The sequence below is a fragment of the Amphiura filiformis genome, chromosome 5 (assembly GCF_039555335.1).
Source record: "Amphiura filiformis chromosome 5, Afil_fr2py, whole genome shotgun sequence".
Taxonomy (NCBI): Eukaryota; Metazoa; Echinodermata; class Ophiuroidea; order Amphilepidida; family Amphiuridae; genus Amphiura; species Amphiura filiformis.
Window position 1 is genome coordinate 23388790 of NC_092632.1, and position 109249 is coordinate 23498038.

Sequence of the window (109249 nt, forward strand, 5' to 3'; positions counted from 1 at the left end):
ACAAATCATTAAAATTTGATATATTTTTCACATTTTTGATATATAACAGTTGTCAAAGTAAATTTTTATAAATGATATATTCTTAAAGTGTATGTAGCTGGGAGGAAAAGCCGACGATCAATTGAAAATTTTGATCTTTCATATTGAAGATATGGATTTTTTTCCCAAAAAGACCTATTTTTTTTTATTGGTGTTTTGGGAAAAAAAATCCACATCTTCAATACAAAACGTCAAAATTTCTAATTGATCGTCGGCTTTTCATCCCATCTACATACACTTTGATTACTTCGAGTACTGTTAAATATCAAAAATATCAATTTTTAATCATTTCCCATAAAATGTGTATTACATTGCGAATTTCAAAAAATCAAAATTATTTGATATCAGAAGGACATTCTTCGTATTCAGAATGCAATTCGATATGTCTGATGTGCTCTTATGTCCCACAATAAATACTGTCCAAACGTTCAGATCCCACCCCTTAAGGCCTGTAAAAATCAAAAATCTGACACTAAAAGACACAATTTCATGCCTAATTTCAACACCAGGATTTAAAAACAATGTATATCCAAGGACTTTTTAACTGACATTACTGAAGAAAAAAATGCTTTATATTTGGCCGAGAAAATTAATAATTTCATAGCAAAAAGGTGTATCTCTGAATTGTGCTCATTTCAACATGTATCGATCGACTTTTAGCGCGACTATACATAACAAAAGAATCGGTTGACCAGCGTTCAGAGTGTGTAGGTAAGATGAAAGTGAAGCGAGTTTTCTAATTAATCACGATTTTTGATCACGTGAAAAAAGGAAGTGGTAATAGTAATGAAGATTCTATCGTTGTTAACTTTTGTTAAAATAATAAATACAATGACATCATCACTCGTTGGTGTCAACTCGTACTGTCTCATAATGACAATTTGTTTTAACGCCAATTTTTCTCTGAATAGATACAAATGACATCACCGGGTGACATCAGTACTCGTTCGTGTCAACTCGTACTGTCTCAATGTTGCATCACCATCATCAGTCAATAATAATAGTAATGTAAACGGATGTTGAGATGAAATTATAATTAGGTCGTTTAATTAGGTCAAATAGAAAGTTTACTAATAAAAGAAAAAAAACTATTGTAAATGTAATGCTTTTGATGAAACCCATTCGTGAGGAAATGAAGAAAGTCAGATATAATAAATTTGAGCATGAGACGAAAATACCCAACAAAATGCTGGTTACGATAGTATTGGGAACTTCTGAATCAAGGGAAACAGGTAGAACCATAAACACCCATTTTTAATTTAAACACATTTCTACAAGCGTCGTTCCACAGCAAGAGTTATACCAATTTAATTTTGAAAAAGAAAAGATATCGGCCCTACCATGTTTTTTCCAAATACTAGAAAGATGTGTTATTCATTGAACACATTTAAAACACTCTTAGAGACTGTCACTTATTCAACATGTGCAATCTAGAAATTTGAATTTTAACAATTATGCCTTTGTTACAATTGTTAACAGTGGCGTAGCCAGTGGGGGAGCCAGGGGGGCCGGTGCCCCCCGCTCGTCATGGCCGTCGGTTCATGTAAGGCCGTTGGTAGACGGAAGGCGTTGGTGAAAAAAAAAAATGGGTTAACAAAAGACTATTTTTTACCCAGGGTGACAGAAAAATTATGAAAAATTGAATTACACATTAAAAGTTTGTGTTCTTATGTTGGTACCGCGCCTATAATCCTTTTTTTTCTTCTTTTTTTTTGTTAATACTATTCTGAAGTTGAGAGAAAACTTAATGACAGAATAAATGATAATACCGACAATTCAGTCAACGTCATCAAATGATGCTCCAAATTTTAATCCTAATTTATGTAGATGCGTTTACCATTAGTATCTAAGGGCAGTGGAAGTATGGAGATGACAGCCAGAGATATCACCATGAATGTTGACGGGCGGATTTCCATGTTTGTTGTCTAATTTCTTATTTATCTATCAATCGATTTCAATTAATTAGCAGCAACGTTTAAATAAAGCGCTTTTCTTGAAATGCTCTTATTGTCTAAATGATCTTGTAAGAGAAACAATTCAAGTGAGAGTGGCGCTAACGAGAGGCAATCAGGAGACGACAATTTGTGGTGGACAGTGGACAGTGCTTCGATTAATAGTTTGAAGTTATCTTGTTGTAACGAATTTACACTAATTATCTTATTCAAAATGACGAAAACACAATTGAAAGACAACGGGCAAAGTATTGGTAGTATCTTTTGGCCAGCCTTTCGCAACTCCTCGGCTCATGGGTTACCAAATATCTACCAGAATAAATCGGTAATTCTGAAACTTACTTGGGCTATTCTGTTTTTGGCTGCTGTTGGTGTGGTTCTGTGGCAGGTTACGGAATTAGTAAAAACATTCGTTGCCTTCAACTACCAAGTGAGTTTAGATGTGAGATTCAATAAAACCGTGGTATTTCCAGCAGTTACTATCTGCAACATCAATCCAACGTTAAGCTCCAAACTTGTTGAGCTTGATAATCAATTTCGAGAATTGTTTGATAAGGAGTATGTGGGTGATGTTGAAGCTGACGATGACATAACAGATTTGACATATTTTGCCGATGACTCCAATTATACTCCTGAATCAACTACTGAATCAGCGTCCATGCAACCCGCAGAAAATATGACCGACGAGGTTAGTGAATATTTTATAGTATATATTTATGTTCTTGTACCGACTCTGTATGTATGTAAGAGTAATATAGCAAACATTTGTTTATCCAGTTATCCCAATATCATGACCCAAATTGAAGGAACAAACTGAAAATTTTATCGTAGTCCGCTTGACCCTTATCCCTGATTTTGACACTCGTTTCCTGATTTCACTGGTCATTCAAACGATAAAAAAGCTTTCTCTGATTTCAGGCAACTTTGTTTATTTTATTTCAGGCAATTCTTTCTTGGGAAGAACGAGAATCACAAGGATTTTTTAAGACTATGTCTGAGGAATTCAAGACTCGTCAAATGTTGATTACTCTGCTTGCGAATAAGACATTGGAAGAAAGACAAGAAATTGGACATCAGCTAGATGATATGCTCTTGTCTTGTGAATGGAAAGGATATCCATGCTCGCCAGGGTAAGTCTAGCTGTTTAACATGGTCGGTTGCCCGGTGTTACATGAGGATCTATAGTTGCGGTGAAAAAGGAGTAGTTCTTCACGGTTTGACCGTGACAGATTCATGATACCATAAAAACTCGTCTACAAGCATATAGAGTGTTTTTGATAAAAGATTGATTAATATGAAACAGCCGTAAATATGCTAATATAATAGATTGGTCTTACAATAGAGCATATTTGTATATGCTTGTATCTGTAATTTATTTGCTCAAACTCCGTAATGTTATCATTTTGTCGATGGAGTGCGCCTGGATTAGCTTTCATCGAAAGCAATCTATATGCTTGAGGACGAGGTTTTACGTTATGTGATGATACTGAATGTGCATTGAGGTTCATTTGTATTTAGTGTTTTTTTGTATTTGCATAATATGTTGTAAAATACAGTATAGGGACAGCGGCAGTGGCGTAACCAGTGGGGTGGCCGGGGGGCAAGCTGCCCCCCGGACACAAAAAAACTGGGAAGAAGAGCAAAAAAATTGGGAAGGGAAAAGGGGAAGGAGAGAAAAGAGGGAAGAAAAAGGGAAGGAGAAGAGAAAAAGAGGGAAGAAGAGAAGGGAAAGAAGAAAAAAAAAAGAGGAAAAGGGGAAGGAGAAAAGAAAAAGGAGAAGAGAAAGGGAAAGAAAGAGGGAATTTGAAATTTGTACTCTGAAACACTGATTTTTTAGCTTCTAATATGCCAAAAACCAGGAGCTTCAGGGGGCTCCGCCCCATGACCCCGCCGGGGCTTTGCCCCTGGACCCCACCAGGGCCCCTAAGGTGGGCCCCTGCAACCCACCCGTTTAACGCTTCGCGGCAAGCCGCTCGTGACTTTTGCTCAACAATTGGGACATTTTTCAATCTTCCCCCCCCCCCCGGAAGGTCAGGTCTGGTTCGAAAGTGTTTTTGACTTGCCTGAAGGATACTAAACCAATTGGGCTTGGGCTGCCTTCTTCAACATGTATAAGTGTTGGTAATTTTTTTTTTTTATCAGAAACTTTACACAGTTCTACCACTACAAATATGGGAATTGCTACACTTTCAACTCGAATATGTTCGGCCATAGTACACAACTATATACCAACAGACCTGGACCACTCTATGGTAATAAAAATATATTTTGTGTTCATTCATTCGTTTGTTTGTCTCTATGCGTAGTTGAAGAATATGCGAATAAACGATAGGGATTTTTATTTTATTTGAGAATAAATGATAGGAATTTTTGCTTTTATTTGATTATAGTTGTGATCCACTACTCAAAATATTGAACCTTCTTATCTTTTAGCACACGATACAGGATCGTTTATTCTTTAATTCTCCTTGGTGGTTTCCAATCATATCTCGTGATTTTCTTTTAAAATGAACCGTCAAAATGAACATTCACTTTGTTTGTCATTATACCATAATTCTTTCTAATGTTATCGAAAACTCGTGTACGTGGTTTCGTGGACGGTCACATCTATTATTCGAATCTCTATTGCCATAGGTCTTTCTCTTGAGTTGAATGCCCAACAAGGAGAATACATGCAAGGGATTACAGCAACTGCAGGATTCAAAGTGGTGATTCACAGTCCAAACGAGATGCCGTTTCCTGAAGACCACGGGCTGTCTATATCACCCGGTTTTGAAACGTCCATTGGAGTTCGTGTGGCAAGTATTGTTTGTTTGTTTGTTTACCCAGGTTGGTCCGTGAGGAACACATGCTAATCCATGGAAAACCATGGACCGTTCCAAGCTCATACAAATGCACAAGCCTGGATAGCCAGTGTAGGCTAATATATGCATGCTGGCCTAGATAGCTTTGATAAACAAAGCAAGAAATGGAAGAAAATAGCTAGGAAAAAGAGAAAAGAGAGGCCACTCCCAAACACAATTGTACAATTTTACTCTTAGCCCTTACTTCGTGAGAAAGGAAACTGGAATTCCAATCTCAGGCCCCGATATGCGATGCAAAGGCTTGTATTCCCGTGTATCCTCATAATACTACTACTGTGGCACAGGAGCTTTGTATCACGCACACCCCCACCCACACCCACCCCACACAAAACTCACTCATCCCACCCCATACCTCCTTCGATAAGAATCAGATATCATTTAAAACTGGCACTTTTACTTACCTTTCCCTTTTTCTGTTTCCGCAATTTAGGGATTTTTTTAAATGTAACATTCTTTTAATTTTTAACAGGTGGATATTGCACGTCTTGAAAAACCCTGGGCAGATTGCGTCTATTCCATCAAGAAGGACATTCCATTTGAAGACTTTTATACAGACAACTATGGAGTTGATTATAGTATGAAGGTACTTTTTTAGCCTATATATTATGTGTATATATATATTTTTTGTCACGAACATGACGAAGGGGTCCTTTTCATAATGTGTAGTGTTTCTCGCTAAGCCTATTCTCATCGAAAAAGAAACCACAACAGATTTGGCGCTATTACTGAAATGTCAAGAAAAAAAATCATTATTTTAATATGTGAATGCGGTCCAGTAAGCTGTTTCATGTCAGTGCATTTTGCTGTTGTGTCAGTTGAATAACTCCTTGGTTACTGACATGTTCTTCGAGTAGAGTATTGAAGTAAACCTATTTTGATGGACAGGATTTTAAAATATGACCTTGTGAAAAATTACAAGTTTCTTTTTTAGCTCAGTTTACTACACTACAGGTCATTATTAATATTAGTATTTACATATCATTATTATGTAAATACTTATATTCTTCAGACAGTTTACAGTTTAGTATGACCAAAATGTATTGATATTCACTCAACATAAGAGTATAATCAATACAACAAGGTTACAGGACTACAAAAGCACACAATATCATAAAATAACAATTATATAGCAGTTGAACGAATATTAAAAGCAGAAATAACAAAGTTTGATACAATTTTAAGAATATCATAATCACAACCCAGCAAACACAAAACGTTTTCGACATCATTCGCAAAAGGTTATAAAAGGTTGTCAGAAAACGTTTAAATGTCGGGTTATATAAAGGGTATATTAAGAGTATAAAACGTTTTCATAACCTTAAAAACATTTTCTGATAATCTACTGCTCAGCAAACAAAAATGTTTTACAGAAAACGTTTAAATGTCGGGATATATAAAGGGTATAAAAACGTTTTTAAAATAACATTCCAAAAACATTCTTGAAAACTTGATACAAAACATTCTAAACAGAATGTTATTTTGGGGAGTTGAAAAAATATTTTGCGAAAAATGTTTGCCCAAAATATTTTCAATAACGTTTTAAAAACGTTTTCATGACCTTTATATAACCCGACATTTAAATGTTATTAAAAGGTTTTGAAAAATAAAAACATTTTAAGAACATTTCTGTGTTTGCTGGGTTCAAATATTTCAAGTATTGATACAATATTTGGCAAAAATGTTTTTTGAAAACATTTAAAAATATTGTTGTGGTGTGTTTTCATACAAAACGTTTTAAAACGTTATCATGACCTTTATATAACCCGACATTTTAATGTTATTAAAACGTTTTTACCTAAACCAAAAGCCAAAATATAACTTAATTAAAACGTTTTTTAAAACGTTTTTGTGTTTGCTGGAAGCACTCATTATTTTTAAAATATAGTCTTTATCAGTAAAACTATCTGAATTGAAAATATTTTTGATTTGTTGTTGACGGTGTTTATTGTATGCTTTACATTTCATAATAAAATGGAATTCGTCATCTGTTTCAGACATGCGAACGTAGTTGTTACCAATGGGAAGTATTAAAAAACTGCGGATGCGCAAATCCTAAGTATCCGTTTTCGAGCAACTCATCGGAGAAAATATGCTCTCTATCAGGAGATATTGCAGACCTAGAAAGTAAGACTTCTTTTCATTTAGGCTACTTGGCGGGGAAATTCATACAAAACTACAAATAATATAATCTTTTTTCTCTGGCATTTCCTCGTACGTTCAATACAAAATAACAGTAAGGAATACAGAAAAAAAACAAAAACTTTTTTGTGTCTTTTTTTATTGTTATTATTATTATTTTCAAAGTAGTCGTAGGTTAAAGTGCGTATTGGTACGTCCGGTTTCTTTCGGGAAATCCCCGTCATTTTCCTTGTAAAACTTGAGTTGGCAGAGTAATTGCCAGATATCTAACCGTAAAATTCACGAGAATTCTTTCACATGCAGTGGGATAAGCCATATGATAGATGATATAGACCTAATGATTTGTAAAAAAGAAGCCCCCAAATAAACAATTTTGTTTTTCATATCCATGCAGCCATTGTGTGTGTGCAAGCAGTTGACCGAATATACATTGCAGGTGAATTGGGATGCGAAAAGTATTGTCCTCACAGATGCAAGTAAGTCATGATTCTCTTATTCCGCCTTCTCGAGTAACCAAAATTGGTCTGGAGTCACCAAAAATGCCCCAAAATCCACCAAAACTCTCCCAGATTCAACACATTTTTTGCCGTGATCTAATCAAATATCCGCCCAAAAAGGCCCACTTTTCCCAAAAACGAATGTCTGGCAACGGCCCTAGTGTCCTCTGTAATCAGGTAAAATACCACTGAATTGCATAAGTTGAGACACAGCATTATGTGTTTGTTTTTGTGAAATGCATTATCTATTAGAGTGAACAAAACAATAACAACAGCCCGTTTGTCCGAAGGGTCGTTAGTCTGAAAAGGGTTAAAGTTCAGTAGGCTTTCAGGCACTTTGTACATATTATTTTAGGTTAGGCTTAGAATTAGGGTTAAGGTTAAGATAGGGTTAGGGTTAGCACATTAGGAGTAGTGTTAGGATAGGGTTATTAAGCTAGGGCTAGGGTCAGAAATAGAATTAGAGTCAGGGTTATGTTTAGAAGTAGGGTTAGAGTTTGGATTAGGGCTTATGTTATAGGTTATGGTTTGAGGGCAGGGTAAGGATTATGATTATAATCCGGGTTTGATCTTATTGGGATTTCGGACAAAATATGCCCTAATGGCCCTTCGGACTATCGATCTGTAAGCAAAATAACATACTATATCTGGGAGGGCATTTTCGTATCTGCTGTTAACTAATGACAGCCCACAAAGTTGTAGCATTGGTTTTGTTCAACCAAGATATCCGTGACAGCCTCACTTTGAAGTTTAGAAGACACCATTTAGGCCTATCTATCGTTTTATCTTGTAAACAATCTCAATAATATGTTAATATGTAAAGCAGTAGGTCTAATATGAAAGATAAACTTTTGATTTAAATATAACTTTTTTTTTTCAGCGAACGAAGCTACGTACCAGCAATGAGTCAAAGTGTATGGCCAGCAACGAAGTATGCAGTAAGTAAAGCTGAAAATGATTTATGTTAGATCTGCAAGGTTGTACTCAAAACGTTAACATACTGAACTATATGATCAAGTCAATGTTATAAGTAGCTTGAAGCCATATAGTGCCCCCTCGACAAAAAATGAAAGAGAAAATAATTCAGAAGGCAAAGGAAAAGAAAAGGACCCCGTTTCCCACCTAAATAATTTAAACCCGATCATGGGCCAAAATAGCTCAAAATAGTGTAAAATACCAAATGTTGGTGATAACGGCGCATGCCTCTGTCCCACTACGCTACTATATTTTGTACGATATCACGAAACAAATTAAAGAAGTCAAGTATTTTAATGTTAGGTTACATCTTGTAGTCTTTTTTTATCAGTCGTTCATTTACAGCTTGATCTGCAAGATTTATGTTAGATCTGCAAGGTTGTACTCAAAACGTTAACATACTGAACTATATGATCAAGTCAATGTTATAAGTAGCTTGAAGCCATATACAGCCCCCTCGACAAAAGTTGAAAGAGAAATAATTCAGAAGGCAAAGGAAAAGAAAAGGACCCCGTTTCCCACCTAAATAATTTAAACCCGATCATGGGCCAAAATAGCTCAAAATAGTGTAAAATACCAAATGTTGGTGATAACGGCGCATGCCTCTGTCCCACTACGCTGCTATATTTTGTACGATATCACGAAACAAATTAAAGAAGTCAAGTATGTTAATGTTAGGTTACATCTTGTAGTCTTTTTTTATCAGTCGTTCATTTACAGCTTGCTAGTTACAGCCACCGCGTTACAAGCGACTCTATAAATATGAAAATGTTAAAGGTGGTTGAGCTTGGTTGGGCTTCGCTTGTAATATCAATGTATATTTCATAAAAGATAGTGCCACATTTCAAATATTGAGTTTTAGTTTTGGTTTTGGTCACGTGGTATCCTATTATCCTGCCTAAGCTCTTGACTGACATGAGTATCGATATCTTTGTTTCTACCCTTAGTTAGAAACTTAAAATTTACAGCAAGAAGATTCGGTGTTCATTTAAGTTTGTTATATAATTGTGTGAAGAGGATAATCACTTGGTTTGAAGTTACCTGATCTAAGTACACAAAAGAAATGTTTAAATTTCGCAGTGCAATATTCACGAGCAGATAAGTCGAAAAATTCAATCTACATATGTAAGCGTCGGTTCGATTTCAAAATTAGCCATGGCTTATTTCTCTGTTAACAAAATATAGACCATCGAAATTCAACCCATATTATAAAAGAATTGACACTTGAAGCCTACTCAAGTGTCATATCCATATCGCATACACAGGGGAGAAGACTTGGGTTATTAGGGAAGAGAAGGTTATATCTATAGGTGGGGGATAGGGAGCCTAGGTAAGAGTTATGGGTTGTGCTTACCGAGGACAATAAACTAATTCATAATCAAATCATTTCCATCATCATGCATCGTTTATGTTTCATACAAACAAAGCTCCCCTCCTCAATTTTAGCGCATGATATCTAAGCCTAAAATTCGGGGTGTAATTATACGGTGATATGAAAGTATGCCACCTGCGACAGACTCATCTGAAGTAAGACTAAATCAGATTTCAAAGAGCATCAAACTACCCGCAGTGATATACAGGGTGTCCCAGAATGATTTATACCCTGTTTGAACAAAATATCAAAAATATATAGTCAACAGTGTATCTAATTTTAATAAGTGCAATACAATGCCACACATGTCTCCTACTTATTCTGTGACTTTCATGGAAATAGCTTGATTCGTTTTGGCGTGACATTGCTATTACTGAAAATGGACGAAAACTGCATGTGTGTAATTTACAGTGCAAAGGCATCATAACACATGGATCCTTTATCACCATGCTCTAGCCGCATTGTGCAATATATTGGAGAAATCCTACATTATTTGATAGGAAATACACCAAATTTGGCACAGATGTAGAGCTTACAATGCTAAATAATTCTTGATATGGGATTAAGTGAAACATTTCAATATGACATCAGATATTTAGGTTGAAAACGTACTTTTTATGTGATTTTTACCACACTTTTTACCCAAAAATGTCATTACTACAGAGGATATAACTTCCTCAAGGATCCTCCGCAGTAAATTTTAATCTTCTTCGTTACGTAGCTGTGGATTGCCCATACACTGTGGACATAAATGCATGCTGTGACACCAAGGACGAACCTTCTCTATACTTTTATGAAAAATCTATCTCTGCCGGCATTTCAAATGATGAAACTCACACCTCAATAATTTTCTTCAAAACTGCCGCCAAAGAAAGAATAGATTAAGGTCACTCAAGCGTAGCAAATCCATACAATGATTGCTTCCTAACATCATAAATAAACGATAGATATATCGACTATTTAGTGGAAGTAAGAACAGGGCACAGCAATATACTGCATAACATTACTTTGTGCTGAACGGTTAGTAATTTTACAGATTTTCAAAATAGGTTGCTTTGTCCAAACTTGGAATTCACCATTTTTACCCAATCCTCTCCAACTTCTACTAGAAACGACCAATTTTTAAAATCTAAAAAATCTGAGAAAGCTAAATATATGTAGAACTAAAAATACAAAACAATATGACCAATAGAAATGCGGTTCATACCTAAAAAAATCCATCTTTCTCGGTATAAATCATTCTGGGACACCCTGTATATCCGATAATAATTATGTAGCACAATATGCCAGTATATACTTATATACCATATACTGCTATTCTGAATTCTCATCAACTATTATTATATAAATGCGGGTTTGATTATTGTCATCCTTCTTTCAGAGTACCTTAAAGGAAAGAATGTTGAATATGAATCAAGAAACAAGAAGACAAATGAGAGGAGCCTCTCCAAATACATGGATCAAGTATGAATATGAATGAATGAATGAATGAATGAATTGTTGAATAAATTGTTGAATGAATGAATGAATGAATGAATGAATGAATAAATGTATTGTTGAATGAATAAATGAATAAATGAATAAATGAATAAATGAATAAATGAATGAATGAATGAATGAATGAACGAACGAGTGAATGGGTAATTGAATTAATATGTGAATAAAATGAATAAATAAATAAATCATAACATGGAAAAAACAGTGGCAGAATTATTATTTGCGACGGCGAACCTGGTGAAAAATTATGTTTATTTAAATAAATCATGTTTATAAATATATTATGTTTTCGAACATTCATAACAAAATCCAAATTTGTTTGATATTTTGTAGGGACAATGCCGCCAGAATACTGGTATACTACCAAGAATTCAACTATGAATTTATCGAGCAGAAGCCATCATATGGGGTAAGACACACTCACTCAGCTTTCATTTTGTTAGGAGCCTGGTAGGAGTATGTGTGGCGCGGAGCGTCCAACTTTGGTCATTAAGAACCGATTTCCAGGCAACAGTGGGGGGGCTTCTTACTCCAATTTCGACATGTTTTTGGGTCTAATGCATTGACATTTGGTTTAATTAGAGGTTATAGAGATATTGAAAATTCATTGTTTCCAAATTTTGCCCAAAGAGCTATAATTTTGGGAGTTACTGAATTGGAGCTAATGAACTGGAGCGTGATGACTAACATGACTAACTGCAGATCTTCGGATCTGCTGGAGGGCCTGAAAAAGGGACCCTTGACCACCTCACATACCGATACCACATTTACATGTCAATTCCCCCGGGGTCAAATGCCCTATACATCATGGAAATAAACTGGTGTTCTGTTTTAATATTACACCAAAGCGCCAAACGTATCACTTCTTATCGCTTTCCCGGATCGCTTTATTGGTGCCCGAGTCGGGGCCTGAGTGAGGCTGGCGCGGCTTTCTGGCTGGACTCTCGCTACATGTCCTGTTACAGCAATCTTTTACCAAGGCTTTTATAAAACGCTTACACTTTTGGATGAGAACTTCATTGAAATTGCCTGATGAAAAACAACTGAATATTTATGTATATATTCCATCTTGATCAGTTGATTGATTGGAATAATGCATCGGATGCCTCTGTCTGACCCACCTGTTTTTTCCAACCAGTGCATATCCCTGTTCCAAACAACATGAAGAAGGCGGTGAGGGCCACACCAGGTATACCAGAGGGCCTACTGATATGTTTATTATGTGTGAATTTCTGCTATTTTGGACCCGTAAACTTGGCAAGGGCCCTCAGACCTCAGGGTACAAATGGCTACCTGTAAAAGTGTGGTTTATTTTTCACATTATAGACCTATACATTTACGAATAAAGCTAAATTTCTACTTTCGCATTGCGGGAGCTAAAATACTTTAACAAAATGATTTGCGAAGACACACATTTAAAAGATTTTTCTTTACTTTCACATTTTAAGAGCCAAAATACTTAAGCACAATGAGTTGCGAAGATACTGATTTATATCCTGTTCTTTCTTCTTGTAGGTAATAGATCTTCTGAGTGACATTGGTGGTCAACTTGGTTTATGGATTGGAGTATCCATTCTAACACTGTGTGAGATGGCTGAATCTGTATGCGTTATTTTAGCTTTCGTATTCCGCAAGGTGTTCCATTGCGGAAAAAATCGTGTCAAATCAACACCCACCCATGTTTTGAGTAGGGATGCAGAAAAGGTGCCGCCGACCAGCCCGGCCTATAATATTAACAGATCTCCACCGCCGACGTATGAAACTTCCCAGTTTTACTGATAAAACATGTTCATTTACGTGTTGTAAATAAAATTACAGATGCATGCATGCATCTGCGTCCGTGGCTATCTTCACCAGATTATACATGCTCTATACATGCTCTCCTAAATTTGTATGGTTACCTAAATCTGACTTAAGATTTTAATTAGAATTCAATATAAATAGAGGTGAATTTTGTTATATAACGGGCCAGTGCGCGTGAAGCGCAGGAAACGTTGCAATTCTGGCCCAAAAAGCTCCAAAACATGGTGTTTTTTCGGGCTAAAAAGGAAAATGCACAAGGCAATTTTTGGGGCCCTGGGCCCGATCCCATCTGGCCCAATGGTACATCCGGCCCTGGCTGCATGATTTCTTTACATGTCTAAATTCAAGTATTACGTTGATGACAGTATTATTAGGAATAAAAACTTGACAAATAAATTTAAAAATGAGAAATTAAAAAGTAACAGAAGCGTCTGGGTGATATTGGTTCTAATTCATTTAATGATTGAACACAAACGCAGATATCCAATTATAACTTTGAAGGTGTCATGTGGAACCCATTTGGCCAACGGATGTATAATGAATATAATGTGCTCATTTTTTAGCTGTGAAAATGTCAGTTATTTATGAATTAAGCCTATGCCTATTATTCGCGTTTAATAAAAACAGAGTCTCGAAATCTTTAAGTAGCATGCAGATTATTTTTAGTATAATGTTGTTCAAAATTAATGTAATTGATATTATTAGTATAATTTTATGCTAAATAAACATATGATTTGACAATGCCTGATGTCGGGCGAGGTTGAATGGTTCTAGTGAAGATCTTCTCTGATGGATCTACAAAATGAATATATAGATACGGTTTCGATATGAAATGGATCCAGAGTAGATCTTCACTGATGGATCTAATAAAATGAATAGATTCGGTTTCGATATGAAATGGGTCTAGAGGAGATCTTCACTGATGGATCTAATAAAATGAATAGACACGGTGTCGATATGAAATGGGTCTAGAGGAGATCTTCTCTGATGGATCTAATAAAATGAATAGACACGGTGTCGATATGAAATGGGTCTAGAGGAGATCTTCTCTGATGGATCTAATAAAATGAATAGACACGGTGTCGATATGAAATGGGTCTAGAGGAGATCTTCTCTGATGGATCTAATAAAATGAATAGACACGGTGTCGATATGAAATGGGTCTAGAGGAGATCTTCTCTGATGGATCTAATAAAATGAATAGATACGGTTTCGACATGAAATGGGTCTAGAGGAGATCTTCACTGATGGATCTAATAAAATGAATAGATTCGGTTTCGATATGAAATGGGTCTAGAGGAGATCTTCACTGATGGATCTAATAAAATGAATAGATTCGGTTTCGATATGAAATGGGTCTAGAGGAGATCTTCACTGATGGATCTAATAAAATGAATAGACACGGTGTCGATATGAAATGGGTCTAGAGGAGATCTTCTCTGATGGATCTAATAAAATGAATAGACACGGTGTCGATATGAAATGGGTCTAGAGGAGATCTTCACTGATGGATCTAATAAAATGAATAGATACGGTTTCGACATGAAATGGGTCTAGAGGAGATCTTCACTGATGGATCTAATAAAATGAATAGACACGGTGTCGATATGAAATGGGTCTAGAGGAGATCTTCACTGATGGATCTAATAAAATGAATAGATTCGGTTTCGATATGAAATAAATCCAGAGTAGATCTTCACTGATGGATCTAATAAAATGAATAGACACGGTTTCGATATGAAATGGGTCTAGAGGAGATCTTCTCTGATGGATCTAATAAAATGAATAGACACGGTGTCGATATGAAATGGGTCTAGAGGAGATCTTCTCTGATGGATCTAATAAAATGAATAGACACGGTGTCGATATGAAATGGGTCTAGAGGAGATCTTCTCTGATGGATCTAATAAAATGAATAGATACGGTTTCGACATGAAATGGGTCTAGAGGAGATCTTCACTGATGGATCTAATAAAATGAATAGACACGGTGTCGATATGAAATGGGTCTAGAGGAGATCTTCTCTGATGGATCTAATAAAATGAATAGACACGGTGTCGATATGAAATGGGTCTAGAGGAGATCTTCACTGATGGATCTAATAAAATGAATAGATACGGTTTCGACATGAAATGGGTCTAGAGGAGATCTTCACTGATGGATCTAATAAAATGAATAGACACGGTTTCGATATGAAATGGGTCTAGAGGAGATCTTCACTGATGGATCTAATAAAAAATTGAATAGATACGGTGTCGATATGAAATGGGTCTAGAGGAGATCTTCTCTGATGGATCTAATAAAATGAATAGATTCGGTTTCGATATGAAATGGATCCAGAGTAGATCTTCACTGATGGATCTAATAAAATGAATAGACACGGTGTCGATATGAAATGGGTCTAGAGGAGATCTTCTCTGATGGATCTAATAAAATGAATAGACACGGTGTCGATATGAAATGGGTCTAGAGGAGATCTTCACTGATGGATCTAATAAAATGAATAGATACGGTTTCGACATGAAATGGGTCTAGAGGAGATCTTCACTGATGGATCTAATAAAATGAATAGACACGGTTTCGATATGAAATGGGTCTAGAGGAGATCTTCACTGATGGATCTAATAAAAATTGAATAGATACGGTGTCGATATGAAATGGGTCTAGAGGAGATCTTCACTGGTGGATCTAATAAAAATTGAATAGATACGGTTTCGATATGAAATGGGTCTAGAGGAGATCTTCACTGATGGATCTAAAAAAATGAATAGACACGGTGTCGATATGAAATGGGTCTAGAGGAGATCTTCACTGATGGATCTAATAAAATGAATAGATACGGTTTCGATATGAAATGGGTCTAGAGGAGATCTTCTCTGATGGATCTAATAAAATGAATAGACACGGTTTCGATATGAAATGGGTCTAGAGGAGATCTTCTCCGATGGATCTAATAAAATGAACAGATACGGTTTCGATATGAAATGGGTCTAGAGGAGATCTTCTCTGATGGATCTAATAAAATGAATAGATACGGTTTCGATATGAAATGGGTCTAGAGGAGATCTTCTCTGATGGATCTAATAAAATGAATAGATACGGTTTCGATATGAAATGGGTCTAGAGGAGATCTTCTTTGGTGGATCTAATAAAATGAATAGACACGGTTTCGATATGAAATGGGTCTAGAGGAGATCTTCTCTGTTGGATCTAATAAAATGAATAGATACGGTTTCGATATGAAATGGGTCTAGAGGAGATCTTCTCTGATGGATCTAATAAAATGAATAGACACGGTTTCGATATGAAATGGGTCTAGAGGAGATCTTCACTGATGGATCTAATAAAATGAATAGATACGGTTTCGATATGAAATGGGTCTAGAGGAGATCTTCACTGATGGATCTAATAAAATGAATAGACACGGTTTCGATATGAAATGGATCCAGAGTAGATCTTCTCCGATGGATCTAATAAAATGAATAGATACGGTTTCGATATGAAATGGGTCTAGAGGAGATCTTCTCTGATGGATCTAATAAAATGAATAGACACGGTTTCGATATGAAATGGGTCTAGAGGAGATCTTCTCTGATGGATCTAATAAAATGAATAGACACGGTGTCGATATGAAATGGGTCTAGAGGAGATCTTCACTGATGGATCTAATAAAAATTGAATAGATACGGTTTCGATATGAAATGGGTCTAGAGGAGATCTTCTCTGATGGATCTAATAAAATGAATAGATACGGTTTCGATATGAAATGGGTCTAGAGGAGATCTTCTCTGATGGATCTAATAAAATGAATAGATACGGTTTCGATATGAAATGGGTCTAGAGGAGATCTTCTTTGGTGGATCTAATAAAATGAATAGACACGGTTTCGATATGAAATGGGTCTAGAGGAGATCTTCTCTGTTGGATCTAATAAAATGAATAGATACGGTTTCGATATGAAATGGGTCTAGAGGAGATCTTCTCTGATGGATCTAATGAAATGAATAGACACGGTTTCGATATGAAATGGGTCTAGAGGAGATCTTCACTGATGGATCTAATAAAATGAATAGATACGGTTTCGATATGAAATGGGTCTAGAGGAGATCTTCACTGATGGATCTAATAAAATGAATAGACACGGTTTCGATATGAAATGGGTCTAGAGGAGATCTTCTCTGTTGGATCTAATAAAATGAATAGATACGGTTTCGATATGAAATGGGTCTAGAGGAGATCTTCTCTGATGGATCTAATAAAATGAATAGACACGGTTTCGATATGAAATGGGTCTAGAGGAGATCTTCTCTGATGGATCTAATAAAATGAATAGATACGGTTTCGATATGAAATGGGTCTAGAGGAGATCTTCTCTGATGGATCTAATAAAATGAATAGATACGGTTTCGATATGAAATGGGTCTAGAGGAGATCTTCTCTGATGGATCTAATAAAATGAATAGACACGGTTTCGATATGAAATGGGTCTAGAGGAGATCTTCACTGATGGATCTAATAAAATGAATAGATACGGTTTCGATATGAAATGGGTCTAGAGGAGATCTTCTTTGATGGATCTAATAAAATGAATAGACACGGTTTCGATATGAAATGGGTCTAGAGGAGATCTTCTCTGTTGGATCTAATAAAATGAATAGATACGGTTTCGATATGAAATGGGTCTAGAGGAGATCTTCTCTGATGGATCTAATAAAATGAATAGACACGGTTTCGATATGAAATGGGTCTAGAGGAGATCTTCACTGATGGATCTAATAAAATGAATAGATACGGTTTCGATATGAAATGGGTCTAGAGGAGATCTTCACTGATGGATCTAATAAAATGAATAGACACGGTTTCGATATGAAATGGATCCAGAGTAGATCTTCTCCGATGGATCTAATAAAATGAATAGATACGGTTTCGATATGAAATGGGTCTAGAGGAGATCTTCTCTGATGGATCTAATAAAATTAATAGACACGGTTTCGATATGAAATGGGTCTAGAGGAGATCTTCTCTGATGGATCTAATAAAATGAATAGACACGGTTTCGATATGAAATGGGTCTAGAGGAGATCTTCTCTGATGGATCTAATAAAATGAATAGATACGGTTTCGATATGAAATGGGTCTAGAGGAGATCTTCTCTGATGGATCTAATGAAATGAATAGACACGGTTTCGATATGAAATGGGTCTAGAGGAGACCTTCTCTGATGGATCTAATAAAATGAATAGATACGGTTTCGATATGAAATGGGTCTAGAGGAGATCTTCTCTGATGGATCTAATAAAATGAATAGACACGGTTTCGATATGAAATGGGTCTAGAGGAGATCTTCTCTGATGGATCTAATAAAATGAATAGATACGGTTTCGATATGAAATGGGTCTAGAGGAGATCTTCTCTGATGGATCTAATAAAATGAATAGACACGGTTTCGATATGAAATGGGTCTAGAGCAGATCTTCTCTGATGGATCTAATAAAATGAATAGATACGGTTTCGATATGAAATGGGTCTAGAGGAGATCTTCACTGATGGATCTAATAAAATGAATAGATACGGTTTCGATATGAAATGGGTCTAGAGGAGATCTTCTTTGATGGATCTAATAAAATGAATAGACACGGTTTCGATATGAAATGGGTCTAGAAGAGATCTTCTCTGTTGGATCTAATAAAATGAATAGATACGGTTTCGATATGAAATGGGTCTAGAGGAGATCTTCTCTGATGGATCTAATAAAATGAATAGACACGGTTTCGATATGAAATGGGTCTAGAGGAGATCTTCACTGATGGATCTAATAAAATGAATAGATACGGTTTCGATATGAAATGGGTCTAGAGGAGATCTTCACTGATGGATCTAATAAAATGAATAGACACGGTTTCGATATGAAATGGATCCAGAGTAGATCTTCTCCGATGGATCTAATAAAATGAATAGATACGGTTTCGATATGAAATGGGTCTAGAGGAGATCTTCTCTGATGGATCTAATAAAATTAATAGACACGGTTTCGATATGAAATGGGTCTAGAGGAGATCTTCTCTGATGGATCTAATAAAATGAATAGACACGGTGTCGATATGAAATGGGTCTAGAGGAGATCTTCACTGATGGATCTAATAAAAATTGAATAGATACGGTTTCGATATGAAATGGGTCTAGAGGAGATCTTCACTGATGGATCTAATAAAATGAATAGACACGGTTTCGATATGAAATGGGTCTAGAGGAGATCTTCTCTGTTGGATCTAATAAAATGAATAGATACGGTTTCGATATGAAATGGGTCTAGAGGAGATCTTCTCTGATGGATCTAATAAAATGAATAGACACGGTTTCGATATGAAATGGGTCTAGAGGAGATCTTCTCTGATGGATCTAATAAAATGAATAGACACGGTTTCGATATAAAATGGATCCAGAGTAGATATTTGATGGATCGAATAAAATGAATAGATTCGGTTTCGATCATGGATCCAGAGAAGATTTTCTCTGATGGATCTAATAAAATGAATAGATACTGTTTTGGTATGGAATAGATCTAGAGGAGATGGGGGGGGGGGGGTCGAGTATCAGTGCCGACATGCCAACATCAACACCCGTGGATCGCCTTCGTCCAGGAACGCTTTGCCAGGAACTCTCAGTACCCCCTTTTTTTTGGTATAAAAATTCCATGACCCCCAGTATATTCATGACCCCCTTCAGAAGTAAATGACAGCCCCATATCACTCTACAACTTGGACTATTTGGAGGAGTGTACGCCGGACACGATATACCGGTACCGTGTCCCAATAATAAGTGTACGCCGGACACGATATACCGGTACCGTGTCCCAATAATAAGTGTACGCCGGACACGATATACCGGTACCGTGTCCCAATAATAATGTCCATCTGGGAAGTTGTTCCAAAATATTCTTCTCAAAACACTTCAAAAATAAAACAAAATCGCTTCAAAATATCTTGGCAGTTTCAGTGATGGCTTTAAACAAGTAGTAAAGTTTGACTAATTCCACGGCCCACAGAGTGTTAACCACATGGGCGTGGCCATGATTGAGCAGAATGGGGGGCTAGCAACCACAGAAACTTTTCGGGGATACAAAAAATGTACAATGGGGACGACAATGAGTAAAATGGCTACAAATGGGTCAAAACATTGACAAATGGGGACGAAAAATTGGCTTCTGGCTACGCTACTGGATAACCTTCAAAAACAACAACACGGACATACGTGTACCATGCTTTGGAACTTTAAGTTCCAGTGCATGGTACACGTATTCCTTAAAAGTGATGAGAATTGACGCACATACGCACAAACTATACGCACAAACGGAACCAAATGTAGGTGCAGAAGTAGGTCAAATTCGATGGCCAAAAATAAACAATTCCAGAGCCACAGAGGTATATACATTATAATAACAAACTGAACAAACAAAATGATATAATTCAGGGACAAACAACAAAATATTAAATTAAACAGCAAAACCACATGCTATAGTTTAAGCTGAGACTAGTATACTAGTCTCAGAGTTTAAGAACACATTCATGTAAAAATTACTGAGTTGTGAAAATGTGACACAACATCCAATGGAGGAGTAACACAAAACATATAAACAAAGTTAAAAACCCGTCGTTTCGAAAAGACAAAACTTTTCTTTTTCGAGGGATAACAGCTAATATAGTGGACACCAGCTCTGATAAAACTAAAAACTGTGTACAATATAGAATGCAGGAATTATCCAAATGTCTATGACAAAACACTCGATTCGATTGTGCACGGTCTTAATGATAACAGAGAATATTGATTATTGATACTTGCATGTCAGTTTTTATACGTTCCACAACTGTTTGGAGTAACCTTTATTTTTGTACAGGTATCTATTATCAATTGACATGCTCAATGACTTCTCACTATACAGTTTAATAGGAGGAGATCAATAAATATAGATTTCGTCACAACTTTTGACAAATTCCTGTCCCATATTGAAACCAATGGTTAACATGTTAAGGGCGACTTTCCGATAGAATATCATTCATTATCATACATTCTTGTAAGTTGTAATATGAATATGTTTACATGCAGAGAAGATGTAAGAATGGAGATAAAAATGATGTGAGTCGACTGTTTATGAACACCTCTCTATATTAATGATGGAACAACAAGGACGTCTTGGTGGAATTGTTAAGGAATTCCTAGCCAATTCCTCCGCACATGGGCTGCCTAACATTTCTCAAAGCAACCACTCTTTTCATCGTGTTCTATGGATTATTTTGTTTTTTGGTGGTGTCGGTGCTGTTATTTGGCAAGTTTCGAAGCTTTTCATCATGTACGTAGACGCCCCATATCACGTTGACATGGAACTCCGGTTCAAAACAAATCTCGAATTCCCATCTGTGACAGTGTGCAATGTTAACTCTGTGCGCAGGACAAAGTTGGAAGAATCTGATAACCAATTTCGTTCGTATTTCGACGCTAATTTTGTACCCAATCACAATCCCCAACCTCCTCCTGCCGGTGATAGTCAAAGCGATGCAAATACCACGACTCATGATCCTGGTTCTACCAACTCACAAGGAACTACCATGCCTACTGACACGCAAGCCACAACAGAAGAGGTGAGTTTTTACCTTAGCCAAATGGCATTTGGTTATAAAGGGTATCTTTTTCTTAGATTCTGATTCGTTCTTTCTTTCTTCTACCAATCGTATAATGAGCCATCGTAGCCATATGCGTTTGTCAATTTTGACGAAATTTGGTTATTATGACCATTGGGGGTGCCACAAATGTCATGTGAAAATGTCTGGCGCAAATGTCATGTCAAGGAAATTATAGCCCTAAACGTGTTTTTCACTTAAAATAGTTGAGCACTAGGACCATTGGGTGTTGCCACAAATGCCACGTGATCATTTGCGGTCAAAGTTCTTCCACAGTGACCAAAAACGTAATTTTCACTCAAATTGACTAGGGGGCCCTATGACCCCCATGATAGATTTGCACACAAATATGTCATCCAAACAGCAAAGATATACAGTCCTTACAAGCCCATTGTGGTTCAACTAGCCAAGTATAATAATAATTGGGCTGATCATTCCTCATTATGTGTCCTTGCAAGGCCTTGTAAAGATAGGTAAACAATCTTTATAGAGCCTTCCAAGGGCATCTGTGTATTTACCTAGCTGAGCTAGGTCCTGTTTTTTTTTCCGATTCTTCTTCTTTCTTTCTTTACCAAATACTTTCAAAATGCTGCTGCTCCCGTAAATTACATAGTAGGCCTACAATGTCGTCACCACCATGAACCATAGGCTGGTGGTACAAATGTCGCATGAACAACTCTAGGTCAAAGGTCATAAAAGATCAACATCACTGGCTAAGGACCGTGCTCTGTGAGCACAATGTCTAGTTGAGTTTGTTTCAACCAGAGTTTCAACAGATGAATATTTTAGTTTACGCATTCAAATGTGAAGCTTGTCGGGGAACAAATCCGTGGCTAGGCTTCTCGAGCTTATTTTCACATTTTTTTACACAGAGTAGTTCGAAAAACGTTACATGTAGAAAATGAGAACGGAGTACGCCAAACGTACACATCTTTCCCAAAAAGGGATTTGTTTAATTTTCTGTCGACATGCTGAAGTGAATGAATAGTGAAAGAAACACCGTTTTGGAAATTCTCATCTGTGCTCGGATTTTGTTTGTCTGCAAGGCCAGTATGTCGCCAAGTAAAATAAAACTAAAAATATACTAAAAATAAAACCAAATAAAACTGAAAAGGTTTGATTCTCTGTAAACGGAATAAACTACAGCCTGTCTCAAAACAATTGTGCAAGTGAAAAGCGCGCTCTTTGACAATTAGAAAATACCGTTGTGACATGATGCTTACATCAAAGTCATAGTCAAGGGCGCAGTCTTAGCTCTTAAATGCCGTTTGTTCTGTTCAATCTATTTATTTTGATCTCGAGATATGTTTAGTTAACAACGAAAGGGTAAAATCACAATTGCGCCACTTTTTATAGGGAAGAGGACTGTACCTGTATTTACATTAATCATGTTAATCAATGATAGCTAATGTTGATGCGTCTAATGCACTCCCCCTTCGAGACTCGTGCATTAGACGCATCAACATCAGCGCGCGTATATTATTTTGTCAAATTTCTCTCCCAGCAAGTAATATGCGTTCATTAACCTATAAGTGTGCAATATTTGTTTGTCTTTTAACAGTGACAACCCCCCTCCCCCAAAAAAACCCCACACCAGTATTTACCATGATAAAATAATTGATATGCACATGTATTTAATTTTACAGCAGAATGTGAAATTTCTATTATCTTTTAATCTGTTTTAAGTGGAAAAAAGAGAATCGTTATACCTGTATCATGATAAAACAGTAAAAACAATTTCATATTGTTGTGTAATTGATGCGTTCTTTTGATTTCACGATGGAACTTTTGATAAACTTGATGCTATCATTGATTTACAGCACTCTTCCCTAGTAAACATGGAAAAAGTGGCACAATTTTGATTTTACCCTTCGTTGTTAACTAAACATATCTCGAGATTAAAACAAGAAAATTGAACAGAATAAACGGTATTTGAGAGCTAAGACTACGCCCTTGATGTTGATGTAAGCATCATGTCACAACGGTATTATCTAATTGCCACAGAGGGCGCTTTCCACTTGCACAATTTTTTTTGTATGGTTGGGTTAAATGCCCACCAAAATTATGCACGGTGGTAATGACATATCGTGTTGCATCATGTCATTGATACAAAACCCGGGTACAAAACTTGCTCACGAACACGAATGAGTGGAATTCGGGCTAAGTTATGTAAGTTATGAACTTAACATTCACTGAGGTAGTAGTAGAATAAACTACCGTAAAGGTTCGCCTAATGGCGCTATGGGGTCACCAGACATAATTGGAATTTTAGGCACAACTTAAAAGTACCCTCCCGTAAAATTCCCAACAGCAAATACGGGCACGGAACCTTAATTCTTTCAGACGAAGGAGCTCTCTATTTGCACACGATACTGTCTACATGTGAAATGTACCTCAAGGCAAAGGAGCTCAAGTGTGCCATCAGGCGATTCTTTCTGTTTTCAAAAAGCTACATGTAACCTTAGTCGGACTATTGATCCAGATGGAGCGCTAATCTGAATTGAGTCTGAACAAATTTTAAGAATCAAATTGATATTGTCAACGTGATAAAGCAAAATTAATCAGAGTTCGCTCATTGCGCGCATGATTTGTCCCGGTAATGTGTTTCTGGTAGCCGGTCAGCAGGACGACTTGGGAATTGTGCCCCCATTTGAAGATATTTCCCGGTGCGCCGCTGATAGGTTTCGGAAAATACAAGTATTAAGGTGATGGATACATGGGATGCTACTAATGTACTAATATATATTGGAACTATAAAACAAACATTAGAATTTGATTAGGTTGACATCAGAGTGACCAGATTCATTTTGTTTGATTGCATCACATATCAAAGTCAGTGCGACGGTGAAATACATTAGCCCATTATACCGCCATTTAAAACGCTATCATTTAAACGATATCCCCCCGGAACGCTATTTGCAAAGATTCCTTTCATGCAAGTTTTTTTTCCAGGCAATTCTTTCTTGGGACCAACGAGAATCTCGAGAGTTCTATCAAACTATTTCTGAAGAATACAAGACCCAACAGATGTTGATAAATCTGCTTGCGAATAAGACAACGGAAGAAAGACAAGAAATTGGACATCAGCTAGATGATATGCTCTTGTATTGTGAATGGAAAGGATATCCATGCTCGCCAGGGTAAGCCTATTTAGTCTAGCCATATGACAAATAGACTACAAAAGAGGGGGAGGGGGACATGCCTCCCTAATTTTTCCATGGCGGATGCCATTGCCCCTCCTAAAAATCCTAATAGAAGAAAAAATAAAACATTAATTGCCTTTGTGCATTTTCCTTTTTAACTCGAAGAACAGTAATTTGGCCAAAATTGCAACTTTGCGCGCTTTGCGAATAATGGTCCATCAAATATCCAAATTTACCTTCGTTATGGGCTTCAATAGTCTGACATTGAAAGTTTCACTCGATTCGTGCGTAAACATGGTACATTAAAACCAGAACAATAATGCTCGTCCCTCGCTTATGCTTACGGCTCTACCGAGTCTGGCCTGGTTCAATGTAGTTCAATTCAGAGAAATCTTAAAAATATTGTTTTAATATACGGTATCACTGTTAAACAGCGTTGACAAAGTCATTTCTGTCCTTCCTTGGAACGATAGTTTCTTGTGGAGAATCATGATACTTTACTTTCTTAATTGTTAATTTGGAATTCATCGGATCACCACATACATGTATCAACAATGAATTGATATTACATAGCCCGATCTTCACTATGGTAGAAGAATTCCATATCCATTCCCCTGTTTCATTTGTGATCTTTCTATTTGTTTTCTTCATTTTTTGGCATCAGAAACTTTACAAGGTTCTTCCACTACAAATATGGAAATTGCTACACTTTCAACTCGGATATGTTCGATCGCAGTGCCCACCTATATTCCAACAGACCTGGACCACTTTATGGTAATAAATGTACTTTTTGTTGAATTTATTCGTTCGTTTGTTTGATAATGACAATAATCCTCTCACATCACTAATCACATTTAAATGGAACATTTACATATATAAAACATCCATACCATTCAAGTTTAAATCTCCAAAAACGCAAAAAGAGCAACATTATTTTTTATATTGCCATAGGTCTTTCTCTTGAATTAAATGCCCAACAAGGAGAATACATGCAAGGGATTACAGCAACTGCAGGATTTAAAGTGGTGATTCACAATCCAAACGAGATGCCGTTTCCTGAAGATCACGGGATATCTATATCACCAGGTTTTGAAACATCCATTGGAGTTCGTGTGGTAAGTAAGCTTAAGTAACAGATCCGGAATATTTGCAATAATAGTCTAATCTCACCCCATCAAGCGAGATGTCTCCTATACCCCACACATCCCGCACACGTCATGCATTGCATCACACAAGTTCGAGGACCTTATCATCATGCAGTTATTGTTAACTACATGTATACACACAACACTGATGAACTAGTTAGCGTCATATATGAAAAAGTATAAAAGCTATGATTTTAGTACTTGGTCTATGTTTCAATTACTTATTCTTTTCAAATTATCTGAATTTTCAACCCAGTACAAGCTTTAATAACGGGGGACCATGCATTTGTATGAGAAAGAAATATACCATCTATATCCAAACTCCCGTGTTATTCCAATGCACATTTGGCTTCACCTGGCCGCCCTGGCTTGGTCGCATTTGCAAGAGGGGTGTAACAGGCCCCCTTTTTTGACATGAAAATTATGAGTTAACCCTATAGAAAAGCATATAAACTCAATTTTCCCAGGAAAATTTGTGGTCATTTTTTCAGGCCCATCCCCTTAGGAGGGTCAAAATTTTCAGGGCCCCCTTTTGCATCAGGCCCCTAAGAAGTGTTTGTGAACGGTCCCTTACGAGTCATATCTTTTTAAATTGTAAATTGACAGCTCTCTTTCATCTGAACAGGTGGATATTGCACGTCTTGGAAAACCCTGGGCAGATTGCGTCAATTCTGTTAAGAAGGATGTTCCATTCGAAGACTTTTTATACGACGAATTATGGAATAGATTACAGCATGACGGTAAATATTATACAAATACTACATGGTTAGAGGGGAAATAAGGCAAACTATTTTCCCGAGGTATTGGCTATGGGTCTATCACCCCCGAAACCGGAGGATGAAGGGTGATAGGCCCGTAGCCAGTAGCCCAGTACCAAGGGAATATGGCAGTGTCCTATTTCCCCAATATAAACATGTAGTTTTTGTGACCTGCCACCACGAAATGAGCGTTTTAACGCTCATTTCGTGTCCCATGACCCATTGTACCCCCATTCACAAAGGACATTCAGACATACTTCTGGCTTGAACAGGTGCGCGGCAAACAAAGCCATCTCTGTCAGCCTGTGAATGTCTCGACACTACCAACTTGCGACTTTATACTCATTTCGTTGTGGCAGGTCACAATTGAATACCTGAGTGGAAGAAGGGCCCAACTCCAATTTTTTACAAAAATGAGTTAGACCCAGCATTTTATTGCCAGCAGACAGTTCTTACTTGTGTTTGAAAGATGAGCCAAAATCCACTCTCTAAAATAGTCTTCCACATGGTTTTCATGGTTCTTCCACAAATATTGGGTTAAAGTGCAATTTTGTTCATCCATGAAAACTGCTTTTCACTACAATAAACTTTCTTGCTAACATATCACATGTGCAACTAATGGATAATTATCAAATTTCTGTAGCTTTTTATAACACATCTGTTTACGGAAGTGGCACTTACAGTATATTAGTGGAAGAAGGGCCCAACTCCAGCTTGCATTAAGACCTGTACCGTTGCCATGGAAACATCATATATAATTTTGAATGTATGTAATATTGTATATTCATGTGTTAAAGGTCCCCTGAAGATGACAATATTCTGTCTATAAAACTTTTCCAAATATTAAGTTTTTCCTTAATATCTCAAAAACAGTTTTGATGGAGTTGGGCCCTTCTTCCACTCAGGTATTCAATTGTTTTATTACACCGAACTTTGGGTATTAATGAGTACTTGAGTAGTAATATTATACCCATATAAATAAATTATGACTGTTGAGTTGCCTATGCATTAGAAAAATAACTCTTGCATAGGTTAAAAAACGGTAAAATAAAAAAGCTATGGAGGCCCTGTATGAAATTATCGATTGGCTCCAAACAAAGGATTTGAGCCGGTGTCCTTCACCGTAGCAAGGGGGTGACACTAAATTCACGGTTGTTCTATTAGCAACGCAAAATCTATGAAAAATTCAGCTGGTTTACTAGCTAGAAAGTGAGGCCAGTTATCGATCCGTTATAGCTCGTTATGAATAATTCATGTTCGACCCCTTGGATCATGTTAATTGAGTTTGGCAAATAACAACGTTGTTAGTTTTGCGAACTTTGCCTGTTCAATGAGAGTATAGCGCGCGCCCAATACATCTGGGCACAAACCAGGCGAAAACGATCCAGTTTAATGAAATGGCGGACGGGTATTCCCATCAGGCACCAGTGATATGTTTTTTCAAAGAAAGTCTACTAATTTGATCATATGAAATGACATTTTGCAATAGCAAAGTCAAAATTAGGACTTGCTGTCAATAATATGAAGGAAATATGTGACGTGTCATGTCAAAAGGAGACACTTTTGGGCAGGATCGTAAATGGAGAAATAGACAAAAAATCTGCCTGGGGTGACTTTTTCACAATTTGGGTTTATTGCAAATTTGTGATGCTATTAATGTTTAAAATATTGTCTGATAGTTTCAGACCGGAATATAACTGGCATCTTGTATTTTTTGAGACATTTTTCAAGGTAATTCCTACTCTCACCATTGTCAATAATATTTTCAAAGGCCGATATCTCAATTTCCAATTTTATAATACCATAACTTACAAACTCAATATCTTTGCTTAGAAATGTTCGATTTCATTGGGGAAAACGGCGTTGTGGAGCAAATATCTCTATATTTAAGATATGTAAAAACCTCAAAATTGATAACCTGCCCAAAAGTGTCTCCTTTTGACATGACACGTCACATATGTGACAGAGGCAAGGTGGGAAATACAAGTAGTATTTAAGTTATAATAACCTTTGATACCCGACCTGACCTTCCATCATGGCGCCATGATTCGTCTTATGTATTTCTATTATTAGGGATGACCATCATAATTTCATGTTGCCCCTTTTGCTACAAAAGATTATTTTCTGGAAAGAACGCATCAACAGAAGTATTTTGGTGGTTAAATGGTCAAAATCGGTCAAAAACTTTTCGAATTATGAATTTTCAAAGTTTCCCATTCTGACCGGTCATTGAACGAAATAAATTGACAAAGTCTAAATATAGCAATGTGAGCAAAATTGGTATAAGCATATATTTACCTTTTTATATTTCTTTATTTTAATATATATGCAAACATGAAACAAGCATATTGTGAAAGTATCAAAGGGTTTCTTATGAAATGGCACTTTACTAGTCAATAGCATTAAGTATTTCTTCAAACCGAGGCACTGAAATCATGCTTTTAGAAAACATTTGCCAAAAATCATCCATAATGGCCAAAGTGGCACAAAATCAAAAGTCCAGTGTGAACTTTTTTTCCACAACAATATACACTACACATAAGAAAAATACTAATGTACTACAAGGATTTTCAACATAGGAATCCAAACAATCAAGTACCAACATGCACAGCTTTATCCTGATATCACTTCTGGGGTTTTAACAAAATGTTTAACCTCTATTGTGATTGGCAGCAGCATAAGGTATCTCTTTGATAGCTGATAATGCCCAGCCATTCAGCAAGTGGCTAATAACAGACCTTGATAGGCTTGAATGAATACTGTCATGTGCTACAAAACCATCACATCCAGGGCCTGGTCACACCATATGCTACAGAGAGCACAGTACTTTAACAATGGAGTGAAAGACTCATTATTGATTAGGCGCGTATTTTAAAAGTACAGCTCCTGTGCGTGTATAGCAGCAAGTCAGTGCAGATGGTATAAATATAAGAAAATGTTTAGGGTTGAGATCAGGTGAATAATACAACAAATGAGCATGAAACTTCACATTTATGTTCAGAAAGGTGTCTATTTAACATGATTCGAAAGGTGTTTGGAAATTCCAAAGGGAAGCTGGTGATTTAATTTTTAACTCGAGATCTACTTGTCCGGTTTTTTTTCCTTTTTACAGAGGGTATGATAGAGGTAATAACAACAACTCTGCCAAATTACAGCTCAGTAGGTCAAGGTGTTCACCTGATCTTTTCATCTGAATATTTTGTGCCATTCTGAGCAGTGCTGCACTGGGCCACTGGCAATTAAGCGCACTGTGGCGATTGACCAATTTTGACTCACACTTACAGAAAAACCAAATAAGTTATGATGCTGTAATTTGCAGGATAGTTACAAAACATAATTGGCATTAACATCTCCAATTTTTACAGAAAAATTATGAAAAATAAAAGAATGAGCTCAATTTAGAAATGTCTGTGCAAGCAGTGCACAGTTGAGCTCCCTGCATGTCTATGGGAGTGTTCTAATCAAGTTGATGGTTCATTGGTCATCCCTACTATTATGCTCTCAAGTAAAATAAAATACCAATCTGCACTGAGCAGACAATGTTACTTGGCTCCCAGCATGAATTATTGATTTTATACGGAGGTAAAGAAATGCACAGTGTATGTGCATGATGTGCAAGCATACTCCAAATATTTACGGTAAATCTGAATAGTGGTCACATGTTGACATTATCATGTGTTCGGCAAATCACGTGGCAACATTTTAAGATTTCAGGCTTGTTTACTAGTTAATTGCCATTTGTACTCTTTATTATTTATCTTTGTTAATTAACATATATTTTAAATGCTGATAAATCGTGGTTGGCTGCCCGTGATATCTGATAAATTCAATGTTTTATGAATATAATTCTACCACGCAGAGGGGGTTACGCAGCAGAATTTCACATCACCTGACTTAGCTAGATTTCGAAGCTCTGCTCTTCAAATTCATGTAACTTTCAAAGTTTATGCATTTAATATGATACTAATTTTTTGTTATAACCAACTGGTACACGAAATATACTAGCTTATTACCTTTACAGAAAGGTGATTATCAGCCTTCACTCAGCAAATTGACATGCCCGGCATATGCAGCCATTCTCCGTCTGGATTACATGACTGTCGCCCTCAATACGTCTGGGCACAAATTTAAATAACAATACGCTATTTACATATCAATGCGGCCTCATGCTAATTAAAGCTGCCCCATCCAGGAGTTCATCTATGACCGTAGTTATGGCGGAGTGCAGTCCATTCAATCAAATGTTGTCATCAACCTATTTGATCGTAGTGCAGGGTTATGTGTGTGAGACGAACTGTCACGGTAGATTGCAATCATGCTTTTGTTGAATGCATTTGAGTAGTCCGCCATATTTACGGGATGCTACGTCACATGCAAGGCCTCTATACTTCGTTGATAAATGGGTACCATGTGTGCCGGGTGCCTCATCCACAAACAGAAATCTGCGTATGTCTTTATGTTTGTATTGTATATTACATAAATGAATGATAGTAGCTGATTAGCCCTAGAACTCTGGCCATAGTATCCGTTTTTGACTTCTACTAGGGCCAGAGGCACTTACATTGAAAAATTTGTTGGAGATGCTTGAACGATCCAGTACAAAAAATGACAGCATTTCAATGCTTGATCGAACCAATACAAATGTGTGTCAGGTCACTAATTAACATGATAAAACCCACTTGAGAACACACAATCGCCGGTCATTTCTAAAGATACATTTATACTCAATCGCTTTTGCAGAAACCTGAATCGCACGCATGATCAGTGTACTAAATCGCCGTCATATTTGCCTGCTGAGCATGTGCATGATTCGCTATGTTTCAAAAGCGACACGTAGGCCTATATTGACACCCTCTGTCGGTCAACGTTCTCTAAAATTGTACACATAACTTGTGCAGTTAACGACAAGGATTCAGTCTGATGATGAGTAACCCATGGGTATAAACACATCTTTACACAATGACTAATTTACATAGGCACAAAAGACCGTGTTCATGTACCGTTACTCAGCCAAACATGGCAGAGTAGGTCCCGGATGACGGTACATGTTCCTATCTCCTCAACGTTATACCTTTCCAACAAGGAAAGAGATACGAAAAGCGAATTTAATACACATTTGTATTGGTTCGATCAAGCATTGAAATGCTGTCATTTTTTGTACTGGATCGTTCAAGCATCTCCAACAAATTCAATGTAAGTGCCTCTGGCCCTAGTAGAAGTCAAAAACGGATACTATGGCCAGAGTTCTAGGGCTAGTCGTAACTGTGTCAGAGACATCGTGTGTACTTCGATTGAATGCCGCTTCTTTCAAACACGCTAATCCAACAGGTGCGAGTGACTTTAAACCCCTTACGAAGAAGGACGAAAACTCCTCCACCAGTGCGACCGACCCGTGGTATACTGTAGTACGAAAAGATTGTCTCTGTTTATACCTCGAAAACGCTGTGTTCTGGCACTTGAAGTAGGGCCAATTCTTGTTGCAATTTTGTCGATAGGGCGCAAATGATTCTTTCCAGCTCGACAACCACGAAATTTCTTATTCAAGATCTTTCAGTTTATTCCAAGTGCTACTGTCTAGACGTGAAAGTCCAGGGTTGTTTATTACACCCTTATTGATTCTAAGCAGAATGTTTCGGCTGTAAGTGAGATATTGTTTTCCAATTCCGATCATGATGGAAACGAATCGATGAACCAATTGATACACAAATCGATGTTTGTTTGTTTGTTTGTTTGTTTGTTTTATTTCTTCTTTAACCTGGGACACTCAATCAGTTGAAAACATAATTAATCATCTGTTCTTCCTTGAGGCCCAGGGATGTAATTTGGTAGGCGAATATACACAGTACATACGAGTCAAATAACAACGATGGTAACGACGAATGAAGTAATATTTACCGAAAATTACGAACATTTACTTCGTTCCAGTTCAGATTGACAAAACATCGGCAATGTTGAACTACTTACAAAATGTCCTTAGCGAAAATTGGCCCAATCAGCGTACGATAATAGGGTGATTTTGCAGGTTTTTGGGAGAGCACTTTTCTCCCGTGGCAAGCCAAGCTGGCGCCCTCATCAATAGTTATCGAGCGAGACGAACATGGTTTCAGCATAATGTGAAAATTCTATAGACTAACTATCCAGACGACCGTCCATCTCTTCACGGTCTATGATATAATACAATATTTACCCACTAATATTTTGTGAATATTTCTTTTCTTATTATTATCAGACATGCGAGCATAGTTGTTACCAATGGGAAGTGTTACAGCGCTGTGGATGCTCAAATCCTAAGTATCCATATCCAAGAAACTCAACGGAGCAACCATGCGCTCTATCAGGAGATATTGCAGATTCAGAAAGTAAGCCCATTTACCATGCTTATTATTAAAGACCCTATTAAAAAGACCAGTTTGTGTCTGATGTCAGGAAAATGCGAGGTTTGATTGGTTGCTGACCTGCGCAGTACGGCCTTTTTGGTCTGGTTGACAGGACGTCGTACGCAACCTAGTCTTTTTAATTTGTCAATTATACTTGGCGTATTCTGTTTTTTTTTTCATGATTGTAAATTTTCAGCGACTATTAAAAAGTCAGAAAAAAACATAATAGCTGATAGAGCTAAGTTCAACAACAGATATCAACAGCCAGGAGAATCAGTAGATGCGTACATACAAGATTTGTACAGACTCGCAGAGGACTGCGATTATGGGGGGTAAGAAGACCTTGTCAGAGACAAGATAATACTCGGTGAAAAACTCTCGGACTCGACTACTTTTCACAAGTCAAATCTCACACTCAACGACGCGGTACAGCTCTGTCGCCAGGTTGAGGCGAGACAGGACAATCGCGAGGTCGTCCGCGTCAACAGCTTAACGTGTCAGAATCAATGACGTGAAGAAGCCAGCTACCAATAATCGTAATAGTACTACAAGTAGGCCCTAAATGTCAGTGGTGTGGTCACCAACGACATGAGTGCAGCGCATATCCTGCCAAAGAAGTCAAGTGTAATGGCTGTCACAGACGCGGTCATCTCAAGGCATACAGTATATCGCTCTTCCACTGCATCACTGACACACGTAAACGAGGTCGAAGCCATCGGTGATATTGAATTTGACTTGCTCTTTCTCGGTGAAATATTTAACAGCAGTCAAGAAGAAGACTATTGGAGCGCTTAAGTAAATGTAAACACACAGCCAACACGCTTCAGTGTAAATTTGTCATGGCTGTAATGAGTGACACTCGCACAGACAGATGATGCCCTCTGACGTCTCTGATGGCACAAAACTGCCCATATTTGGACATTTCAAAGCAACTCTGAAGTACAGAGACCATGCAGTTGATGAAACAGTTTATGTCATCAAGAACCAGAAATGTCCTGTTCAGTCGCCAAGCTTGTCGCCAGTTGGAGCTCATTTTAGCGATTGATGAAGTTGGTTCAAGCATGAAGATTCCAGACTTCAAAGCAGAGTATCCATTCCTCCAAAGGAAATACTGAGCACATCACGCTGAAACCAAATAAACACCCATTTTGCCTTCATGTACCACGTAAGATACCGCACTCTCTTCTCCCCAAAGTGAAGACAGAGATAGAGAAAATGCTTCGACAGGGAGTCCTTTCACCAGTTACAACTCCTACAGACTGGTGCTCCGGTATCGTTTGCGTTGAAAAGCCAAATGGATCTGTAAGAATCTGCGTTGACCTGACCTGACAGCACTCAATAGTATGACATGATGTCAAGTATCTTCGCAGTAAGCTTACATGCACTCATTGTACTATTATGATAGGGAACCTCCGTGTTCTATTATTTTGAAGCCGTTCTGTTCTATCGATAGAATCACGTGTGCGCGTTCATGTCTTTCATAAGAAACGATTGAAATATCGTACGCTTACCCTCAAAACTGTCCATTCGTGATTGGTTATTTTTTATCACGTGCTTCGAAAGTTTACACAACAGTTGTTTAAATTCAGTTTTGGTGACAATGCAGGTGGAATGGCATCCAATTATATTTACATAATCTAGAATTCACACAACCTTGTTCAATAATCACACGCCGTTGCGTAAAATCTTTTATAAACAAGGTTTTTACACAGGTGAATAACGGTGTATGCGCCAACTACTTCGCAAAGACACAGAGTGTTGTTGGGGTGAAAGCTCACGGATGCATAAACCCGGTACGCGGTCATTGAGACGGAGGCACTCCCGGCTACATCATGTACATTGGCGTGTGGAAAGTTCACAGAATATGTAGTTGAACTACACTTTACGCTCCCTCTCCCCAGTACCACTGTGCTCGCAACGATGCCTCTTCGCATTCAACGCTTTCGTCTGCGAATGATGAGATTTACCCCAGAAGTTATAGCATGTAGCTGGAAAGCAACAAGTTATCAAATAATAACGCAGACCCAATATATTTATCGTGGAAGTTGAAAGCTGCGCTCATAGTCTGTTGAAAGCACTTCCAGCAACCCAGCAACGTCTTCAGGACATTGCCAGAGCTCGGCAAGTAAATGAAGAATGTATGCAGATAACTGACTATTGTCAGAATGGATGGCCTGCACACATGCCCATACACATGTCCATTGCTACGCCAGTATTGGGAAGCAGAGTCATTTCGCTAGGGCATTTCGCGGTTGTGGATACTCTACTCCTACATGTATACGATGACCGTCTTGTGATACCCAGATCAATGAGACTAGAGATCTTACAATGCATCCATCAAGGTCACCTGGGTATTACAAAGTGTCGCGCACACGTTCACAATTCAGTGTGGTGGCCAGGTATGTCAGACAGCATCGTAGACATGGTCAGCAAGTGTCAGACCAGTGCCATCAATCGTCCTGAGCAGAAGGAACCACGCATACCCTCATCTTTCCCACAGTGTACCTGGGAAAGACTCGGTATGGATTTCTTCCAATATCAGACTTCAAGTTACATCATTATAGACTATTACTCTCAATGGATTGAGATTAAGAATCTCAAAGACCAAACATAAGAATCTGTTATCACAGTGTTAAAGGAACTCTTTGCCCAACATGACATCCCCAATCTTGTGGTTTCGGACAATGGTCTACAGTTTAGTGTAGACCAAAGGTCGTATTGAGAAAAAATTATATATTTGTGATCCTTGGGCCTAAACGAATAATTTGATATACTTTCCCGGTACACCTTGAAGTGACATTTTAACACTTTCAATTTGTGACCCCTTTATAACCCCATGGGGTCATTTGGGGTGTTATTTATTTCAAAATACTCAAGGGTGCCAGGGTGGCATCCGCCAGATTCTGAACCAGCAGGTCTCAGAGATATAGAAAACACCAAAAAAACATTGTGCGGACGCTACTTTTGAGTCAAGACAAAATATCATATTTCAGCACCAGACTAATATAGGCGAAGCTTGCGCATTTTACACAGGTCTATACCATTATGATGGACCCAAGCGTGTGTCCTTTACGAACCAATATAAGTAAACAATTAACAAAAACAAACAAATAAAAATGTTTTCTCTTTCACAACTATGTACAGCCGTTCAGTGTGTGCGAGATGTTGACCATAGCTACTATAAAGGTGAATTGGGATGCGAAAGTTATTGTCCTCACGGCTGCAAGTAAGTAATGATTCCGCCATTTCGAGTAACAGCACAGTATCTCCTTATAAATACCACAACAGTTATTCTATTTTTCTTGCAAGGCAGGTATTTTAATTAATCTGCTCTTAATTACAAAGTTATGGAGCAGGAAATATAGCGAAAACTATCGTTTTTACTATTATTTGACATAAATCAATAACTGCAATCATAGATTTTAATGCCCAGTGGCTTCCTTGACACATTTCCTATAAGATCAATGCGGGATTCACTGGTAAACAACCTGTTAACATGGTAAAAGTACTAATATAATGAGATATACTTACAGTGACTTAAACACATCCTTTGTTTCAGTGAACGAAGCTACATACCAGCAATGAGTCTCGGCATGTGGCCATCAAATGCATATGAAGTGAGTAAAGCTTATGTTTTTCGTTATACATACTGACCACAATTATATTAAAGGCCCATTCAGTGATTTGCTCATCCGGACGATCGTAAAAATCATCAAAATTCAGATTTTGGTACCTTTGTAATTGGCATAGATGTGCTAACATAGCCTGCTAGTGGTTCGGTCGAAAGCCGTGTATTTTAAACAAAATAAAGCATTTACATGAATCTGGACTTTTGATACTGACAGTACAAAAAGTCCGACTCGAGATCGAAAGAAGCTCACTCTCCACCATACCAACACGCGTTGCGTATTGTTTCTACTACTTATTACATCAGTAGCTACTATTTTAAACAAAATACACAATTTTAACTGTTTTTCATATTTGAATTGACCGTTAGTTTGCCTCGGTGACGTTTAATTGCTTATTTTGTTTTCTACTACAAAAATTAAGCGTCTGTTACTCTGTTTTAAATCAATTTAGACTCTACTTCCCCCCCGTGTTAGAAACACTGGACTAGGAAGTTTTTCCAGTCGATTGGTGGCGCACTGTACGAAAATCTCGATTTTCTCGAGTCGATCTGAGTTGAAGTAGAAAACCTTTCTAAAACTTCTGTTTTTTGACTAATTTGTCGATGTATTCAGGGGAAAAGTGGTTTAATAAAATTCTGTAGACTTATTCTTTATTTCTAAGCAACTCTGACAAATTTCCATTTTTTTTAATGTTCCTGTGAAATCACTGAAAGGGCCTTTAACACGACCAAAATTTAGATCATGTGTGTCGGACATGGGTGTCGGACTCCGACTTCGCAAATAACACGATTTCCTATTAATTCATGTCTGTAAATTAAATGACAATGATGCTGTATATATTTCATTATCATTAATCATATTCATTTGTCATCAAATTGGTGTGTAATACTGTTCTGATCATTGGTTTTGTTTCAGCACATTTTAATGAAAAGAATGGAAAATGTGAACCAAGAAACAAGGGAAAGTATGCGAGGAGCCTCTCCAAAGATATGGATTAAGTATGAATATTAATGAAGGAAGGAAGGAAGGAATAACGAAATGAATGAATGAATGAATGAATCAAGAAATGAAGAAATGAATGAAGAAAGAATGAAGGAAGGAATGAATGAATGGTCATCAGAAGCATCAGAAGTTTCCTCTAACAAAACCCTATTATGTCCTTTATGAGTTATTGGATTTCTGATGGATGTAAGCCAATATCACTCTTGATGGTGTCCAGGGGCGTCGATCCTATTTGAAAAGTGTGGGGAACAGACAGTGGCGGATCTAGAGAAGTCATGTGTGGGCAGTGTGAATTCGCTGATGTCAATGGGAAGGGTGTCATCATTCACTGGAATGATGTCAAAGTCTGTATCAGGAACTGAAAGTGGTGCAGGCATGCAGGCAGCGTTTCTTTCTTCTGGTGTGCCCGCTAGAATCGCTGTTTTGGTCTCTTTTCTCCCAGTAATTTCATTTATGGCCCTCCATGCCATAGTGTGCTTGTTTATATATTTAAATAATTGTATGAATGAATGAAGGAATAAATACATAAATAAATGAATATCGAATAAATGCATAAATTAATAAATTAATAAATTAATGAATGAATGAATTTGAATGAATGAATGAAATTGAATGCACAAATGAATATGATATGTGTATATGTTTGTAGTGTGAGCATTTCATAACAAACCAAGACAAATAAAACAAAAGTTGCTTAAAATGAATGTCAGTAGGGCTAATTTGTTTCCATTGTCTGCTATTTTGCAGGGAAAATGTTGCCAGAATACTGGTGTACTACCAAGAACTCAACTATGAATTTATCGGACAGAAACCATCATATGGGGTAAGACACATAATACCTAAACATATTCACTTATATCATGTATATCTGTCTCTTGCCCTTCATAACATAATATAAACTAATCGCGACAAGTAGCGCTCAGTGCATGGCAGCGCCAGGGATATGTGCAAGGAAGGGGACCCCCCCCCCCCCAATCAGTGACGTAGGCTACCCATCTGCGTCGGAACCGGAGGCCAGGGGAGGCAGGGTCCAGTGCCACCTCATTTTTTCGACCGGGACCTTCCCCACTTTAATTCTCCATAATGTAATGTGTGTCACATGTCTGGGTGAACACAAATAAACAAATCTCTATTCTAGACCCTGAAAGCAAATGCACCAAATGGTTTCAAAATATGGACTTTCATGCATTAAGCTATTTAACTAACATAAAAATCAAAAGCCAAAACGTAGCAAAATGGTTCGCGAATATACTTATCTATTGTAACTATACTCTTCTTTCCTTTTTATACTATAGGTAATAGCTCTTCTGAGTGACATTGGTGGTCAGCTAGGTCTATGGATTGGAGTATCCATTCTAACACTGTGTGAGATGCTTGAATGTGTATGCGTTATTTCAGTTTTCATATTCCGCAAGGTGTTCCGTTGTGGAGAAAACCGTGTGATATCAACACCTATAGAAAAGATACCGCTGGAGAACTGATCTCCACCGCCGTCGTATGAAATTCCACGTGTCACATTAGTCAAAATTGTATGAATACAGAGTGTTATTAAAACATAAAAGCACAGATATGTTTATGTATGTGCCCGGTGTATGTGCCACATGATCTACAATCCCGGCCATAAGTCGTTCAAACACTTGTGTAAAAGAAGATTGTTTTAACCAATATTTTAGATATACTTAACCCCGGGTACTTAACATACTGACATTTAGCTTTCTTTGGTGTAAAGTCTGAACCCGACCGGGATTGTAGATATTTTAAACTGACTAAGTAAAAAAAGTCAAAAGAAAATATTCCAGTACACCTACTACTAATACAATATTCAACACAGGCACTCAATTGCTTTGAGCAGCGTTTCTGTGACCAAATTTTGGTCACGACATTTTGGCAAAGGTATAGATTTATAGATGTGTGGTACTACCGTACTACACCCCCTGATCAATTATGTGAATAATTTTACATTTTTCTCAAAAATAACTACACACTGGTAACAAAAGTTATGTATATTATAGGGGCAAGGAATCCTATTACTTCATTGAAATTCCAGTGATTCAAGACAAGCGGTTCATTATATGTTAAGAAATGAGGTACAATCTAGCGGTACCTCTTTTCTTATCATAAATATCATGAATAACGTACCGCTTGTCTTGGGTCACTGAAATTCCAGTGTAGTAACTAGATTCCTTGCCCCTATAATGTACATAACTTTTGTTACCAGTGTGTTATTATTTGTTGAGAGAAATGCAAAAATAGTCACAAATTTATCAAGGGGTGTAGTATTTTATTTATTTATTTATTTATTTGGCTTCATACACTGGTTACAATATCAAATATCAAATAACTACATTAAATTATGCAAAATTATTTGTTGAGTATGTACAGCAATGGGTTCTATAGAAAATTGTAACTTGGGCCCCAAAATGGTTCTTTCCGGCCTTTACATAACCCTTTTTATGTCTTAAATGTTTTTTTCTGGCCTTTACGTGATTCGTTTTAGTTCTTTGTATACCACATTAAGGTTCTATATTTTTCAATTCTGTAATGTGCAATCTTTGAAAATTGTATTATTTGAATTTGTATTTTAGAAACATTTCGTTTTGTGTTGTAATATGTTGGCGTATATCAAAACTAAGATAAAATCATAGAATAAATGATAATTTGATATTACTATAAATAAACTTATCGCGACCGGTTTTAATGCCGTAAATAAACAGATCGTGTTGATTTTTGCCATTATCGTGTAAGCCTATGGCAACAAGATGATTTTCTTTGTTTCAAGAAATATACACTATATATTGACTTAGAATCTACATGCAGTTGATGCAATTTAGTGCAAACATGAGTACTCCCGATTCCAGAAAAATATATATAATTTTCCAATAATTAGAATTCATAACCTCAAATTTAGTCTTTGGTTACTGGGGTGGATAATTTGTCACAGCATACGAGAAACACATTAACATAACTCATCAAAATAACAATGAGATCTAAAAACGAAAACAGAAACCAAAATTAAAAAAAGCCCCTTAGTAATAATAATTTTAAAAAATAGTATGTTCATCAACGCGGGCATCAACACCCCCAGCAGATTGCATGCATACTTACTGTCGTTTTATCTTCTCTGTTTCGGGAGCTCTATTGTTCAGAAACGAAAACGCAAGGGATTAAGTGAGATTTGACTTCATTGTTAAGTTTGGGGCATCATGATTCTCATTTCAAGAGGTAATAATCACACTTATGTCTGTCAATAAAGGTTGGATAAGTCAATTTTATGCAACACTGGTGCTTCAGTGGGTAAGCTCTACTCGCCCTCCTCTCTTCTCTCGATCTCCTCTCCTCTCCTCTCCTCCACCCGATCATCTCCTCGTCTCATCATCCCCACTCTCTCATTTTCCCTGACAAATAATAATATATACATTTAAAATAGATTCGAGTCTGGCAATTTTGCCTGAAGCAATTATCAGATTACCAATTCCAATGAAAGAAATCCAATTAGTTTCACTTCAACGCACTTCTCTGGTGTTGCATATTATCAAGTTTTAAGGTGTATTTGGGACGAAAATAATTCCCTGTTTCATCTCTACATAATCATATGACCGATTTTTGCGCGATTACACGAACAAGTATACGTAATTCTCGGCAATAGGCCTACTGATTACTAGCGATTAATGTATATTTCTACGCTGGGCTATTTTCACGAGCTACTCCCGCCTAGGCTGGAGTACCTATACACCCAACGCAAGTCAATTGAAGCCGTACAATTTATCGCGAATTTACGACCGTAAAATCTAGACACATCTTTTGTCTAGATTAGCATCAACCCTCTCATCTCCCGTTTTTCATGTCAGAAATTAACATAACTCCCGAAACCGAAACAGAAGTTCAACTTTTCTGTAGGCAACAAAAGACTAGAATAAAAGGAAGGATTGTTCACACGTACCATGCTAACATTTCAAAATAACAATGAGATCCGAAACCGAAAACTGAAACCGAAACAGAAAAGATAAAACGACCGACGGTTAGTATGTCATCAACGCCCTGGCAGTAGACAGCTTACTAAGTATGCCATCGTTCATTGCCTTCATCAGCAGTAGATAGCATACTTAGTATGTCATCAACGCCCTCATCAGCAGTAGATAGCATACTTAGTATGTCATCAATGCCCTATCAGCAGTAGATATCATACTTAGTATGTCATCAATGCCCTCATCAGCAGTAGATAGCATACTTAGTATGTCATCAATGCCCTCATCAGCAGTAGATAGCATACTTAGTATGTCATCAATGCCCTCATCAGCAGTAGATAGCATACTTAGTAGCGAAACCGAAACAGAAGTTCAACTTTTCTGTAGGCAACAAAAGACTAGAATAAAAGGAAGGATTGTTCACACGTACCATGCTAACATTTCAAAATAACAATGAGATCCGAAACCGAAAACTGAAACCGAAACAGAAAAGATAAAACGACCGACGGTTAGTATGTCATCAACGCCCTGGCAGTAGACAGCTTACTAAGTATGCCATCGTTCATTGCCTTCATCAGCAGTAGATAGCATACTTAGTATGTCATCAACGCCCTCATCAGCAGTAGATAGCATACTTAGTATGTCATCAATGCCCTATCAGCAGTAGATATCATACTTAGTATGTCATCAATGCCCTCATCAGCAGTAGATAGCATACTTAGTATGTCATCAATGCCCTCATCAGCAGTAGATAGCATACTTAGTATGTCATCAATGCCCTCATCAGCAGTAGATAGCATACTTAGTATGTCATCAATACCCTCATCAGCAGTAGATATCATACTTAGTATGTCATCAATGCCCCATCAGCAGTAGATAGCATACTTAGTATGTCATCAACGCCCGCATCAGCAATAGATATCATACTTAGTATGTAATCAATACCCTCATCAGCAGTAGATAGCATACTTAGTATGTCATCAATGCCCTCATCAGCAGTAGATAGCATACTGAGTATGTCATCAATGCCCTCATCAGCAGTAGATAGCATACTTGGTATGTCATCAATGCCCTCATCAGCAGTAGATAGCATACTTGGTATGTCATCAATGCCCTCATCAGCAGTAGATAGCATACTTAGTATGTCATCAATGCCCTCATCAGCAGTAGATAGCATACTTAGTATGTCATCAATGCCCTCATCAGCAGTAGATAGCATACTTAGTATGTCATCAATACCCTCATCAGCAGTAGATATCATACTTAGCATGTCATCAATGCCCCATCAGCAGTAGATAGCATACTGAGTATGTCATCAATGCCCTCATCGGCAGTAGATAGCATACTTAGTATGTCATCAATGCACTCATCAGCAGTAGATAGCATACTTAGTATGTCATCAATGCCCTCATCAGTAGATAGCATACTTAGTATGTCATCAATGCCCTCATCAGCAGTAGATATCATACTTGGTATGTCATCAATGCCCTCATCAGCAGTAGATAGCATACTTAGTATGTCATCAATGCCCTCATCAGCAGTAGATAGCATACTTGGTATGTCATCAATGCCCTCATCAGCAATAGATAGCATACTTAGTATGTCATCAATGCCCTCATCAGCAGTAGATAGCATACTTAGTATGTCATCAATGCCCTCATCAGCAGTAGATAGCATACTTGGTATGTCATCAATGCCCTCATCAGCAGTAGATAGCATACTTGGTATGTCATCAACGCCCTCATCAGCAGTAGATAGCATACTTGGTATGTCATCAACGCCCTCATCAGCTGTAGTAGATAGCATACCTTACCAGGGGCGTAGCAAGCGGGGGGACAGGGTGGACGAAGTCCATGGGCCCGAGGGTTCAGGGGCCCCGAGCACAAAAGCGAAAATTAAATAAGGGCTGATAATGGAGAGCAAGGCCGGATTTACCATAGGGCCAGATGGGTCCGGGTCCAGGGCCCCCAATTATGGGCCCCAAAATTGCCCCTGATGCATCTTTCTTTTAACCCCATAACAGCATGATTTTTAGCCAAAAAGGGCAAAATTGTAAAATTGTCCGCACTTCGCACACATTCAAATAGAAAATAGTTAAAAATTGCATTTTTCGCGTGCTTTGCGCACAAATGTCATAGTAACATCGGGACAAAATATGATAGTCCCCCTCTAGGTATTATACCATGTATACGTAAACCAAAACTTGGCCAATGACTTGAGTGCACGTGCCTTCCTCGGCACCCGAGTTCGGGGCCTGGTCCAGGCCCTCATAAGGTAAATCCCACGCTGGTTAAAAGGGCCCGTACTGCTCCTTGTCCACGGGCCCCTGATATTCATCAAATCATAGTGATTTTCTTGCACACACAAAAAGTTTCAGTTAAACCTATAAAATAAACATACGATTTATTTAGAGTTCAAAGTGTTCCATTAATGGTATTATTTAAAGATGGTAAATAAGAATGGTTTGAATATCAATGCAAAGCCCGTGCAAAAGTATTCCCAAGTATTACGCAAGTCAGGTCAGTCGTGGAGATTTCTTTTTGACAGTGGGGGAGGGGGGGGAATTCTTAAAGTATAATAAATCCAGCCCTTTTAGCGACAGAATAAGTTTATGGTACAAATGTGTGCGAAGCGCGCAAAAAAACCTTTTTAGGCCAAAATGGCCAAATATGAGGTTAATTTGGTCAGAAACCCACCCTCCCGGGATCTACGCCTATAAGTCCCAAAATTAAACCCTACGGCTTCTTTTCAGTCGGACAAGGTGTGGTTGACTCCAATATATTATATAAATGCTAATAAATATCATACCCTATTTGGACTGTTCACTGTTATAAGTATTATACAAAACATACCTATCACACCCCATTTAGACTGTTATAAAAATTAGATTTCCCTCTTTTTCTCTGCTAACATTTTTTAGACACTTTCATATTCTGCGACCCCTTAAAAGCTACTTTTTAAATTATATTTTGATTGCTAGCACTTTGATTGAGAGTAATAGGTGACACTGCAATATCACATTGTCAACAAAGGAACGCATTACTGAAGTCATTAATAATGTCACTTCGGTGGTCAGGCAGAAGTTTTATTCGATCAAAAATCTCCCTGCGCAACGAAATTGTTTGTTTTTATCAAAATACAACAATCTATTAGTAAAGTGCTCATGGGAAAGTCCACCAAATGACGGTAACGTGTTTAGAATTATACCATTAGTATCAAAAATGATAGTAGATTTGATAAAAAGAGTAGTAGAACGGCTTCGTGCAAAACCAAGTAAATTGTGACAAAATGGCGCTTATACGTTAGGCGTCCATAAAGATGAATATCAGTTGATCATAATGACATCGACAAGGGGTCAAAAAGGAAGAAAAGGTGATAGCCTAATTTACAAAAGTAAATTTTGTTAATATCACAATATCTCTAGCTCTATCTGCAAGACATTTCATTTCAAGACAGAAAGAACCATCTCTGATTGATCAAAGCTAATACTGAATCGTAACCTGTCCAGCTCTCATTGGTCAAATCTGCTCTACTAAATAATACGATGCCCTAGAACTCAACATAACTCCTGTGCCGCGCTTTTGTGTTACTTTTATCAGTACATTTAACATTTGAAGACTACGTCTAAAGCAGCATTACAACATGTCATAAAATGGCTAACAAAGAGAAACAGAACTTATCGTGGCATATTTCTTTAGTGAATCTAATCAGAGAGCATTTGGAGACATCATCAGCGCCTGGCCTGAACAACATCAATCGCTCTAAGACGAAATTCGGGAAAGTGTTTTGGGGAAGTTTGGTTTGCTTTGGTTTGATCATCGTCTGCATCCAAGTTACTCGCTTATATGTTGAATATAAACAGTACCCAATTCGCGTTACTGTAACATATAAGTACAACCGCACACTCGATTTCCCTGCCGTTACAATTTGCAATTTGAATCCGATACGACAGTCAATGTTAGATGAAGATGTTGATGTGGCTGAGATTTCTCAATGGATTTCTGGTAAAAAAAAATCTATCCAAGATACAGGAAAACCAAGACCTCCACAACCACCAGCTCAACCACAACCACCAGCTCAACCACAACCGTCAGTACCACCTCATCCACAACCCACTCAATATTTTAGCACTGAAGAACAGGCAATTGATAACGGCTCTTCTACTGCCATGACAGCAACCCTGCAGTCACGTTCGCACGAGGTAATAAAAAACAATATTTCAATCTTCTCACTTCTCTCTCCTCTCTTCTTATTTCTGTCAAGTAATAAATACTAGCTGAGACGATTTAGGTATATTCGTCTCAGAATACTAGTAACTTGACAAAAGTTTGGAAAGTTTTTTCAAGCATCTGTATCTCCAATTATTTGTGACATATTCATATCGTGTTGCATATCAATGGATAGCTACAATACTCCCCATTACAATGAAACAATAACATTTTTCACGGCTGAGTACACGCCTTGTGAATGTAGTGGGGTCTCAAACAGAATTGGCCAAGTTGACCATTATTCTGTGCTCGAACAACGCTAGCCAATAACCTCAATAGCGAGTGGAAAAACCACAGGCAGCTACAATAGTCGCCTCATGCTGCTCACTGACCTGGTTACACGTTACTGTGGGATGGCATTCCATTCTTCAAAATGGATTCGTCGCAGGCCATTCAATGTGGTTGCATATAGGCTTCTCTGGCACACACAGTACGATCAAGCTGGTCCCACAAGTGTTCAATCGGGTTGAGGTCTGGCCTGATGGCAGACCATTTTGTCTATATCCCCATATTCTGTAGGTGGTCATTGACTACCCTGGCTATGTGGAGCGAGCGATGTCATCTTGGAGGGTTGCATTAGGTCCCAGATTGTGAAGATATGGGGTTGCAGCTTCCTGCACAAAATAATGGTCAACTTGGCAAATTCTTTTTGAGACCCCACTCATTCACAAGGCGTCTACTCAGCCGTGAAGAATGTTATTGTTTCAAATGGGATGTCATTGTAAAGGGGAGTATTGTAGCTATCATTTGATATGCAACACGATATGAAAATGTTACAAATAATTTGAGATACAGATGCTTGAAAAAACATTCCAAACTTTTGTTGAGGAGTTAATATTGGAAGTCATGTAGCTTTCTATCGATCCTCCTGCATGCGATTATCACATGAATAGATGTGTTTATATCACTCGAAAGTCTATTCTTTTGTAATCTCGGTGGAAATATTTGATGGTTTATATTTTCACAGGCAAATAAGCCTAAGATTATTTCGAAAACTAAATCACGCTTACAAAAATGTAGATTGACTTGTTCGACTTCTCTGCTCGTGAGTATTGCACTGCAAATTTAAAATCTTCTTTTGTATACATTTTGATCAAAGTAACTTCAAACCTGATCATCTGCGGTTACACGATTATGTAACAAACTGAAATGAAAACCAAAACTGCATTCTACAAGTTTCAAGTTTCTAACAAATGGTACAAACAAATGTATTGGTAATGACGTCAGTCAAGAGCTTAATAGGCAGGATAATATGAAATCACGTGATCAAAACCAAAACCACAGAATATCAAAACTTTGAAACGACCGAATGTATCGCGACTACGCAAGGTATGCTCAGTGCAATAGATTGACCAACACGTGTGGTCTATCCCGCTTATAGAAAAAGGGGGTATCTGAAGTAGTGGCTTCATGTAAACACAGATCGTAAACAACTAGGGTGTAATCTTATGAAATATATAAAATTGTAAATATCTTACAGAAGAGTTGCTTGTAACAATAAACGATGTTTCTGGAATAACACAATAAACTGTAAATATGTGCAGGCTACTGTACATGCAATTTAATGAAAGATACGAGCATATGGTACTACCGTAAAACCCCGTCTACAAGCATATAGAGTGCTTCTAATGAAAGCTACATTAACCCAGGCGCCATTATGGAGTTTGAGCAAATAAATTACAGATCCAAGCATAATACAAAACAGTATTATTTAAGACCAATCTATTGCATTGGTATATTTACGCTTGCTTCGAATTAATTTAGCTTTCATAAAAAACACTATATATGCTTGTAGACGGGTTTTACGGTATTGCAACAGCAACCAGGTAGAATTTATTCAACAAACTGTCTACTGCATAGCAGAATTTGGTTGAGTTTTACCATAGCATTACCAACATGGAAAACGTGTAAATTAACCATTTGCAAAATTTGCTTTGCATGCCCTTCAAAAGGAATTCCAGGAAGAATTTCAAGTTGCTATTTATCCAGTAAGTGACTTAACCTGGAAATCAGTGGCCCTTTTCAGTGCAGATTCTAAGATATAGCAAATGAGTAATATTCAAAGATTTATTTGCTGTTTGTGAGACGATTTCCAATTTTTTTTGTACCCCAAAAAGTGCAGTGACTTGTACTGTTTAAATAATAAAACGGAAGAATTTCCACGTCTCCTTTAATATCAGAATCCGCCGAAAACAGAACCTCCCGACAAAGATGGCGATGGAGAATCCTCAAAGAAATTGAAGAACACACAAGGTCTTATGCACGCATTATTCAATAAAACTGCGGAAGAAAAAAGAGCCATGGGTCATCAACTGGATGATATGCTTGTGGGATGTTCGTGGACAGGGACCACATGCTCATACAGGTATGCTAAAGGCGGATTTCTCAGAATCCTACAATTTCTTCTTGGTTAGATATTGTTTCCCTATATCCCGTCTTGCGCTATTCCCGGGGTTTCTCATCCCACAACGCTCTGAATATTCACAATACATGGGGTTCGAAGCAGATATGAAAAGTTGCACGTAGGTAATATGGGATTGTGGGATATGGGGGAACTATTATGTTGTGTTTAAAATGAATACACGGGCTCATGATAGAGTCGGATCAAATAAACTCCTCAACAAAAGTTTCGAAAGTTTTTTCAAGCATCTGTATCTCAAATTATTTGTGACATATTCATATCATGTTGCATGTCACTGGAAAGCTACAATACTCCCCTTTATAATGACACCCCATTTGAAACAACAACATTTTTCAAGGCTGAGTACACGCCTTGTGAACGTAGTGGGGTCTCAAAAAGAATTTGCCAAATTGATCATTATTCTGTGCAGCAAGCTGCAATCCCATAACTTCACAATCTGGGACCTAATGCAATCCTCTAAGATGACACCGCTCGCCCCACATAGCCACGGTAGTCAACGACTACCTACAGAATATGGGAGTAGAGTCAAAATGGCCTGCCATCAGGCCAGTCCCGGGGGCCAGACCTCAACCCGATTGAACACTTGTGGGACCAGCTTGATCGTGCTGTGCGTGCCAGAGAAGCCCACATGCAACCACATTGAAACCACATTGAATCCTTGTTGAAAATGGAATTCCACCCCACAGTAACGTGTAACCAGGTCGGTGAGCATCATGAGGAGAAGGTGCCTGACTATTGTGGCTGCCTGTGGTTTTCCACCCGCTATTGAGGTTAGTCAGTGTTAGTGGCTAGCGTTGTTTGAGCACATAATAATGGTCAATTTGGCAAATTCTGTTTGAGACCCCACTACATTCACAAGGCCCGTACTCAGCCATCAAAAATGTTATTGTTTCAAATGGTGTGTCATTGTAAAGGGGAGTATTGTAGCTATCCAGTGACATGCAACACGATATGAATATGTCACAAATAATTGAAGATACAGATGCATGAAAAAACTTTCCAAACTTTTGTTGAGGAGTTTAGTTTTACTTGCTACCTCAGATGTTTCATCACTACAACTTATAGACCATGACATGATGCAGTCATGTCTACAGTAGAATTCATCACGACCTTTGCAGGACTTAAACCTCATTAAAAGCTATTAAACCAAGATAACACTAATTGAAAACAGCTCAACTGATTAAATCAGCAATGAGCTGGTATTATAGTTTCAGTTGGGTAACCGATTATAAAGCATACGCAAGGTAACAATTATAGTATGTGGCATTTGTTCACGAAATGAGACAATAGTCTGCTTATTGTTAACCAGTATTCTTGAAAATGAGCAACATAATGATTGTTGACTTTACACGGTTTGGAAATAATTTCTTCATATTGTTTGGTGTTATCTGTCGTTTACATATCCTTCCTAAAACACAAAAGAGCGAATAATTCCAAACACCTAAATTAGCTAAAAATTTAGGACATGTAACAAAACTATATTTTCTAGAATTTCAGAGAATACTTTAAATATTGGCCGGTTATTTTTCACACAGTGACGTTAACTAGGAAATATCCTATACTTTTAACATACACTATTTGTAGAGGTCACGCATCAATGGAAAGAGCACTGTGTATTGTGTATAGGAAAACGGACAGTAACTGCAGTATGAGAGATGTCGAATTTTATACCATGTTCGCTTTTCGATACATCATGCTTTGAACATGAAAAACAAATAAATATATTAAATCATGTGTCATATCTGACAACCTGTATGATGTTACTCCTCTAACAAAGTCTAAAAAGGGATTTACATTATGTACATTTATGCCATATAAAAGTATTTTGATGCTTTTATTGTTGTTGTGTTAATATTTGTCATTGTTTCTAATATAGAGATTTCAATCATCATTTTAACGAAGTATACGGTAATTGCTACACCTTCAACTCTGGGGCGAATTCTACCCAAATACTTCCAACAAGCAAGCCAGGACCTTCTTATGGTAAATCTTGAATTTTCTTCTTAGCTTTATAAATATGATATCAAATAATAATAATTAATTAATTGTATTGATTAATTTCTTCAATCGGTAAATAAGTGGCCGGTGGTACAGGATCGAGTGATGACCTAAATCGTCAAGAGGTCGTCAGTATTACCCGATATTAAAATATCTCAGAAGTAAAGATTGTCAACTTCTCCAAACCGATACAAATCTTCAATTCTGACACGAATTGACATATTTTGAAAATGATCAGTTCGGAAATCTCCCATAACCCACTGGTATGTCCGAAGAATTTTAGACATACCAAAAAGCAGATAGTAATCTAATGACGAAACTCACAAACATTGTTAAAGCAAAGAATTCTTTTAATACTCTCTCTACAGGTTTACGTTTAGAACTGTACTTAGAACAAGATGAATACTTGGTGAACTTAACAGAAACTGCAGGAATGCGAGTTGTTTTACATAATCAACATATAATGCCATTTCCAGATGACGAAGGATTCAATATACCACCAGGAATGCTCACAGCTGCTGGGTTTACCATGGTAAGAATGCTTGTAGCTGTTGGGTTTACAATGGTAACAATGCTCACAGCTGCTGGGTTTACAATGGTAGGAATGCTTACAGCTGTTGGGTTTACAATGGTAAGAATGCTCACAGCTGTTGGTTTGACAATGGTAAGGATGCTTATTGCTGCTGGGTTTACAATGATGGTAAGAATGTCGTGGAAAATATCAAATTTTAGGATCAGATAAACAGATAAATAAATAACTAAATCAGCTCAAAATAATGTGAATCAGCGTAAATGCGCTGCATTTGCAATCAAAATGCGACATGTATGCTAAGTATAGGCATAACAATTGCAATGGTTGTATTGGTTGACCAATAAAAAATATGAGGATTGCGACATTATTCTTATTTTGCTTCGTGTCGCATTAATTCTTCTTACAGAGATATATCAAACGTTTGCCGCATCCCCACGGTGACTGTCATCTTGACAATAATACCAATGTACCACAATACTATCAGGAATCATTTGGTGTGGACTACAGTATGAAGGTAAGAAATGAAGTATAAGTTACAAAATACATGGTAGAAATAGATATATGATAGCTTATGATCCAGTGAGTTAAGTATAAATCTGGAGATTTGCGACTTTCATGTCTGTTGATTAAGGAGAGCTTATGTCGATTGGGGTCGAAAAATTAGTCAACGGAACAAAGATGCTAGAAAGAAGTTACGATAACGTCCGATAAAAATATAAAGGAATGAACATTCTGGAGCTAATTCGGGAACAAATTCCTGCTGGTAATAAAAAAAAAAAGCACTCCCAACAACATCTTGTAATATGACAACATTGTTTTCCTATTCAGGTTTGTGAGAGAAGCTGTTACCAGTCTTGGGTGATCATTACATGTAATTGTTTAGATCCTAGCTATCCAGGACCACCAGATTTTGATGATTCGGAGCATATACGAAATTGCGATGTTATGGGTGGACACTATCCCGAAGGTATGTTTGTGACAACGATTGCTTTGCGTGGCTTGACTGTAAGTTATTCATTTTAACACTTAAATTGGGTTCCATCTATTATTTTTTAATTCGATCCTAAATTGTCTTGATCGTTCATGATGTTCTTGATGCTCGAGCATTAAATTGTAATTTTTGTTTTTCACCTTTAATTCGCAGATCCAGATTGCCTAAAACGAACAGAACGATTATTTGCTGATAATGCGCTGGGCGACTGTGAATGTACACAGCCTTGTAGGTACGTAAAACTACAATTTACAAATCTTTAAACTTTAAAACCCAAGTCATTAGCCCTACTACATACATGTATTTCATTTATTTTAAGAAGTAGTGACCACATTTACGATTTATCCAAAGGTATAATGAACACTAATTCAAAAATGAGTTATTATTTGTTTACATTTATTCAGGGAAAAGGAGTTTCGAGTTTCCGTGAGTTCGTCTTTGTGGCCCGCAAACAAGTATGATGTAAGTAAACATGGCGAGATAATTATTTTGTTTTTATTTTTATGTTGGTTTTTTCGTAACAATTTCGTAAAAACGTTACTTTTGAAGTTCACTAAAATAGATTGCTTATATTGACACAGAAAGAGTTGGCTGACAAGATTCGCGACATTGAGTCGTCCAGTAACCATGGTAACGACCAACAGGGAATGAACACACATGAATGGCTAATGTGAGTACATTAGCTAAACCATAGACCATTTAAATGGTCTATGGCTAAACCTAGTATTAGTCAAATTTCAAAGAAATATTAATTATGATGATGATGATAATAATGATGATGATGGTTGTTGCTATCGTTGTCATAGTCGTCGTCGTCGTTGTTGTTGTTGAAACCACATGGGTATTGCGATGATTGTTGCTATCGTTGTCAATAGTCGTCGTCGTTGTTGTTGTCCTTGTTGTTGTTGTTGTTGTTGTTGAAAGAAAGTATATATTATTTTGTTCTTTATTGGAAATTTGTGCAGGAATAACGTTGCTCGTTTGGATATATATTTTGAACAACTTAATTACGAACAGGTGAAGGAAGAACCAGCGTATAGTGTAAGTATTACTTGTCGAGTAGCATTTGCATTGTCGACAATCGTCAAATTTCAAGATCAAACGTCGGCAAGTTGTCGACAAAGCATCAATTTTTTATCGTTTTTCATCATTTATTTACATCAAAATATTACTGTCAACTACACATGATCAAATCTGTAGCTTACCCTTAAATGAATTAAGGCTATTATCCACCATATTATTGTCATCTTGTATTCAATTATTTCTTTTTTATGTAAATAGCTTATCTCTAATATTTTTAATGACTATCTTTGTCAACAATTAGGCCATGCTTTCGTCAATCAGGAAAATTGCTTTGTCGACAAAATTGACGACAACAGCCTTGTCGACAACAGCCCTAAATTATAAACCCAAATAATGTTAGACAGAATAAACTCTAATGTGCGCGCGTCTGAGGTCACTGTCAATCAAACTCTGCACGACTCTTGATTCGTTTGAGCTGTTCACATAAACATTTATTTATTTATTGGAGCTTGACACCTGTCGATTTTTCAAGATTTTTTTTAGTGATTGGACATTGGAGTTATATGTTTTGTCTAGATTGTATGGAGTTGCGCCCTTAGGATCTGGAAAGAAGTTTAAGCCTTCATCTCTATCCCCCTTCTGTGACAGTATATGCATACACATAGCAACGTTTCGACGGGCGGCGATACAACCACTTCCGTTCATATAATGACGTCATCAGTCTGTTAATCAGTGTTTCGCTTCGAACTCTGAAAAGGGCCATACGAGCCTGAATATTACCAACACAATAATGGTCTTTTCCAGGAAAAAATATATATGCCCTTTAAGGCGTCAGACTTATAATCACCGGATTGCTGGTTCGAGGCCCATTAAGCCGTGGAAACTATTTTCTTTTCAAAATGCATGATTGCATTCCGATTCACGAAATTTTGAGCAGCAAGATCGTAAGTACCCTTAAGTAATGTAAATCATGTTTCAATTTCATGTTTATTTCAGGAAAAGAGTCTATTAAGTGACATTGGTGGGCAACTTGGCCTCTGGATTGGGATTTCCCTCATCACCATATTTGAATTCTTCGAACTGTTTTACGCTGTACTCTTTAAACTCTGTATCGCGGGATCCTCATACATCACCCACAAGAATAGGATGCTGATTTCAAAGGCAACTTTCAAATTTAAACTGCTTCGGCAATCTTCGGCTTCATCTTCGGCAGGTGATGACAAAATGGCTGCCAGAGACGTCAAAGGAACCGGAAATAGTATCGTCGACGTGACGAACATGACAACAAAAGATTCCAACGCGTGATTTCAGAGGACCTATCACCTATAATAGAAAAGACGTGATTTTTTTCTTCCGAATTTACATTTTCTTTAATTACATGCATGCCTCAATAACTTTACATCGAATATTCGCAATGACAATTGCGAACATTCGCAATATTGTTTTTTTCATTTTACTTTGGCACCAATATGCCTCCGTACATTTCTATATCATTTTAGGGAAAAAGTTAAGAAAAATACTTCTCGATGTTTTCAAACATTATTTAGTATGTAAGATAAATATTCTTTAATCTTGATTTTCAAGCAATTTAGCTTCCAGATAAATGTAACATACAATGTAATATTACTTTGATAATGCTGCAGATTGACGTTATACGGGTTTTGTTTATTTGTTTAGTTTTAGTTTTTTGTTTTGTGGTGTTTTCTCTTTCTACTTCTTCTTCACCTCCTTTTTTTCTGTTGAAAAATGAAAAGGTCTAGTTTGTTCATTCTTATACATTTGTCATGAATTGGGATTTTTCCCCTAATTTTGGATATAAGTTTTGGACACATTCAAATCTTTTGTTTTCATTACAACAAAAATGTCGTAAATAAAAATTCGGACGAAAATAAATATCCGGAAAAGAATACTCATGCAAGGGGGAAGTCAAACATGGTCAATTTCATTATTATCATTTTAATACACACTTTAACTTCTTTTTTTTTTAAATACGACTTACTTATGTATGTATTATTTGATTTTTCCCACTTCTGTCATATCATGTATTTTAATATTAATGGTGTCAGGAACCAAGAAAAACACGAAATTATGAAGAGTGGTATTGCTTTTACCTTATAGCATACTGTACATGTGTGATAAGGGTTACAGTATAGTTGTGTTCAAAATGGTTTTTGTTGTTGTTGTTGTTGTTTTACATATTTCACAGAAGTACATAAGATTGTAAAAAATGATACATGTGTCTCTGCGAATTTAAACACTGCACTCGTTAGTTTCATGTAATTCTTACATTTCTTCATCCTTTCTTGTTATAAGTATTGCTATTAGTTACTATAATATTTTGAATTTTACTTTAAAAAGGTTTAAAAAAGGGCCCATGGCTTATTTGTGACCACAGGCTGTCCCTGTAAACTTATAAAGAAACAACATTACTATAATCATAAGCATTTAACAATAGTGCAGGATCCAATGTTGATCCCGTTGCTATTTCTTTAATAATTACATTTTTGGTTAAGAATCATTTTAAAATGCATTTTTTTTATAAAACCAAATATCTCATACAACTCAAGATGGAAGAGAATAAAATGACAGGCATGTAAAGTGACCAAGATCACATTTGAACTTATTATAATTATTCTATTATTAATTTTTAATTATTTTTTTTCACAAAAATATATCCCGTTGACATTTAAAAATGTCAACGGGATATATTTTCGTGAAACATTGTCCTATACTTTAAGCAAAATAATTTGTGATTGATACTGTACTATCATGATATCCAACCTGCCACTTTCACCATAAAGGTGATGAAAATTCGAATAAAACTTTTGAAACACTACGTCGGGGCTATGGGCCCTATTCTCAGAAAAGCATTTTTTCTTTATATCATTATTTTAGTGTAATCAATTTGCTGCCACATCCTTGCCACGTCACTCAATTTGCATAAAGCGGAAAGTCAAAGCGCATAACGCAATTGGTGCGTTACAAATATTTTGCGTTTACGCGCGCCCTACGCGGCTTAATTTTGGAAGAAAAAAGGTGAAATAATGTGGATAACAAATTGAGCAACTGAAAAGTTTTCATCTTTGAAACTTTTTTTATTTTACTGGATGCTTCATTCAGCTTAAACTTTCTTGGAGAGTGAGCAAGTTGCAACAGAAGGCAAGGTATGATTTAATATAGCATTATTCTAGCTTTCTATCGCTCTCATCCTCTCTTAAAATAACTCTAACCATGAACCCTCTTGCATGCTCTTTTCTCTTTTTCTTCCCCCTCTTATCCAATCTTTCTTTCATGTATGAGATGATATCTTTCTTTCCCTCCATTCTTTTTCTTTCTCCTTCCTTCTCCCGTCTCTTTTGCAATAATTATTCGGCTAGACTATTTAATATAGCAGTAGGAACTAACGGGTGGTGCAATAATTATCTCCCCTTGGGCAAAAAGAGGGGGCAAGTAATTTTTTGCAAGGAAAAGGAGGGATATTAATCATGTTTATGGGCAACATTTAAATAAAACGCTCTAGAAAAAAGTACGGGGACGTTCAAAATATAGGGCTATAAAATTTCCCTGCTCGCTCAGCTTGCATTATTTAAACCATTTAAGGGGGTTCGAAACGATGTTTCTGGAAAACAGAAACTGAATTTAGAACCATTTGAATAGATTGAATAAGTTAAGCTAAATACACTGAGCAGAATAGTTTTTGTTTGAAGGAAATCGGACATACGGTTGTCAAGATAAACATGTTTTTAGTTTCTTTGTATTCTATTGTTTTTGCCAATATATATTGATGAAGTTAATGAGGAAAATTGGCAAAATGTGCTCATGAATATTCATATTTGCCAATATTATACCAATATCTTATGAATAAACCTTACTACTTTTATTTTATATGATTTTGACCTGAAACTTTGCCAATGTGTCTCTATGACCTAAACCTTTAACATGTGATTTTCCCGCCCATCTAATTTGCATATTTGCATAATTAATTAGCATTATACTTAAGGCTAATTAATTATGCAAATATGCAAATTAGATGGGCGGGAAAATCACATGTTAATGTTTTAGGCCATAGAAACACATTGGCAAAGTTTCATGTCAAAATTCTTAAAGGTAAAAGTAGTATGAAGGTTTATTCATAAAATATTGGGAACATATTGGCAAAAATTAATATTAATGAGCACATTTTGCCAATTTTCCTCATTAACTTCATCAATATATTGGCAAAAACAATAGAATACAAAGAATCTTTCAACAGCAATATCTCAAAAACCGTTTGTCCGATTTGGCTCAAATTTTAGAATTCAGATTATTTTGCATATCTCTCTGTAACAAGTCTATTTTAATCTCAATCAGAGCAACTTGATTTTGCCTTTCGTACCACCTTAAGGTTTGCCCACTATTTTATGAGGGACGGAAGTAGGCCCCGGGAAGTAGGCCTATTGCACATGCAGCCCTTAATCAATTTAAACGGCAAAAGCTTTATTCGTGTTAATGGTTAATGCCGGGGGTTAATGTCAAACTATCGTACATTACATAGCCTATACTCTAGATAGCCTAGTAGGCTAAATTATACGCCCAATCCGAATATTGTGTAGGCCTAAATATAAATATTAACGTATATTTTCTTCTTTTGTTTTCTCCATTTCCAAAACTAGGAAATTCGTATATATTTCCCAAAGTTTTGGTCAGGTAGAAAGGACCATAAAATGACTAAAACAGAATCAGACAACCACGACCAAATAGTTGGAGCGAACTTGTTTTCTTGCATTGGTTGCATAGGTGAAAGCACAAAATCGAACCAACCTAACGGCAGCTCTCATCAGGGATGTCTATCTTCAACATCAACCAAACCAAACTCTTGCAAATCACTATCAACTACAGAAGCACATAATCTACAAGTAATGGCGAATCATTACATGGAGGTGGAAAATTCGGCACGAAAAACACGGGATTCTTTCCAAAAACTGAAACAAAAATATACAGTTTTGTTGTTGGATCTTCAACTTGCTGTCATTGCAAATGACTATGATCATGAAACGATTTTTGATCAGTAAATATCTATCTAATGGGTAGTAAATAGTGATTATATATAATGAATCTACAGGTGTATAAGATTGCAAATATTTTGAGCGATTGCAAAAGACGAACAGATAAGGAGAAGTCAATAATTTGACGTTTTATCGTTTTATGTGACTTGAATTTATGTCACTGCTTCTATAGTATGTTCTCATTGTGTATAATTTTAAATTTTCTGTTATGTTTGAACGCTTGAACTAATTTTGTCAAGATATAGTTGAATAATTATGCGGATTGATATTTCCGTAATTTGTGGTCATTAACAGTAAGGTTTACCTGTTTAGCAGTCACATCACATTTTTGATAGTTTTTCAACCTAAATATATCTTAGCTCACGTCATCTATATGTTTGCTTTCTATATAAACATGATAAAGAAGTATTCTGCACTCATGTATAGCCACTCAGCGTTGTCATGGTTGTGGATGTGGAAAAAGAGAATCGAGCGCCACCTCAGTAAGTAATTTTGATACATTGCTCAAGAAATTTTAAAACATCCAGTGGCGGCACCAGAAATTTTTTTGGGGGGGGCAAAAATCTAAATTGTATTTAAATAAAGTGTTGGCAATTTGTGTCCAATAGTGGAACTGTCCATGATGTTGTTTATTAGATTTCTAATGACGTATACAAGAGTGAACACAATCTGAGTGAAACAAAACAGTGTTTATCGCGGGATTTTTAAGTCCATTTTCCTGCCATTGATTAGATAATGCAGTTACAAATGTCCCAGCGTTTTATTATGGTCATGTTTTTTCCATTGTCTAATCTATAATATCAAAATAATGTTCAATAATTACTGCGTCCGGATCGTCAATCGATGGGCTTTTCGGGGAAATGACCCCGGTACAAAGAAACAAAGGATTAAAAACATGATAAACAAATATGTTGAATGTTGAATCTCTCACTTTTCTTTTATCTCAATTTTTTTTTTCAATTTTAGATAATTTTATTCGACTTTGGATAAAAGGGTTATCGAAAATATATGTTTTCTTCGGTTATGTATAGCAATTTACTGAATGCCAACATTTAGCAATTCTATTTTATAATGATATTGGGGTATTGATCACAAGAGGGAAAATCCCGGGGGAAAATCATTCCTGAAGATTGGAAACCACTCTTTTATAGTATGATATAAGGGACATTACTCTGAAAAGAGCAGTGTCCCCTATATTATAACTTGAACGAGTGGTTTCCACAGTAAATTCCACTGACTCTTTTGGAGTGATTTTCACTCCGAGTTCTCACTCTTTTTGGATAGTGAGTTTTTCACTATTTTGGTACTACACCCCAAGTTGATAACTTAGTGACTATTTTTTGCATTTTTCTCAAAAAATAATAACACACTGGTAATAACAGTTATGTATAGGGGCAAGGAAATGATCCAGTTACTACACTGGAATTTAAGTGACTCAAGACAAGCGGTACGTTATTTATGATATTCGAAAAAGATACCGCTATAGTATACCTCATTTCTTAATAATGAACCACCTGTCTTGAATCACTGAAATTTCAGTGAAGTATTAAATGGATTCGTTGCCCCTATAATATACATAACTTTTGTTAGCAGTGTGTAGTTATTTTTGAGAAAAATGCAAAATTGATCAAGGGGTGTAATAAGAGATACAAGAATGGTCTCATTTATATGAATAAATGATTATTATTTCATAATTCCATTTCCCAATACTTGTATGGCATAATACTATTAGTAAAAACATCTATACTGTATGATCAAATGTGTGGTTTTTGTTAATTTATGCTTGACAAAAGGTAACACAAATATTAAATTTAGTACGGTTGATTAAATCACAAAGACAAAACACCACCAAACCTAACTGTTGTAGCAATAAAACACACTGGCCTCTTTGTCTAATAGTCATCATTTTAAAATTCTAAATTAATTAAATTAATCTTAATATTATACATTCATAAAGTTCTTTCTCTCGGCTTCCATTTTGATTCCTCAAGTTGATGCCCAAACCATATGACTTGCATGTACTTATCCAATTTGTGTCCACTTCACCTTCATCAGCTTTTTCACTTTTGTTGTTAACCCTGTATTCAACTAATCACGGCAATACAAAAAACATATGATTGCATTTTTTTTCTCACAGACATGCAACGAAAGCTCAGGTGCTGATATTATAAAATTCATGACTTATTTCAAGTTATTTGGCTTTTCGTGTGTGTGCTGTGTGCAAAGTTGCCTTCACTGCATGTTTCGCGATTTTAAGCTACTTCTACAAAAAAAACTATTTCTTTACCCTACCGTTATACGCTTTCACTTTAGCACTTTATAGCATTAAGTTGCATTAATATTAAGCATTCTAAGCCACCTTGAACTTTACTCAACTCTTTTGTATTGATCCCTTTTTATAGATCAAGAATATTATTTTTATTCACCACATTTCAGCAAAGTTTATTCTAACCATTGATAAACCCAAATGCCTATGAATAGCTGTCATGCGTGGTGGTCCGATTTGCGGAGGGATAAAGTTGAATTCAAGTCTGCTAAAGCGCTCGAAAGCGGTTGTTTGAAAAAACCCGAAGCTGCCGGCTGATAAAACAGGCAGTGACCCAATAGTAAACAGACGTAGTGACCTTTGAAAGAAAGTCACACATAGCATTCAGGCAAAGGGAATAGTGATGATCGATGTCGAGGAATTCTTGTACAGAAACCTCACTCAAACAAAATTACAAAACAACTTTATTACTTGTCGATATTTTAGTGCCTTTGTTTAAGGCTGCACTACTAGAAGGAATAGTATACCATGTGAAGCAACAACTATGGCGGGTGTAAGGCAACATTCAAGAAACTTATTTGCTCTTTGTGGAAGTACCTTCTTCTTTATGTCTTCATATTTTACTACTGTGACATTGCAGAGCAGCTTCAATACAAGAAGAGACTTTGGATTAACAAGTCTTGCAGCCTTATATGGATTCTACAGTCTGTCCTGTTTTATATCACCTGTTGTAATCACAACTTTGAACACAAAATGGACAATTGTCTTCTCAAGTATTCTCTATTGTATATTTATCGGCGTTAATATTTATCCAAGATTTTTCACGTTAATACCAGTTGCAGCGCTGGTTGGACTATCTGCTGGACCTTTATGGAGTGCACAGGCTTCACATCTAACTACAACAGCTTTAAATCTGGCACTTCTTACTAAAGAAAATGCTTCCAGAGTAATCAGCCGATTTAATGGAATATTTTATTTATTTTATGTAGCATGTCTGATTCCGGGGACTTTAATATCATCTCTTATATTACACGGTGGCGGGGCAATTTCTTTAGGTGCTCACAAATCCACTTCTTCTTTGAATCAATGTGGAGCGAATAGCTGTATTTACAGACAAAATACATTTGTGCCTAGTAATTTGATGAATTCAACTTACAATGTGACTTCTTATATGATCGAAACACCAAGTGTAAAAACTAGACTAACACTATTTGCCATCCTTGCAGGATGGGGACTTTTGGGTTCTATAATAGCTTTGCTGCTATTGGATCCATTAAGAAGTTTTTGTAAAGTAGTACCTCATCCAAGAGACTTCTACGATCATACCATGAGTATCTTCAAGGTGATGAGGAAAGGGAAATTTTTACTGCTGGTTCCGTTGATTGCTTTCACATCTCTAGAAGTTGGATTTACCTACGCAACTTTTACCAAGGTATATATTGCACTGAAATATATGTTCTTATCTTATAGTGGAATTCTAAAAACAAAAGAAAGTCGCTCAAAATTTAAAATGGAATAGTGTTTACATGCTTTTAACATAGAGCTAACTTCTTTTATTAAAGTTAGACATTTTGTTGTTCCTATATCATTATATTTTATAACACTGATTTCCAATATAATGTCTCTTTGGGATTCCCTGTTCCTGTTTTTGTCTCTGCTACAAAACAGACGCACACACAGCTGTGAAATCTTGTTTAAACACCTGAATATAGAAATCTATACGTTGAAAGAAAACTGACGTTGAAATGTTTACCTTAAACTTGCACGATTTTAGCGATTCACTGAAAACATTCAGGGGAAAGTCGTCTAGTCTATGTAGTTTTTGAGTTGATATTTTTCCTGGCGGCATAATTCATTCTAATGTAACACAGTTTTTCTTTTGAATTTACAGCCTCGGTCTATTTTTTGTGGGACATGAGAGCACCTCAGACCTATCGAAATTATTTGATATCAGAATGACATTCTTCGTATTCAGAATGCAATTCGATATGTCTGATGTGCTCTAATGTCCCAAAATAAATACTGTCCAAACGTTCATACCCCAGCCCTTAAGGGGTTTCATACTCAAATTTTTAATTCGTAAGCTGCTCTAGTTTTATCAATGAAAGTCTTTGAATTTTCCTCTAATTATCTCCAATATTATATGACATATTATGATATTTAATACGAGTGTAATGACATCATTTAACTGTTTTAGTACAAATTATAAATATCTTGTCTCAAATTACTCGGCTCAAGTAAAGAAAGTGAAATTTATCACAACGGGAATCGCGGTCTGATGCTTTTGGTTGATAGGAATCAGATCTTATACGCAGGCCGCGAGAGTTACACACCTATCTACATCTGTGATTGAAGGCATAATATTATGACAGCCAGCTGATCTCATTCCCACAAAACAGGAACATGTCAAAATGTTATTTTTTAAGTGTTTGACAATAGCTGTAAAGATAAGAAAATAAGCTTTAAAATGATACACATGCATATGTTTTTGTATCAATCATGTAAACTTTTGAAGATAAATTTACAGCACTGAAATGCATTATGCAGATTAACAAAAGTCAACCACAATCTATGAGTCAACAGACAATTAGGCCTATTTATTTAGTAGGATCCTCCTTTTCATGAATCAACAAACATTGATTAAGTATCCTTCTCTTCTAAAATCAACAGAGATATTGATTAAGTAATCCTCTAATTCTTGAATCAACAGACACTTTATTGATTAAGTAATCCTCAGTTTTAACATATGTATTTACTGAATTCTCCTTTTTAAAATTAATTACAGTCATGCAACTATTGATAAAGTAATCCTCTTTGCTTAAATCAACAGACACTTATTGATAAAGTAATCTCCTTTTCTTAAAAATTAACAGACACATTTCTCAATGGTAGGTATCAACATGTTCCGAGTTGTAGGAATTGGTCTGAAAAAAGGTGTGGATTGCTGAAAATACTAAATAAGGACAGAAAGAGCTAGAAAGACGATCGAGAGAGACAAATCTTGAGCCCCTCCCTTGATAAGCATGATAAGCTTACACCTGATCTGATAGTATATTTTATAAGTGGCAAAACTTTTAAAGGCAATACACAGATGGAAATGTAAAGACGCATTTGCCCGTGCACCTGTTATTACAACAAGAAATAATTTAAGTTATACTATCTAAAGCAAAACATTAATATAACAATTAATCAGCAGGGGTTACCAGCTTACTTGTCTCTGCAATATCATTGCATGAAATGTACTAGCATATAAAACGTGGTTAGATATTTGCATGCATCTTTTAAAGCGCATTAACGCATTATTTATGGACTGTTTTCAGTATGTGAAAAGTACAATACGTTAACCACTTGTACTTAGTCATATTTTTGAACCATTTTTTGTTATTTTCATTATTATCTTGTTTTGAAGAATCTCTTTCAATCTAACCACGCACCGCCCAGCAATCACCCTAGGCGAACCACAGTTAAATTGACTAGACCATGCAGACGAACAGGAAACCGAAGATTGAATTCCATATTTAAATCATATGGTGCATACATAATTGTCAGGTTTTGTTCATATATACTATACATACTATAGGCCTATGTGAGTTTCAAAGATGACACACATAACATATCTGCTAACAGATGCATGATAAGACCTTAAATCTTTATGAATTAGCAACAATAACCAAATCTGACCCTCTTAAGCCAATATAAGCAAACCATGGCTCTCAAACTCCGCAAAATGACAGTTCGTTAATATTATAAACAAAATTTCGACCTTTCAGTAAGGTCTGTTATTTTAACGCAGGGGCTCGTACATTCTAATATAAAGAGATATAAAGGCACAATTAGAAGCTCTTAAACCGCACAGTTTATGCTGAGACCATAAAAGACTCTTTTAACATATTCTTTTGATGATAGAAGATGGAGACACTCGAGGCCGAGAATTAGCCTTTAGGGGTATGGCGGACACAATATGGCGCTGCACGAAATGGGTAAAGGCTTTTGAATTTGGCGGGTTTACCCATATTGAATGCTGCCCTCCTATTGTGTACGCCATGCTTCGAAAATGCTACATTAATGATATTATGAACTATTTAGAATAATATATAATGTATCGTCAGAGGTAGAGCGATTCCCTTATTCTCATCATAGACCCTCTAGATATCTAGAGGGTCTATGTTCTCAAATCTAATATGATAACACAAAAATGAGGAACGGGGGTAATTCCTTTGACACTATACGAACAAGTTTGGGTGTGGGGTATGGGCAAACATGCATGTATTCCACTTCCCCAGGGACCGATCATGATAGCAGAGCCCTTATCTTAGTACCCATATGAAGCCAATGTACTTTAGGACAAATCCACCTTGCACTTGACTATGATCATCTAAGATGCGATAATGTAATTGGTGTTGATAGGTATAGGTATCATCTTAGACACCTAACATGTCACAGGTAGGGACCATTAGATGCTTTGTCATGGGTTTCAAAATCTATACCATCCAAACCAATAAGTTTCCCCCGGGAGCACTTATCACAAATGACCATATGGGTATGCTCCCCGGAAAGACCCCTGTTTTTGGAGCGCGCAGCTCCAAAAGAACCCTGAATTTTACCAGAATAGAGCATTGAAAGACCCCTGATTTTGATAATTTCAGCTCTAAAAAACACCAAAAAACCAAGAAAGGCCCTTGATTTTGACCGTTTACAACCTAGAGAGACCCCCTTTTACACCGTCAGCTCCCAAAGATCCATCACACCCGATTCCGGGGGAGCATACTCACCAAAATATTGATGACGTGTCCGCCCTGGAAATTATTAAAGTTTAGAGTGTCTCCAAGTTTCTCACACATCGTCAACAATGCAAAGATGGGTTAGATATCTGATATATAATTTCTGTAACCATGTAAAATATTATTATTTCCCCAGATGTTTCACTTTTTTTTTATCATTGGTCTTTTTTTAGAAACACTTCACTGAAAGGCTCGTATGATATAGCGATGAAGGCAACCACACATTTTTTGCTTATCTTATTCAAATAGAAACATATTTCAACCCTTGATTCACATCGTATCATATTTACAAAATAGATCAGCAAATTCTGCAAATAGAAATGGTAGCCTAAATCGTAAGTTTGATTATGTGTGGAAAATAATGATAGTCAATATACTATTTCTAGGGTCCATGGTTTTACCATGTTTACCTCGCCCTGAAAACAATATCTTTCTTTATTATATGCAACATCTTGCAAATACTCAATAATTTTGAATTTAAATATTTGAACCTAATATGAACTATGATGACTACATGGATAACTTTGAAACTCTAATTAAAGACATCGCGATTAAAGTGGAGATAAATCACATTTGAATCATCTTTAGTGTCACTGCCAATTTTTAGACAAAAGCACTCACCAATCATCGCACTTAATTGTTCCCCGGGATTTGTTCTTAAATTCTTTAAGATTTCCATTTTCAGATTCCTTACAACCCTATAACAAGTTATTCAGTATGAGGAGCAGCTAAGATAGATAAAATAATTGCACAAATATGAATCAGGTTGTGTTTTGATTATTGCAATCTTTTCCCGTGCTACTCCATAGCAGGATATTGTCCAGATTTCCTGACAGAAGCTCTCTATCCACAGAAGTATATCCCATCATCCCATCATGCATTGTTTTGGAATCTATGACACCAGCAGATAATCTGAAATAATTATTGCCAAATTAAGACATCATTTAACCGTGGGCTTTCTGATAACAGTTTCAAGATGTATTTTTATGTTGATTTCTATGAACAATGACTACCTATAAATATAAAAGTCCCACTGTTAGAATCACGGGATAAACTGTTATGGGTGTAAATTTAGATTGAGTAAACTTGGCCATATTGGGTTAATATACGCGGGTTAGGTACTAGAGACGTTACTCAGTGGTTTGGAAAACTTTTTGTCTCTAGGGAAAATCAGATTTACCTACAATCCGCGAAATTAATAGTTGGCACACTTGCACTAAACAATGGAAATGCGTGCCCTATTAAAATTGGGGAGGCGAGGGAAACATGCATGCAATATATGTGAAGTACAGACTCCCCTATATCTCATCCTTCCCCACTCCCCATCATTCAATGTTGGAGGGTCTCACGGACCTGTTGACAACATGGCTTGGTCCAACATTGAATTGGGGGAGCGGGGGCAGAGATACACCAAAAGACAGGCAAACTGTGCCAACCTTTTTTTCGTGGATTGTAGTATGAGTTTGGTAAACAGTGCAACACCACAGAATGTAGAAATGCTCATACTTTTTTGATGGTAGGCCCTATATCTCGAAACGACGAAATAGGCCTATACAAGTTGTGAATGTTGAATTGGGTAAAGGCAACATATTATTTACCCAACAATGTAGTAAAACAATTACACAATACTATCAGCAAATTACCCAATACTAATGGGTAAAAGCAATTATATTACCCAACAAATAAAAAATAATAATAATGAGGTAAAATAATTGCCCAACACAATTAGGAAATTACACTACCGTATACTATTACTATTGGATAAAGGCAATATATTATGGAAAAAATACCCAATAAAAAGTACACAATACTATTGGGTAAAGGCAATATATTACCCAACAAATGAACACAATTTACCCAATAATGTATTAAGATAATTACCCAATACCATTGGATAAAATTAACAAGTTGGTAAGTTGTTTACCCTAATTCCGAGTAACCTTTGCCCAATCAGGGTTTGGTAACAATATTTACCCAGAAAAAGGGTTATTCATAATTATAGCACCCAGCGTTTGGGTAAAACAGTGTCCTATGATCATGTGTGATGCAAAGCCCCATGGGAAGACATAACTTCTGTTGTGATCTATATCCAGCTATCATCCAAAAGATGCTTGCATATGGCAAGGTCTTTCAGATAAAAAGTGGGCATAAAGTTACTTCGAGGATCTCAATATGCTCATTATGAGTACACAGTTCTTTAAACCTAATAGGCTTCTGCATTCATAGAATGACATTTGAGCGTGTTAGGTACAAAGACTCGTACTCCACAACTTAAGTTCAACTTTTGACCTTAACTGAACTTCGCCCGGGACTTCGCCATCGGAGATGAGATAACATTAGCTCATTGCGCTTCCTTCAACGCTATTTGAGATCTATTTTAAGAACTTCTTGACCGACAATAAACATGTTTGAATACATTTCAAATGTAGATTACGATTCTAGTACTGAAACATTACGGATTGTATCAAGAATGTTGAAGCTGGCTCGTTTGGTGTGTTGGTCAGCTGCGCTAAAGTGCGCAAGCGTAACTGCGCTAAATGACCCATTCAAAGAACGATACCCGTTTAGATTGATGTTATCAAACTTTCAGATGAGCCGAAGCAGATAACCGTTTTGATAAAGTCAATATTTATATTTTTCAACCTGATTTATTAAGTGAGAAGAAAGATAAATTATTTCTTTTTCCCCAGTGAACTATTTTCCAGGGATCAAAATAGGGATTACCAATGATAATAATAGAGAGTACGGTGTAAATTGAAATCAGTTCAACTTGCTGTCACAAATGTTTCTTCTGAAAATTGAAAGCAAATGTATCTTGTCATTGAAAGAGATGCGTGACCATACAGTATATGTATATTAAAACTGAAATCAAATATGATCGTTTTTCCCTATCTTCATGATTGGTTATTTATATACCGTAGGAGCTGGAGGAGTGTGTAATTTCGATATCTGCATTATATTTGTGTTTTGTACCTAACATTTTAAGATCATTTTGTGATGTACAACATATTCATTGGTGTTAAAAAAAACCCAGAACTGATGAGCATGTTTGAGACCCTGTGCTGAGGGAGGAAAGAGTTGTCTCTCTCATGGCTCCTTAAAGAGTGGATATTTCACTCTTTTTGAGCAAAATTCACAATAAATTATTTTGAAAAGCAAAAGATTGAAATTTCACTTTAAAAGAGTGAATTTCACTCCAAAAGAGTAAAAAGTGCACTCTTTATAGGAAAATTGTACATTTTAATTCCTGTTGCTTCTCTTGACCAGCCAGGGACACATTTAGTATGCATTGCTAGCTGTTCAATAGCAAAAGTTATTTAAAAAAACCCGTTTATTAATATCGGATCGGATCGGATATCGGCCGATATTAGGAACATCAATATCGGATATCGGATCGGTAAACAGAAGTCGTTTCGGTTCAGCTCTAATCCTTTATAGCTCCTTACTCCTTTGTGAACATTTCACGCTTTGGGAGTAATTTTCACTCTTCTTGGAGTGATGTTCACTCTTTTTGAGTGCATGAATACTCACTGTTTTGGTTCACTCTTTTACATAAATGTCAAGATACTGGCTCGTTTTGTTATACTACCTCACTGGACATGCAAAGAACTTCAAGTTCATCTATGCGTATTATAGTTCTATGAAATTCAAGATGAATTCAAAGATAAAAGCAATTAAAAAAACAAACATATAGAATGAATCTTGAAAATTCCATGCCTGAAAAGATATACAAACAATTCTTAAGAGACATTATTTGGAGACGAATTCCTTCCTATTAATATCGATTATATTAATTTCCTTCAATTACTCACTTCTGTCATTATCAGTTAGAAACTTTGATTCCTCCGTGAATTTAATCATGCACGCCTTGGGCAAAATCTGTTCAAACTTCAACTTTTCAGCAAATATATAGAGTTGGTTTATATGAGGGCAATGCCCCTTCTATACAAGACATATTAATTGTGATTCATGGAACAAAAGATATTATCATTTGATGAAGTTGTTAACTATATCGTACTATTAATATTATATTGAACAATAAACATGATAAATACTCGTACGTGTGACGTTGTTATAAAACTATGTTAACATGTATGAAATCGTTATATAAATTTCTTGAGTTATTTAAACCAATCAAAGTTGATAAGAATGTTGTATTTTCACTGAATGCTATTTCGTGACTTGCCACACGAGATAACCTTTCCATGTTTAATTTGAACCCACAATAAATACAGGTCTGTAGATTTTGGGTGTGTGTGAGTGCATGTGCTTCCACAAAATATGTGTATTGTGAGTTTAAGGTGGTACTACACCCCCTGATAAATTTCGTGACAAATTTTTTTCATAAAATAACTGCACACTGGTAACAAAAGTTATGTATATTATAGGGGCAAGGAATCCAATTACTTCGCTGAAATTTCAGTGATTCAAGACAATTAAAGTGGTTCATTATAATTATATGTTAAGAAATGAGGTATATTCTAGCGGTACCTCTTTTCTTTTCATAAATAATGTACCGCTTGTCGTGAGTCACTGAAATTCCATAGTAACTTTTGTTACCAGTGTGTTATTATTTTTTGAGAAAAATGCAAAAATAGCTCAAAATAGTCACAAATTTATCAAGGGGTGTAGTACCACCTTAAGGGCGAGTATTATCAACATTGATGTAATAGCTTTATAATATAGCCTATTCAGTAACATGTAGGAATCTACGCACACAGGGCGTATCCTTACTTTAGTTCTATGAAATAGGGTTTAGACACCAGTGCAATTCAATATTTTGAGAGTAACTGTGGTTTACAGTAAAATTGGTAAAATTGACAGCCTCTTCATACGTAACTCATGCAATGAAGTTTGCCCGGGAAGTTTGGTTTATTCTCCAAGTCAAAGTTTCAAAACAATCTTATCTTAAGTCACTCCACCTTTGCCGTCAAGGAAAAACAGCTGAATAAAGCAGCTTAAAGCCATGTTCTAGTATTACTTAAAGTGACTGGTTGTGATTGATCATGGTGATAGTAGCTGATGGTATTGCATTCGTGTCAGAGATGCATTAAGATGTCCATACTACACAGGTGCTTAATACGGGCAGATTTAACATGTTTACGTGTCAGGAGATAAACGTGAACATAACAATCACTGCCCCATTCTGCTTTTGCTGTTACTGATTCCTTCATTCAGGAAAAACACACCCACAATATATAGGTAGAGCTAGGTAGGGGTGTGTGGGTGTTTACATAGTAGTACACATCCGCACTATCGCACACACACCCCTCACATCTAGGGTCACTTCCCTACAAACACCCCTACACCGTCACCACCACTAAATCGCGGAAATGCCAGCACAGGTCTGTTCTGATATTGTGCAAACAGACAGTCATCACTTTTATGGTGTCATGAATTTCCTTGCATATTGGAAGCAAATTGTGAGACGCAAATCTTATAGACATGCAGATCAGACTCTGGAAATGAATGTTAAAACCATTTCGTGATCCACAGCCTCATGCTCTCAACCCCTCACTTTTCTCAACAACAACAAAAAAGTTTTTTTTTTATACCACTGGAAACGGTACCTCTGACTACATAATGTTTAGTACACAAAAAATCTTGCAGATTAAGTCGTTTAGCAATGCAATATCGCCAAATTTGAATTTCGTTCTGTACCAGAACATGCGGTAATTTTTATACAAACTTATTAACGCATGCGCACGTTATCAGAAGTTCAAATTTATTGGTTGCAAATTATGTTAATCAACAATTCACCTGGTAATTCGTGCTGGTTAAAATGTGTTAATACTCGTTGGCCAAAAAAAAATACCCGAACCATGCAGGTGCTAGCGGGTTTTAAAATATCCCCTTCCATGATAAACATTGGGTACCCGGCACTCGGACACCCCAGAACAGCTCATCAACCAAATTTAGTTTTCTCAGCTCACCCTTGTTGAAAATCTTTCGTAGTCATAGTACATTTTGAGAAATTAATGACTTTATCGGAAAACTTTTCGGAGAACGATGCTTTAATGTCAAGACCCCTTAAAAGTGCATTCCTTTTTATTTAGTATAGACTTGCGTATTTAGGGTTGATCATTAATTGATTGTCAAGTTCACGTTTAATAAACCTTTATAAGTTGTAAGTGGTAATGGAAAAATGTGTGCACAGAAACCTCATAAGAGGGTCATTCAAAAAGTTCTGCTTCAAGGCTTATAACTTAATTTCCGTCAATAGCCTGACAAAACGTTACAAGAGTACATATGGATTGGAATTTAAACGTTGAAAGAAATACAAGAAGATACACGATTTACAGAAATCATGAGGTTGGGCCCCGGGGGTTGGGCATGCGTTGTATGTGATAATCGTATTGCATCTTCTACATCTGACAATTGGTAATTAAAACAGTTGTAAACACGGTTAGAAATGTGCACTTGGCAACAATAGGGCCCTTACTAATTTATATTTTAAAGATATCTGGGAGTCTGGGTGAATGCTAACGGGCAAGGGCGAACCATATTCCGGGTATTAATGTCATAAATACGTGGTTCAATTTGTGAAAACAGGCAATTGACTTAAACATGAGCTCTGATTCTGTTCATTCTAATCAGTCGTCGTGACTTGCTTCTAGAAATGCCCGTGCATATGTTTTGAATTGTACAAGAAATCCCATATTTATAACTTCTGTAAATCCTAATTTTCTTCATTCCAGTTTTTCGTGACTTGCTCTATCGGAGTTCAAAACGTCGGTTTTACTATGTCAGCATATGGCGTCGGAGGCCTACTAGCGGCTGTGTTGAGTGGAGGATTAGTGAGATACACCGGTAGGCTCCCGTTATTAACGGCCGGATTCCTCTGTCAAGTGTCCCTTCTGGTACTGATGTTGATGTGGGTACCTCATGTTGGTCATGAATGGCAAATCTATGGTATGGCCGTGATGTCCGGAGTAGGAGGATCCATTAGATTAACTCAAATATGTGGTTTGTATTATGTTCTTTATTTTATGATGATGATACAAAAATTGTCAATGACACGCGACGGGTTAAGGTGCAGAGGTTGGTGCACTTTCTCCGGATAGTTTGGGTTTAAAAATAACCACCATGTCTCCCTTGCTTTACACTCATCCTAATCAAGCCAGTAATTATACAGATGCAAACGTATAAATGAATAAAATAAATAAATGTTTGTTATTTAACGTGCAGCACACTTCCCGGGGGGGGGGGGGTTCTTCGAAAAAATTTGTACGGGGGTGTGCCACGCAGACTTTCGGATGCTGACTTTCTCTATACCTACTTTTTGCTGTTTTTGCTACCCATCAATATACAAATTTTCAATAAAAGCACCCAAAAAGCACCCAAATTTGCCATAATTGGGCGCATTGGTCTCCACTGAAAACCCACCCATCGACATACCAAAATTGCTGAAAAGGTACCCCAAAACCGTGGCACGTCCCCGTATGCCTTCAACCAGGAAGAACCCCCTCCGGGGCACACTTACAGCAATTTATTTATCCACGGGCACTGAGATATATCAGAGTCATTTCGCTTTAACAAGGCAACCATAACAGCTCCCCATTTACACCTTGGTGGGCTGAAGCAAAAAGCGGCGAGTACAGCTCCCGGTGCCTAAGTGTTCATTGCTGCAGGTGTTCAACCCCACGACTGTCAAGCTATACACCGCGATTATGAGTTTACCACTGCGATGCGCTAAAATTGAAAATAATGGCTTACTTATCATGCTTATAATGATTTGTAGAATGTTTTTATATTTATATTAAATGCAGATATATGAATAACATAATTTTTTTATTTTATCTGATATATTCGTAGGAATTTTAATACCTTCGTTATTTTTATACTTTGCTTTGCAGCTTTCCTCGGAGTTCTCTTTCCTCGTGACCAGGAGGCTGCGTTCACGGCTTTCAACATTTTCTCTGGAATTGCTTATTCCGTGTACTTTGCACTCGAAATAATCCACCAAATTTGCGTGGTCTATTTAATCTACACATTACTTGCATGGTTAGTGCTTGCAATGGCGCTTTATTATAGCGTGGAATGGAAGACCAGACGAGTAGGATTCCTATCTATAAACGATGAGGTGTCATACGAAGAGCACTGGCAGGAATTAGACAAAAGAACCAAGTTATTACAACAACCTGATGATGATGATGATGATGATGATGAAAAACAATGCAATAATTCGGCAACTACTTGCTTGAATATAAAAGAGACATCCAAGTCTAAATCGAAACTAAAGTGTAAAGACAAAAAACAACGTCCGCGTAGTAAGTTGTTGGTGGAAGAAGTAGAGACGGTTGTGTGAGCGTACAAAAGACATTCATTGTGAGTTTCACATACTGCCGAACCCTGGATAGTTATATAAGACGTCCTTTTTATTATACTTACTATAGAGGGCGACACATGACGGTCGATATCAACAGGGTTATCGACCTTTATTCGCTGGCGAAGTGATGTAATAATCGGATTAACTACCATAACAATAGGTGAAAACAATTTTTGAATATACCGCGCTGCACTAGAACGTTCATGCGGTACCTCTGCATTGAACCATATCATACTGATCACGCGTATCTTTGAAAAGGTGGCATTGTATTCAATCTATGATGCTTATTCCGCTGTACACAATAGGTGATACCCAAACGGGACGGATATCTAAAGCGAATAAGACAGTTCTTCAGTTTATAGGAACGGTACGGTATAAAGTAATTTGGAATTCGCGTTATGCGGAAACTACGATGGTTCATATACCGCTACTGAAGGTATACGTGTATTCGCCGTAGGAGTGACGTAATAATCGGATTAACCATAGCAATAGATTAATGCAATTTTTGAATAGATCTCCCTGCACTACAAGCAGATTGCACGGGTGCGAGTGATCAGCATAAATATATGCATATTCTATAGAATTACGATACAGATCTTTATCTCTGTTCTTTGACATAGATGGTTTAATGCATAGGTACCGAGTGAACGTTGTAGTGCAGGGCGATATATTGCTATGGTAGTTAATCCGAATGATTACGTCACTTCTACGGCGAATAGTTATAGCTGTAAGTTAAGTTTTAAATATGGAAATGTATGTGAATGAAGTATTCTACATAAGCTTAGGCTATACATACTCCGTGGCGAACCTGGCGATGTTACTACATTATCACTACCGTAAAAATTCGTTAATAAGCATATGCATATGTGCCTACTAATGAGTTGCTCGGAAAAAACGAATTTTTAGGGTAGTTTGTTAACCTTTTCCATTTTTGTTCTTTTTATTTAAAATCATCTGTGTTACCAATATTTGTAAATCAAAAGAGAATAAATGAAAAAAGTGTAACAAACTACCCTAAATGTTTGTTCTTGCATGAGCAACTCGTTAATAGGCGCATATGCTTATTAACGAATCTTTACGGTAGATATGGGTACATAATACATAATGGTATACATAATGTATTTCAAATTAATTTTATGTACTTCGGACATTTTCGGTTGCATATTAATAGATGTTGTCTGCTGAATTGCACTGGAATCCACTGTAAATTGGCCAGAACACATGGAACGCGTTCATTAATGTAACGATTTTTTTAACACATGACACGTGTTCAACTTATTTAGAGAACACTAGTGTGAACACCTGAGACGTGTTCATAAGATACAGTTGAACACATGACACATGTGTAATAAGTGTTCTAAAATATTTCAGAACACCAGTGTTCAAATGAAACAAAGAAAGACATAGGGAAATTTTGAACACGTGTCAAGTGTTCAAAAGGTGTTACATAAAATGTGTTCTAAGTTTTGAAAATGTTGTCTTATTTTTCAAAATCAAATATTAATGTAACAATGTTTCCTTTTTGTGATAGTGCTAGGTAAAGAGACACTATTTAAGGCAGATTTTAGTATGGATATGCAGACATCTTTTCATAACTATTCTTGGAAACAGAGACAGAACACTATGTCAAGTGTTCTATGACTTTTACAGTGTGGGTACAGTCAAATGCAACACTAAGATGATGAGATAAATGAGATAACTAAAGATGATAGAGTAGCTCCCAGCAAACACAGGACGTTGTTAAAACGTTTTGAAAGGGTTATAATTTGCTCTGGTTAAAACGTTTGAAAAACATTAAATGTCGGGTTTTATAAAAGTCATTTAAACGTTTCAAAAAGTTTTGTATAAAAATACACTTGTATAACAACATTTGTAAAATGTTGTCAAAATATTTTGTAACATATCTTTTGCGGACATTTTTTGCCAAATATTTTGACAAAACTGCATTATAATGTATTAGAATATTTTGCAGTAAGTTTTCAGGAAATGTTTTTGAATGTTATAAAAACGTTTAATATCGTTTATATACCCTTTAAATAACCAGACATTTAAACATTTTTTGGCAACTTTTTCTAACCTTTAGCGAATAATTTTAATAATTTTGTGTTTGCTTGGTAAGTGAGGTTAAACATGCACATCTACCAGGACACAGTTCTTTAACCCCAATATCGTAATATGAAAACTGGTACTCATAAACTTGAGGTCAACTGAATGAGCTGCGCCATTGGAGACGATACTATACATAATGGACGACTTTCGAGACACTAACGCCGCATTTATGATAATATTTATAACAACGGAATATCAAAAATTTAGATTTGTTTACACAGTATGTCTTTATGATTATTTACCTTGTCAGTTCTGTGTAGTTCGTGATTGAATGCCAATGCATTACCTAGTTTTGACCACGGTCTCTGTTTTGACAAATTGACACGTCAAAACTGTATTTTTCATTTTATCTTCTGTATCTTATCCTATGTTTATTCATGGGTCATCCGTTTAGTTGCACTTTTTGTCAAACTTCGAAGCAATATTGTGTAACATGCTCTTCTAGGTGTGGCAAATAAGTCTTGTTGCCATGGAAATGCTCAGTGCTCTCCTTTTATCTTTATCTTGATACGTATAAGGGGATGTATGTTGATGACCTAATTTAAAAAAGATTTAGTAAATCCTATTTTGAGTGAAGGGCTAATCACACCCTAAATACGCAGGTGTCGGTATTGAGATCAAATTATCGCAATTCCACCTTCAATTTCCTATTTATAAAAACGGAATTCCGATATTTGTAATAACATTAAGATGTTGAAATATCGGATTCAGATACATAAACGTGGAATTTAAAATAAATAAAGAAATATTGTTTACCTGTTAATTTGAGAAATGAATGGAGACGCCTCGGTTCAGACGTTTTCCCAGGCAAGTTCTTCCTGGCATAAAAGACACAAATACTATAACATGTATAATGTATTTTAGTAGTCCGGAACCTGATACAATCTGATTCATATAATCTGAATATTCAAAAGTAAAACGTGCATCTTTTGACGTTATCTCCCACAGTGGGGGTTAAGGACATATCTTCATGATAGGGGGTGTACTGGAATAACCCAAAACCCAAAACTTTGGAACCAGACAATTGTACATTAAACGCTTTCTTATGATGTCTTCGTCCCAAGTAATTATGTATTTAGCTGCTTTGATAAAATAAGAAGATACGTTGTTTTACTTTGGGACCACACCCACCGTGCAAAAACATGTAGAATATCTGCCTCTAATAAACATACGTTGGCTTATGTTATGTTTTGTACTCTTACCATGCTTATTAAGTTCTACATTTTAAGAACCTTTTTATGTCCCACTTGGAACTTTTTTAGAAGAGTGATACCGCATTTTATACTCGGGAACTTATTATTATGTCTATTATAAATAAGCCAATGTTCTTTTGATACAGAATCGATATGTTGTCTCATCTTTCTTTCGTGTCATTTTTTTCTATAATACTTAAAAAATACTTATTAGAACATGCAGGGTAAAATATCACTATCATGATCATCATTATTATTATACAATATACAGTAAAAAATACGGTTCAATCAGGTTTTGAACTCCCAAAAGGGAATTTGTCTTTTCCTGCAAAACATTGCAAAACACTAGTATTTTTCATAACAATCTCGTGAAAATGCCAAATATTTTTCAGACGTATCCTGTTTTTGGTTCTTTTCGATTTGACATTGCTTTCAAAAGTACAATGCTTCTTGTTTTGAAAAGAAGTGATCTCTTTCTCTCAAAAACAATCTTCTGTAGATTAATTGAGGTTTGTTTTCACGATTGGGGCACTATCAAGTCAGACGAACGCGCAAAAAATATTTGAAATGTGCAGGATTAGCTTAAAAGTGAAGAATAATATCTAAAGAAGGCCACGAAAAAAACCCCCGTGTTTTACGGGCCAGACCAGCTTTTGCATTTTGACTGATTTTTTTAAAAATCAGAACATTTTCAAATTATGTTTGCAAAAAAACCCTAAAAATAAACAAATCTTTGGTAAATTTTCAAGCTTTTGGTGATATTTTAGGGTCATTTTAGCAACAACAAAAAGACCGACCCTATACTTGAAAAGTCCACCCGCCCGTAAAATAGGGTTGGGTTTTTTTCGTCGCCTAATAATATCGTAAATATCTATAATAAATTCCTGAAACTGGCAAATTGGTGAGGCTAAAAACTTTTACGGTTTACATTATTTCAGAAAATGGACTTTTGCGATGCGAAGAACAAGGTCGTGCACACTTCAATAAAATGTCGAATTTTGTTTTTGTTTACGTTAAGGGGGTCAAATTAAGTTAATTAGTTTCAAAAGCACTGAAAGCTCCCTGCGTGCTAAGCACTGAGTAAACACTGAGTAAACAGTCACAAAACACTACAATACACTCATGCTGTTTAACATGAACACCCGCAAATCCTATGTCTGGTCTGATATTGGGTCACTCATACCATTACACAGGAGAATCTCATCGAGTAATTAACATGTATTGTTTATTCAACTAATTTGTCAACATTATCATGTCAGTGTTCACACTTAAAGGATGATTGCTTTTTATGGAGAACTTATTGTCAACAGTAAAGTGTTTGTTTATTGAATTAGCTCAAAGTGTTTGATGCTTTTGTGTTGAAGGACCAGTGAAGAATATCTAAATTCACTATTTTGAAGTCTCCAAATCACCCAAATTAATCAGAGTTGCCACACTGCGATTTGATAGCCCAAATGGGTGACTTTTTAAGATTTTCCCTGCAAGTTTTGACAATTTCCTTTCCTATAGAGACAGATGGTTAAGAAAAATGGGTGACTTTTAAACAAAGCAGTTACAAGTCTGGTATAGGCTCACCTTAACTCATCAGTGTATGTGACTCTGTGCAAAATACTTGCATGTTGAAAGTAAGTGTTCTACAAAATTGTACATTTATTTTGATTCCGAGACTGCACTTCAAATTGCGCTGCACCAGGTGAAATTATATTTTTTTACACCATAACTTTCAAAATGGGGTGTAAAAATATTAACTCAAACACTGTAATTGCACCTGACCATTGCACCTGACCAGTACATTAACAAGAATATAAAATATCAGTACTGCAAAAGACAGTAACCGCAAAAGACAGAGACCGCGAAAGACGGGCGTCTTGTCTTGTCTGCTACTGCACAAAACGCCTGGTGTGGCTATCAGCGTACAGATTGTGGCTATCAGCGTACAGATTGTTATAATAATTAATGTTATTATTATTTTTTAATGAAAAAAGACAAACAGGTAGAAAACAGTAGTGCTGAAAAACAGTAAGTTTTATTCGACTGACGTATTGCAACCAGTGGCGTAGCCAGGTCTTTTTCGGAGAGGAAGAGGGCAAAGGGGCGAGGTGGGGGAAAGGTTACTTAAGTAAATGTCCTTATTTTTCGTATATAGAAAAAATAAACATTTTATCCAAATGCTACACTATAATATATTAGATCACTTGTTTACTTTCGGTCTTATAGATATGTTAGCACCCAAATTGGGCAAGTTACGCATAATGGCCCATATTCCACTGTGTTGTAATTCGGGCTGTCGACACCCCTATGGTGCAAAAATCGCAACCTTTGGGAGTAAGTGAATCGCGAAGTGCCCCTCACACCATCATCATCCCTATATCTTCGTCTTAAAAATTGCCGTGGTAGTACGATAAATCCTCACGTTTTTCAACAACTACGCATGGTGATTTTGAGCTATTTTGTTCGAGATAGGCCGTGCGACTCAGGCTATGCATACAATTTGAGATTTTGAGAGCCGGCCACACTGTTTCTATTCTATGTTTTACGATTTTCGCATGATCAGTATATGGCTGGCCGTAACCGCCACAACGTGGAGCTGCTACGCGTAGCTTACTTTTCGCTTCGCGGAGCTAAATTGACCAATCATGTTAGATCTTTTCATTACGCGGAGCCAGTTGTTGCATCATCGTTCCAGAGAGAGCAAACTCTCGCCAAAATTAATGTTTACTATGTGGATTTTAAATGAATCGAATGTAAATAAACCACAAACAGTTGTACAGGATCATACCATTGTTTGATTAGTGTATAGTCAATGTTATCTTGCATGCATGTGTCATGTGTGTGCGTGTTTGTTTGTTTGTCTACTGTGTCAGGCCAGGATCACTGACACCCACGGTACTGATACTGTCATACTATCACGGTGATCATATTGTTGAATGTTGTTGACTTTAAAATAATCATGATGCAGTCATGTCTACAGTAGAATTCACCACGACCTTTGAAGGACTTAAACCACATTAAAAGCTATTAAACCAAGATAACACTCAATGAAAACAGCTCAACTATGTTACATCAGATCTTCTCTGGTTAAATACACACTGCACTTGTGTCTGTTTTACCAGTGCAATGAACAATGAGCTGGTATTATAGTTTCAGTTGGGTGAATGATTATAAAGCGAACGCAAGGTAACAATACTGTCTGGGCTTTTGTTTACGAAATGAGACAATAGTCTGCTTATTGTTAACCAGCGTTCTTGAAAATGAGAAGCATAATGGTTTGCAGACTTAACACAGTTTAGAAATAATTTGTTCATATTTTTTGGTGTTATCTGTCGTTTACATATCCTTCCTAAAACACAAAAGTACCAATATTTCCAAACACCTAAATTAGCTAAAAATTTAGGAAATGTTACAAAACTATATTTTCTAGAATTTCAGAGAATACTTTAAATATTGACTGGTTATTTTTTACACAGTGACGTCATATAGGCAATGGCATAAAACCTTCTAACATACACTAGGTCACGCGTCAATGGTGAGCGCACTGAGTATTGTGTATAGGAAAACGGGCAGTACCGTAACTACAGTATGTATGGCCTACTACTAGTATATAAAGTAAATCCGAACTGGTTTGCTGAAGGTCGAATTCCGCAGGCCACGCCGCGCAAGATGTACAAATCAGCTCCCGGCGATACACTGCAGATCGCAGAATTGTGTGCATGGTTTACCACCACTCTGCCTAGCTATATAGTTGTGTACAATACTGTATGAGTTTCTTGTGAGTGCATGTCCATCTTAATAATAAGTCGGTTCGTACTTTTCATAAATTACTTTTGAATCATAACTATCGTGACCGAGGATATCTTGCAACTACGTGAAGCTCGTCTGGCAAATTCTTAATGACTAAATTCGCTTCACGTAATGAGTAAGTCGTACTTGATTGGTCAGTTTTACCTCCGAGTAATGAAAAACTCTAACATGATTGGTCAATTTGGCTCCACGGAACAAAAAGTCAGCTACGCGTAGCAGCTCCACGTTGTGACGGTTGCGGCCTACCATATCAGTATCCCATATGATATTTCTATTGTAAGAAAATTTTATTTGTTGTCACGTAAATCACAGGTTTCGTTTAAATGTACTAACTGGATATTAAATGTACTAATTGGTGAGGACCGGTATTTTGCTGTGGATATGTTTAACTGCAATTTTGATGTAAAACATTTGAAATCCGCTGTAAAAATTTTGATAATATTCAACTCTTTGAGAAAATTATTTTATAAAGGAATGCTGGTAAAACCAGGTGCAATACAATGTACATTATTGACACACTATCACGCTCTTTATCTTCGTCAATAATAGAATAATCGATTTCAATCGAATTGAATGCATGAGTTTGTAGTTGACTACTGAGCGACCTAAGCGATCGATTGCTAGCCAATCAGATAGAACTCCTTTTCTTGCGTTCAGTGAAATACCACTCGCCTGTCGCTCACTACCACTCGCCCGTCGCTCACCAACGGAGTATTAAATTTATATTTATCGTATAGGACGTCGACCGTGTGACAAAATCCATGAATTGGTGTCCACCCGGGCCCGCCCCCATAAAGCACCCCTGGATCCGTCACTGACACTAATTCTTATGGCTAACTGTTTCCTTGACGTTTGACACGTAATCAGTGCGGTTTAATAATATCCTAAGCCAACAGATGTTTTAAAGAAAATAATAAGCCATAGATCATCATACACGTCATATTGATGTTATCTGTCCCTCATTTTCTGCTGGTCTAAATCATCATGACAGCTCTCTAGCCTCTCTAAATATGTCATTTCAGGTCGAAAATACATGAAAAGGTGTTGTTTGTTTGTTTATTTATTTATTTATTTATTTATTTATTTATTTATTTATTTATTTATTTATTTATTTATTTATTTATTTATTTATTTATTTATTTATTTATTTATTTATTTATTTATTTATTTATTTATATATTTATATATTTATTTATTTATTTATTTATTTATTACACTTTATCTCTTGGAAGAAGAGTTAGTTCTGTTATCTTAACCATTCTTTGTGCTCGGCCTCGTTGTAATCTAGAATGAATTTAGTTGCCCTTCTCTGGACCCCCTCAACTTCCTGGATGTTTCTCTTTGATTGAGGTACCACTCCAGAGGGGACTACGTTATATTATTCCAAATCACTACGAACCAAGGCCGAGTACAAAGTCCTGGGAATATAATATGAGGGGCATTGAAGCCAATGGTGCGGTTTACAGGAGTTTCGCCCCTCGGTGTCAGGAAATTCTGCGAAAAATCATAAACAACCAATTTGTCACGCTATCTTGTCACGTTTTTTTTACTTCATCTGGAATTTGTAAAGGGGGACGGAGCCTCCAGACCAAAATTATTGAGGGGGCTTAGCCCCGCAAGCCCCCTCCTCGGTTCCTAAGCCTTAGCAAACGTGGACACACCCCCGGGACACACCTGCAACCGTAGACATCCACGCTTGCAGGAAGACAGCGAAAATAACGTAAGAATACATTTACAACTCCACGTTGAGGGGGTTCAATACAAATCACAATTGCAAGGCATGTTGTCGGGTGTTGGTGAGATAGGTCCACCGTGATTTAAGGATTTATGGAAATCCCATGTTTTGCTCCAACTAAATAATGCACCAATATCACTTTGGAGCATGTGACAATCAGATGATGTTTTTCAAAGATGTTTTTATAACATTAGGGTCATCTGCAAACAAAACTAAAGAAGAATGTCGTTAATGTAAGAAAGAAAAAGCATGGTCCCCAATATTGATCCTTGGGGCACCCCTGACACATCGGGAAACCAGTCGGAATTAACAACCCTCTGCTGGTTTTAACAACCCTCTGCTTGTTAAACAAGAGTTCAAGAATTTAGAAAAAGTATAGTTGGACCTATCTGCGACAGTACCTGCAAGAAAGCTTAAATGCGTGCCTTTATGGGGTACACCGCTCAGTCCAACACGCCGCTAGTCCGACAAGTTGCTAGTCCGACACGCCCGAAAAGTCAAAACATCCTCGCCCAGATGACATTCTCCAAAATGCTGCTGCTTTCATCAATCACTCATTTTCTCCAGGAAACAAGGCTAGATGTGCTGTTCCATAAACCAGATTTCAGCAAGTCGACAGAAGAATATATATATTCCCCTTTTGGGAAGAGAAGAGCAGTTTGTTGCATCTCCTTTGTTATCATTGCTGAAAATAATAGCACCCCAGCAAACACAAAAACGTTTTAAAAACGTTTTAAATAAGTTATATTTTGGCTTTTGGTTTAGGTAAAAACGTTTTGATAACATTAAAATGTCGGGTTATATAAAGATCATGATAACGTTTTAAAACGTTTTGTATGAAAACACACTACAACAATATTTCTAAATGTTTTCAAAAAATGTTATTGTAAACTATTTTTGCAAACATTTTTGCCAAATATTGTGTCAATACTTAAATGACATTATGTTAAAATATTTGAACCCAGCAAACACAAAAATGTTCTTAAAATGTTTTTTTTCAAAACCTTTTAATAACATTTAAATGTCGGGTTATATAAAGGTCATGAAAACGTTTTTAAAACGTTATTGAAAATATTTTGGGCAAACATTTTTCGCAAAATATTTTTTCAACCCCAAAATAACATTCTGTTTAGAATGTTTTGTATCAAGTTTTCAAGGATGATTTTGGAATGTTATTAAAACGTTTTTATACCCTTTATATAACCCGATATTTAAACGTTTTCTGTAAAACATTTTTGTTTGCTGAGCAGTAGATTATCAAAAAATGTTTTTTAAGGTTATGAAAACGTTTTATACTCTTAATATACCCTTTATATAACCCGACATTTAAACGTTTTCTGACAACCTTTCATAACCTTTTGCGAATGATGTCGAAAACGTTTTGTGTTTGCTGGGACATTATTGACTAATGACTATGTAAATTGACTGGCTCATACATGTCATATGTACCTTTTTAGGGCACATAGATAACATATTAGAAAGCCTAACCACTTTCTAACTCAGAACTGCCAAAAGAAAATAAGCATCCTTTTTTTTTTATACCAGAGTGGTAAACTGGAAATTCTTAGCTATGATTTCCCTTCATGATGCAATACAATTGTCACATTGAGACCCATGGTGAATCACATGATCAAATGAAATTACGCAGGGCACATCACACCCTTCCTCTTAAAAGAAAAAGTGTAACTTATTAAAGTTGACCCTTGTTATGCAAATGAGACGCTCGGTAGCTTTAACACAGATATTTCAGACCTTGCTCTTTGTTATGTTTCCTATCCATTTCCACACAGATGAAAAGTCTATCAGTGTTGTGCCATTAATTTTGAGAGGGGGTCAGGCCACGTGAATAAAGCGGAGATAAAAATACTGCTTTGTGTCTATCGCTTTCAAGATGATGCGTGTATTTTTGAAAAAACTATTCAACTTGTAATAACTCACAAAATATCAGAACAACAACAATGCCATACATTTTCAATATTTTTACACTTTTTGTAAACGTAACCCCCGGTAACCAGATCCAATTAACAAGTGTAGCACAACCCCTAGAAATTCACTTCGTGTGTTCATATTTTACTGACTAGGCGGTTACCCGTATTTCGCGGTTTTCGGCTATCATGGTTATTGGCTTCTGCAGATCTCAAAATCAGGGTCTGTCCTTTGGCTGGGATCACTTTCCTCACAGCTGAGCTCAATTGCAGCTTTTTGCAATTTGACCTGACTTTCACCCTCAATTTGAAATTTGACCACGCATGACCTAACAAACGCAAACCTGAGCTTCCTTGGCCAAAATTACACCCACCCACAAAGTTTGAGCTCCATGATATGAGCAATTTGACATTTTTTGACCTATGACCTCTTAACCGTAGGTCTGACGAAAAGGTCACCGTGGAAACCTTTATTTGTTAGTCCAAGGTCAACACACCCACCAAGTTTGAGCTCCATAGAGGCAATTTGAAATTTCTACCTTTTTGACCTATGACCTCTTAACCATAGGTCTGACAAAAAGGTCACCGTGGAAACTTTTGTTTGTTAGTCCAAGATCCACCCACCCACCAAGTTTGAGCTCCATAGGGGCAATTTGAAATTTCTACCTTTTTTGACCTACGACCTCTTAACCGTAGGTCTGACGAAAAGGTCACCGTGGAAACCTTTATTTGTTAGTCCAAGATCCACCCACCCACCAAGTTTGAGCTCCATAGGGGCAATTTGAAATTTCTACCTTTTTTTGACCTACGACCTCTTAACCGTAGGCCTGACGAAAAGGTCACCGTGGAAACTTTTATTTGTTAGTCCAAGGTCAACACACCCACCAAGTTTGAGCTCCATAGAGGCAATTTGAAATTTCTACCTTTTTTGACCTATGACCTCTTAACCATAGGTCTGACAAACGTGGAAACTTTTGTTTGTTAGTCCAAGATCCACCCACCCACCAAGTTTGAGCTCCATAGGACCGATTTGAAATTAGACTTCAATTGGACTTGACGCGGTCGTTGACCTTTGACCTTAAAAAATATAAACTGGTTCTTCCTCATACCAAGCTGCACCCACCCACCAAGATTGAGGAACGTGCGACCCCAGTCTCCGAGAAAAGATGCGGACAGACAGACAGACATGATCCGGTGAATTATAGTAAGATATTCCATAGCGGTAGTATAAAGTTTTTTGACCTACGACCTCTTAACCGTAGGCCTGACGAAAAGGTCACCGTGGAAACTTTTATTTGTTAGTCCAAGATTAACACACCCACCAAGTCTGAGCTCCATAGGACCGATTTGAAATTAGACTTCAATTGGACTTGACGCGGTCGTTGACCTTTGACCTTAAAAAATATAAACTGGTTCTTCCTCATACCAAGCTGCACCCACCCACCAAGATTGAGGAACGTGCGACCCCCAGTCTCCGAGAAAAGATGCGGACAGACAGACAGACATGATCCGGTGAATTATAGTAAGATATTCCATAGCGGTAGTATAAAGTGCTTCTGTTTCGCTCACAAATACGTATCGTCATGCAATTTTCTGTAAATTTCTAGAAAGAATGTCTCGACCTATATCTCAAATCTGGAGGGGTATAATTAAAGAAAAAGTGACCTTTGAGCGTTGTTTTCAAAACTGTTTCTATGCCCGAATTGAACATGTTTGTGTACAAAGGTACTCGCATGCATCTCACTGGTTATGTGGCAGATTAAGATCGAATTCGTTCCAGTTTTTTTTTTTTTTTTTGGGGGGTAACTTACTGTAAAAAGGGCCGTAAATTATCGGATGCCCGTATTTCAAAATGTCCCGTAATTTTACGGGAACTAGCCGTAAGCAAAATACATTTTTGTGATCAGAACCGCCTACCTACCTCTACCCCCACCCACACCACACCTACATGTAATACTACAAACCCACGTGTGTCACTAACTCTCTCTTAATCCTGCTTAAACACACTGAGAGTAAAATTTAAATTCCGTAATTTTACTGGTCCCCGTATAAGTACGGGTTATCCCGTAATTTGCTGTATTTTCACTTATAAAACTCCGAGTCGTAAATTAATATCAACTTTTTTTCACAGTATGTTCCCGGACGAGCCCCCAATAGTTGCGACTTGTGAATGACTCATGGCCAAAAACACCTTTTACTCAATTCACTTCAGAATGCACAACAAACACACAGTTTGATTAACAGTAACAATAGAATCTTTAATGAAAAGTATAATGTGATTGACAATGGTTCTAAATATAACATAAAAGCATACCCTTTTAATATAGATCACACTAATAATTACTACTTAACCGGCAGTCTTATTCTTGTTGATTACAAAGTTCTGTTGTACTCAATGTTCCGTACTGATGTATAATCCTTATTCAAACTTGTCCTGCAAGATCACTGTTCAGCGAACTCCACTGAAAACTTGAACTTATTATATTCTTGGAAAACAGTGGCATGATCGACGGGAATTAAGCTCCCGTGGCAAAGTGGTAAATCACAGGTCTCGTAAACCCGAGGTCCTGGGTTCGATTCAAAGGCGGGATCAATTTTTCTACTTGTCTCCTTTATTATTTGCGACGGCGAACCTGGTGAAAAATTATGTTTATTTATTATATTCTTTGTGTATAAAATCCTTGCACAGATGACAATCTCCAAAATGGTGCTGCTTTCACCAATCACTCATTTTTTCCAGGAAACAGGCTTTTTCTACACAGTTCCAATTTTTTTAATTTTATTTATAACAATAGGCTAGAAAGCCTGGACAAACCCAGAAATATGAATACCAAGGAACTTGACAGAGGAAACTCTTTCAATCACCTGGTTATTCATATAAAGACTCATGTTGGGAAAGGGGTCTTTCTTGGTTGAAATAACCATGAGCCCGGTCTTTGAAGCATTGGCCGTGAGATTGTTTTTGGAGAACCAGTGGTGGATGGTGTCAATGTCAGCTTGAAAGCTGGTGATGTCACTGTCATTGCTGATAGGTTTGTAGAGGGTGGTGTCATCGGCGTATAGTACCAGAGAACTGTTTAGAGAAAATGAAGACATACAAAGATCATTAATGTAAATAAGAAAGAGTAGAGGCCCCAGGACGGAGCCCTGGGGAACACCAGACAGAACAGGAGTAGGGTCAGAAGAAATACCATGGACAGAAACAGACTGGGTTCTGCCGGAAAGTTACGACCTAAGCCAGCATAGAAGAGGGCCAGTGATACCAGCAGAACGAAGTTTGAGCAACAATGGATTGTGGGGGACTTTGTCAAAAGCCTTACTTAGGTCGAATAATGTCGGGTTAAAAGGACATATAAAGGGTATAAAACAGTTTCATATATTCAAAAACATTTGTTGATAACCTACTGCAAATATTCTAACCTAATGTTATTTAAGTGTTGATAAAATATTTGCAAAAAATATTTCAGAATAACATTTTGAAAACGTTTTTAAAATATTGTTGTACTGTGTTTTCATACAAAACGTTTCAAAACGTTTCCATGACCTTTAAATAACCTTTAAATAACCCGACATTTAATGTTATATTAAAACAATTTTATCTAAACCAAAACCCAAAATATAACATGTTCAAAATGTTTTATAAACATTTTTGTGTTTGCTGAGAAGGTCCCAAAATACATTCAATATGTTCCCCAAGCGCGTAGGTCAATCAAAGGTCAACGCAGAGGTCAAATTTCGAACTTGCTCAAATTTTGTTAAAACCCATATCAATGTATTTCTCTCATCTCATCTAGAATCAGAAAAAGTATCTCATTTGACCTATCTGCGACAATGCCATTCTCGAAATAACAAGCAAAAAGGTCAAAGTCGTGATCATTGGTGATGTGTTCAGATTATCGACGCGACATCCCAAAATACATCTTGCTTTGGATCATGAAGTGCCCCTTAAACAAAAAATCTGGGAATTGGTGTCCACCCCGGGCCCGCCCCCATAAAGCACCCCTGGATCCGTCACTGACACTAATTCTTTTGACTAACTGTTTTCTTGATGTTTGACGCGCAACTGATCTTAATTACATCCTATACCAAGTACAGAATGATACAGTAAGCCAAAGATCATCTCGGAGAGAAAAATGAGACCAGTAAGACTAAAAACAAGTTGGAAAGGAACGATAGGCTTTATCATGGAAGCTAGCACCACCGCCTTTGCATCCCTAGGTCCCTTGGAGAGTTCCAAATTCCGGACCCAAAATACATTTACGATGTTCCCAAAAATAAAAAGTTCAAACTTGCTCAAATTTATTTAAAAAAACCATGTCAACGTATTCCTCTCACGGTCCGGGGGGAGGACACTTAACACAAATGACCATACGAGTAGGCTCCCCCGGAAAGACCCCCCTTTTTGGATTTCGCAACTCCTAAAGACCCGTTATATTTGACCAAAATAGGGCTCCGAAAGACCCTTGATCTTGATATTTCAGCTCTAAAAGACTTCAAAATTGCCCATTCCTCATATTTCTGTTTTTTTCAGTCGATTATCAACCAGAAAGCCAAGAAAGACATGATTTTGACTGTTTGTACGCGTAGTCCTCATTTTACTTGTTCGCAGTTCCAAAAGTCAAAAGACCCACTTTTACCGGTACGCCGTCAGCTCCCAAAGACCCACCACCTCAAAATTCCGGGGGAACATACCCACCAAAACTGTTTGATGTGCCCCCCCCCCCCGGGCTCACGGTAGGCCTACCGTTCTTGAATTTAGCAAAAAGGTCATAAGCCGGTAAATGGCCATTTTTTTTACTGAAAGCAAGCCTAAACTCAAAATGTTCGTCGTGTAAAGACAGGCAAGGAATAAGGGGTGGTGCAATAATTATGTGTACCCCCGGGGTGGTGAATTATAAAGGGGAGGGGGCAAGCATTTTTTGGCAGATCGAAAGGGGGGGGCGATTTTTGGCACAGATATTTTGGGCACCGTTTCTATATTACGCCCTAAAAAGGTGTATAGGAAAACGTTATAGGAACACGTTCAAATAATATGCAAAATTTCCTGCTCGTTGCGCTCGCATTATATGATAAGACAATTTATGGTCTTAAATTTGGGTTCCCCAAAATCTTGCATGTGTAAGGGGGGGAGCATTTTTGGCACATCAAATGGGGGGGCAAAGATTTTTTGGCACGGCCAAAGTGGGGACAAGCTTTTTTTGGCAGACCATTTTGAGAATTCACCACCTTGGGGGTACACATAATTATTGCACCACTCCTTCTAGGATTCGTTACGTAGGTGACATCGCAATAGTAATGGTGTATTGGTCCTAGGCTGTATTGGACCTATGGACATGGGGTCTCGGTTCTGGCACTCCGTGTATCTGTGGGTACTCATCGGCGAACACCCCCTTTTGAATCTCAGTCGCACTTTTTTCAGGATAAAAACACCCCTATTTTTTGCCCTTCCCCTCAGTTTTGTTCCTACTTTTTGTCAGGCTGCAAAAAGTAGGAATTGTCGAATGGGCAAAATCGTGTCATTTGACACGAATTGAACGATGGGTATGAAATGACCTACGTGCGGTTGATTGATTGATTGTTTGATCGATTGATTGATTGATTTGTTGATTGATTTATTGATTGATTGATTCGTTGGTTGGTTAATTAATTAATTAATTAATTAATTAATTATTATATTGTTTTTAAGTTGTCACAAAAAATTTGGGGTAAAAAAGTGAAATTATTATATAGTTAATTAATTAATTAATTAATTAATTAATTATTATATTAATTAATTAATTAATTAATTAATTAATTAATTAATTAATTAATTAATTAATTAATTAATTAATTAATTAATCAGTTAATTAATTAATTAATTAATTAATTAATGCATGTCGACAGTCGAACAAGTAATAAAATACCGTACCTGAAAAAAGAATATTGAAATTTGCTGTTGTTTTATGCACCCTTCAAAAATCTCGAGTTTTTCACTTTTTTACCCCAAATTTTTGTGACAACTTAAAAACAAATCCGTTTTGAGAAGAGACATGCACTTTAGTGAAGTTGTTTTAATTTTTTGAAATTCGTCTCTTTTTTCGAAATATTGAAAAAAACATGTGAAAAAAGCAATTTTGTCACTCTATTCAGCTAAAAATTGCACATAATGGTATATATTTTTGTTTAAAATAAATGTTTTTAAAAAATGAGAAAACCTTCCCTAAACTTTGATGTACTCTAAACGATAGTGAAAAAAGTTTACCTTTTGCTTGCATATTTTTCGAGTTATCTTGTCACAAAAATCGTGCAATATTGTCAAAAGTGAATTCTGCGAAATCGACGTTTTAGTAAAAAAATGTCAAAACGGTAAGACTTTCGCGCTTATAAAAGCTGTATATCTGGTGCATGGTCTAAATAGGCCTATATATCTTTTTGCACCAATTAATCTATAATGTCTGCTTTTAAGTGCGCCAAAATTCAAAATAATTAAAAAATCTAAGTGGCATTTTGACTGCAAATTTTTGTTTTGTTTACACCATTATTTGCTGGCATTGATAACATACCGAATGCGCCTTGTCTGCGTTGGTTGCGCCGCGTCACGCAACGCGATTCGCGCGCGTAATCACAATATTTCGCATTCTCGCATTTCTGACTCATTATTTCCCGCCAATTTACTAAGCTGTCTTGAGCCATGTGACTTTTTAGAGTTGAAAAGAGTGAACTAAACTCAAGCAAATATCCGAATAAATATTAGCAAGTTGTATTTTATCAGTTTCAAGTTAAAGAATACATCTCAGATAAATATCGAGAAATCTCAAATTCGGGTGTCTTCCATTAGGCCTACTCTGGCCTTATTAATAAAGCGAATCTTTGAATAAGTTCAAACACTGACATAAATCCAAGAATTTTGACAGTTCCTTCTTTTTGACAAGCTGCAAAAAGTAGGAATTGTCGCAATTCTGGAATTGCGAATGGGCAAAATTGTGTTTATTTGACACGAAACGACGGGTAGGCCTACGTAGGTAGGTTGATTGATTGATTGATTGATTAATTAATTGATCGATTAATTAATTGATTGATTAATTGATTGATTAATTAATTGATTGATTGATCGATCGATCGACTGACTGACTGACTGACTGACTGACTGACGGATTGATTGATTGATTGATTGATTGATCGATTGATTGATTGATTGATTGATTGATTGATTGATTGATTGATTGATTGATTGATTGATTGATTGATTGATTGATCGATCGATCGATTGATTGATTGATTGATTGATGCATGTTCACAGTCGAACAAGTAATAAAATACGGCACCTGAAAAAAGAATATTGAAATTTGCTGTTGTTTTATGCACCCTACATACACCCTGTATTCTAAAATTGACAGGTTATTTGCGGTCAGCTGAACAAAAGAACCAAGAGAGGGCGCATACAGTCCGAGTTTGCGTACTTCTTCAATTCAACGCCATTTTGCTGATGAACTTTTGTTTGGGTCTGAAGAAGGCCCCAAAATAGCTTTAAAGTTCGGTTAATTTGTGTCAAAATATGTAAAAATGGCGTGTATAGCATCACTCAAACAGGAGCTCAAGTTAGCCGAATCCTTGTTCGGGAAGGACAACGAAAGATTCCAGATTCACAAAGCCAACATGGACGAGTTGATGTGCACGTTCATAGGTTCCGGCGACGAAGAATTCGTCATTCATTGCAATTTCACAGTGAGTGTTCAAGACAAAAGACATCGCAGTTTTTGATATTATATTCTATGGATAACCATACTAATGATTGCATGTTGAAAATTGTAGTATGGAAATGTTTTGTGCCTGAAATCAGGGCGTTTAATGTGATAAGAACGTAGTTATTTGCGAATAAAAAATGTAAATAAATGATCCCCAAATGAGTCATTGGTATTGTCACGCCGTACACAGTGGCAGCCGGCAGTGCATGCAGTCAATGACGTACTAATAAATTAAATCACATGTTGAAACGTGATGGCCAAATCTTTAGAATTGATTCAGAGTGGCAATTTCCATTAAGGTTTATGTCAAAAGTTTCGGGGAGATCTGAAAGTAGGAACTTAATAGTTGAATCCCATTTGATTGCATATTTGCAATCATCATCATGAAATCATGGACATGGTATGGACATGATGGAAATGCAGCGCAACTTCGCAAGTCAAGGTATTTTTATACCTCTACCGTGAAACATTGCATACATCGCTCACGCTTAGCGTGAATAGCTCGTGAGCATACTCGCATGTATACATCCTACTCGCGAGCGTTCGTTGGCTTGTTTACGACCGTTCATACATGATACACACTATTATAATAACAGTGCGTGATTGGCCGAGAGCCGGGCATAAATTAGGGGTTCATTCATATATTTTCATGACTAAACGGTTGTTTATGCCCGAGGGCCGCACAACCATTTAGTCATGAAAATATATGAATGAAACCCGTTCATACATTCCAGAACATTTTGTGATTCTTAATTCATCAAAATAATAACAAAAAATTACAAGTAACATTATTAAAGTCATGATTTTCCTTCATTTTTCCTACCCGGCGATCGCACATCCGGGACACCGGGCATAAACGCTGTTTATGCCCGGCTCTCGACCAATCACGCACGCCGTTACATAGCATGTATGTATGAACAGCGTTTATGTGAGATGGCCGGGTAGGGGAAATGCAAGGAAAATCATGTTTTTTAATAATGTTACAATGTAATTTGTTGTTACTATTTTGATGAAATAAGAATCACAAAATGTTCTGGTATGTATGAACAGGGTTCATTCATATTATTTTTATGACTAAACGGTTGTTTATGCCCGGAACCCTTTAGTCATGAAAATATATTAATTAAGGGGGTACTACACCCCTCGATAAATTTGTGTCTATTTTACATTTTCTCAAAACTAATAACACAGTGGTAACAAAGTTATGTATATTATAGGGCAAGGAATCCAGTTACTACACTGGAATTTCAGTGACCCAAGGCAAGCGGTTCGTTATTTATGATAAGAAATAAGGTACCGCTAAGATGTACCTCATTTCCGATCATGATATATACTGAACCGCTTGTCGTGAGTCACTGAAATTTCAGTGTAGTAATTGGATTCCTTGCCCCTATAATATACATAACTTTATCTTTAGTTGATCTATAATTGCTGATCGATTGCTTTAAATTATTGATTGATTGATCATTGATTGATATTTTGATAATTCTGTGATGACGGCATTTACCTCAAAGGACATACCAGCATGTGAGACACCATCTCATAGATCATCGTAGATCTCTTGCTTCACCTTGATGGTTAGAGTTTCATGAACTGCTTTGGTGACCTCTGCAACCAATAACGAAAATACTGCAGGTGACTTCAGGATAGCATCCACAATGTTGTTGAGTTGACCAGTGGTGCCGATATTGATACTTTGTTTGAAAGAGTATCACGGACGATCTCTTTAATAATGTTGCTTTCACTGCCGTCGGTATATTCAGTGTCACTGTTGGTATCAAGGGGTGCAGAATTCTGCTCCCTGCAGTCCTCAGTCTCCCCAGAACTTCTAACTCTTATCAGGGCAAGCCTAGAAATTATACTGGAATTTGACACAAGATGACAGTGTTATGATCAAATTCAAAGTAAAAGCCAGACAGCCATATTTAATGTAAACAATACATGACAATAAACAGCACTGGAGAAAAACATGATTTTGCATAATAATTGCAATCTGCAATTTATTCTGCTGCTCCGTCATCTTTTTTGGGATTTTACTTTAGAGCCATATTTTTAGGGGTCTGTATCCTTCCATACATCATTTTAGGGGTTTGTACAAACACTGATACATGCATGTACTTGGTAGAAAGTACTACAGATTAACATGCATCAGACCAGAGGTTTCTGACAAGATATGACATGTTATTCTGAGCAGGCCTCAAAATAAGCAGATCTGGACCAGGAGTCGCACATTTGAAAAAAGCGGTTCCTGCTCCTGTGATTATCTAGTGAACCAAGAGCCATTTTTAAAGAGCTAAGATTCATATTTAAATGTTAATTGTGCACATTAAGGGGGTACTACACCCCTGGGGTAAATTTGTCACTATTTTTGCATTTTTCTCAAAATTAATAACACACTGGTAACAAAAGTTATGTATATTATTGGGGCAAGAAATCCAATTACTACACTGAAATTTCAGTGAATCAAGACAAGCGGTTCAGTAAATATGATAGGAAATGAGGTACATCCTAGCGGTACCTCATTTTCTATCACAAGTATCGAACCGCTTGTCTTGGGTCACTGAAATTCCAGTGTAGTAATTGGATTCCTTGCCCCTATAATATACATAACTTTTGTTACCAGGGTGTTATTAGTTTTTGAGAAAAATGCAAAAATAGTCACAAATTTATTGAGGGGTGTAGTACCCCCTTAAGTACAAAACTCGATTTAACTACATTTGTACCAGGCTCTATTTTTTTTTTAAATGTAGAGCCTGGTTCACATGATTTTGGTGTGGACCAGGAGCCAAAATGTCATGTTCATTGGGTAAATGGCTCCTGGGTGCCTGCTTATTTCGAGGCTTGATTCTGAGTTACTGTTCATGCAGTGTATGTACTGTGTGACATGTGTGTAAACTAATGTGGGCCATTGTTTTCTGAGATAGTGACATAGACGCATCCACTCGCTCAGGTCATAGTATCTTGCAAAACCCACAGGCTCAAATTGGCTGCCGATCATCACTGAGTAGCTTCCACACGTTGTGGCAAGTAACTAATAGTGGCGGGCCACGTACGTCAAAACCCAAAATTTCGCCAGCCTTCTTATTCTTGGTAGGGGTCTTTGATTCCAGGAGAAAAGTAGAGTCCAGTGTACATGTATTGTAATTGTGCGTGCAAGATCATTAGTCATTTATAGTCACCACAATGCTACATGTAATTCAAAAGTCTATATTGCATGCAAGTCTCATTTTAACTTGTTGGGAAAATCAACATCGTTGGTATTACAATAGAAAATACAATTGAAAATACGAAATTCAATAATTTTCCAGATTTGTTCCCAAGAATATTCAACTTGCATAATGTGATATTATTTGGGGCATGGTCGGATTTTTATGCCTCCACCGGAGGTATTATGTTTCCTGGTTGTCCGTCCGTCCAACCATCCGTCTGTCCATCTGTCCGTCCGAGCTATGCAGTGCAATTTCTCGAACTGGTAAGGCGACAGTGATGCAATTTGGTGGAGGGGTGGCAATTGGTGGTCTCCAAATTTAGCAGGTTTTCGTCGCAAAATATGGTAATTAAGTACCTAATTTGCATAATTTATACATATCAAGCAAAATAACCTTGTGCACAGATTATCTGGAGATCTGTATGAGTTAGGGTCGGTTCATAGTGAATATTCGAAGTCGAATATTCGTTGTCGAATACTTTTTGTGACGTCAAAATATATACGGCAACGAATAAAATATGATGACACGCCGAGTTGAATCGGATTAAATATCGCGCAACTGATAGCGAGATACTATTGATTTATATTCAAGAAAGGCTCGAGGTCACCTGAATATCGTTCGACGAACGATGATTTCAAAAATCCCCAATGAAAATTAACCTGCACAGTTGTGCAAAATACGCCTGGATAGTTCAAAAATGGCTGACGAACTGAAAGAAAACGTTATAGTGCGGTACAAGCGTATCCATTTTATATGACATAAAAGTAAGGGACTATATAAAGACGCCCAGAAAAAGGAAAATGCCTGGCAGGCAATAGCATTCCAATGCTGTAGTGATGGTAAGTTATGTTTTATGCAAATAATATGATATTTAGGCTTACAAACATAACCTACAAATGTACAAGTGAACGGTTCATTGTTTGCTAAATCCAAGCGAGATCACCCGAAAATTGCTGATGAAAAATCCTAGAGTGCGTTTCGAGTTTTTTTTTCTGCACTTTACCAGTAGGCCTAATAAATTCATAAATTCATAAAAAATAAAATAAACATTTAGAGCGAATGTTTTTACTCACTGCTCATCTGATCCACTTTCCCAGGAAATATCGATACTCCTTAGTTTTTTTCCCTGACTTTCCAGACATAATTATGAGTAAACATCAAAATTAATGTTTACAAAACAATCAAATATATATATACATTCGTTTGCATTTTGTACATTAATATTAATATTAATAATGTACAAACATTAAAAAGGGGGGACGCCTAAGAGTATGTCTATTTTTAATCATATACTAATTCCGCCATGCCCAAACATATTTTATATATGAAATCGTATAAAACTGACCCCTTGTAAATCTATTGAACCCCAAATTCCAATCAAAAATAAAAACAACTTTGTTATCAAATACACTAGGACTATACATTGTATTACAGGAATTTAATAGATGGTGCATTTTAATAAATAAATAGATTAACACGGGTAATGGACGAGAAATATTTGGCAATACCGGATTTACCACATAGGCAGTGAATAAAGAAATTAATAAAATAAATATAAATTAAATGAGAAAATGAAGGCAAGGACATTTGGTGAAGTATTGTTTTAGAATGCTAAGTAGTCTTACATGTTATCCTGGCCCAGGACACTGATTAATGTAAATTCGACCCATGATAGTTATTTTATCTACTTTTGCCAGCATTCAACCTGTTCAAGGTGATTTATGCCTATTTTAAATAAAATTCAAATCTGAAGTATCAACGTTGTATCGTGCACAAATTATGATCCGAGACTATTTCATTTGACACGGTTGTATGGATTTCAAAAGATTGGTCCTATAATAGATATCGATTAGAGAATTACAGCAAGAGACTTTGAGGATGCCGTAATCCTCTTGACCATCAACCAATCAGATAGACATATTTCAGAAATATATTCAGTAGAGTTGAAACTCGCTCAACTCTGGAAATATATATTTCAAGTAATCTCGTTAGCAGCACTTTGGTTTGCAATAAAGCCACGAAGGGGCGGTAATGCTAATATACGATTTCAGTCAAATATTGGTGCAAATAAAAATTATACGACTTCGGTCAACTATTTGGCTATTCTTTGCCCAAAATTATGAAATGTATATCAGTAACAACTCTTAGGAGGGTTTTCGAGTAATTTTAACAAAACAATTTTGGACTTGACGCTTAACTGTGGTGTTCTAGGGGAATTAAAATATCACAATTAACATGTTTAATTCAAAATCGTTGTCCTACAAGCACCTGTTAAATGGCTCGTTTCACATTAGGTATAAGTTGGGACATTGTCAGATTGTGTGAACATTACAAATACAAAGGTTGAAAAACAAAAGCCATTTAAAAATGAATTTAAAAGATCGCCTATTTGTAGCTTTATCACACTGAATAGACCAAATATCTGCCTCTGACGAAAAAATGTTTTCCATGCTGTAACGAGTATGTCATTTCAAAAAGAAAGAAAAAAAAAAAGCGGATATTACTTTTTAAAACTCAACGCATTACTATTAATAGGCCTATAATTATAATTATAATGTTATACTTGATTAGATAACAATTAGCCACGTGTTTGATAATTACAGAAAATAAAATATGCAAAATTGCTTCTCAAAGCAAGTTAAATTACCTGGAATATGATTGTATGGTGTTAAAGTATGCAGTTAAAAGTGAATTGTAAACAAAATGTGAAAAAAAGAAATGGACCTCTTGCATTATATGACCACTGGGGGTCACTTATATTCAATTTGCTCCTCCTGATCATCCTCCACCCCGCAAATTATGCTAATTATATACCAATTATTCAAATGTCAATACTTTTTTACAACATTTATCATGCTAACTGTATTGGTTTCATCACAAGCTTTAGTTTGACACCAAATTTAACTACAAAGGCTGTAGGGCTCCCCGGGGTAGGCCTATATTATGAACCCCAAAATGTTACATCTCCACTTAAAACGCATGGCCACTTATTGACTCATTTATTTACTTATTTATTTCTTATTAACTTATTAATTAATTTATTTGCTTATTTATTTCTTTATTAACTTATTAATTTATTTATTCATTTTTATTTTACAGACATTAAATCATGACAGTAGTTCAATATTGAGTTTACTTATTATTGCATTGACTACGTTAAAGAAATTCTCTAAATTTTGCTTACCTAGGTCAACGGGCGATACTTGTTAACAGTCGGGCAACGCTGTGAATTGTAGAAATATATCTTTCTCCGGTTCATAGTTTTATATTCAAGCCGCATATATTTTGATTTACCAAAAGTATTCGAAGCGAATATTCGCCTTGAATATACACTTTGAACCAGCCTTTACAGTGATGAAACTTAGCGGAGAGTAGCACAGCCAGAGGTTCTTGACCTGATTTGCTTTTCAGCGCAAAATTTGCTAATCGCAAGGTCATTGTGAGGTCATATGGGGTCATCTGGGGTCAAATCGCCATATATTGTTGCAGGTTCATGAAATTTGGTGGGAACGACAACTGTAGGAAGAAAAAAATGTCAAGGTCATTTTGGGGTCATCCAAGGTCATCTGAGGTCAAATCGCCATAGATTGTCGCAGGTTCATGAAATTTTGTGGGGACGGCCACTGAAACAAGGCAAAAATGTCAAGGTCATTTTGGGGTCATTCGAGGTCAAATCGCCATAGACTGCTGCAGGTTCATGAAATTTGGTGGGAACGGCCACCTTAGCGAAGCAAATAATGTTAAGGTCATTTTGGGGTCAAGTGAAATTGCACCGGTTAAAATGATGGGCGTCAAGTTGGAGGCATTGCGGCCGACGCTTTTCGTCGAGAACCGCGCAGGTCGAGAACCACGAAATTCTAGTTTATGTTATGATTTCTATCTTACATAAGGTCTAGCATTAAATTTATTTATTTAAACTTTCTTTAGGTAGGGTAGCCCTTTCAATGACAAAGCAAGCAATAATTGAAACTAATATAGCAAAATGTGAGATACAAATCTGCACAGTAATTAAAAACTTATTTACATGACATTTCCAATTTTCCATGTATAATGATAACAACAATTTACAAATAAGAAACAATTTTGTTTATTTTTCATAGTTGCTTAAAGGGGTTTGTTTACATCAGCTTTCTGGTATAGATTTTTCTTATTGTTGTGTAATTGTACTTTAGTTTGTGATGCATTGTAGTGTAAGTTTTTTCTCTGGTTGGCCTCACACTTGTCAAAGGGTCCAACCCGAAACGTCGTGTTTATCTATACCTCCTGGTATATATATATTTTTGCACTGTTTCTAACTTTAATCTCTACGACCATATGCTCTCACAGTGCTACGCAGTTACTCGACCTTAAGAAACAATTTATATGTTTCCAAATTTAGAGTTGCATAATGCTCTGGTGGTTTTGATATGAGTGCCAAAAATGTGTAACAATGCCCCATAGAAGTACAAAATTCCGGTGTGGTTACCTCAATTCACCATGTGGTTACCTCAATTCACCATGTGGTTACCTCAATTCACCATGTGGTTACCTCAATTCACCATGTGGTTACCTCAATTCACCATGTGGTTACCTCAATTCACATTTGCCAGTTCACCATGTTTTTGTTCACATCATCTGAACGAAACATGTATCTTGGATGTTAAATTTTCCTGGGTTATGAGCTTTGGGGATGAGGGCAAAAAAAAGTTTTTGATTGTCCTCGTCAGACCGACCGTCTCGGCAATCCTACCTTTTTTATGCCTCCACCGGAGGTATTATGTTTCCTGGTTGTCCGTCCGTCCGTCTGTCGGGCTGTCCATCTGTCCGTCCGTATAGTGATGCAATTTGGTGGAGGGGTGGCAATTGGCGGTCTCAAAATTTCAGTATGTTATTCATCGCAAAATATGGTAATTTTAATTACCATATTTTGCGATGAAAACCTGCTAAAGTACCTAATTTGCATAATTTATGCATATCAAGGAAAATAACCTTGTGCACAGATTATCTGGAGATACAATGATGAAACTTGGCAGAGAGTAGCGCAGCCAGAGGTTCTTGACCTGATTTTCAGCGCAAAATGTGGGTAATCGCAAGGTCATTGTGAGGTCATTTGGGGTCATCCTGGGTCAAATCGCCATACATTGTTGCAGGTTCATGAAATTTGGTGGGAACGGGCACCCTAGCAAGACAAAAAATGTCACGGTCATTTTGGGATCATCCGGGGTCAAATTGCCATAGATTGTAGCAGGTTCATGAAATTTTGTGGGGACGACCACTGAAACAAGGCAAAAATGTCAAGGTCATTTTGGGGTCATTCAGGGTCATCTGGGGTCAAATCGCCATAGACTACTGCAGGTTCATGAAATTTGTTGGGAACGGCCACCAACTTGGGGTCAAGTGAAATTGCACCGGTTAAAATGATGGTAATATGAAAACAAGGATTGAGGATCGGGGTGAGCAAATGATGTGATATGAATAAGCAAAAGTTGATCTGCAGCAGGCCTCCAGAAAATTTTCTGCTGTCTGGGAACTTGATGACAAGTGCTAGAAATTTTCTGTGAAATAACTGAAATAGGCCTATGTGCACGTAGCGGACATGACGAGCGCGAAGTCCTAACGTCCGGAGTCCAGGGCCCGCTTAAGGACCCTGGAAGCTCTCAGGGTTTAGATGCTCTCTCGTGCAATCTGAGCCTTATTTTGGAACAGTTTCTATAAAAATTTACACCCTTTTTCACAAAAAACACAACTTAAAATTTCAAAGTATTTCTGTCAAAACTCACAAATTTCCAACAATGTTGTCAGTTTTTTGTCATAAGTCATAGTACATATAGTATATGATTGATATAATCACATCTAGGGCTCAACCGATTATTGGATCGGATATCGTATCGGCCCAATATTTTCTATATCAGTATTGGATCGGATGTCGGTAAAAAAAATTCAAAAAAACAAATTTTTTTTTTTTAAACATTTTTTTAGAAGTTTTCTGCTACTTTGAAGAACCACTTGACCTATTCTGAAGGGCTAGGATTATTCACAATTAATTTGGAAACAAAATTACGAAAAAATTACAGTTTGTTATCCTTAATATGCAAACCATTAACTTGTGTTTACCTCTTCATCTATCACATTATAAATGCATGGAAAACCAATGTATCCTACTATATCCTACTATAATTCACCAGAATCTGTTTGTGTGTTTGTGTATCTGTTTGTCTGTCCGCCTCTTTCTCGGAGACCGGGGTCGCGCTCCTCAAACTTGGTGGGTGGGTGCAGCTTGGTATGAGGAAGAACGAGTTTATATTTTTTAAGGTCAAAGGTCAACGACCGGGTCAAGTCTAATTGAAGTCTAATTTCAAATTGCTCCTATGGAGCTAAAACTTGGTGGGTGTGTTGACCTTGGACTAACAAATAAAAGTTTCCACGGTGACCTTTTCGTCAGACCCACGGTTAAGAGGTCATAGGTCAAGAAAGGTAAAATTTTCAAATTGCCCCTATGGAGCTCAAACTTGGTGGGTGGGTGGATCTTGGACTAACAAACAAAAGTTTCAACGGTGACCTTTTTGTCGGACCTACGGTTAAGAGGTCATAGGTCAAAAAGGTAGAAATATCAAATTGCCTCTATGGAGCTCAAACTTGGTGGGTGTGTTGACCTTGGACTAACAAACAAAAGTTTCCACGGTGACCTTTTTTCGTCACACCTACGGTTAAGAGGTCATAGGTCAAAAAAGGTAGAAATTTCAAATTGCCTCTATGGAGCTCAAATGTGGTTGGTTGGCGGATCTTGGACTAACAAACAAAAGTTTCCACGGTGACCTTTTCGTCACACCTACGGTTAAGAGGTCATAGGTCAAAAAAGGTAGAAATTTCAAATTGCCTCTATGGAGCTCAAACTTGGTGGGTGAGTGCATCTTGACCTAAGACAGAACAAGTTTGTATTGGTTAGTGGGTCAAGGTCACCCAGGGGTCATCTGAGGTCAAATTAGTAAAAACTATTTTCCGCCTATTTTCTCGGAGACTAAAGGTCGCACGTTCCTCAAACTTGGTGGTTGGTGGGTGCATCTCTGGACCTCGGACAGAACAAGTTTGTTTCGGTTAGTGGGCCAAGATTACCCGAGGTCATTTAGGGGTCATCTGAGGTCAAATTAGTAAAAACTGGTATGGGCATGAAACTTGATGGGTACAGTCAACTTTTAGAGTCAAATTTTTGGACAGCCATGTTGGGGTCATCTGAGGTCAAATTAGTAAAAACTGTTGTATGGGCATGAAACTTGATGGGTACAGTCAACTTTTAGAGTCAAATTTTTGGACGGTCATTTTGGGGTCATCCAAGGTCAAATTTCTAAAAACTGTCGTATGGGCATGAAACGTGGTGGGTACAGTCAACATTTAGAGCCAAATTTTGGAAGGTCATTTCGAGGTCACAAGGGGTCATCTGAGGTCAAATTAGTAAAAACTGTCCTATGGGCATCAGTCACCATCAGCCAGGTAACCGCGACAGCCGAGAACCGCCAAATACGGGTAACCGCCTAGTCTATAATAATTTGTGATAGATGAAGAGGTAAACATTAGTTAATGGTTTGCATATACAGGATAACAAACTAATTTTCTTTTTTTTTTTCTTTCTTTTTTCAAATTAACTGTGAATGATCCTGAAATTTCATAATAGGTCCAGTGGTTCTCCACTGGACTCGAAAACTTTGAAAAAAAAAGTTCCCACGGTTTTTGGAGGCCTGATCTGCAGAACCATTCATAAAAAAAATTAAGGATACTTGAGCTTTCATATTCTGTGCAAGGATTAACTTTCAATGTGACAACAATATACTAGTGGAAGCCATCAACATTATGAATCTAAGTGTCATTGGTTTGTGAAGTGTTTTGAAGGTCTAGTGGCACACCCTGTTAAAAATATATATTAAGTATATTAAGTACCTCACTCCTCAAAATTGCAAATGAATTTATATTACAAGTTCTTGTTTCCTACATTAATTTCAAGTTGTAACAGATTTTGTTGTTTAACCTGAAGCATTTTGAGGTGATGAAAAATGATTGACAAGAGTCATTTCCTTTTGTTTTGAGCCTTCAGGTAAAAAGGTTCTGAGGAGGGATTCACACACAGTTTATGAACTGAAGTCAAATACAATTTAAAGTAGCATGTTTGTATAGTAAGTCACTCACCTTGTATATTTGGGAACAACCCAAAAGTTCAGTGACATCCAATAGATGAGTTGACTTCTGACGTCATTGCCTGGCAGTATGCGCATACATCATCACAATTTCTATAGTTTTTTGCCTGGCAGTATGTGCGCGCATCATATTTTGTTCAGGGCCTGTGCTTTTAAACCTCCCACCACATCACCAGAAGGCTATTGAACAGTGAAGTGGTTGTATGCAGTTCGCTCAAGCATATCATATCGATATACCAGTCCCTTGCCTTTGTTGATAACATTGAGGTCAACTCATCGATAAAACACTTTTATGACTGATCATTGATTTAGAATTAAAAATTATGTGGAGAACACAACCTGATGTCATTAAGATAGATAATCTATTCAATCCATCACCATGGGCAGGCCTCGAAATAAGCCAAAATTTCCGAGGGCCATTTGGGCCCTTGATTTTAAATCACAAAATAATTGCCATTGGTTTTAACCTATGAACCTCGCAAAAAGTGAGAAAATTGCCACACATTTTGTGGGCCATTTGGGCCCACCAGATGTGTCTTTTGTGGGCCCTCACTGATTTTCGGGGGCCGAGGGCCCTTGGGCCCTCCTTATTTCGAGCCCTGACCATGGGAGAAATGTTGCCTAGTGATGTTAGTGTATTTTTGTCATCTAACTATGGTACTGTAGAGAGCATATCATGTAGTCTCTGTGCATTTTCATTCACATCTCCATGAGCTTTGTGTTTACATATTTCACACACTGTAAACCTTTTGTTTATTTCATTGCAAGCCTCTAAATAGGAACTTGTTCTTGTAATTATCCTAATGGCTTGTTAAGTAGGGCATGGATCGGTCTAGCTATCTGTTACCAGGAAGTAAATGATTCATTGATATAAATATTAGAAAATAATAAATTATCATGGTCTAAAATCTAGTGATATATGTTCACACAAATATGGTGAACTTACAGGTGTAAGAAAATTGTATTTTCACCAGAGAGTCAATTTCTTTGGTTTGTTTATTTATTTCTTTTTTTTAAATTCAATTCCACTCAAAATTGACCAGGGTTCAGTTTTTGCTGGCATAAACTAGTGGCAAAACCTGTTTTGGACAAAACTAGCAATTCATGTTGTCAGTCAAACATTAAACTTTTAATGAAACAATCAAACTGATTTTTGTCTCATCCAGTCTTTTAAATTGGCATTATATAAATTTTAGTTACTACGAGTGAGTTATGAAAACCTATACTTGTATGTACATGTATGGCATGCCATTAAATTTGTTACTGCTTTAAGAAAATATCATCCATCAAAAGCATTTTTTGTTACCGGTACTTAACAATTTGTTTTGAGCTGAAAAAAAAAATGAAACATTTATCAGTTAAAAGGTGCGTTTGCCAAGTGGGAGAAAAAACCTGGTTAAAACCATGGTTTTTGTTCCACCTGCAGAAAAAACCTGCAATAACCCTGTCACATAACAGAATTATTTGAACCTTTCAAAACTTGACTGCTCTGTTGTAACAACAAAACTCTGTGCTCAGATGTTTTTTGTTTTTATTTGTTTGTTTGTTCAGTTGTCTATTTTGTTATCTACTAAACAACAGACCATTCGCCAACAGGCAAAGTCTCTGTCCTTCGACGGCTGTAAGAATTAGCGCACATTTGTGAGGGCCGATCAATATATGGCAGAGCCTGTTTATGTACGTTTACGCAAAAGATGTGAAGACTGCTTTGAAAAATAAGAATGTTATTAATTAAATTATAGGCTGAATGAAAATTATGGACATGTCAACATCAACAAGTTAAATATGAAAATATTTTCTTGATTTCCTAAATAGATGAGACATGCCCATCCACTTGTCATATCTCAATTAGTATAATATGTATCACAATAGTCTTCCATATTGATAACTTACTTCAAATTATTTGCTTGACCTCTTTAGTATTTTGTTACCAGTAACTTATGGAATTGTCAAAAACAGTTCTAAACTTGTATGACGAAGAACCCGCTAAAAACTTTCCAATTGTTATGAACTCCCGTCTTAAAAGCCTATCCCACAATGAGTAACAAATGATTGAAGCTGCAGCTAAACAGGTACTTCTCATGTTGCACAGCCAGATTCTTTCAACATGGTGATCCTTATAGCTGCCATTATACAGGATTTGAATTTGTATGTGAATCCACACAATTCATTGTAAAAAGATTTGTGTGAATCAGGGTTGATTCTCCAGGGTCAGAAATTCGCAACCAAGTGCGATGATCCTTTAGGATTCTCCCAGTGGAATTTTACAAGAATCCATGGATTCTCACATATAACTTTGTATGATTAACTGAAATATTTATGAGAATCCATTTAGATTCTTGCAATTATGTTTACGAGAATCTTTGCAAGAATGGATTCTCGGATTCTCGCCAAATTTCTGACCCTGTTCTCAATGTCTCACACATGATTAGACCTATATTTATTTAATACTAGAATACTGCTCTCCCCATGGTGCATAAATTTAGAGTTGGGTATATATATGAACCATGGGGGAATTTCGTACTTTGGAGGGGGCATTAAGCTATCGGCCCTGTGTACATAATACCTGTACGTAATACACCTGTCAATTGCAATCCCTTCACCTAGGACCCGGGCAATAGCGGGGACTTAGCTTGGACTTAGCCTGGGATGTGACAACTCATTCTGTTGCCACGGACATAGCCGGGGATAGTACGGGGATGTAATGCATCACGTAAGGGCCAAGGATCTACCCAGGACATTATAAAAGAGTACTCTCAACTGTGCAGGGTTGTAAGCAGGGGAAACACTGTTCTGTTTTTTCCATTTACCAGGGGAATGCAGGTTCTTTGATACTATGATTGAGTCTCGGAATTCAAGCACGTTTTGTGATCTTTCCGGCAGTTGCGGGACTGTTACATGTTTGTAACAGTTTCCAAAATTACGTCTCCGTCTAAGTCCCCACTAGTCCCGGGGGCAGGGACTGCAACTGACAGCCGCATAATTCACAGTCAGTTTTGAATAGGATGTTAACCCCTGACTGTTCAACTGGACCCCAGCAGAAAGACGTTTCACAAGAGGCTTTCTTGGGGTTATCCAGGTTTGTCAAACCTGAACAAATCAATCAAATCAAATCATTGTAATATATTCGTTATTTAGCATCCCTTCGATTCCTAATAAGCACTTCATGAACTGGTCTTTCCTAATATACAAATACAACATGTTTTGAGGGAAGTAGTCAAAACTACTGGTCCCGAGGTGTTGGATGATTTGACTACTTCCCGACGCGTCAGCGGAGGGAAGTAGTCAAGATCATCCAACACCGAGGGACCAGTAGTTTGACTACTTCCAAATAAAACATGTTGTATTTGTTTTACTATACCTCATAAATATTTTCACTATCACGGTAAAATCGCAAATAAAAGTCAACACACACCAGTCAACGTGCCGGCCAGCATGGTAAATAAGCTTAATATTTTGCTTACCTGACATTATTTCTGTTCAATCAATTTACATTTTGACCTACATTATTCTAATTTTCTTTTTAACATTCCATAAATAGCAGACTCAGTACACCGGTCGATCTTACCGTTTCCGATGTTGATTAAGATACTTCTTCTTGCATCGATCCCGAGATGCGGAAAAACCAATAGTCATTTTGTCCCACATAAATGAATAAATAACAAAACCCCCGATCCCCGAGTGGACTCACCCATTCGGTGACGTCACACACGATAATCACCCTTATCCTCCTTGGTTTCTAGATGAGATAGACGTTGGATTTTTCTTTACCAACGCTAAGTATCATTACGAACCAAAGGATTTAGATATACAGTTTGTTTGTTACACTGAGGTAAAAACCAACCAGTATAGTCGCTAGGGAGATAGTTTTGACGACATTTTTCGGCAAGAAAAGTGACAAAAACCATCCAAAGACTTAGCTTGTATGTGTGTTTCCGTTCATAGTCGGGACACACGTTTTCAAAATGGCCGCCCTTAGGGCGCCATTTTATTTTTGTTCTCACGTAAAACAACTATAACAGACTAGTAAGTTACAATAGATGTTTGTACAGTACTGTGTATACATGTATGGTGAGTGATTATCGCTATGTTTATGGTGTGCTCTATCGTTATATCTTTCAGTACGCGTCTGATGACGCCTTGAGTTACTGCTTAGAGTTCGTGGGTTTCGAAGGACCAGCCTGACAAATCTTCCCCAAAGGTTTTCAGTTTTCATCCCTTTGTATATATATTTTTATATCATACCACTACATCAGCGTCAGCCACTGTGCGTGTGGGTCTGTTTATTGGGCTTGAGCTTGTGTTCGGGGGGGGTAGTGCTGTACGCTCCCCGATTACTACAATGTCTAGGCCTTGTCAATCATGCCCTTCCCTTGTACCAGAGTGGGACCCGCATCCACTCTGCTACTCCCACAGGGATTGCTCTAAATCAAATAAGTGTGCTTCCTTTTGCATAGGCTTATCGGACATCCACTTCGAGGATTTAGAAAGTAGCGCTCGTTAGGTCTTCGACACAGACAGAAGACGAAGACTAAGAAACAGAAGCCTACAGGTAAGATTGATATGGTAGGTACTAGCGAGGCAGGCAAGGGCCACGCTAAGGTAACCTCTGGGGCTCGGTCCCGGCAAGCAGGCGGACCCTCCGGGACTGCTAGCGAGCCCGAAGGCCTAGCAGCCAGCGAATGCACTGACTTTACGTCTAAGCTAGTAGCAGGCAGCAGGGCGGTACTTGCCCTAACAGGCGAGTACCAGTCTACCAGTGAGATCTCTAGCGAGCTTCTTGCAGGTGGACACCCGTCTATTGCTGGCGAACGAGCGGGTCTAGCACCCGCGGAAGTAGCCGGCGACGGACAGTATGCCAAGGGTACCCCGGGCTTGCCTGGGTTGAATCCTAGCATACAGCGTGCAGCGGACTTGCCTCGCCGGTCTGTTCAGCACATGCAGCGTGCCAGTGGAACCCGGGCTTGCCTGGGTTGATCCACGGCACGCAGCACGCCTTTCATTCCCCGCAAGGGTCGAATGAAAACGTGCATGGGTTTAGCAGAGACGATACCGGGGCTAACGCTTCAGGTGTAGTCTTAGCAGAACCAACTGGGGTTGTCACACGGCAGCGTTCCATGGTGGGACCGCCGAGTGATTCCCTGGGCCTTGGAATGGCTGCCGGCTGTCCTCCGGGACTGGCTAGCGGCTATACCGGGTTGGGCTCGCAGTCTCTCACGGACAGCGACCCAAGTGCAAACAGTGGCAGCTACCGAGACGAAGCTACGGCTTGACTTCAGTGGTAGCCACTATGCACGCGCCCATAGCTGCCGTGAGTGGTCCGCCACACACAGCGACCTTGGGCGAGGCTCAAGAGGTTAGGGTAGGTAGTTTGAACAGCCTGGCTGATCAACAACCCACTTATGTCCTCGAGAGCCAGCAGAGCGTGGTGATCCATTACAGTCAATGGGTCAATTACCCTCTTATGATCGATCACTATCTATTCAGCGGAGCATGGCTCCATTGATTGATACTGCCTATTCAGGTAGCGAGGTGACTGATCGAGGGTATACACGCCAGCTACCCGTGATACTAGGCAAGCTCCTTTTAGCCAAGGGACAGCCAGTATAGCGGGGTACCCATACACACGGCTTGATCCTCGAGCGGGGTACGCTGTGAGGCATGGGTACAGTGGTATGCAGCCGAGCCCTACCGGGCACCTACGCTACAACCACGCAGGTACCGCAGTACTGCCCTGGTTACCACAGTCTCTGTGGCAACAGGGGGAGGCGGTACTGGTACTGCTGCTCCATGGGGTTTCCTGGTGGCGGATCCTTTCAGGGTCAGCTACCCGCCGGGTATGCCCCGTGGCATCCGCCGCGGGGTGGTTTCTTCCACGGTCTTCCACCGTTTCAAGATGCC

General features: G+C 37.1%; 5 protein-coding genes across 5 annotated transcripts in view; all 5 read left to right on the forward strand.

Moving 5' to 3' along the window:
* The first annotated feature begins 2205 nt into the window (after positions 1-2205).
* On the forward strand, positions 2206-13405 carry LOC140152074 (epithelial sodium channel subunit beta-like). Its single transcript, XM_072174372.1, has 11 exons — positions 2206-2679; positions 2934-3121; positions 4134-4243; positions 4626-4789; positions 5325-5438; positions 6850-6979; positions 7389-7470; positions 8372-8429; positions 11220-11302; positions 11669-11744; positions 12851-13405. Exons 1-11 carry the CDS (start codon positions 2206-2208, stop codon positions 13112-13114), a joined length of 1743 nt encoding a protein of 580 aa, XP_072030473.1. The 3' UTR covers positions 13115-13405.
* A 12583-nt stretch (positions 13406-25988) lies between these two features.
* On the forward strand, positions 25989-40600 carry LOC140152819 (degenerin mec-10-like). Its single transcript, XM_072175327.1, has 8 exons — positions 25989-26071; positions 26727-26841; positions 33089-33218; positions 36381-36462; positions 36796-36853; positions 37781-37863; positions 38615-38690; positions 39163-40600. Exons 2-8 carry the CDS (start codon positions 26785-26787, stop codon positions 39346-39348), a joined length of 672 nt encoding a protein of 223 aa, XP_072031428.1. The 5' UTR covers positions 25989-26071; positions 26727-26784; the 3' UTR covers positions 39349-40600.
* Positions 40601-45751: 5151 nt separating this feature from the next.
* LOC140151829 (degenerin unc-8-like) lies at positions 45752-54415 on the forward strand. Its single transcript, XM_072174155.1, has 11 exons — positions 45752-46033; positions 48281-48465; positions 50399-50505; positions 50889-51052; positions 51459-51566; positions 51881-52019; positions 52197-52275; positions 52448-52505; positions 52625-52713; positions 53009-53084; positions 54063-54415. Exons 1-11 carry the CDS (start codon positions 45788-45790, stop codon positions 54369-54371), a joined length of 1560 nt encoding a protein of 519 aa, XP_072030256.1. The 5' UTR covers positions 45752-45787; the 3' UTR covers positions 54372-54415.
* A 6327-nt stretch (positions 54416-60742) lies between these two features.
* LOC140152824 (protein unc-93 homolog A-like) lies at positions 60743-76937 on the forward strand. Its single transcript, XM_072175336.1, has 3 exons — positions 60743-61809; positions 71857-72124; positions 73015-76937. Exons 1-3 carry the CDS (start codon positions 60922-60924, stop codon positions 73464-73466), a joined length of 1608 nt encoding a protein of 535 aa, XP_072031437.1. The 5' UTR covers positions 60743-60921; the 3' UTR covers positions 73467-76937.
* Positions 76938-91676: 14739 nt separating this feature from the next.
* Positions 91677-109249, forward strand: part of LOC140152820 (ubiquitin-conjugating enzyme E2 Q2-like) — a 40706-nt gene continuing 23133 nt past the window's right edge. The window contains 1 exon segment of the mRNA XM_072175329.1: positions 91677-91954. Within this exon segment, the coding sequence (XP_072031430.1) occupies positions 91793-91954 (162 nt within the window). The 5' untranslated portion in view covers positions 91677-91792.

What these genes read in the sequence shown, in the direction of transcription:
- LOC140152074 (XM_072174372.1), top strand. Translation starts at nt 2,206, where the DNA reads ATGACGAAAACACAATTGAAAGACAACGGGCAAAGTATTGGTAGTATC. An exon ending in GGATATCCATGCTCGCCAGG is followed by an intron (nt 3,122 to 4,133) that starts GTAAGTCTAGCT and finishes TTTTTTTATCAG; the next exon opens with AAACTTTACACAGTTCTACC. An exon ending in CGTCCATTGGAGTTCGTGTG is followed by an intron (nt 4,790 to 5,324) that starts GCAAGTATTGTT and finishes AATTTTTAACAG; the next exon opens with GTGGATATTGCACGTCTTGA.
- LOC140152819 (XM_072175327.1), top strand. Translation starts at nt 26,785, where the DNA reads ATGTTCCATTCGAAGACTTTTTATACGACGAATTATGGAATAGATTAC. An exon ending in TATTGTCCTCACGGCTGCAA is followed by an intron (nt 36,463 to 36,795) that starts GTAAGTAATGAT and finishes CCTTTGTTTCAG; the next exon opens with TGAACGAAGCTACATACCAG. An exon ending in GGCCATCAAATGCATATGAA is followed by an intron (nt 36,854 to 37,780) that starts GTGAGTAAAGCT and finishes GTTTTGTTTCAG; the next exon opens with CACATTTTAATGAAAAGAAT.
- LOC140151829 (XM_072174155.1), top strand. Translation starts at nt 45,788, where the DNA reads ATGTTAGATGAAGATGTTGATGTGGCTGAGATTTCTCAATGGATTTCT. An exon ending in TGCAGTCACGTTCGCACGAG is followed by an intron (nt 46,034 to 48,280) that starts GTAATAAAAAAC and finishes CTTTAATATCAG; the next exon opens with AATCCGCCGAAAACAGAACC. An exon ending in GGGACCACATGCTCATACAG is followed by an intron (nt 48,466 to 50,398) that starts GTATGCTAAAGG and finishes TTTCTAATATAG; the next exon opens with AGATTTCAATCATCATTTTA.
- LOC140152824 (XM_072175336.1), top strand. Translation starts at nt 60,922, where the DNA reads ATGGCGGGTGTAAGGCAACATTCAAGAAACTTATTTGCTCTTTGTGGA. An exon ending in CCTACGCAACTTTTACCAAG is followed by an intron (nt 61,810 to 71,856) that starts GTATATATTGCA and finishes TCTTCATTCCAG; the next exon opens with TTTTTCGTGACTTGCTCTAT. An exon ending in TAGATTAACTCAAATATGTG is followed by an intron (nt 72,125 to 73,014) that starts GTTTGTATTATG and finishes TTTGCTTTGCAG; the next exon opens with CTTTCCTCGGAGTTCTCTTT.